We start from the raw sequence: 134,342 nt of genomic DNA, 5'->3' as shown, positions 1-134,342 counted from the left end.
GATCCCACCGCCTCTCCAGGGGGCCAGTCAACCTTCTCCTGCAGTGCAGGGCACGGGGTGGGGGGCTTCACTTCAGCCCTGGGCCACCCTGGACCTCACAGGGACCACCCACCCTGCAGCCAATCAGCGGCCCCAAACGCTTACTCCACTGACAACCAGTGGGACAGATGGCTCCAGGTGCCACGTGGAGCAGCCACCAGAGCCAATCAGGAGCTGAGCCTGCAAGCCCCTCCCCTCCGTGTGGCCAGTGGGTGGAGCCAACCTGTGGTGTGGGCGGAGTCATGGAGTTTGGAGTTCTCTTCTCACCCAGGCCCTCCTTGACCAGGCTCAGGAAACCACACCCACCTCCAACCCATCCCTCGGTTCCCTTGATTGACCCCATTTCACTGTAGGCTCAGCCCACACCCCTGAGGCAGGGGCATCCCGCTGCACAGAGAGGCCACGCGCCTTCCCGAGGCAGCACAAGCCTCTCCCCCAGGCCTGAGAAGGCCCCGCTCCCCAGTGTCACCTCACACCAGGGCCCCACGACCACGGCTCCCACCGCACCTTTCCTGTGACCTCCCTGGAGCGGAGGTGATGGTGGAGAGAGCTGTCAGGCTAAATGTGCCCTGTGAGTGCCAGGTCAGGGTGCCCAGGTCCTAAAAGCCAGGACTGAGGAGGAAGGGGGAGCATCGGACCCCATCGCCTTTCCCTTCCTAAATCCCTGGGACAGGTATCCACAGCCACCTTCCTGTTACTTGAGAGGGGACAATCCTGTCTCCACAGAACCCGGCCATGTGAGATGGCACAGGTGGGCACAGCCACCCTCCCCGGGGTGTGATGGAGGTGGGGACTGTTTCAGCTTCAGACAAGTCCTGGGCTTCACAGCTCAGGAGGAGGTCAGACCAGGTGCAGGACCAGCAAAGGCAGGAAGCCACCCACTGTCACCTTACAAACTCCATCCTCCTGCTGTCCCCAAGGATCCCAAGGCCACTTCCCCTCTCACCTGTCCCAGGGCTGCATTCTCCTCCTCCTCCTCCTCCTCCTCCTCCTCCTCCTCCTCCTTCTCCTCCTCCTGGTGGTTACTTATTCATTCAATTAATATCCACTTCTACACATTTTACTCATAATGATTCAAAGATGCTCCTTTGCCTTCAAACCATATTCTTTTTAAAAAAATATATTGGTTAATTGTCAATGGACATGTATTTTATTTATTTATTTTTATGTGGTTCTGAGAATCAAACCCAGTGCCTCCCACATGCTAGGCAAGCTCTCTACCACTGAGCCACAGCCCCAGCTCCCAGAGATACATTCTTGTCCCACACTCTGTCCTCATTCTCCTTAGAGTCCCAACCCAGCCTGCTCCCCTTCAATCTTGCAATGCTATTGTTTTATAGTAGTAAGCACACAGTTTGTCTTGGTCTGTTTGAGCTGCTGCAACAAAACACTGTGCACTGGGTGACTTAACAGAAATTTACTTCTCAAGTTCTGTGGGCTAAAAGTCCAGGTTCCAGGTGCTGGCCCATTTGGTTCCTGGTGAGGGTTTCCTCCTGGCTTTTAGATGACCATCTTCTCCTCTTCCTGTCTCACACACTGTGGAGAAAGAGGACCAAGCTCTTTGGTGTTTGGAGGATGGCCTGAGGCCTGAGCCTAAGCAACTCCATTTTAAAACTCCAGCTTGAAACCTGCAGAGTCAGTGGCTCACCTAAGGGGGCCTCCAGTGTGGCCTCAGACAAGTCACCTCCCCTCACCCTGATAACAGAGTGCAGCCCTGGCAGGCTGTCCTGGGCTGATAAGAGAGAAAGGGGAGAAGCTCAGGGTGGAAACCAGCAGACCAGATGTTTCTACCCCAGGGTAAATGACAGTGGTAGCTGATAAGGGTTGAAGGAGCGGGGGTAAAAAGCCCCCAAATTTAGTATAAACAATAGAGCTAATGAACAGGGATTCAGCCAGCGGAAACAAGGATGCACTCAGCTGGAGGGCCTGACGAGGACCTGGACTGACGTCCCATCACTTGTCATCATTTCCTGATCCTCTGTGTGATCCTCACTGCCCTCAAACTACCAGCTCATCTGGACACTGGTGAGAGTTGAAACTTCTCCCTGTAACCTCTCCTTGACTGGTCGTCCACTGCACGCCAGAAGCCTGCCTTGTGTCAGGAGCTGATCACCGTGGTCTGAGTGAGTGGGCATCTGCTGGACGTAAGGCCTAAGGCCTGAGACTTTAGAACTTGGCACCCAGAGGGGATGTCTGTCCTGAGCCTGATGATTAAGTGTGTTTGCAGAGCCTAGAATTAATTAATCTAGAATTGTTTGCTATGAATTGATTATGTCTATTGCAGTGCCTGGCATTAAGGACTGTCCTTTCTTGAATAAGAACCTACAGAGTGAAATTGTATTGAGTGATTTGAGGGAATAAAGCATTTAAAAGGGCAGAAGTGTGTGGACAGTCTTTAATTCTCCCCTCGACTGCATACATTGCACCTCTGCCCCCTGGTGACAGTGCTTCCTCTTTCTAGTCCTATATGAGGGCTCCAGTCTCATGACCTCAGTGGCACCAGTCACCTCCCAAAGGCCTGTCTCCAAATACCACTGTATTGGGGGTTAGGGCTTCAACACGTGGATTTTAGGAAAACAGAATTCAACATGCAGTAAAATTGAGTAAGAATAAGGTAATCCTCACATCTTGTGTCTGTCCCTGCTAGACTCTCCTTTCATAGGGAACCTCTGTGTGTACATTCAAGTACACACACACACACACACACACACACACACACACACTTTCTATGCACGCTGCCTTGTATCTTATTTTTATTTGATTTTATTTTTCTGCAGGGCTGAGGATGGAGCCCCAGGTCTCATACAGGCTAAGCAAGTGCCCTACCCCTGAGCCACATCCCCAAGCCTTTCTTATTTTAAAATAAATTTTTAACTTTGGAGGAATTTTATATTCACAGAAAATTTGCTGAGATGGTACAGAGAGTGACTATAAATCCCTCACCCAGGTGCCCTTGTTGAAATCTGAGAGCACCACGGGACATCACCACAGGAGGAGGTGACAGTGGCATGTGCACTCTGTCCTATGCACAGGCCAGCAGGGTGGGGGGGATTGTTCTCTGCATCCAGCTCTGATTTACCACTGAACGTGATCCCAGGCCTGTCACTCACAGGACCTTGTGGGACAGGTCTCACCCTGTCATCCCCCAATCTCTCATGTCCCAGTTGAGGTCCTCTCTGCCTGTTTCTCTAAGGGGCCACTGAGCCACTTCCTGATCTGGTGAGTCTTCCCCTCCTCCTGCCTCCCTGGGCCTGGGAGCTCTCTGGTACTGTATAAAGAGCCTCAAGAGGGGCTGGGGATGTGGCTCAAGTGGTAGCGCGCTCGCCTGGCATGCGAGCGGCCCGGGTTCGATCCTCAGCACCACGTACAAACAAAGATGTTGTGTCCGCCAAGTACTAAAAAAAATAAATGTTAAAAAATTCTCTCTCTCACTCTTTCTTTAAAAAAAAAAAGAGCCTCAAGACCCAATGACAAAGTTCTCTCCAGCATGAGCTTCTTCAAGTTCTTCCTACCACCCTGAGAAAATTATAGAAGTCCCCCTCTTGGATCTCGTTCATCTCTTCTCCATAGCTGTATTTACAGGATGTAGAGAGTGTCTAAATTGTCTGAGGGAAACAATAGAGAACAATGGGTAAAGTTTAAACCCTTGGTAACAGCCAGAAGGTGGAGAAAACCCAAAATCCCATCAACTGATGAATGGATTAGCACACTGTGACCTACCCATAGGTGGAGTATCACTCAGCCGTAAAAGGACTGAACATGAATGTCCACTCCAGCATGCATGAATCTCAAGAACATGATGCTCCATGAGAAGCCCAACACGAATGATCACATATTGTATGATTCCAATAAAAGGAATGTCCAGAGGAGGTAAAACAATGGAAACAGAAATTAAATTGGTGAGTTCCAGGAAGTGGAGGAGGAGGAAGTGGATACCAACTGCTTAGTGGACACAAAAGGTCTCTTTTTGAGGTTATGAAAATGTTTTGCAACTAGATAGAGGTGGTTGCACAACATTATGAATGTACTAAATGTCATTGAATTGTTTGCTTTAAAATGGTTCATTTTATGTCATGTTATTTTTGCCTCAATTAGAAAAATAATAGGTTTGTCACAGTGGTATGTGCTTGTAATCCCAGTGCCTTGGGAGACTGAGGTCCAAGAATGACAAGTTCAAGGCCAGCCTCAGCAATAAAAGAGGCCCTGAGCAAAGTCACAACACCCTCTTTCAAAATAAAAATTGAAAAGGGCTGGGGATGTGGCTCAATGGTAAAGTGCCCCTGGGTTCAGTCCCAAAAACCAAAATGTGATGATGATCATAGTGATGATGATGTTGGTGGTGGTGTTGGTGATGATGGTGATTGTGATAGTGATGGTGATGATGGTGTTGGGGATGGTGATGGTGATGATGATGATGATGATGGTGATGATGATGATGGTGGTGGTGGTGATGGTGGTGATGGTGGTGGTGATGGTGGTGATGGTGATGGTGATGAGGATGGAAACTTGAAGGCAGAGCTCCAGGACTCTAATGCCTGCTTCACAGCTCCACCTCTTGCTTCTTCCCTTTGCACATCTGTAAATGGGGATAACAGGACCACTTAGCTCACAGGTTCATCTTGAGGATTCAGGGAAGTGGCACAGCAGTCTGGTGCAGGTCTGGGGTGTGGTAAGGGTCCAGCAGCAGTCAGCTTTGGGGGACTGGTCAAAGTGCATTCAGTTGAGTGCCACGTGCTGCTGAGATCATTGATCAATTTTCTAATTGACTGTGTCAGCTTTTCACTGATGCGGCCCAAACACCTGGTGAGAACAGCTCAGAGGAAGAGAAGTTTATCTGGGAATCACAGTCAGAGTTCAGTCTGTGGTGGGCAGACTCCATTGCTCTGGGGCCAAGGTGAGGTGGGACATCGTGGCAGAAGGGCGTGGAGGAGGACAGCTGCTCATCCCAGGGCAGAGGAGAGCACATGAGAGGGCAGAGCCAGGGACAAGTAAAAGCCCCAAAGGCACACCCCAGGGACCTGCTTCTTCCAGCCAGCCCCACATGCCTCCCATCACCACCCAGTAATCCCTCAAATTATTATCCCATCACGTGGACTAACCCACAGATTAGGTGACAGTGTCACAGTCTCCTCATTCCACCTGTGACATTCCTGCATTGGCACAGGAGATTTCCAGGGAACACCTCATACCCAACCATAACAATCCCCTAAGGTACCAGCTGTATGCTGCTCTCCACCTGCCCCCTGATCCAGGGAGTGTCCTGTGGTCACAGGGAAAACCCGCTGAAGTCCCAGTTAGCAGATAGGAAGTATTAGGTAATGTTTCTATAAGAGAAGTTTCGCATGGGCCTGGCCAGGGTTTGGTTTCACTTCTCCCTCTCTCTCTCTCATGGCCCCTTCCCACAGTCCCCAAGTTCTGATCTGTACCCTCTTCCCCACCTCCAGGTCCAAGTTGTGACCTCTGTTCCCCAGACCATTCCTACAGCCTTCTCCCCACCTCTGGGCTCCCCTCAGCCTCCTGCCCATCACCCACAGCATCAGCAAAGGGAGCTTCCTAATGGTCCCCACCAGCCCTGTCCTTCCCCCCATCCCCCTGCAGTGAGCCCCTGGGGGACTCCCCATCTCCCCTCCACACCAGAGCCCTGTCTCAGCCTGCCCTGCTCAGCACACCTGGTCCTTCCTGGGACTCTCAGGGAGCCTCTCCAGGCCTCCTTCGCAGTTCTGCCCACTGCAGTCCCCTCCCCTGTCTCCATCTTGGCAGGACATGCTCACCTGTGGCTCAAATCCCACTCCCCACCAAGTGCTGCCCTGCCTCCCCACCCCCGCACTTTCCCACGGGGTGGCCTGGAGCCGGGCTCAGCCCCCTCGGCACCCTTCCACTTGGGCATTTGGGGCTGGTGATCTGTGGTGTGGTGGGCTGTCCTGGGCACTGTGGGAGCTGACCCGCCTCCCTGGCTTCCACCTACAGGACATGGGCAGTGTCCTCTGTCCAGCTGACAAGCAGAACTGTGTCCACTCTGTGCAGACATTCCTCCAGGGTCACAAAGGAGCCTGTGCTGGGAGCCTCCTGCATCATTTCCCCACTTGTTCCTTTCAAGGTCACCACAGGGGACATCACTCCTCTCCCTGTCTGGTTTCCACACAGTAAAACAGTTAAGGGCATTTGGTTCCTCCTCGTCACACCTGTGAAGGAAACCCTGGGGGTGGCTGGGTCTCCTGTTTCTCTGCTCTCATGCTCTGCCACATGCATGGATCTGCCACCCCCAGGAACCTCGGAGGAAGGAGGCACAGTGCTTCCCTCACCTTAATACGTCAGCTTAGGGGACACACCCCTGTAACCCAGTAACTTGGGAGCCTGGTACACGAGGATCACGAGTTCACCACCAGCCTCAGCAACCTAGCAAGGCCCTCAGCAACTGCACAGGACCTGGTCTTAAAATAAAAATATTGAAAAGGCTCAGGGGTAAAAGCACACCTGGCTTCAATCCCAGTGGCTGGGGAGGCTGAGGCAGGAGGACTGCAAGTTGAAAGTCAGCCTCAGCAACTTAACAATACCCTGTCCCTAAAAGAAAAAAGAAAGAAAGAAAGAAAGAAAAAGGAAAAAATGTTCCAGGGATGTGGCGTGTGGCTCAGTGGTTAAGGAAAGTTGGTTTGTTCAATCCCTAGTATCATTTTTTTTTAAAGAAGACATTTGGTGTCTCCTGGAAAGTTCCAGTTTGAGGTGAGTTGACAGTGTCTGGTGGTTGACCTCAAGCTTACTGTCCTGGGAGATGACCAGTCACTATGAGTCCATGTTCATTTTCTTTACCTTGAAACCCAAGGTGCCAGAGCCAAGAGCCAGATCTGGGAACTCTAATGGTTTCCCAGTGAATCATTTCTACCAATGGGTGGGGCTCAAATTCATGAGTGGTTGGGGTTTGGGAAGGGACAGAAATAGGTGACTTCCTAAGACACAATGTGACGAGGTTCCTGTAAATAGGAGCCCAAGGTATTGAACAGGTCATTAGGGCCCAGGGTCTGGGGCCAAGAGCACGAGCTCTTGGGGAGGGGAGTTGCTCAGCTTTGAGACTAAGAGGTGTCTGAAGGAAAGGGCTGGTGAGCAGCACGGATGCTGGCCCAGGGGAGAGACCTGGTCCTGAGACCTGTCCCCTGGGCCACCAGCAGCGTGGCCAGATGGCAGCTGGGAAAACACCCACCAGAGTTAAGGGACCAGGAGGGTTTGAATGACATTATGGGGAGAAGAAATGTAAACCATCTCCCCTGAACTTACACTGGCTGTGGATATAAGGGACAAGGTGACACAGAGCAAGCAGGATCCTGGGACAGGGGCAGTCCAGGGAGGGAAGGTGTTGCTGCTCCTTGATTGGTTGGATCTAAGAGCAGAAGGAGGTCACCTTGATGGGGGGTCTCCAACCTGCAGGAGAGGGAGGGGGAGCTGTTTTTTTTCTTTTTTGATTTAGCTTGGAACCGTCATTGTCACAAACCTCCCTTGTCTCTTTCCTCCTCCGTCCTCCAGCCTGTGACTAGTGAGAACATCCAAGAGTCCTTTCCTGGCAGTGGAGGGTGGAGAGGTTCCCTGGGAGAAGCTCCTTCCAGCTGCACCTGGAGGGGACTCAGGATTTGGCCAAGAGAGAAGAGCCAAGGAGCAGTCGGGTCCTGTACATCAGGGTCCTCCAGAGTCACCTGGGTCTGTGCCCAAGGGCCAGGCAGCTAGGATGAGGGCAGACGTCACCCTGCAGTCTCACGGAAAGGACAAACCTGGACTCAGAAGATTTATCAACAGGAGAATCTGCTGGGGCAGGAGGACCCCTGGGCCATACACAGGTCGTCATGGATTTTATAAGGTTGGAATTGCGCGGCATCTTTTCCTATCATGATGGAAGGACACCAGAAATCCATCCCAAGAGGAGAGCAGAGAGCCACACAGATGTGGAAATCCTACACCAACCGTGAACACCCTGTGGGCAAGAAGAACTCCCCAGGGAGACCCGACAATTCCTGGAGATGAGGAGCAGCGGGACACAGCGTGAGGATCCAGGGTCCAGGGGGCAGAGCTGGAGAGAAATGTGAGCCTAAGAGCTGACCTGGGAGTAAAGGTCTCCAACCAGCCATCTGACGTCAGGCAAAGACCAAAGTACAAACCTAACAGAGGGGAGCCACGGTCACCACAGACACCATGACACCAGGACAGAAAAGTAACAGAAAATCAAGCAAACAAGACACTGCTTCTTAAAAAAATCAAACAGACTGACCAAGTAGAGAATCTCACATCATGAAAGTCGTAAGTGAAAATGAGGATATCCCCATGACTTTAGAGAAATGAAGAGGATTAATTGAGCCCCTGGTACAGTCCTAGCTAATGAGTGGCCCCACCTGGGAGAGAGGACAGATTCCTGGAACCTGCAACCTACACAGGCTGAGCCATGAGCAGGCAGAGCCTCTGAGCAGACCCCACACTGGCAAGAAGATGAGTCCTAACCCCAGACCTCCACCAGGACCGTCCTGCCCAGATGGCCTCACTGGTCACCTCTACTGATCATGGGGGCTAATGTGAACCTCAATCTCCCCATAAAGTGTGGAGAGAGGAGCAGCAGCTCATTCTGGAGGCCAGCATCGTGCTGAGGATTTGCCAGATACCAGGACCACAGGGAAGTGGAGCTGCCCACCAGCAGGAACGTCCATGCCAGGGTCCCCACCATGACACTCCAAACTGAAACCTCTGTCTTTAATGACACTGACAATTACCCCTTAAAATGGTTAAAATCATAATTACTATTTCATGTGCATTTTCTCAAATAAAATTTAAAAAGAGTATTGTACCACATTGTGATCAATTCACCCCAAACTTTTCCTAAGTTCAATAAAATTCCAATCAAAATCCAGGCCGCTGTGTGTGTGGAGGGGGGTTCACAAGCTGATTCAAAGTTATAAGAAAATGCAAAACAGCTGAAAAACAAGACATTATTGCAGTAATAGAAAGCTGGAATCCTGAAGATGCCTGACTTTCAGACTTGGATGAAGTTAGAGTAACTAAGACACTGGTTTTGGTGGAAGCAGAGATAAACAGGCCACTGGGACAGAACAGGGCACCTAAATAAAGACCTGTGAACACAGAGAACTAGGGGTGATTAAGGGCCACAGGGATTCAGGGGAGAAATGGTGTTTTCAATAATTGGTGCCAAAGTCATTAGAAATCTAAACAAAAGAGGATTAACCTGGATCCACATTTCATATCACACCCAAATATCAATTTGGTATATATAATAGACTTAAGTGTTACTGTAAAACAATGAAGCTCCTAGAAGAAGCAAAGAGGAATATTTTACAACCTTGTGGAGCTCATATTTCTTAACCAGTATACAAAACTCATTAGCCATATTTTAAAAAATGGTTTTTAGTAGTAGGTGGACATAATACCTTTTTAAATTTTTATGTGGTGCTGAGGATCAAACACAGTACCCCATAGGTGTGAAGCAAGCACTCTACTTTGAGCCACAAACCCAGGCCCTAATTTTTTAAAAATGTTAAATTGAATTTCACTAAAAATTCTAATAACTTCTCTCAATTTTAAAAGCATTAAAATTTAAAAGCTGTGGTGGCACACATCTGTAATCCAAGTGCCTCAGGAGGCTGAGGCAAGAGGATTGCAGGTGTGAGGCCAGCCCCAGCAAAATCGTTAAGGCCTTAAGCAACTTATCAAGACCCTGTCTTTTATTAAAAAATAAAAGGGCCTGGAGATTTAGCTCAGTCGTGAAGCACACTTGGTTTCAATCCCTAATAAATAAAATAAATAAATAAATAACTCTAAGAGAGTGAAAGGCAAGCAAAGACTTGAAGATATTTGCAGTGTGTGTACCTAAAAAAAGAATTTATATCAACTGCATAACTGCTATAATACAAGAAAAATAAAAAATAAAACACAACTAAATTTTACTTCAATGAATATAGAGTTTACAGTCACCACACACACATACACACACACAGGCCTTCATCACCCGTTGGCAGGGATGTGGAGCACATGGGACTCTACTGCTCTGGTGAGGCGAGTGTCACCTGTTTATCCACATCAGCCACATCTTACAAAGTGATCTCTATGTCTAACCTGTGGAACTCCCAGGCCTGCCCCCACGTGCTTGTCCCTGATTAAATGACCGCTCATGGGTGAATATGATGCACTCAATATTTCAAGCCTGGAGGACACAGCCAGGAAATGTAGTGACTACAATTTCTGCCTACTCGAGCTTATGTCCTAGTGGGACAGACAGGAGATAAAAGCAGAATTGATCAGCATAATGTTTTGAAATGGCTTAGAAACCATGCAATGGGTAAAGCATAAGAGGTTAAGCAGATCAATCAAGAGGAACACAGTGATCTGCGCTTTCATGAGTGTGGTTAAGAAAAGCCTCTCTTGAGTAAAAACTGCTCCCCATCAGCTCCCAAGACTCCGCCCCCCCATTGATTGGCTCCTCCCACTAGTCACAGAGAGGCGGGACATGCAGGCTCAGCTCCTGATTGGTCCTGGTGACTGTGCCTCAGCTCCCAGAAGACTGTGCCCCATCTGCCTGACTGGCTGGGGGTGTGGAGTAGGCGTGTGCAGCTGCTGATTGGCTGCTGAAAAGACCGCCCAGCGTTGATTGGCTGAGGGATGCATGTGCCCTGGGGTGGGGGGGGTTGGCCCCTTTTGAGCCCTACACTGCCTTCCAGCGCATCAAATGGGTGGTGGTGACCTGTCCCTGAGCGCACATTGCTTGTGGCATCCCTGGAGTGGCAGAGGCGGCCTGCGTGGGGCTCTGCAGTCTACCATGCGGCCAGCGCAATGGTTTCATTAATGAGGTTCTTGGCATAAAAGTTAGCTAGCGAGATCGAAATAAACACACAGACTCAGTTACCTTTTTCTATGACCAGGTCCGAGACGGCTCCCCTCTCTGGTTCCCTCCTCTAACCGCCCGGCAGGGCAGCAAGGATTACTCAGGGCTAGCAGGAGAGAGAGAGAGAGAGCACGCCAGGGAGTAGCCTTTTATTGGGGAGCAAGAAATTCAGGGGATAATTCCATCCAATGAAGGTTGAAGGGGGGGCTGCACTCCAAGGTCAGGGTCAGTGATTGGGCCTCCGGGGTCAGTGGTCAGTTACACCCCCACACGGACAGGTTCTCTCATCAGGAGAGGGCCGGGAAAGCTCCGACACAGCCAGAGCGCCTCAGACCCTAACCGGGAGTCACCCAGTCACGTGTGAGAATGGCTTCCGACATATTCCCCCTTTCTTTTCGCAAAAATGAGGCGGCGGTTCACTCTCTGGAGCTTCTGCATTCTTGTTCTGAAGACTCGCCATTCTACAATTACAACGCAATAAAGAATTAGCAGCAAAGAGAATAATCCAATAATGTACCAGGCCGAGTGTTTGAGAATATTTCCAGGGTTGAATCCATTTAACTCCTTCAATATTTGGTTAGCCAAAGAAGAAGGATCTGAAAAATCAGCTCTATTATTTTGAATGTCTTGGATATGGTGATGAAGTTCCAGAATATCCAAGCTATTATTACTATTTTGCCAAATACCTAACAAATGGTTTTTAACCTTCTCCCAATCCCAGAGAGAAGCATTGTACTTGGCAGCTGTGACACACACATACTTATAATTAGCATGGCATTTAAGCCTTTCTTTAAATTTTAAGGCTGAAAGTTCATTACCTATGTCAATAACAGTTGCCTCTAAGGCGTTTAATTTAGTTTCAATCTTTTCATCAATATTTACTTGATTACGCAGAGCCTTGGAAGTATTTTGAGCTAAATTATTAAGAAATTTTGCATGCTGAATATTCTGAGACAATGTCAGAGACGCAGAGACAGTTGAGGCAATAAAAGAGACTAGCGCCAAAACACCAACAATTATAACTCCAATAGCACGTTTAGGTCTTGCCAGCTGGGCATGAATTTGCTGTAAGACTTGTAAACCAGCATCAGCATACCATGGCTCTGAAATATTAGCAGGTAATAAAACGAAAGAGGGCTGATGAAGTATCAGCACTCCTTTTCCTCCATTATACCTAGTAATACAATTGGTTAGGTTACATTTATTACAAGTAACAATATATCTGTCATCTATCCATTTAACTTTTACATTTCTAATAATTAAAACATAAGGAGATTGGACACAAGCTCGTAAGCCATAGCAAGATCCCTCTTTACAGTTCTTGCCAATAAATCTTGGTAAGGGTTTGTCTGTAAAATGTAAGAATTCTGAGGCAGCAATTAAACGCCAAATATCCTTTTGAACACCACCTTTACTATAAGTCAAAATATTACTAACAAATCCTGCAGGTGTCATAGCAGAATTTCTTCGTAATTGTCTCTTATCAATTTTTGGAGACCAGTCTAAAATATACCCACTATCTTTAGACACCTTATGTTGTACAGGAAAGGGATTTATACAATCCATCCATTTAGGAAAGGTGCCAATCTCAATTGTAGAACTATTTGGACAGTGGTGTATCCGTGGAGGTTTTGCAGAAATGACTGGCTTATTATGGGAAAGTCCCATCTTAATTACTGATCTAGTATTAGGCTTTAAATCTCCATAAATAGAATTATTTGTCAGTCTAGGTCTACCAATCGCTGTCTTTTCTTCGAATGATACTTTCAGACAGCCAGCATGTTTATCGTGGGACCAACACAAGGGTAATTGGGCACTATAGCCAGAATAATTAAATCTAGTCACATGATTGGGAGTAATATGAGTATCTGTAAATCCTCCCATCATGAATGAGTCATTAGTAAATACTGGAATAGATTCTCCAGTCCACACAGCTGGGTGTACCAGGGGTGGATCTGGGAAATATGTCCAGTAAGTGTCTACTTGATCCCCCTTTACCTGACAGCCCAGTAGGGCAATTACTGTTGTTACCATCATCATTGGGGTCCTCTTTTCTCCTAGGTCTCGAAGTATTCGGGAAGCCTGGGTTGTTAGCTTCTTTACGCCTTTCCATGAAATCAGCTTTTTGGCTGGGTCAATCTGGTCTTTCTTCATCCTTTTCCGATATCTCCTCCTTCTGGATGGGGGCTCCTCTGGGTTGATCTTCAGTCGCTTCAATCTGGGTTCTATCTCTTCCATGTCTGATAGCACGTTCAGGCACCCAAATAGGACGAGAAGAATTTTCTGGGAAAATACAAGCATGCCCTCTGCCCCATATAATCACCGGGTCTGGGCCCTTCCACTGACCGGTCTGTAAATCTTTCCACAAAACTCTGCCTAAAGGGCCTGTTACTGAGGGAGACATTTGTCTCTCAGCAGCAGTGTGACCTTCTGCGTCACAGTTTAAAAAATTTAAAACAAACAAGGCATGATTAAGGCTATTTTGGGGAGTCATAAGCTTATCCCCCCTTTTTAATTTTTGTAATTGAAGTTTAATAGATAAATGAGCTCGTTCTACAATGGCTTGACCTTGGGGGTTATAAGGAATTTTTGTTTTATGATTAATTTTAAACTCTTGACAAAATTGTTGAAAAGAAGAGCTCACATAAGCTGGAGCATTATCTGTTTTAATCTGCATAGGGCATCCTAAAACAGAAAAAGCTGCTAGGCAATGAGAAATTACATTTTGAGAATTTTCCTTAGTACGTGCTGTGGCAAAAATAAATCTAGAATAAGTGTCCACTATGACATGCACATAACACTGCTTACCAAATTGAGGAATATGAGTTAAGTCCATTTGCCAGATTTGATTTGGCTTTAATCCACGGGGATTTACCCCTGATGGCAGAGATGGAGTGTGAATAACACACTTAGGGCATTGGCTTACAATCTGACGAGCTTGTTTTCTTGTAATATTAATTTTTTTACGTAAGCTAGAAGCATTTTGATGATGCAAGGAATGGGAAGATAGTGCACAGTCATATGAAGACATCTGTTGACAAAAAGCTACGAGTCTGTCAATTTTGTTATTACCTGAAGCTAAAGGTCCTGGAAGATTAGTATGAGCTCGTATATGTCCTATGAAACATGGATATTTCCGCATTAGCACTGCCTTTTGTAAATTATGAAATAATTTAAATAACTCTTGTGATGAAGTATACCCAATAACTGAAGTTTCAATATTTTTAGTAACTCCGACTGCATATAAGCTGTCAGAATAAATGTTAATAGGCTCATTTGCAAAGTAAGTTAAGGCACAAATCAGAGCTTGAAGCTCTGCTCTTTGGGCAGAAGTATAAGAAGTTTGTATTACCTCTGTGTGAACACGACTATAAAATCCTGCTTTACCTGAACTTGATCCATCAGTGAACACTGATAAGGCTTCATCTATAGGATGGGCACGTACAATCTTTGGAAAAATAAGTGACGTTAATGATGCAAATTGTATAATCTTATCACGAGGATAGTGACTGTCTATCTGGCCAGGAAAATCAGCAAAAGCTATTTGCCATGGGCTAGAAGTTTGAAAAAGCCAATTAATCTGTTGAACAGAAAATGGAATAATTATGATATCAGGTTCAGATCCAATTAATTGTAAAATCCTAGTTCTACCCTTAATTACTAATTGAGCTATAGAATCATGAAAAGGAATTAATGTTTTTTGAGGGGAGTGGGATAAATAAATCCACTCAATAACTCCTAATTTTTGCCATATGGCTCCTGTTGGTGTATGTTCAGTTGGAAATATTAATAAATACACCATTTCCTTAGGATCAACTCTAGTAAGCTGTGCATTTTTAATTGCATTTTCAACTTTCCTTAAAGCTGTTTTAGCCTCTAAAGTTAGCTGACGTGGAGAGGTTGGAGAAGGATTTCCTTGTAATATCTGAAATAAAGGACTTAACTCAGAAGTAGTTAGTTTTAAGGATGGCCTCAGCCAATTAATATCTCCTAATAGCTTTTGAAAATCATTAAGGGTATGTAACTCCTTAATTCTTATCTGAAGATTTTGAGGACGGATTGTACGTCCTTGAATTATCTGACCTAGATATTGAAAAGGAGACACTTTTTGAATTTTTTGAGGAGCTATGCATAAACCCATTGCTGCAAGCGAAGTCTCTAACTGAGTAAAAATTTCTGAAAGTACCTCTGGATTAGCATGAGCCAATAATATATCATCCATAAAATGAATAATATATGCATCAGGAAAGCTACTTCTTATGGGATCTATCGCCTGGTCTACGTATTTTTGGCACAGAGTAGGACTATTACGCATTCCCTGTGGGAGTACTTTCCAGCAATATCTTTTAACAGGTTCCTTAAAATTAATTGTTGGGACAGTGAAAGCAAATCTCTCACAATCTCCAGGATGTAACCTTATAGAGAAAAAACAGTCTTTTAAATCTATTACCATCAAGCTATAATCTAAAGGAATGGCTGTGGGAGAGGGAAGTCCTGGCTGTAAGGATCCCATAGGCTGAATTGCATGATTTATTGCCCTTAAATCCTGCAGCAATCTCCAATTTCCTGACTTTTTCTTAATAACAAAAATAGGTGTGTTCCAAGGACTAAGCGTTGGTTCTATATGACCAGCCTGAAGTTGTTCCTCTACTAACCTATGAATTATTTTAAGCTTTTCCCCTGAGATGGGCCACTGAGAAATCCATATAGGCTCCTCTGTGAGCCAAGTGATTTTTTCAGCTGTCTTAGGGATCGGGGAAGTACTCAGGGCCCCTAATAAAAATTTTGGCTTGGAGCATTTACTAATCTTTGTCGTGGAGACTGGTTTGTAAACAGATACTCTTCCTGAAGGGTCTCCCTATCATCTCCAGGAAAATATCTCTGACTAACTTCCTCAACTGATCTCATAGAGTTAGGAGTAACTAATAATAATCCCATTTTGGTTAAAATATCTCTTCCCCATAGATTAGCTGGTAAAGTCTCTAACACATAAGGCTTGAATACTCCACTGTTTCCATCGGAATCTTTCCAATGGAGATAGTTGGCACTTTGAGCGGGCTGTGAAATCTGCCCTATGCCCTCTAGGTTAGCTGGCGCTACGTGTAAAGGCCAGTTTCTTGGCCAAAATCTACTGGAAAGAATAGAGATATCAGCCCCTGTGTCAATTATTCCGAGGAATTTTTTATTATTAATTTTAAGTTCTAATAAAGGACGCTCTTGTCGTACTAACTGTGACCAGTATACTCTGTCCGGCGGCTTAGAAGCTGAACCTACCGGCAGGTGTCTCCCTGCATCACAGGGCAATAAAATTAATTGGGCAAATGTATCTCTTGGAGTGAGCCTTAGGGCATAATTGGATCTTACAGTAACCTTTAATTGTCCTTTAAAATCTGAATCTATCACACCAGGTACTACCTCAATGGCTCCCTTTAAATTATTACGTCCCAAAATTAAACCTATAGTATTATCAGGAAGCGGCCCGAAAATCCCAGTAGGGATTTGTTCTGGTCCTGATTCAGGACTCAATTCAATTGTCCTTGAAGGCCCTAAGAAAACTGTCTGCGATCTACGTTCTGGTAAAAATCCCTCCGGAAAAAATCGCGGGCTGTCCTGGTCGGCGCCAGTGACGTCACACTGTGCGACCTCTCCTCGAATTCCCCGTATTGTTGCTCGGCCCGGGGAGGGGCCGACCGGAAGTTTTTTGTCCTCCCGCTAGGAGGAAATGATGGCGAGAAGGCGGGCTGATCCGCGCCATCTGGATCCGCCATGTGGGATCGAGTCCTGCAATATCTATTATCGCCAGTAGATGGAGTCCTGAACTTGCGCATGCGACACTCCCGCGCAAAATGATTGTTTTTCCCACAAACGTAACATTTTCCGCGGGGTTTTCGCCCTAAATCCTGTGGCTTTAAGGTTTCTTTTAGGGCTGCGGCTAAAGCTACAGTCTGTAAATGTGTAGAGTCCACATCAGAACACAAGCGAATGAACTCAGAAACTGTGCCTTTCTTACGGTGCGGTCGGAGAATATCTTGACAGTACTTATTTGCGTTTTCAAATGCTAGTTGTCTGACTATGAATTCACTGGCTCCTGGATCTCCGATCGACCTGTTTGCAGCCTGGTACAATCGGGCTACAAAATCTGAATAATGTTCACTGGCACCTTGCCTGATTTTGGTAAGAACTAAATTGGATTGGTCCTTAGAGACTATTTGTCTCCAGGCACGCTTTGCACAATCAGTTATTTGATTGTATATTACAAAGTCATAATTTAACTGCCTTTCTAAGTCAGCAAATTCACCTGTCCCTAAAAACATTTCGACTGGTGTTTCTATATTACGTTTCCTATTCAGTTCTGCCTGTTCAGTACAAAAATCAGTCCAATAAGTTCTCCAGAGCAAGAAATCTCCCCCGCTCAGACAGGATCTGGCTACAGAAATCCAGTCGCTAGGAGGAAGGGGCTGGGAGCAAATATTATCTATCAGACTCTGTACGAAAGGCGAATTTGGACCGTACGTCTCACATGCACTTTTTAGTTCCTTAATGGTTTTAAAAGGAATTACAGCATGAACTCTAACTCTCTGATCTTGCTCATTAACTTGCTCAAAAACGGGAAAAAGTTGAAAGCCACTAGTATCCTCCCCCAATTCCTGAGCCTTCTTAATACCTCGCTGGAATGGGGTAAGAAAGGTCATCGTTAATCCAGCGTACCTGTTAAACTTTGTTCTTTTAGCGGGTATGGGCCGAATTTGAGTAGCCTGGGCAGGCGGTGTTAAACGCAGCCTGTCGAAATTTCTCTGTAAATCCCGAATTTCAACATCTGATTCTTCTCCCTCTGACTCTGAGACAAGGTCGGATTCTGCGCTATCACCATTTTGAATTTGGGCTTCTAAGTCACGTGGCTGAGAGGAACTCTGAGCCCCTCTAGGAATCTCTTCCGGATTTTCCTCTCCAGGAAGATTGTCTACCTCCCTTGGAGGGCTCTCTAGGACCTCGGAGGTATCTCCTTTCTGATGTTGCTCTCCATAATCTCCCTGCCGAGTAACCTGACTTTGCAAGTTTAAATTTACATTTTTAACTTTGGGCCTGGCCCCTAGCGCCTTCGTTTTTAAGCGGCTTAAAGGAAAAGGAATTAACGTAGCCTCAGGCGGATTTTCCATTTGAATAGACTTGATGGCCCGTTGAATGCCTTTTAGCAGGTCTTCAGGGGGCCACGAATTCTGGCCCATATATTCAAAAAGACAAACTTCCAAAGCCGTCCAGGTTCTCTGAATATTATCTATGCCTCCCGGTAATTCATTTGAAAGACAGACCTTTCGTAACTTTCTTCCTAATTTCTCCCAATTAAGTAAATTTGGAGATTCTTGTTCACAAAACCAAGGACAATATTTACCTACAATCTCTAAGAATTGTAATAACTGAGCTTTCTTTATCTGTTTTCCTTTCTGATTAATTATACTGTCTAAAATAGTTACATTTCCTTATAGGTAGAAGTTGAATTTTTTATTTTAATTAATTTAACGTCTCTTTCCTTCAATATCTTAAGGTACTTTTGTGACCCAAATTGTCACCACTTCCTTTTGTGACCCAAATTGTCACCACTTCCTTTATCTTTTACTTTTTTCTTTATCTTTATAGCGCGCGCTCCCACTCAATCTAGCTAATCTAGAATGCCCCACGTTGGGCGCCAATTCTACCATGCGGCCAGCGCAATGGTTTCATTAATGAGGTTCTTGGCATAAAAGTTAGCTAGCGAGATCGAAATAAACACACAGACTCAGTTACCTTTTTCTATGACCAGGTCCGAGACGGCTCCCCTCTCTGGTTCCCTCCTCTAACCGCCCGGCAGGGCAGCAAGGATTACTCAGGGCTAGCAGGAGAGAGAGAGAGAGAGCACGCCAGGGAGTAGCCTTTTATTGGGGAGCAAGAAATTCAGGGGATAATTCCATCCAATGAAGGTTGAAGGGGGGGCTGCACTCCAAGGTCAGGGTCAGTGATTGGGCCTCCGGGGTCAGTGGTCAGTTACACCCCCACACGGACAGGTTCTCTCATCAGGAGAGGGCCGGGAAAGCTCCGACACAGCCAGAGCGCCTCAGACCCTAACCGGGAGTCACCCAGTCACGTGTGAGAATGGCTTCCGACACTGCAGGCTGAGTTTCAGGAGGTGGGGCTGCTCTCCAGTGGGCAGTGGGAGTCAGGGATCCAGTCACAGGCCATCGAGGCCCTCCCTGCACCAAGGCCTCCCAGGCCTGTAGGGGTTAACGGCCAGCGAGAGCTTGGAGCCCTGGTCGGTTCACCTGGAGCCCGTGTCTGTGCTCCCTGCGCAGTAAGTCACACTGTACCTGGTCAGCCTGCCTCCCCGTCAGTTCCCTGGTCGGCCTGTTTCCAGATCAGTCACCAGGTCAGCCAAAAGGGCAGCAAGTGAGTGACCAGTCTGTTGATAAGGCAACCAAGCTGTGGTCAATGAAGGAGCAGATTAGTGCCCGAAGGAGTCAATGATTAGCCCCCTGTGAATCAGTTCATCAGTTATTGACACAACTCACCCCTTCATGCCCTGCTTGTTAGTGGGTTAATCAGGCTCCTCTACATCGATCTCTTAGGAGAAGGCAGGCAGTTATTAGTCTCACAGTCATCCCACCTATAAAGACAGGGTATCAGTCTCCCTGTTAGCCTTGGGCTCCTCTAGAAAACCAGTTTTTCCATTAATGTAAGTCAGTGCTTCCTTTATAAAGGCAGGAGAGCATTCCCACCTTCTCCCTCTGCTAAGGAAACACACAGAGGGAAGGGAGCCCCAGACAAAGAATTGGCTGCAGCCCTGGAACACAGACAAGGTGAACTTGAGAAGAGGGGTGGTCAGGAGCCTGGCAGAGAGGAACAAGAAGAAGTCAGAGTTTTAAACTAGATGGACCCTTACATCTTCAGGAATAAAGCCCACTCCTGTCATCGGTGAGAAAAAGGAAACCAAGAGGGGAAAAAAATACTGGATCCAAGGTCCTCAGTGATTTACTGGCAAAGCCTGAGCCAAAACCCAGGTAAGGTTCATCCAACATCCCAAATGAGGTTTTCTTAATTTTTATGTCTTGATTTTGTTTATTTTTTTCTTCTGTGGTGCTGAGAATCCAACCCAGGGTCTCACACCTGTGAGGCAAGTGTTGTACCACTGAGGCACAGCCCCAGCCCAAGGTTTTAAATTATAGAAACAGAAGAAAAAAAGCAAGGCAGCATGTGTTTGGTGTGAGAGGCTCCTGACTGGGGAACTTGGCAGAATCTTCTTTCTGTGAGCAGAAGTCGGGCAGTCAGTTTGGACAGTGAGGGTTAGCTCTGCAGGTGAACTCCACTCTGAGGGCCCTGTCAACGTGGAGAACTGTGGAATAGGGAAGAGGAGGGCAGAGTCTGCAGCACGGGCAGGAGGAAAGGGGACCCAGAGCACATCCAAATCCAAGGCTGACGGAGCCAGGCAGGTAGTTCACTAAGAAGAACTAACATTATAGGGCGTCACTCCATGTGAGGTTGTTCTATTAGCTCATTTAACCCTGAGCCACAACCATATGAGATGGGGGCTGTTATTACACATTTTAAACACAAGGAAACAGGCCCAGGGAGGCGTGAAGCAGCTTGTCTGCTCCTATACAGCTAACTTGGATTCACACAGGCAGTGCGCTTGAATTTTTCTTTTTTTAACAAAAGAGAAGAAGTGAGTTCCCAGCGTGGGTACCACTGGTTGCCAATCTTGGGAGAGTCCAATAGTGAGGGAAGTGACTTTCCTGAGACTCACCCAGGAAGTAAGGACAAAGATCAGGCCATCTGACTTCCAGTTTGTGATGAGGAAGAATCTAGATCCCTTTGCTGGCACACTGTGTGGGTCATCTCAGGTCACAGCTGAAAATGTCTGTAGCTCGTCTTGCTGTGCATCTTACAGCTCTTTCCTGGAATGTCTTACCCACCTTATAAGGTGGTCAGGACCAGCTGATTTAGTCTCATATCTTGTTCATGAGGAGATGGACGTGATAGAATGAACTTGATCATGCTTATATCGCAGGTTTTAAAGCTACATGAAATCCTGAGAAGGGCACTCCATTTGGAGTCTAGTTGAATCTGAAACTCCATTTGGAGTCTAGTTGAATCACAACCCAGTGGCTCCTCCCATCCTTTGGTCCAGACACAGGACTCTTCTGGGTCTATGACATTCTATGTGAAGGGATACTGAGATCTAAGTTCCAGGTTGCTGGGGGATTAAGTGAGACAGAGTTTCTCTAGAGTTGTAAATTGCAACAGTGACTTTTCATTAGATGTGAACTAAAAAGTAGTTCCCAGTCACAGCAGTGTGATTCATTGGTTTGTAATTTATTCCAAAGAGTGGAAATAACCAAAATGTCCATCAGTTAGTGAATGTGTAAAATAAAATGTTTTCTACATACAGTGGGAGATTCTTCAAACATAAAGACTAAAGGGGCACCGAGAAATGACACAAAGTGCCTGAAAACATGCTCAGTGAGAGACAGCAGGCCCCAAAACACCATAGATTATTTTATTTAATTTCTAAAAAATGCCCAGAGCAGATGAATCCATAGTTACAGAGAGTATATTAGTGGATTTATGGTCCTGGGGCTGGGATCTTGGGAGGGTTATTGCACACTGGGGTTTTGAGTGTTATTGCACACTGGGGTTTTGAGTGAATGATGAAAATATTCTAGCATTAGAAGATGCACAACTTTGTGAATACACTAAAATCCCTACTGTGCACTTTAAAACGGTCAATTTTTGGCATGTATGAATTATATCTTAATCGAAAATTAATTTTAAAAGTAGTTGCCAGCAGAATTACAGCACATAAAGTCTAAAGATTCTAGGAAAAATGATGTCCATCTGCAGAACAATGAAAGTGAACACTTATTTTGTACCACATAGAAAAACCAACTCAAAATGGACCAAAGACTTAACATAAGACCTAAATCTGTAAAACTACAAAAAGAAAACTCTCAAGGAAAGAGTTTCTTGACCTTAATCTGAGCAGATTTTTTTATATTACCTGAAAGAACAAGGGACAAAAGAAAAGTAGGCAAACTGGATCACATTGAACTAAAAAGCTTCCATACAGCAAACAATACAATCAACAGAGTGAAGAGAACCCACGGAATGGGAGAAGACTCTTGCAAACAATGCCTCTGATAAGGGCTTGGAATCTGGGAAGATAAAGGAACGCAAACAAATTAGCAGCAAAAATCCACTCATCTGATTTGAAGTGGACCTGAATAGTCATTTTTGATAGATGACATGAAGGTATAAAAATGCTCAACATCACTAATCATCAGAGAAACAAAAATGAAAGTCACTGTGAAATATTACCTCTCACTTGTTAGAAGGCTCTTATCAAAAAATTAGAAAAATAACCAGTTTTGAGGATGAAGAGAAAAGGAAAACTTGCACACTGTTAGTGGGAATGTGAACCTCTATGGTGGTTCCTTTAAAAAGTCAGGAATATGATGTGATCCAGCAATCCCACTACCATATATCCATACCACCTCTGGGTACATATCCAGAGAAAACTAAGTCTGTGTCTTGAAGAGACATCTGCCCCCTGATATTCACTACATCATTATTCACAATAGCCAAGCTACGGAATCAACTTAAGTGTCCATTGGTGAATGAATGGATAAGGAAAACGTGATTCGTGCACACAGAGTGGAGAATTACTCAACATTAAAAAATAAGGAAGTTGGGCTGGGATTGTAGCTCAGTTGTAGAGTGCTTGCCTTGCATGCGCAAGGCCCTGGGTTCAATCCTAGCACCACACACACAAAAATAAAATAAAATAAAAAATAAGGAAGTCCTGCTATTTGCAGCAAAATGGATAAACCTGGAAGATAATTTGCTATGTAAACCAGACACAAGACAAGAGCTGCCTGGCCTCACTTACCTGTGGAATCCAAAAAAGTCTGACTTACAAAAGCGGAGGGTAGAATGGTGCTTTCCCATGGCTGACGGGTGATGGAGACAAATTGGTCAAAGGGTACCAAGTCTCAGTGAGGCAGGATGAGTAAGTTCTGGGGACCCAGTGTACAGCATGGTGACTGTAGGTAATAACTTGAAATTTGCCAAGAGAGCAGATTCTGAGTGTTTTTACCACAGACACAAAAAGATTGTTGATGGTTACATTTGGTTGTCAACCTGACTAGATTGAGGGCCGCCTAGAGAACTGGTGAAGCACACTTCTGGCTGTGACTGTGAGGGTGTTTTCAGAGAAGATCAGGGTGGGAGTCAGCGAACTGAGAGGAAGACCCACCCTGAACTTGGAAGCACTCACCCAGAGGCGGGGGCCGGGAACAAGAACGTGTGCGTGTGAGGCCCTTCTTGCGTGGTGTGTTCTGCTGCTGGCCGAAGTCAGACCCCAGATTCTTCAGCCTCTGAATGTGGAAGCACCAGCTGCTCTTGGAGGTGGTGGTGGTGGGCGGTGGGTGGTGTTCACATCTCCAGCCTCGGTCTAGAGCGGCATCGTTGGTCCCCTTGTTCTGAGGCTCCCAGATTTTGGGCTGAGCAGCCCCCAGGATTGCTGGCCGCCGCGGGATTGTCCATCCTCCGATCCTGTAAGCTGCTCTAAGACATCTTCTCCTGTAGTTGCAGATCTTCTATTTCTCCTGTTCTTCTGGAGAAGTCTGACTGACAGTTACTCTGTGAAGTGACAGGTATGTTAATTCACTTGATGGTGTAATCGTTTCACTGTGTGTGATATCAAATCATCACGTTGTAAACTTTAAATATACATAATTTTATTTGTCAGTTATGTCTCAATAAAGCTGGAAATAAAATACCTAAAATTTCTACTTCTTTTCCCTAATTCGGCTATAACCATAAGTAAGCACAAGTACCAGCTTGTTATACATTTCATTTTGATTCATTCTTGTATGTACATTCATGAGCATATTATATGTGAATTTACAGGTACATACACTTGCATATAATACACATGTGTAAAGCTTTTACATAAATGACAGATGACCCAATTTTCACTTAATTATATAGAAAGGCATAAAAAAGGTATCACAAGATGCCCACAGTTCAGCTCAAAATTCAAAACACTACCCCCTGCTACACTCCTCCCTCAAACACATCTCCCACTCTTGAACTGCTCTCCTGAATGTGGAATTCATCATTTGGTGTAGTAACAAATTTAGCCTTTCCTGAAGAAAAGTCATTGCCCTATTCTGGAGATAGTGTCTAAATTTTTGAGTGTCATGTCTGATAGGAGTGTCTTTTCCTGGGGGCCTAAATCATACTGGATAATCTAAAAATGTGATTTAGTGCCCAGGCTGTTGATAAGATATTTTTAACAATGTGATTCAGAGTGGAGCAGGTCACAGCAGATAGCTAATCATGTGACTTAGAATGTGTCTGTCAGGTGGTGTCAGCTCCACTTCAGGAAGAGCCAGGTACTGTGGTCAGACATGGAGGATGTCAACCACACCCATGTGATGGAGGCCCAGGAACTACTGGACACTAGGCTTGGGTGAGCTTTCCTGGCTGTCAACCCACCCCAATGTTGAAGAAAACAAGTGAAGTCTGCTCTATTTACTCTCATCTGGAAGGATATAAAAAGCCAAAAGGCAGTTATGACAATAAGAAATCTGACCTCAAATCTCCTGAGGCAATGAGCAGTCCAATAAGATAAGTGACAAAAGGGCTTGGATCCCTTGGCCTGGCCACCAGCTGGGGACCACTAGGGTAGGATGGTCTGGGGATGAATGTGGAGATATTTATAGGACTCCATGACATGGGGATCCCATACATGGTGATTCAAAACCCTGTGGGTGAAGTCCTAGTTGGAGCTGGGAAAGTATTGAATTGTGGGATTAGAATTTGGATGAGCCAGGCATGGTGATGCGCACGTGCAGTTCCAGCAACTGGGGAAGCTGAGGCAGGAGGATTGCAAGTTGGAGGGCAGCCTCAGAAACTTAGCAAGATCCTGTCTTAATATAACAAAATAAAAATGGCTGGGGATGTGGCTCAGTGATAGAGTACACCTGGGTTCAATCCCCAGTACTCCCACCCCCCAACTGGGTGAAAATTGGAATGATTGAGGAGATTTTATGTAAATCTTTTCCCTGAACGCAGTATGGGGATGGATATTGTTTCTTCCTGGAAAACACTCCCCCTATCCACTGTGGTAAAACAGAAGGCATGTAAATCTTCCCTTCAACCAACATTGATTTAATGTGCTAAATGAGTACTAGTAAAGTTGCCCAAACCCACTCGATTATTAATTTAAAACAATATAGGATATATATAAGATGGGTAAGTTAGGACAAAATGTTTGGCTTATTTGGATTTTGGAGGACATAAATCCCACATCTAGGACTCTTGCTAGCTCCTGTCCAAAAAACCTCGCAAGTACCTCAGAGGCCTTAGATACAGAGCTATAGCAAAGAGCTAGTGAGCCACCCAGTGGTGAACGCTGGGATTTGGGGCCAGAACGTTTCCATTTGAGAGCTAGTTGGCTATTGGGTTTAAAATCGCACCTATCACTAGAGTACATAAAGTAAGGACCCATTGATGTGTTTTGTAATGTTGTAAAGAAACACTCTAGTAAGGAAGGTCATTGCAGAAGAGTCCATAATACAATGAAAGTGGTTTATAAGGAACATGCTACTAGGGGAATGCAAGGGGTACATTGCATCTATGAGTAGGTGGCCTCGTTTCCCCCAGGATCAGCTTTGGAACCACCTAAGGGGCTGCCAGATCCCCCCATTACTTAGACGGTGCCTAGAAATAGCTCTTGATTGGTCTGTGGATGGAAAATCCAAAGGGGATGAACAGCATCCTGTTTGGAAGCCTGACACTCAGATTGAAGGAGGTAAAAACAAGTGAGTTCAGTGAACTGAACTGCCCCTATCTTTGGTTTTTACCAACTTATGGGCAGTGGCCAGTGGCCTGGTAGTGTAGTCAGGCTAATGGACGATGGAGAACTGGGCTACTGGAGGGATGCCTGTGGAGGGTACAGCCCTATGGAATCCCCCCCTGCCACCTACCACCTCCTTCCTCCCCACAAGTCCTCCCTGACCTTTACAGTTGGCATTTTGGCAATTTTTAAAAGAATTTTACTAACTATGAGTGTATACATGAACACTATATTTTGATTTAGCCTTGTGTTTTTCCTGAACTTTAAAATGAATACACTCCTATTTTATTATTTACTTATATCTGGCTTCATTCACACGACACTTTGTGAAATTGATCCACATTGTTCATCTAGCATTAACTTATGTTTTAATTGCTGTGTAGTATCTTGTTTATTTTTCCATTCTATTTGTAATGATATTTGAATTGCTTAACTTTGGGCTTTTATAAATACTGTTGCTACAAACATTTTTTCACTTGTCTTCGGTGTTTATATGCAAACATTGTTATTGATTATATATCTAGGAGTAGAACACAAGGTCATAGAGTATATGTATCTTCTCCTTTGATAAATAATGTGGTTTTCTAATTCATATTCTCACCAATGGTGTATGAAAGTTCAGCATTATACATCTTTGCCAACCCTTGATATTGTCAGTCTTAAAATTCTCAACTGGATATGCACTTAAATCTTAATGATACTGAAAATTTATGTATATAGAATACCGCTTATCAAAACTTGGGATGCAGCTAAAGCTGTGATCAGCCAGAATAGAAAACCAAATTAAACATAAAGTAGTAGTAGTCAGGGAAAAACAAGTGAGATAAACTCATTCCCCTCTTTGGTATTGCTTTTTCTTCTATATTTCTTTCTCTATTAGCTTGAAAACTTTATATTTCTTTTAGTAGATAGCCTGGGTCTTACAATATGTGGACTGAAGATGGACAGTTTTTTGGACAATGCAAGGACCACAGAAATCCCACTCAGGCACCAACGCGAATGCAACCTTCTCTCCCTTCCACAGCCACCGTCTCTCCTCTGGCCACCTGGTCTGCAGACATTCACCATCCAGGCCATTTCTCCTGTGGTGCCAATGGAACTGTCCAAACATCCGACCCTTCTGACCCTGTCCCTCCCTGTCGCACAGGCCTTCCACGGATCCCATTAGTTTTAAGAGAGAACTTAAAGAACCCAGGGGAATGGGGAAGGGGAGTGAAAGACAAGGGAAGAGACAGGAGACATGGCACTGGGGCTACACATGGCAGAGTGTCCCAGCTGTCCTGGCTGCTCCTGAGATCTCGTCCTATATAATTCCTGCTTCTCCAGGTGAACAGGCCCTCGGGATGACCAAGGAGACAGACGTCCCTGCCTTGCCAAGACACATCTGATTCCCTCCACCACATCCTCTTGCCGCTACCCATCACCTCGTCCCTTCCGGCATAGGGAAGGGTTCTCCTGTGCCTGAGAATGTCCCCACTGCTCCGGGGGCTGCCACAGCTAGAGCCAAGTAAGTGAGATGAGAAGCACGCTGGGCAGTCTAGGGAGCCAGGGGAGGGGCAGGCTACGGTGGTGAGAAGACAGAGGAGGTGAGGGACTAGGCACCAAACAACCAATGCGGATTAGTGTCTCAGCTGGGCCAGGGCGTGGTGTTGAAGGTGAGGATGGTGTGGGGGCTCATTCAGGCAGGCTGGAGACAGTGAGCACAAGGAGCTGATTCGGGTGTTACAGGGAGCCCTGAGGTTAGTCGGTTCTCAGCATCTTCGTATCCCCTTGGGCACTCTTTCTAGGTGGTAAAGACAGTGCAGAGGGCAGCAGGGGACGGGGTGTGCACTGGAACCCTCTGAAAACTCCCCCTGGCCACAATGACCCAGATGAAAAGTCAGAGATCAAGGGATAATGCTCCCTTTCCTCTAGCAATTTCAAACATCAATGAAAACACACATAAAAGTGTAAAGACTTGTTCCTCATTATTGCAGTCCTTGTGAATCCAAGATGTTTAGCACATGGTCAACGTGTCGTACCTATTCTATGGAGAGTGGGGGCATTTCAAACCTTCTTACCCACAAAGTGCCACAGCAATCTTGGCTTCAGGTGGAGGCTCCATGGGAGGCCACCAGGGACTGGGAAGAAGGAAACAGAAAGGTGTTCTACTTGTCAAATGGGTAAATACTTTATCACGCACTGAGCTAGAAGCTCTACAGATTCACTCTCAGATAATAACGAGATAGTTTTGGTTACTGCCCCAATTCACCAGCCTAGAAGCATCAAAGAGAAGGGAAGCGATTTGCCCGACAGCAGCCAGACACAGATTGATCACAGAGCCTAAGGCGGAAGCTGGGGTGTGAGGAGCGAAGCAGAGGAGCTCAGGCTGGTGTCTAACCTGGGGAACGGGGATCGGAGGCAAGGCAGGAACTCAGAAAATCACTCCCCATCATCCCAAGGCCGAGCACCCCAGGGGTGGGGGGTAATGGGGTACTGGTTTGTGAGGCCTAGATCCTGTGGGGTTCTAGAAAGTCTACCTGAAGCTCCCTGTTAGTCATGAATAAAGACGGGGTCCTGGGGGGAGCAGGGAAGTCGGGTGCTTTGCTGACTCCCACTCCCTCTCCACAGCACCCGCCAGGCTGCTCAACTCCTCTTGCTCCTTGGAGAAGACGCTGCAGTGCAGCTGCTCCTTCCACGGGATCCCCACGCCCTCTGTGCAGTGGTGGGTGGGTGGTGTCCCTGTGGGTGTGAACAGCGTGGATGGCGGCCTCCAGGTGACTTCCACCACGCTTGGTCCCTGGGCCAACAGCACCATCAACCTGGCCAAGGAGCCAGAAATGGGCACAAGCCTTCTCTGTGAGGGCAAGAACCAAAAGGGAACCCATGCTGTGAGCATTCTACTGGTGTCAGGTGAGTGGAGGACCCGGTGACTAGGTGAGGACAGTAGTGAGCAGGGTGGGGCTGGGGAGCTGGTGGGGGGAGCAGTTTGGGCTCTGAATCTGAGGTCTTGGGAGGGAAACCTTCCTCACGTGCTCTCTCCTTCCAGGAAGGAGTCCTTTGGCTCCCCAGATCTTTCTGAAAGGGCTGCTCCAGGGTGTTGTCTATGGATCTATGGCAGTCACATTGCTCTTCCTCTGCCTCCTCCCCTTCATGTGAGTATGCCTTAGTCCATTTTCTGCTGCTGTAACAAAATACCTGAGACAAGGGAATGTACAAAGAAAAGATGTTTAGTTGGTTCACAGTTCTGTCTTAAGAGCATGGCATGTGTCTGCTCAGCTTCTGGTAAGGGCCTTTTTGCTACATCATAAGATGGCAGAGGGTACTCCTTGGTGAGACAGAGCAAGGGTGCTAGCTCAGGTCTCTTTTCCTCTTTGTAAAAGTCACTAATGTCATCATGGGGGTCCCACCCTCATGACATCATCTAACCTTAATTTCCTCCCAAAGGCCCCAGCTCCAAATACCATTAACATGTGAATTGAGGGACTAGGTCTCTAACACAGAGACTTTTGGGGGCACACAGCAGATGCCAGTACTGTGGTTAAATTCTCCCTACTACCAGCTACCTACCTACCTGCTACCCTGCATACTCTAGCTCTGGTACCAGCACAGAGAGGGCAAAGTCAATGAGCTCAGGGTCTGAAAAGGGTCATTACAGAGACACCAGGGCTACACCATGCCATAAAACACACCCACAGGACGCAGTTTTCAATGCATTTTACAAAAGATAAGTCTGGGAAAGAAGTGGTGGCCCTGGAGAAGCCAACAGAGAGACCACAAGGTACTGACAGAGCTAGGTGTGGTGGCACACACCTAGAACCCCAGCTACTCGGGATATTGAAGCAGAAGGACTACAAGTTTGAGGCCAGCCTAGGAAAATTGGTGAGATCTTCTCTCAAAATAAAAGGGCTGGGGCTGTAGCTCAGTGGTACAGTGTTTGCCAAGCATGCATAAGGCTCGGGGTTCAATCCCCAGTACTACAAAATAGGCATTGTCTGAAATGAGCCTGGAAGACCAAGTACCCATTTTGGTGGAAAGTAGTATATAGAAGCCCAGCAGCACACTGAGGCATTTCTCAGTGTCTGTGTGAAGTCAGGTACCTTGAGAGTGACAGGTAATGGTTAAAAGTGGGTTGGAAAAGGTCCTTTGTGTTATTTCATAAAGACCCTTGAAACTTTGCTGAAAATACAGGCTAGAAGCCCAGAGTAAGGCAGAGTTGCTGGAGGTCAGGCCAGAGGTTTGGGCATCAGGGCCTCTGGCTGCTTGGATGCTAGATGCCTTGGACTGAATATTTGTTTGGGAGCCATGAGAGGCTGCTAAGCTGGGAACGGAAGCATAACCTTGGGATGGGACAGATCAGACAGCAAGAGCCCGGAGGCCAGAGCAGGCAGATGGTGCCTCATCTCTCAGGAAAGAGCCAAGCCTGTGCAGAGGCAAGTGTCGAGAGGCAGCAAGAGCAGTGGGATTGGGAATGACTGGCCATCAGAGGAGTGGAGGAAAAGGAGTGAGTGGCGGGGAAAACTGATGAGCTATTTTGAAGTATAGTCAGCTGGACTAGTGATCTCTTTACAATGTACAGGATATCCCCATTATATAGGGTATGAAACCAATTCCCAGCGAGGTTGTGTGGCTTCTCATAGATAATACAGCAAGCTGGTAGTGTTGTTGGGGCTCTAAACCAGAACCTATGATCAAGACCAGAGTCCATTTTGGGATGCAGAGAGGTAGAGAGCCAGAACTGATCAGAAGCTCATTTCCTTAGAGTGAAGCATATCAGAAAGAAGAATGCAAAGAAAACTGCAAAGATCAAAGCACAAAAGAACCCTGAAGTCAGTAGGCCAGAACCCAAGATGTCTCCAAAGAAGGCTGAACCAGGGAAATCCATAACCACCCCATCTTCTGAGAACCAGATTTTGGTAGGTACCCATTGTGTCTGGAATCCAGTCTATGAATATAAGGTAATTAAGACTCAAAGAGAGCCAGGTGCAGTAGCACATACCTGTATTCTCAGCAACTCGGAGGCCGAGGCAGGAGGATTACAAGACCAGCCTGAGCACTAAGCAAGACTTTGTTTCAAAATAAAATTTAAAAAGGGCTAGAGATATAGCTTGGTTGGTAGAGAACCACTGGGTTTAATCCTCTGTACTGCAAAAATAAAAATAAAAGTCCTACAGGAAGAAGTTAATACAGGGCTTGAGAAGAATCTCCCCTACTCAGCATTGATATATAAACATAGAATGTGCTTGCAGATCATTTTATAGGTGGTGAAGTTAAGGCCCCAGAGAGCCTTATGAAAGATGAAAATTAAGAGACATAATTTAAAGAGTAATCAGGATTGCAACAAACACACATGCACGCACGCACACACCCAGCACACTGAATCTCCACTGGGAAGAGAATTGGGGACCCCTAGCAATGGTTCTAGCATCAGAGTGGAAACCAAAGGTTGGCCTCTGGGTGTTTAGCAAGCAGTGTTCAGCACCTTGTAGATGCCACAGGCCCAAGACAGCCTGAAGTGCTTGGAGGCCAGGCCACACCTCGGTTACTCGTTCATTCATACTTCACTCCCATCTTCTGCAGCACTTGAAAGGGAAAGTGCTGGAAGGTGCTAGACATCTATTGTTTACCATATCTTACAGTCTAAGACCAGAAATCCTCTGCCACTCTCCAAGCACCCTATGTGAAAATTTGGTGTCCCTTTATAGATTATATCTATTAAATACTACCAATGTTTCCTATCAAATCTCCTAATCTCTGCGCTGTACAATGCTGGTGTCTCACCCAGGTCTTGCCCTCAGTGAGCAAACAGGATGGTAGAAAAGGCACCTTCACACACACACAAAAAAATCCAGAGGAGGGAAAGACCAAACCTATCTAAGAATGTCAAACAAGATGTCCCAGAGGATCTGGGGAATAGTTTGGTGACACCTGGTAAAGGGGGGTGCACAGGGGCAGGACCAGAGGAAGAAGACAGGCCGCAGGTTCCAATCATGGGATTATGAGCAAAAATTAAGCCAACACCTGATCCATGTTGCTTACCTCTGTACTCAAAGAGCTGTCCTTTTAAGATTTGGATACTCACCTCTAGGCTTGTTCCAATACCCTTCTTTCTTTGCCTGACTGTTCCATAGCTCCTTCCAGGAAAAGCAAGCTAAACTGCAGACAGTGAAGGCTGTGAAAACTCCGTGACACCCGGAGTCCCTAGTATCCACGGAATTACAAAAGTCCACAAAACCCACTGAGTCCCTAGAAAGCATGGAGTTGATAATAAATTCAGAGCCATCAGAATCTCCACAGCTCACTAATTCCTCTCAACCCCCACCTATCCCTTGTGCTGGTTCTCCATGGATCGAGGTTTACTCTTAAACCTGGTCTCAGAACCATTGTTGATAAATTGTGATTTGTTTTTTGGTTAGCTCCATTCTGTGATGGTGTCACAAGAAGGAAAAATACATGTGAAATGATGAGACAGCTCCATCAGGAAGGTGTTTTGATCCTCTATGGTGGGACAAGAGATATATGTACAAGAACACCAGGTATCTTTGTATCAAATCCCAACCTCAATGCTTAGTGACTGTATGCCTTTGGACAAGACCTCTCATCCCCCTTGGAACTTCAGTATCTTTACATGACATCCACCTGGGTGAGCAAAAATCACGAGCATGAGCAAAATAGTATCCAGAGATGAGAATGGAGAAGACACCACAATGGGCCTGAATGCCAGGACCTGGCACTGGAGCTTGATCTCATAGGGCGTTATTCTGACTCTGAGAATGCAGTTCCATGGGAGGAAGGTCTTCGTCTGTCTTGTTTTCTAGCTGTATTGCCAGTACCTATAATTGTGCTTAAAATATAAGAATCTCTCAAAATTCTTGTCAAATAATTACATGAATTAACAAGTGAATTACAAAGCATTGTTAAGGTTTGAAACAAGGAAGTGGGATGATCAGATATGGAAACAGATCCTGAAACACAGAGATGGAGATAAGAGAGAGGCAAAGAGAGTCCTCGGGAGATTATTGCAAAATTTCTTGGCCAAGCTGAAAAGTAGGCAAGCAAGGAGTGAGAACAGGATTCTGGCATTAGGATGTACTATGGCTATGCACTGTTCCCTTCAGAATGAAAGACAACCCCGCCTTCTGGATCCAGATGTCAGTAGTTTTCAGTAATTGAAGGAGGATCATCTCTTCCCTATGAGTGAACAGTGGTCTTGCAGCACCAGTGAGAGGCATCTTGTACTCAGAGTAGATGCTTTTATAACTCCCACATGTACAAGCAGCTGTCACATGCAGTTCACATGCTCCACAGAAGTATAAGCACCCAGTTTGTGCAAGATAATGGCCACGTCCCCATGGAATTGTGGTCTGCATGAATATACCATGAAGACATACACACAAATTTATAGTGTAAAACATTGAGCCAGACATGGTAGTGCACACCTGCAACTTGGGAGGCTGAGGCAGAAGGATCTCAAGTTTGAGGTCAATCTCAGCAACTTAACCAGACTGTCTCAAAATTTAAAAGGGCAAGTGAGAGAGAGCTGAGAATAGAGCCCAGTGGTAGAGTATCCTTGGATTCCATCCCCAGTACCAATAAATGAAATATTGATAAGTGCTAGGAAAGAAAAGGACAATACTATGAGAAACTACAGGAGAGGAAACTTGTTTAGATTGCAGTATCAGAGAAGGCTTCTCAGAGAGAGAAGCAGTTGTGTTGATCCTGAATTATTTTATTAGGAACTAGCCAGAGGGAACAGCAGATGCTAGCCTGAGATGGGGGAGGTTTGGTGAGTTCAAAAGCCCAGGGCAGGCTCATGTGACTGGAGCTCAGAGGAGCAGAACTTACAGGGACTCCAGCACCCTGGTGAGTTTAGCCTCATTCCTGGGGGGTTGTTTCCTCTCTTGCTTTGTAATTTTGGAAAATGGGTTCATATCCAGAGTGACTATCTATACGAATCTTGCCTAGCAGAAATCTTCAGTTATGATCCTCTTTAAAGGTTTGACGTTTGCTTCTACTAAAGAAACATAATCTGCTTGAGACAAACAAGAGGACAAGGCTGGGGAGAGGAAGCGTGGTAGGCGTGGAAAGCGAGAGGAGAATGAGATCAAGTGAGTGGGAGAGAGGACCGGGTCTCAGCTGGGGCTCGGTCAGGGCTGGGCTGGGCAGGGGAATGGAGAACAGGGCTTCCTCACGTGCCTCGGCTTGTTGGCAGCGGGGGCCTGGGCTGCAGGACAGGAAACAAGGGGATGGACAGAGTGCCTTCTGATTGGTCCTGAGGGTGAAGCGCTGGACTCCAGTTCCTTGGTTGACGGCTTTCCATCAGTCCCTCACCCGCTTGCCCACTGGGTCGAGGGAGCAGGGTCCTTTAACAACTCATTGGCCAGGGCTGGCAAGGGTCTAGAACCATCTGGACCACTGGGCGCCAGCTGGACCACAGAGGAGCCTGTCGAGAGCGCTGGCTCCCGCGGAGGAGACCAGAGCGTTCCCCGTGGCCCGGCCCCGCCCCATCCCAGCGGTCCCTGCGCTTCGCCGGCCCTGATTGGCTCTGCACAGCGCGCGCATGCCCGTTGGATGCCCGTGGGCGGGGCTTAGCGGGCTGGTATGGCCGGATGACCTCCAGGCGCGAGGCTGGTGGCGCTCCGCGGGACTCTCAGACAGTCTGACAAGCTGATCTGCTGATCAGTTAGCCTTCCGCGACCTTGGTCCCTTGCCCTGTGTGACAAGGACATTGACACAGTTACTCCGCGTGCCGGTTCATTGGGCTGAGTCCTTAAATCCTGGACCAGTCTGTCCCTCTGGAAAGTAGTTTCTCCAGGCAGGGTCGCTGTAACTGTCACCTGGGCTTTCAGCCCAGCTGCGGAAGACAGGAAATAGCCAGGGGGAGACCCCAGGCAGGGCCAGGCTGGAGCGCTCGTACCGGCCAGGAGGTAAAGTTGGAAAAGGAAACGAGTGTGTAGGGGAGGGGAGGGAAGCCGGCCCAGGGAGCTTCAGCCCTGGGGAAGGAAGAGATAGAAGAGATCAGACTGTTGGGTCTGCAGGACGGTCGCAGGCTCTGCAGAGAAACGCTCCAGTTTACAGATGAGGAACGGGAGAAGGGAAGGACTTGCCGGAGCTATCCACCGAGTCACTGGCAAAGCCCCAGCTGGAACCAGCCCAGCCTCTTCCCAGCCTTCAATTTGAGGTTTTAAATTAGAGGAAAAGGAAAGAATTGGACAGTGAAAAAACTTGAAAAGCGGAAGTTGGGTTTGAAACGGCTGATCCTCTGGAAGCCTGGGGCACGCCCTTGCTGAGAGAAGGAGGAAGTTGGTTCCCTGACCAAAGCATCACTGGAAAGAGTCAAATGCCTGTAGTGACCAGACAGGGTAGAGTGAAGGATGATGGACACTTGGTTATTCAGTGCTTACGTTTACATCCGTGAACTCATTTAATCTTCCCAGTGATTCTACAGGTTGGGTACTGTTATAATCTACCAGTTACCGGTGAGGAAACCCAGGCCTAGAGAGGGGACATAACTTGCTCACAGTCACACAGCTGGCAAGTGCTGGAACTAGGCTTACACTCAGGCAGGCTGACTCCAGAGCCACAGTCTTCACCACTGTGCTTTGTACACCTCCCAGGAGTGGGGAGGATGGGAGAACATGCCATTCCTGTCATTCTAAAAGAAAGATGGCAACACAGTATTGGCAGGGGGTTATAAAATACCAAGAGGTACCATGTAGAAAAACAGTAGCTTGAAGGACAGGAGATGACATAGAAATATAGTGTTACAAAGGATTTTTGTTGTTGTTGTTGAGAAGGAGGTTACCAGGGATTGAACCCAGGTGTGCTCCACCCCTGAGCCACATCCCCAGCCTTTTTTAAATTATTTTTTATTTTGAGACAGGGTCTCACCAAGTTTTTGCTTACAGCCATGTTGGGTTGCTGAGGCTGGCTTTGAACTTGTGATCTTCCTGTCTCAGCCTCCCAAGCTACTGGGATTTCAGGCATGTGCCACTGAACCTGGCTAAAGTTTTTTCACTATATGTGAGATAGTGTATTATTTGAAGATAGATGGTGCTAACGATTTGAAGAGATATATTATATTCCTTTAGCAACCACTTAAAATTATCAAAAGATACAACCAAAAGGCCAATAGTGAAATACAATACTGTCTTAATCCAGTACTAGACAAGAAGAGAGAAAAGGATGAAGAGCAGATGGGACAAATAGAAAACAACTAGGAAGATAGCACATTTCAAGGCAACCGTGTCAATAATTGTACGAACTATGAGTAATGTAAGCATTCCAAATGAAAAGCATAGTTTTCTGATATTCATAATTTCTGACTTCTTTTTTTCTTGGTCAGTTTATTCAAGGTTTATCAATTTTATTGGATGTTTTTCAAAAAATGAATGTGAGTTTTATGTGCCAACTTGACTGGGCTAAGAGATGTCTAATTCCTGGTAAAATATTTCTGGGGGTGACTGTGTGGGTATTTCCAGAAGAGACTGATGCTTGAATTGGTGGACTGACTAAAGAAGACCCCCCCATGAGCTGTTTAGGTGGACTTCATTCAATCCTCTGAGGGTGGGAATAGAACAAGGAGGCAGGAGAAAGTAAACATCCTCTCTTCTTGAGTTGGGCACATCCACCTTCTCCTGCCTGTGTTGGAGCTCCTGGTTCTTGGGCCTTTGAACTCAGATTGGATCCCACCCCTGGCTTTCCTCATTTTTCAGCTTGTAGAGGCAGATCCTGTGACTTGGAGGCTTTCCAAATCACATAATTGGCAAAAATTTAAAATATTTTTCTAATTTCCCTTGTGTTATGGATTAAATTATGTGTCTAAGAAAAGATAGATTCCTCTCCCAAGTAAAATTTCAATAAATTTAAGAAATTCCAAAAGAGAAGAAAAGATATACTGCTGGGTGTAGTAGCTCAGAAGGCCGAGGCAGGAGGATCTCACGTTCAAACTCAGCCTCAGCAGCTTAGCAAGGTTGTAAGCACTTTTGTTCCCAGCTTATAAAGAACATTTTTCTCCAGCAAATATTTAGTAAGACCCTGTCTCTAAATATAAAGATATATTTTAAAAGGGCCAGGGATGTGGCTCAGTGGTTAAATGCCCTGGGTTCAATCTTGATACAAAAGAAAAAAAAAATGATAAGGAAAGAAAAGAAAAAAGTTCTAAGAATGTACCTCAGTGGTAAAGCTCCCTGGGTTCAATCCAAATAAACATTCCCAAAATAAACAAATAAATAAATAGACTTTTCAGAGCTCTAGCCAACTTCCACTTGTGCAGTATTGATCACAGCTGTGTCACATGGCCACCAGTAGCTACAAGGAAAACTGGGAGAGCATCCATGATCCCTGGTCTCCTAGTAGTAGCTGGAAATGTCCATCAGGTCAGCCAGAAAGCAGTGCTGGACACAAGGAACAGCTGAAGCTCAAACTCGGCCATCCCAGGCCCAGGCCAGTGCTCTTTACAAGCCGGGAACAAATATTTATTGGACAAGAACCTGTCTTAGCAGATCTATAACGTAGGCCTTTCCCCAAAGGAGCCCACTCTTGGGTGGATTCCCTTGATAGTTATTTCACCCATTTTCCTACTAGAGTGACAGCCAGATGAAGGGGCATGGGGATAGCCTAGAGGATGGTGTAGCAACTCCACCAGGCCATTAGGGCACCAGGTTCCCTGTGTGGGTGTCACTGCATCCTCGCACCTCTGGTTTCAACCTCGTGGTGGCCCGATGGCTGTCCCACCTCCAGCATCACACCCATATTTCAGGAAAAGGGAGAAGAAAGCAACAAGGAAGAAGTAGTGCCAACATCAGAACAAGTGAAATCTCCAGCAGGGAGCCTCCTGGGTTTGGTATTTTACGTAAAAACGTCTTTCACAATCCTTGCTTGATAATCTAGCAGGAGAGTGCAATGGAGCCGCAGACAGCATGTGATTTAGGAAAGCGGAGATGTCAGGTACGGTGCTACTGTCACCTGAGCCATCACCAAGGAGGACAACCCATCAGAATTCTGTTTTGTTTGGATCATTTTCATAAGACATGGAATGATTTCTAATGTTTTTGGAGTCTCTTAAGACCATTTTATTTAAATTGTTCTTCCAAGGGCAGATTTGTATTAACAAAGACTGGAAGCTGTCAGTAATAGTCATGAATATTCATACCAAACTGCATATTGCAGAGGAGAACATAAATGATACCCTAATAAATGTTCTCTGTTTTGCAGAGTATCAAATCCAATTCCTTGAGCCATTTTATAACACCCAACAAAATCTGTTGATTTATTGCTGCAGGGAAAGGAATGTCTCCTTCAACTCTTTCTGAGACTAGTTTACTTTATTGTGAAAACTTAGTTGTTTTTTTTTGAACCAGCTCTGGAATTTTATTAGCTAATATTCCAGGCAAAGAACAGGGTTTCAAAGCTCAATCTTTATGGCATAAAGGGAGGAGGATGAATAGGTGTTTATTTGCTGATAATAATTTTATAGCATTTGTCTTCCACCTGGTTCACTGGCCAGAGCTGTCACATTTACACTCTTAGGCATAAAGGAGACAGAAAAACAGAGGGTTTTGTTTGTTTGTTTCAAACTTGGGATTTGATTGCCTGAACAAATCTGAAATAAGGACCCCAGGAGGCTGGGTATCAGGTGAGTCACCCTCAGGACTGCTTGAAACACTGCCTTAGAAGAGGCCTCAGAAGCTGATGAGCCTCTGGGGTCCAGGTTGTGGGGATCCAGAGAGGAATTTCCAGCAGGAAGTTACCCTTGACCTGGGCTTAGAGGGAGGTGGGATTCAAAGTAGAAAGAAGAAAGAGTCATAAAAGGCAGTGGCCCAAGCCAACACAGAGAGGTAGGAATGTGTGGCGTATGTGTAGAAAGGACGCATTTTCCTCTTTGGCTTGGAAAGGATGATAGAGGCATAGGGACAGCCTGGAGGATGGTGTAGCAACTCCACAAGGCCATTAGGGCACCAGGCTCCCTGTGTGGGTGTCAACCACAGCCGGCTCCACCCCGCTCCACCGGGAGGATGGGTACAAACCCTGCTCTCTAGATGCACAGGGCAGATACTGAGGACCTGAGGTAGGTCTCTCTCACAAGTTAGATCCCTCCCTACATGTTTTACATGTTAGACTTTCTTCTGTATTGATGGAAGTCAAGAATATACCAGTGAGACTCGGGAGCTTGAGGCAGGAGGATTGCAGATTCAAGGCCAGCCTCAGCACCTTAGCAAAGGCCCTAAGCAACTATGCAAGACCTTGTCTCTAAATAAAATACAAAAAGGGGTTGGGGATGTGGCTCAGTGGCAAAGCGCTCCTGGATTCAATCCCTGGTACCAAATATATATATATATGTATGTGTGTGTATATATACACACACACACACACACACACACATCAGTGAATGAGTGTGTGCTATAATCCCCCGTGGGAATTTCCCAAAGAATCCCCAGGCATTCCATGATGGTAAGCTACTGGCTCAATGAAAACATCAGCTTCTCTGCGGCTGCAGATGAACCCAGTGCCACCACTGCTGGTGATGCCAGGGACGGAGTCCCCCATTGGAAGGAGTCCTGAGGAACAAGACTGGGCCCTGCAGTCCGTGATATACTCAAAAGAATGGCGTGGCTGCTTGTTCTACACAGATCTAAGAGAACAAAGTAGTGCTGTCCCTGAGGGATGATGCTGAACTCCGAGTGTCAGGTGACCTTCAGTCTCTTGCATTAAGTGCTTTGCAAAGAAGGCAATCCAGAGGGGGTTCTGGTAATTGTGTCACTTTTACTTCACCAGGTACTTTATAAAACCTTGAATATTAAATTTTTACATGAACAATACCGTTAGATAAATGCGGCTGTTACTTTATTTTTCAGAATAGAAATGGCAAAGAGAAGGGAAGTGACTTTCCCAGCAACTTCCAGCTTGTAAGATAAAGAGGGGGACATGATCACAGACCAGGCAGGAAGGGGCAGAGCCTGAGGAGGAGTGGGGTGGTGGGAGGAGACCCAGAGGAGCTAGCACTAGGGACTCAGTCTGAGGACAGTCGAGGGACCAGGCAAAGCAGGTTCTCAGGTTCTCAACCTCAGTCTCGAAAGTGCAGAGGTCAGGTTCCAGCTCTGCCTCCTACGTGAGCCTCTGAAGTGCACTCACCCTTGCCACGAGGTGTGCCCTCTCTGTGCACAGAAAGGAAGTCTGGGTGTGAAAGTCCACGCCAAGTTCACAATCCCAGGTTCCATGATGATGTTGGGAGGGTGGCAGCGGGGAGGGGTTCCAGATGGAAACACTGCAGCAGTGCAGTGTCCCCCAGGGTCTCTTGACCCCAAGTGTGGACTCCCTCCCTCTCCTTCAGACCCGACCCAGAACCAGACCTCTACATCCCAGGATTCCTGCGGCAAGGGAGATGACCTTGACCTGCACCATCCAGACACCCACAAAGAGACCAGTTCCTGGAAGGAGCCACCATGTCCTCCAATACTGCTGTCTCCAGCAATGACTCCTCCTCCTCCTTCTCCTCTTTCTCTGGGCTGCACCTCACCCTGAAGCCCGAGGACCATGGCACCATCATTGGGCGTCACTTGAACTTCCCCCTAGAGAACTCGACTAGAAGTAGCCTGGCCAAGTTCCAAGCGGTCTGTGAGTGCTGGGGACATGGGAAAATGGTGACCCCAAGAGAAAGTCCTGGGTCCTTGATTGCAACAGTCACATCTCCCCTACCCTCTGGGCCCAAGAGGTCAGGGTTAAGAGCAGAGCCCGAGTTTGGGGCAGATGATGGGGAGCCTCTCTGCGGCCACCCCCACTCTGAGATTCTGAAACTCCTTGAAAAGAACAACTAAGGGCTGGAGTTGTGGCTCAGTGGTAGAGCGCTCACCTAGCACCTGTGAGGCACTGGGTTCCATCCTCAGCACCACATAAAAAATAAATAAAGATACTGTATCCACCTAAAAATTAAAAAATAAATATTTTTTTAAAAAAAGAAAATAACAACTAAGGGGAGAGCTGGGTCCTGGGGGGAGCAGGGAAGTCGGGTGCTTTGCTGACTCCCACTCCCTCTCCACAGCACCCGCCAGGCTGCTCAACTCCTCTTGCTCCTTGGAGAAGAAGCTGCAGTGCAGCTGCTCCTTCCACGGGATCCCCACGCCCTCTGTGCAGTGGTGGGTGGGCGGTGTCCCTGTGGGTGTGAACAGCGTGGATGGCGGCCTCCAGGTGACTTGCACCACGCTTGGCCCCTGGGCCAACAGCACCATCAGCCTCAGGGGGGATCCAGAAATAGTCAGGAGGCTGCACTGTGCGGGCAGGAATCCGTATGGAATCCACACTTCCAGCATCTTCCTGATACCAGGTGAGTGTGCTGGGGCCTGTGAACCCCACCACAGTGAAGACACCTCAGGACCAGGACGGGATGGGCCCAGGGTGGGAGGAGAGAGCCCAGACCTCAAAGCCCTAGGAGAAAACCAGCCCTCGCTTCCCCATCGCAGGTAAGAGCTCCGTTTCTAGCGTGTTCCTGCGAGGGCTGGTCCAGGGCACGGTGTACGGGGCCATGGCGTCCGCGCTGCTCCTCTTCTGCCTTGTCCTCCTTGCGTGAGTACCAGAGTTCAAGGGCATCGCCAGCCTGCCCACTGCACGCTGCCTTTACTTATTTCCCTCCCCGTACTTTCTTTCATTTTGTCTGTCTCCCTTCTCGAAAGGGACTGCATGTCCTTGACCCTTGTGCTTGATCTGCATTGAAGGCTGCAAATCGCCCTCTAAGCACCACTTTAACTGCACCTCATGGATGTGGATATAAATTGCTTATATTCTCATTCGGTTAGGATATTTCTAATTTCCATGATAATTTTTTGACCCACGGGCTTTTGTAGATACCAATATTTTCTAACGATCTTTTTGTTTCTAGCTTAAATTCAATAAGATGAGAAAATATACTATGTATTACTTCAATTTCTTATTTTCTTTGTAGCACAATTTTTGTTTAGTTTTTAATACACATTCCATGTGGGCTTAAAAAGAATATGTTACTCTACATTTATTGAATTATCCATGATTTGTAGATAAAGGATTCATCCATGATCATCATTTATCTTTGATATGTCTATGATTCGTTAATTAAAATCCATCCAGTGAGAGGCGAAGGGGCCCATCCACGCCCGCACACCACCCAACTTTCACAGAGACAGGAAGCCCCTTGTACGACACGCAGACTTCTACCCATAATATCAAGATAAACAAGAATGTGTAAAATAAAAAGTCCCCAGACAAAGCTGCACACATAGCGACAGGGTGGTAAGCTATGGACAAGCAGGGTGGGGGCGCCTGGCTGAAGGGTCGGGTGCCACAGGAGGCCTGGAGCTGAGGAGGTGCAGGGCCATCTCTAAGGCCAGGTGGGGCACAGACTGGAGGTCGCAGCCAGGAAAGAGGCTGGGAGAGGGTGCAGACCTAGAGAGCAGGGGTTTGTGTCTGTCCGCTGGGGTGAAGCAGGGCAGTGCTGATCACAGAGGGAGCAAGAGGAAGGGCCTGTTCTTCGGGCTGAGCTCCCTGTGGGAATAGTGGGGGAGGCGGGGACTGCAGTGGGGGCAGGACTGAGCCCAGCACTCACCCAAGGGCTCACTGCCTTAGGATGAAGGTGCTTCGGTGGAGGGCCAAAGAAGCCCTGGCCCTCAGGAGACCAGAGTTGCTGGGGCAGCCAGAAGCATCCAACGTATTGGAAGCTGCAACCCCACAGGCCTGGGCTGGAGGTAAGTCCCTGTGCCAGGCTGAGCTCAGCCACCAACTTGCGGGGCTGCAGGCCAGGGCCACACCGGCCCAGCAGAACCACCAGGGGGCACTTCTTAGGGACCCGTTCCTACCCAGCCCCCACACAGCACCCTTGCGCTGGCAGCAAGCTCTCCAACTCCTTCCCAGTGTGACGGCTGGCACGAGGGGCTGCGCTTGCTCACTGTGCATGCCAAGGTCCCTCAGAGCAGGGGAGCCCTGTGCTGCCCCTGATGAGAACCCTCCTCAGGGCATCAGGCCCAGCCCCCAGCCCTTGGGGAAGGCCCTGGGGACGCAGGACAGTGAAGACTCGCAGCGGGGCTTCATTACTCTGCTGGGGCTGCCACAATAGAGCAGCACAGACTGGGAGCCTTCAAACACCGCAATGAACTTTCTCAGATTCTGGAGACTAGAACTGGAGATCAAGGTGTGGGCAGGGCCTGCGGATGCCCGGCTCCTCCCTGCGTCCTCACAGGGCCTTCCCCTGTGTGTCTGTGTCCTGACCTCGTCTTACAGCGCACATAGGATTAAGACCCACCCACCTGACCCCACTTTAGCGTGATTACCTGTGTAAATCTGTCTCCCCTAATACAGTGGCACAGTGAGGTGCTGGGGGTTAGGACTTCAAAAGAGAAGCCAGTTCCACCCACAGGAGAGGATTAAAGGGGCTGAATGGATCCCAGCCTGTGTAAGGGCCAGGGAGGGCAGGAGGCTTGCCCAAGGCAGAGGGACAGAGCACATGCTTCCCCCACAGCCCAAGGCTCTGGCAGGAGAAGGCAGAGCGTGTGTTGTGAACTAGAGGATCACCACGCGTTGGTGCCACCAGTGCCGTCCAGCCTGTGCAGACTGCAGGGCAGGAGCAGACTCCAGCCCGAGCTCCAGGCCTGGGGCCCGGCTGCCTGGCTCTCACCAGTTGCTGGACAAACCTCCTCTCCCCGACCCCCACCTGCCAGACCCTGGGCGGGGACACAGAGGAGTCAGAGCCAAGTCCTGCCCATTTGGAACTCCAGGTCCTCACAGCCCTGGAACTTCCTGGGGGCTGGGGCTGGCCTGCGGAGGGAGGGCTTGGCAGTGTACCTGAGCTGTGCAGACTCGCAGGGAGGTGACAGCATTCCCCCACAGCAGGGACTCAGAGCGCCCGGGCAAGGGCAGGACAGACCATCCCGAGAAATGAGCCAGCTGGCCCTGGTGTACCAGATCACCTGCTGGCTACTCTTAGCAACACTCCTGAACACAGTACCATCAGCTGCGGCCCCAGGGTCATGTGAGCCCTGGACCTGTGCACCCTGCGTATCTCCTCATTTGTGTCCCTTCACCATGTCTCCCTGCTTCTCCTCGCCCCTGGTAACCACTGTTTTATTTTCCATTTCTGTGTTGGACATTGTTGTTTTAGATCCTACAGATGAGTGAAATCATGCAGTATTTGCCTTTTGGTGTCTGGCTTCACTTAAGAGTGTTTCCCCAGGTTCATCCAGGACAAATGGCCAGGTCCCTCTCTTTTAAAGGCTGTGTAGTATTCCAGTGTGTGTGTGTGTGTGTGTGTGTGTGTGTGTGTGTGTGTGTCCCTTCTTTCTGTCTCTTTCCGTTTCTTACTCTTCCCTCCCCTCCTGCATTTGCTCATTTCCCACCTGACCCCAGGTGCCACACTACACAGGGCACTGCAGGGACCCGGCCCAGATGGGCCAACACCCCCCAGACCAGGACAGACTTACCACGTCGGGATGCAGGTGGGACCATGCATGTGTCAGAGGACATCTGTGTTGCCCTCTAGACCAGGTCACTTCCGGCTCCTGGAGAAGCTCTGTGGGACAAAGAGGAGAGCCGAGTCCCCAGGGAGCAGCTCCTGCTCTCATCAGCGGTCAGTTGAGGGGACAGGTAAAAGCCCAGGAGATGGTGATGGACAGCCCCGGGCAGCCCGTGCTTCAGAAGGCGGTGGGAGCGACCGTGGAGGAGGCGCTGGCCGGGACTGAGCATGCTCCCAGCCCCGCACACCTTCGCCCACTTCCCCAGCAGCCCTTGCACCTGGCCAGGTTAGCAGACCCACATTACAGAGGAGGAAATGGAGGCCCAGAGGGGGCAAGAAGCCACCCAAGGGAAGCACCCAAAGTTCCCAGTGGGCCCCATCCTTACCCACGAGGAAGCTGCAGTACAGAAAGCAGAGGGTCCCTCCCAGGGCCTCAGCCTGAGGGGCGAAGGCAGATGGTCTCCTGCCCTCTCCTGCCCTCTCCTGCCTGCTCCAGGGCCACACCCATCGGGGTTGCCCCGACAGAGACAGGGCTCCACCTCCAGGGCCCGGCCAGGCTGCGCCTCCCACCCCACCCCTAAGTCCATTCACCTGCACCCTGCTTGGTTGGAGGATGGCCATGGGCAAGGCTGCCACCATCTCCTGGGAGGGGACACCACCCCCCAGTAGGTCACGGCAAAGAGTATGCACCTGTGGTCAGCCACGGGGATGTTGGAGCCAGGCCGCGTGTTAGGATCCCAGTCTTGGCGCTGAGCACGGGTCCCTTACCCAGCCTGCATCACGGCCAGGTGAAGAGTGCCTGGTCACTCGGCAGCCAGCTGGGCGGCGTGGGCACCATGCAGCAGCCCTTGTCTCCCGAGCCCTCTGTCCACACCAGCCACATGCTGGGCATGTTCCATGGCTGCTCCCATTTGTATCTGTCCAGGCTCCACCAGCAGAACAGCTCCAGCAGCAGACCCACCCTGAGATCCTCGGCAGAGATGGGCTCCCGTGATGGGGACGGTTGGCAAGGCAGGTGCCGGAATCCGTGCTTCCCCAAAACTCCTGTGTTGAAATCTGACCCCTGGGTTTGGGGAGGTGATTAGGTCATGAAGACTGAACCTTCACAAATGGGACAGATTCTCTTAAAAGACAGAGTCCTCCGTCTGCCACATGAGGACGTGGTGGTATAAACACACCATCTGTGAACCAGACGCAGCCCTCACCAGACACCAAATCTGCTGGCACCTCAGTCTTGGACTTCCCAGTCTCCAGAACTGTGAGAAAGAAACCTCTGTTCCTTATAAGCCTCCCAGTCTGTGGTGTTTTATTACAGCACCTGAGCTGACTAAGACAGCAAGTCGGAAGTCTGCAGGGAGGTGACTCAGGCAGCAGCTGGAGCTGTGGGCCCAAGCAGAATCTCCTGCTCCTGGGGAACCTCCGCTCTGCTCTTGCGACCTGTCAGCTGATGGAATCAGTCTCGCCTACGCCGTCACGACAATCTTCACTTACAGTCACCAGATTAGAACCACAACGGCCACCGAGGGAACTGCGTGAGAGGCATGTGTTAGTTTGTTTGACTGTAGCCATCAGCTCGCCTGTAAATGTGCCTGAGAACGTCACGTTGGGCACCGTGAACATGAACGGTAAAGTCAGTTGATTAGAAACGTTGGTCACTTCTATAAATACCTTTGGGGCCACACCTCTTCCAGTGTTTGATCAAACAACTGGGGACCCCTGCTGAGCCAGGCCAGCACCCACCACTGACCACCACACCGCTGGATCCTCACAGCCCGGGAGCTGGCCCCAGGGTTACCCCATCCTGTGGGGAAGGACGAGACTGAGAGGGGTAAGGAGCTGGGCTGATGGAACCCCCATCCACCCTGTGGATGACGACATTCAGCGAGTGACTTCAGCTGCCAGCACCAGGGGCAGGGCACAGAAACGGAGAGTGTGTCCCTGTGTGTCTGTCATGCCTGATCTTGTCCCAGAGGGGGGGATCTTTGAGGCTGAGGGGCATTTGGTCAATGAGCAGGCTCCTATCCTTCAAGAACACTTTGTGCCTACTCTGTGCCCAGCCCTGAGGACAGAGCCCCAGGGAGGCGGACTGGCCCCTGCCCTCGGGGAGTCCCTGAGGGAAGACTCGGCACAGGTAGAAATTATAACAGACATCAGGGACCGGAGGGCCAGAGAGAGGGGTGGAGAAGAGAGGGGTCCTTGCCCAGCCTGGCTGGCCGCGGAAGGGCTCTGTGTGGAGGTGACAGGGAGTGAGAGGAGGGTCCCGGCAGGGGACCAGGTGAGAGAGACCCAGGGCAGCCAGAGCTGACGCAGCCAGCCGGAGAGTCTCTGGAGGGAGGCCGGGTTCCCAGGACACTCTGAGGCCCGCCAAGGACTCACCAGTACATGAAGCCCGACTCCTCTTCAGTCCCCTCCCAGGAGGCAACACCGTCCTTGGTGCCCTGTGCTCCCTTCCCGAGGCCGTCCCCAGCTGGGAGCTCTGCCCTCACGGGGCGGGGAGAAAGGCTGCTGCCTGGGAGGCCGAGGCTGCTGCTGGCACCTGCAACACACGGGACACTCCGGCACCAGGGACCGTCAGCCTGGGGTGGGGGGCACGGTGCCGGTGCCGAGGTGGAGCGGCCCTGGCTAGGGCTGACGCACACACAGGCCCATGGTGTGCTGCTGCACCTCCAGACTCATCACGCAGTGTCATGTGCTCAGCGTCCTCAGAACAAGCCCTCGAACCCGCCCCAGATCAGTGTCCTTTGGACGTGGTTTGTCCCGCGGGGGGTTCATGTGCCAGAAGCCCAGTCCCCAGTGTGGCTCTACTGACAGGTGGCGGGACGGTCACACGTGGAGCCTAGTGGGGGGTGTGATGGAATGACTGTGGTGGCACCACCTTCAGGAGGGACTAATGTGGGTCTCCAAGAGAGTGGTTAGGTCTCCCGTGGGGCTGGGTTGGTTCTCAGGAGACTGGGTTCTTTAAAAGAGTGGCCCCTCCTTGGTCTCTTGCTCACTCTTTGGCCATGTGGGTTTCCTCAAATATGCTCCCTCCATGTGATGCCATCTGCCATGTTGGTCCCAGAGGGGTGTCAGAAATCGTGCTGTTTGGACTGTCACGCCGTCAGAATCATGAGCCAAATAAACCTCTTTCTTTATACCTTACCCAGCATGGGGCATTTTGTTATAGCCACACAAGTGGACCAGGACCCCCAGCGCATGGAAGCAGCCTTCTTGGTGATGGGCGTTCAGGCAGACCGTCCTCCCTGAGCACAAGGGACAACCCTAAGCTGCTGATCCTTGTCTGTCGCCTTTGGGCAGGCATGAGATAACTCTGCAGGAGAAAACTCGGGGCGTGGACTTTCCAGGTCATAGAACAGTTCCATCACTTTCATGGATCAGGCCAAATTGCCCTCCACAGAAAGGGAGCCGACGTCATTCCTGTCAATAACTGGCAGTGCCAATCTCCTGTGAAACCAGGCTCCTTTTATTGCCTGTACAATAGATGAAGAAATAGTATCTGTGGCCATTAAGGTTCTTTACTTTGCTTATTTGCTGTGAAATTGAGCATCTTTCACACTCTTGCGCCTTCCAAGCATTGTCACTTGGGCTTCCGGCCGCCACCCAGACCCTATGAAACCCTAGCACAAAGGAGCACACTCAGTGAGCAACAGCGGAGCCACTAATGGCGCCTTGCAGTGGTATTTCTTAAACAGACTTTCTAATAGGGCACCACGTACAGGTGTGTGCGGGGTCACAGACACAGACGGTCCCCAATCTAAAAGGGGTCACTTCACAATAAACCCGTGGTGAGTTGAAAATACCATAAATTGAAAATGCAGTCCACACACCAACTGAGCCTCCAGCTGAACTGCACAGTGCACGGCAGGGATGCCGGTTGCTCACCCTGGGGACCCCAGGGCTGATGGGGAAGTGGCCCTATGGGCATGTGACAGTCCCATGCAGCCTGTGGCCAGTCCAGGAGAAGGTCAGATTCCAAACTCAAAGCACAGTTGCTCCTGAATCAAAAAACAGTAAGTTGAGCCGCCCTAAGTCAGGGTCTCTCTGCCCAAGGGATGGGAAGGCTCCCAGCTTCCAGCAACAGGAGGGAGGGTCCTTGTCAGGTTCTGCTGAGTCCTGGAGGAACAGGGGGAGAAATGGCGTAGCTGCCACCTGCAGAGCATGCCGACCACGAAGAGGGGCTGCCTGAGGATGTCGCGGCCTCCACTGTCGGAACCGAACCAAGGTGGGGCGGCGGCCCAGGGGTGTACTCTCCAGCCACCCACCAGCCTTCTGTCCGTGCCTCCCTTTGTCCAAGCTGACCTGGAGGATGAAGGGCAAGGGAGCTTGCAGATGTGGTCAAGGTCACCCCTGGGCATGGAGCAGGCAAACAGGATGGGGAGGGATGTGGTGTGCTGGCCTGAGTAAGGGTTCCCAAGGACATCAGGTCGGAACCCTGGAGCCTAGCAAGTTTATAAGACGTGATGACATGAATTAAAAAAAAAATTAAAATGTGATGAAGATAAGGATTTTGAGATGAGATTATCCTAGATTATCCTATAAATGCAATCCCAAGTGTCCTTCTGGGAGGCAGAGGGAAATTTGAGCAGAGACAGAAGACAGAAGGCCATGTCAATACACCCAGAAACTAGGCAGATCTGGCAGGAAGCCAAGGCACAGGGCAGGCACCAGAAATGGAAGGCAGGAAATGGATTCTCCCCTTAATGCCTCTGAGGGAGTATGGCCCTGTTGACACTTGATCGTGGATTCTGACCTCCAGAATTGCAAGAGAAAAAAAATGTGAGTTTTTTTTTTTTTTTAATTTTTTGGTGGGGAGTTGTAAATGCTTTTCTTTCTTTCTTTCTTCCTTTTTTTCTTTCTTGTGCTGAGGATCGAACCCATTGCCTCACACATATTAGGCAAGCGCTCTGCCACTGAGCTAAAGCCCTAACCCCATGTGAGTTGTTTTGAGCCACCAAATATGTGATAATTTGTTACAGCAGCCACAGGAACTAATACACATGGGAGCGGGCATGTGGACTAGAGACAGCCCAGTGGCAAGCCCTCACAGCCCTCACCCTGAGCCAGGTGCTGAGCGAAATGCTTTCCATGCATGAGGCAACTTGCTTACTTCCCAGGGCAACTCTGTTGGGCCACAGCTACCATCTCCAGTGAGGGCTGAACCTCAGCCTAGGGAAGGAGGCCCCTTTTCCAGGGTAGCTCCTTTGAGTACCCTCCCTGAGTCTTAGGCCATCCTTTTGAGTTCTTCTTTACCCCTCTATAGAGGACCACCTGTTACTGTCACTATTTCCTTAAACTTTCTGTGTTCAATTTAGAACACTTGGCAGGGCAAATTGCTATTCTTTCTGTGCCTCAAAAACACTGGGCTTGGGCTGGGGATGTGGCTCAAGCAGTAGCGCACTCGCCTGGCATGCGTGCGGCCCAGGTTCGATCCTCAACACCACGTACAAACAAAGATGTTGTGTCCACCGAAAACTAAAGAATAAATATTAAAAAAAACAACAACAACAACAACAAAAACACTGGGCTTATTAACACCTCCACTTCACAGAGTTGCCCTGAGGTCTTCTGGGTTGCCAGGCCAGCGCTGATCCACAGGTGCTGGCCCCAAGAAGACCCTCCACAGCGCAGGCAGGCTGAGGCCAGGAGACTCGAGCTGGGACAGACTGGGAAACCATCTAAAGGGAAGCCACTGAAACCTGATGGAGTTGAGCACCGCTGAATGTCCCCTGTACCTGTCTCCAGCCACCTCAAGACAGGAGCACAAAGCTGCCCACATAAAAGTCAAACCACAGAATCCCTCTGGCTCCTTCTGCTGCAAAGGAAATCTATTGAAAGTCTGCAGCTCCATTTTTGCCAAGCAGGCAATAAAGGGTAGCTATGAAGCTGAGAGGCAATAATAAAGCGGTATTGAAGATTAAGCATGCCTAATTTGAAAATCTGAAACTCAAAATGCTCCAATGGAATCCAAAGCTCTTTGAGTCCTGACAGAACACTCCTAAAACTCTGGATTGGGGAGCATTTCCTATTTCAAACTTTCAGATTAGGGATGTTCAACCAGTAGACTGTACGCAAATATTCCAAAATCCGAAACACTATGGTCCTAAGCATTTGGGAGAAGGGAAACTCAGGCCTGGGAGGGTGGGGTCACTTGGGAAGGACAGAGGCAGGGACAAATACACAGGACAAGCCAGTGAGACTCTTAAGTCCCAGAGAGTGTTCAACAGGACAGAGGAGGGAAAGGATGCTTCAGGCTGCAGGGACACTTGGGGACAGCAGGAACAGAGTGCTCTGGATCACTCTAGGGAACACAAGCAGTCTGCAGTGATGGAGAGAGGGGTGAGGGTGGGCAGGAAGCTGACCTCTGTGGTCCTGAGCTCCTCACCTCTGTCCTGGGCTGTCTTTCCCATCGCCCCATATTGATTCCTGCCTCTTACTAAGTGTCTGCCCTGCCCTGAGCCATCTGCCGTGTTAACAGCCCACTGAATGCTCTTATGGCCTATGAAGACGTCTGGTGACCCAACTCCCAGTTCTCAAAGTACAACTACTTTGACTCTCACTGTCTAGATTAGGAAACTAAGGCCCAGAAGGGCAGTGCTACCTGTCCACAGACAGCCAAGGAGCCAGGGTCTGGACTCAAGCCCAGGCCATGTGGCTCTGCACGCTCTGGTCTGTCCTTCACCATCTGTCTTTGGAGAGACCTTCTTCAGGGGCCCCAGGCTGGTCACAATGAGAAGGTGCCTGGCGCCCTCAGGGGGTGCCCACAAAGACCAAGTGGGAAGGGGAAGAAGGGACTAACTACGGGTCCTGAGCCACCAGCTGCCCCAGCAGCTCTCATCCTTCTCTACAACCTTGGGAAAGCAAAGTTATTCCACTTGCAGTTGAAACACCCAGGTCTCGGAAGAGAACTGACTTATCCAAGGACACACAACCAAGTCACTGAAAGCCCTGGGATCCCATGCTTTGTGTCTCAACCCTGCGTTATCTTTTCCACGATCAGGTTCAGGGTCCCTCCCCATTGCCCTACTATCCTCCTGATGAGGATGGGGTGAAGGGAAGAATAGAGGAGCTGAACTGTGTCCCACAGGGAGAGGGGGGCAGAGGCCTGGACCCCTGGCTCTGAGGGAGGAGGCTGGGCCTGGACCCCTGAGTATGAGGGAGGAGGCTGAGCCTGGACCCCTGGGTCTGAGGGAGGAGGCTGGGGCTGCACCCTGGGTCTGAGGGAGGAGGCTGGGCCTGGACCCTGGGTCTGAGGGAGGAGGCTGGGGCTGCACCCTGGGTCTGAGGGAGGAGGCTGGGGCTGCACCCTGGGTCTGAGGGAGGAGGCTGGGGCTGCACCCTGGGTCTGAGGGAGGAGGCTGGGCCTGGACCCTCCGTCTGAGGGGGGAGGCTGGGCCTGGACCCTGGGTCTGAGGGGGGATGCTGGGGCTGCACCCTGGGTCTGAGGGGGGAGGCTGGTCTGGACCCTGGGTCTGAGGGAGGAGGCTGGACCTGGACCCGGGTCTGACGGGGGAGGCTGGATCTGGACCCCCGGGTCTGAGGGGGGAGGCTGGGCCTGGACCCCTGAGTATGAGGGAGGGTCCTTGGAGCCAGGACTCCAGGGTCTGGGGAAAACGAGACTGGAACCTGCAGGAGGGAGCCAGGTTTAGGAAGAGTCTCAGACCCGTGTTGGAGCCGGGAAGACGCGGGGTGCCCGGGGCGGCCGGGTGGGGGCCGGGCCGCAGTAACAAAGGCCTCTCCCTCCAACAAGCAACCCCCCCTCGGCCCCGCCTCCGCGGCCCCCCGCCTCCCCTGATTGGCCGGTCTCCCTGCCCGTCAGCGCCGCCCCCCTCCCCGGGTCTGCTGCAGCTCCGGCCGCCTCGTCGCGCCCCCCCAGCCCCCTCCCCCCGCCCCCGCCGCCCCCCGGGCCGGTGCAGCCGCAGGCGGGGTCCCCCTCCCCCTCCCCCTCTCCCCCAGGCCTCGCGCGCCCCGGACCGGCCCCCCCCTCCCCTCCCCCTCCGCGCCGCCGCTGCCGCGATGCCCCCCCCTGCGCCCGGGGCCCGGCTCCGGCTCCTCGCCGCCGCCGCCCTGGCCGGCCTGGCCGTCATCAGCCGAGGTACCGCAGCGCCGGGGGCGGGGGGCTCGGCCGGGACGCCTGGGTCTGGGGCGGGGGATGGGACGGGGTGCAGGGCTGCGTCCCCGGGCGCCGGGAGGGAGCGCTGGACGCCGAGGTCTGGGCCCGCCGCAGGGGCTGCATTCCCTGGCCGGGAAGGGGGTCCTCGCAAGTCCCGATCCGCGCCCTGCGGCCGGGGGATCGTGTCCCGGGGCTGGATCCTGGGCCCAGGGGCGGAGGTGCGCTTCTCGTCGCCTGCTAGCAAGCGGGTAGCGGACACCTTGGCCGGGCCTGGGGTGTGTGCCTCTGGATCGGGGAGGGGGCTCTGACGCTGGAGTAGGGGTCCCCAGACATGATCTGCGAACCGAGTTGGGGTGCTACGTGCAGAATGATGCGGGTCAAGGGTCTTGCCTCTGCCTGAGGAGGGTCCCTAAGGGAGTTCTTGCCTGGGGGCTGGGGCCTGCGTCTCTGGACAGAAGGGTGGGGGGATGGATATCTTCCCAGGGTCAGTAAAAGTAGGGGACACAGTGTCCACAGACCTAAATCCCAGGGCCAGGAAAAGGGAGCCAAGAGCTGAATCTCCCAGTTGAATCTTCTAGGTTAAGAGAAAGTGTTGGCGTTTGGGGTGTTGCAATTATGTGGGGGAACAGTACTGGGATCCAGGAAGTTGGGGTGCTGGGCTGGGAACTGATTCCAAAGCTCTGATGAATGTCTGGATTTCTGGTGCTGGACAAAGCATGAGAGATGGACAGATGAAGGACAGGGACCCATTGGAAGAGGAGGGGAGGGGGAAGGGTTAATGCAGGTCACAGGGTTAAGCTCAACCCCACCAGTGGAGACTGGGGGAGGGTCTCCAGCTGAGCTGGAGGGAGTCCTGGTGGAGGATGTGTGGCTGGAGCCTGTGTCTCCCCAGCAGGGCCTGGCTGGGAGGAGATGGTCAAGGAGATGCCCCCAAGGGGAAGGGAAGGAGAGTAGGAAGCCGCTGGGTGGGTGCTCCGGCGGGCAGGGAACAGTGCTCATCCAGTGTCTCTGGAGGATTCCCCAGGCCTTGACCCAACCAAGGGTTAGCGCCAGGGACAAGAAACCCCAACATAGTGACCTCAGCATCAAAGAGGCAGCTGCTCTCAGCCTCCCTACCATATATGCACAGCCACACAAACACCGCCACAGCACTCTGCCCCAAGATGCACCTGCAGACACCCACACTCGCACAAACACATCCTCGTCCAGACAGGACATCTACGTTCCCACACCGGAGCAGGTCAGGACCAGAGTGGGCCAGAGCACCAGCCCCTTGCTGGTGCAGAAGGCTGAGTGGTTATCTGATTTGCCGACCACTGCTCTGTGTTCCTCTCTGTCCCTGTCATGGTCTCTTTGGGTCTCTGTGTCTTGGCCATTTCCAGAGACTCCTATCCTGTCTATTATTTGCTGGTGACATTCCATCCATTTCTGTCTCTGGGTCTTTGTCTCATTCCTCCTGGTCTCGGCTCAGTGTCACATCTGTCTCTCTGCCTCTCAAACTGTTCCCCATGGTCACCTCCCACCTCTCTTCCTGGCTCCCTTGTTCATACCTCAGTCCTCCTTCACCTGTTTCATTCTTCCCTTCTTGCTGCCTTCTTCCTCCCCCAACCCCCTGTCCTTTTGTGACCTATTTCTCCTCCCTTCCTCCCTTTACTCTCCAGGGAACTTCCCATCTTCCACTTTCTGTCTTCAAGACCCCAGAAATCATCGCCATGCACACATTCTGGGTGGGAGCACTCGCAAAGCCAGGAGTAGCCTGTGACCTTGGTCAATTCCAGCCCCATCGGTGGTATTAGGTTCCCCATCTGAGAACCAAGGACAAGAGATGATGGGGTGGGGGTGAGCTATGACAGCTAGGTGCCAGACAGGCACCCAGCCCACCCACCCACCCACAATTTGCACTGTCTGAAAATAAGCCCTTGGCAAGATATGCAAAATAGTGCCTTCTCCTCTTTTATGGTGATGTTTTCCAAGTTACGAGCTGCACATGAGTAGAACAGTGCACCTTGCAACAGGTATAAGAGCAAACCCTTCGGTGCCCCAGCCTGCCCTCCTCACACCTGCTCTCCCAGAGCCGGGCCAGCTGCGGCTTCTCTCCCTGACACAAGCTCAGACTCAGCAGGTCAGTGGAAGAAGAGGACTGGTTGGTTGGGTGATGTTTGTTTGTTTGTTTTTCCCAAAATAGAAACAAAAATAAGTCCATTTCTTATTTCCACTTAAAAAAAGCTCCGTGGCATCCATAAATATTAATCTATTTTTATTTTTTTTCTAAATCTTTTATGCCAACACACACACACACACACACACACACACACACACACATACACACATTCCCAAGTGTACATATTCATTCACAAACTAGTTACACTGTATCATGAAACAATTCAACAAAATCAAAAGGCAGCTGTAGCAGGGTTGGAGTTCTTTTGCTCCATGGGCAGCTGGTGGAGGGACAATAGCCAAGGAGGGGACAGGAGGGTCGAGTCCCAGTGCTGCCCCTGACCAGCTGTCCATGGGACCTCTGAGCTCCCAGATTGATAGAATTGTGGGCTTTGCTTCATTGGTTCATTTAGCAAATGTTTATTGAGCCTGGAGTCCCTGCTCCAGGCACTCGGGAGACGTGCATGGCCGTGAGCGGGCCAGACCGGGTACTGCCCTCATGGAGCTTGTACCACCGTGGGATGGAGAGGTCAAAAAGCAATTGCAAAGTCTCACAGACAAATAGATGGGTCACTTCAGAGAGTGACAAATGGTATAAAAAAGATAAAAGTGACTTGGGAATGAGTTGGCAGTTTGATTCTGGGTGGTCTAGAAGATGAGGCAGGTGAGAGTGGCCTGAAGGAAGACGAGAAGTCAGACCTGGACAGGTCCTGGGGACAGCAGAGGCCCTGTGGTGTGGACCCCCAGTGAGATGGCAGCCAACACGCAGCATCCGGTTCCAGGGTGCCGGGGCCACTGTCCGGAGTCCAGGGCCTCCCTAGTGCAGGAGGGGAGCCTGCAGGCTTCCCGGGTCAGCAAGCGGGGAGTCTGGGGGTCCCTTGTGCCAGCTGCACCAGGCCCAGCCCCTTCTCACGGCCCTCCCCAGCCAGATCCTGGGCCTCCTGGTCCCCACTTCACCAAACCAACTCCCTGGAGGACCCACACGGGCTCACACCCATGGTTTCTAGGACTGTGGGATCGCAGCACTCCTACCCCAGCCCACTGCAGGGTCCCAGCTGGGCCTCAGTTCTTCCAGGAACCTCGGAGAGTCTTCCCCAACTCAAGGTCACTCAGCTTTTAGGAATCTCTTTCTCTGTCCAGGAAACCCACCTGTCTGTGACCTTCATTCCTTAATTTATCAAAGGAGTGTGAGGCCCGCTAGTCTGGACTGTGTGGACTATAAGTCCCTCAGGGCAGGGATTCCCAGGGGTCCTGTGTGGTCCAGGGGTCCCCCCGGAGGCTCCTGGTGCCTGCAGCTCCGCCTCCTAACAGCCAACTCCCGGACAGCCCTTGCAAGGACGGGGCCACACCAGCGGTCCTACATGTTCCCCTCGAAGTTCCTCTTTTAGTCCACCCGCCAGGGAGCGTGGTCACCATTCCCACTTACAGGTGGGGAAACTGAGTCTCAGAGAAGGGAAGTGATTGTGGGGCTCTGTGGCAATGCTGGGGTTTGAACCGGGCGGTTCCGCTCCCTGCTCTGTTCTCTTGGCCCCCAGGGGAGCTGTGCTGGGTTGCCCCGGGCCAGGAATAGCCATAGATGTTTCTTTAAAAAAGAAGGTGCTGGCCAGGCACAGTGGCGCAGGCTGGTGATCCCAGCAACTCAGGAGGCTGAGGCAGGAGGATCGCCAGTTCAAGGCCCGCCTCAGCAACTTAGGGAGACCCTGTCTCCAAATTCAAAAAAACGAACTGGGGATATGGGTCAGTGGTAGAGCACCCTCGGGTTCACTCTCCAGCACCAACAGATAACAAGAAGGTGCTGCTGGGAATGGCCAGCATGTCGGACCCTCATGCCAGGCTGGTCGCGGGGATCCTTCACGGAAACCCTTGTGGAGAACTCGTATTGTTTTCATTTTTTCCATTTGAGCAAACTGAGGCTCAGGTTGACCGGGGGCTCACCCAGGCTGGACATGGTGAGCAGACGTTTGGTGTCCCAGTCCAGCTCCTTGGGATCTGTTATCTCTGAGGACCTTCCGTTCCCTCTCACAGACACTTCCCAGCTCTGAACACGGCCAAGAGTCAGGTCCTCAGGGAACCAACTCCTGGTCAGGTGAGGGTCATGGACACCATCTCAACTGAGTCACAGGGGGCCCAGGAGAGGGGGCATGGGCTTTGCCTTGAGCAGTCAGAGAGGTTCTCCTGGAGGAAGGGCGCTCACATCGGTGTCTTGAGGCATGAGTAGGAGTTCGGGAGTTGAAGTGTGTCACAGTGTCCACTTAGTCATTCACTCATCGAGGCCTCCAGCCGGCCAGCTCCTGTGTGGGGAGATGCTGGTGATCCAGGCATGAGTCAGAACCAGGCTCTGCCCTCAAGGGACTCCTAGTCTGTGGGGGAAGGCAGACAGCACCGTGTACTGGGCTCCAGGGGAGGTAGCCCAAGCGTGTGGGAAACAGACGCGCGCCTGCTCATTGATCAGTGAGTGTCTCCCGAGGCCTCCTGCAGACCAGGAGAGCCGGGCCTTGCTGGAACCCTCCATCTGGTGAGGGCAGCAGACCTGACACCACCCAAGGTGATGGGGGCATGCAGGGGAGGAACCAGGTTCAGGGACAGAATGGGCTGTGGTCACTGAAGAAGCTCAGCCCTGAACCAATGAGTGGCTGACTCCCACCCCCACTCACTATGGCCCAGAGAGGGAAAGGGACTCACCCAAGGCCACCCAGCACAGAGTGGGGCCTCCTGGTCTCAGAATTTTGGGGTTTTGTGAGACAGATGCAAAGGCCTGAGATCTCCATGTTCATAGATACAGACTAGGAACCAAAGACCTGCTTGAGAGATGGATTTGCTCATCACACATTTCCTCGGACTGCCCGAAAGCCAGGCTCTGAGACAGACAACTTCTACCCGTGGTCCTGTGACCTGGGAGCAGGGCAGGAGCTCCCCTAGGAAACCTGGGAGGGCCCCTGTGCACTAGGAAACCTGGAGAAGGGTTCCAATGGGACAGTGCGTGTGCTGGGAGAAGAGGGCCGTGCAGGCTGGACCTCACAAGCCAAGGGAGACAGGGCCTGAGTGACACCAGGATTCCCAACAGACACCAGGCGGAGGCAGCCTGGTCCTGGGGGCACTGGGAGCCCCAGGGGTGCAATCAGCTCTGGGCACAGGAGACACACCTGTGGCAGGAATGTGTGTGCGTCTGTCAGTGATTCTGACCGAGTGTGTCTTGCTCGCCTCTGGAGGGCCCCCCTCCCCACCCCAGGGCCCAGCCCTGCATCCTGCATTCACTGAACCTGGAGTGGCACCTTGGACAGCTCCACCTTCAGCCTCAGGCCTTCCTGTCCTGCAGGCACCTCTCAGTGGGACGAGGCCATGTGCTGTGCCCCTAGCGGGCATCCCACAGTCTGCCGAGCTGTTTGTGGGGCGGAGAGAGCTATGGTCCAGAGCAGGAGGTTCAAACACCCTGCAGTGCACACTACTGTCCAGCCCCAAATGTCAGCAAAACTGAGACCTGGGAACCCTGGCCTAGGATGCAGGTCACCAGGAGGTGGACAAGTCCTGGGGAGGCGAGGTCTGTCTGTCTGTCTTGGCCAGCCTGGGAAGGGATCTTGGTGCCCACATGTGACTGTCTCAGAACTGAATGGTGTGACATGACTGCCTCTTGCTCCAGGTGTGACTCTCCGTCCAACTCCCTGTGTGGCTGTGTGTGGCCATGTGTGATCTGACCGTAGGTGACAGCATGACTTGGTGCACCTGATCCTCAGCCTGGGGTGGCCTTGGTGTCTGAGGGGATGTGACAGTGCAGCTGTGTGCTTGTGCAGGGTGTGGTTTTGTGGGACTCTGACCCAGGGCCTTCCAGAGTGGGGCTGGGGCGTGTCCCCTCAGGCTGCGGTGTCAGCGTGACAGGTCAGGCCAGCGTGTGTCGCTTCCCCTGGGTAGGCTGTAACCAGACGTGGACTTGGCAGCCCCGTTGGTGTGCGAGGAACCCTGCGGGAACCAGTGGCATGGGGGGGCTTGGTCTACAGGTGCTGCTTGACAGGGACTGTCCCCCTCGGCTGAGTGTGACAGTCGTCATGACTGCTCCTGGGGCAGAGCTGCTTTTTCCAGCTGACCTGCTGGCGTGTGTCTGGGTCTGTGGGTGTCAGTGTGACTCAGTGTTCCTCTGAGCAGAGCCATAGCCTTGTGTGTGACCGAGGAGCTGGGACCGTCTCCTGGCCTGCTGTGGCTCTGCGTCCTTGCCAGGCCCTGGCGACTGTGTGCGTGTGTCTGTCCTGTCGTGAGCAGGCTGTGCGTGGCAGCCCACTCCATACCTCAGGGGGAGGACCAGGCCCTGGCCTGGTGAGCCAGGCTGAGGGGCTCCGCGGCCCAGGTCCATGCCCGGCGCCGGCCAGCCCACCGCAGTTGGCTGTGTCCTGGCCCCTTCCTGAAGGGCTGCTGATGGAGTGGGCCCCCGGGAGTCATCGGGGCAGCATGGGCAATTAATTCATTAGATTAATTAGCTCCTCTTCCCAGGCTGGGGGTAGGGCAGCCGCACAGGGCCCTCCCGCTCCAGGCGCCAAGGTCATCCAGCCGGCTCCCTCCCTCCCTGCCCAGTGCTGTCTCCACCGCCTCCGCGTGCCCAGCCCCCACTCCCTGGCCCCGGTCCAGCCAGCCACGGTCCACAGAGGGATGAGTGGGGGGGTTGATGGGGCCCGTGGGCTGCACTGGAGTGTGCAGGTGGGCATGGGTGTGTACCCACAAGTGTGCCTGTGAGCACAGGCCGCAGGTGTGTCTGGCACACGTGTGTGTGCAAAGGTTTGTGTGTGTCCATGCACCATGTCTACAGATCTGGATATGATGTCTGTCTGTGTTGCGTGGAACATGCTGGCTCTGTGTGCCTGTGGCATGTTTCTGAATTCATGTGTGTCTGCGTACAAATGGGGGTCTGTGTGCACATGGATCTGTGCATATGTATCTGTGCACACGCATTCCTTATGTGTGTGTTTATACGTCCTGCACGTTCACAGCCTGTGAATATGTGTGTGCATGCATGTGTGTGTGTCATGCATGTGTGTGTGTACACGCATGCATCTACACAAGTGCCTGGGTGCTTGTACCTGTATCTGTGATGTGGTGTATCTGTATGTGTAAATGTGTACACATGCCTCATCTGTGCACATGCATGTGTATCTGTGTAATTATGAATTTGCACATGGATGTCCCTGTGCACTGGGAATGTATTCTGTATGCTCATGTAACTGCACATTGATGTGTGTCTTCATACCCATGTCTGTGTGTGTGTGTTATATGTGAACATCTCTGCATGCGTGTGTGTGCACACATGCATGTGTGTATCTGTGCCTGTGCTGTGTTGGCTGTTGCCTCTGTGTCTGGAGATGTGTGTTTGTGTGCCCTGTGAGCTCACCTGTCCCCGTCTGTCAGTCAGGCCCAGTGTGTGTGGGTGTGTCTGCCATGTCTGAGTCTCGACAGCATTAGAGGATGCGTGTGGAAGACGTCTCTGTGTCCCCAGGGTGTGTGCTCACGTGTCCTCCTGCCTGCCGTCTCGCCCACAGGGCTGCTGTCCCAGAGCCTGGAGTTCAGCTCCCCTGCAGACAACTACACCGTGTGCGAAGGCGACAACGCCACCCTCAGGTACCTCCTGCCTGCGGAGTCAGGAGTCCAAGTCCTCTGTCCCTCCCCAGTGGGGGCAGCCTGGCAGGGGCAGGCTGGGGCCACGCCATCCCCATCAGGCCGAAAGGAGTGTGGACTCTGAGCCCAGTTCTGCTCCAGAGCCTCTGTGTCCCTGTCTGTCCCAGGAGTTCTGCGACTGAGACACCACGTCCAGGAGTGCCCACACCCCAGGCTTGGCATGGCGTGGCCGCGTCATAAATGAGAGCAGGGTCACCGCCTCACCAGCTCGCTCCTCACCTCACTCAGGGCCCTGTCTCCTCTCTCTGGGTCTCTGTCCCTCTCTGGGTCCTTGTCTCCCTCCCTCTAGGTCTCTGTTGCCCCTCTTTCTGGGTCTCTATTCTCTTCCCTGGGTCGGTCTCTCTCTCTCTCTCTGTCTCTCCGTCTCTGACTCCCCCTCTCTGACCCTCTGATCCCCCTCTTTCTGGGTTTCTGCTCCTTCCCTGGGTCTCTGTCTCTGTCTAGGTCTCTGTACCCCTCCTGTGTCCTCATCGTCCCTCTTCCCAGGGTGCCGGTGGCTCTCTGGGTCTCTGGCACTTAACATCAGCACACGGGCTCTCTGAGGCTCAGCTGCCACCTGCCTGGGTGCACAGCAGGGTCAGCCTCTTGGGCTGCGATGTAGAGAAACCCTTCCCCCCCCACCCCACAGCTGCTTCATTGATGAGCATGTGACCCGCGTGGCCTGGCTGAACCGCTCCAACATCCTGTACGCTGGCAATGACCGCTGGACCAGCGACCCGCGTGTGCGGCTGCTCATCAACACGCCTGAAGAGTTCTCCATCCTCATCACCCAGGTGGGGCTCGGGGACGAGGGCCTGTACACCTGCTCCTTCCAGACCCGCCACCAGCCGTACACCACTCAGGTCTACCTCATCGTCCACGGTGAGCCCTCGGCCACGGCCCGGGATAGGGTGAGGGGCGTGGGAGGAGGGGACTCGTGACAGGCTGCATTATGGTGGGAGTGGGGACACATTCAAGTAGAAGACGGGCACAACCCTGCCCTCATGGATTTCAGCCAAGCAGAAGGGGGATGTCACACTCCTGGTGACACTTCATTGGACCGTTTCTAGAGCCGGAGAGCTGCAGGGTGAGGGGCGTTCAGAGGAAGACAGGCACTCTGCGGAGCCATCTCCTGCGTGCCCACCGCGTGGGGCCGTTCTAGAGGGAGGATACCAATGAGGCAGGCTGTCCCTGCTCCTTGGGAGCAGATTTCCCCGGGAGCGGCTCAGGGAGGGCTCCCAGGTACAAAGCTGGTACCAGAAAAGAGACAGTGCCTCAGGGATCCACAGGACCAGACCCGGGGCTGCGAGGGCCCACAGCAGGGGGCGGGGCACAGAGGGCCTAGAGGTGAAGATCGGGAGGCTGCTTCCCTGGCCAGCAGAGTGGCCCGGAAGATAGCAGCACACGAGGGGAAACGGCCCGAGACAGGGAGTCCTGAGAGCTCAGGAGCCAGCCTGCCTGGTTCCAGACTCAGGGCCAGCACCCACTGTGAGCAGAGGCCTCCTCCTGGGATGGGGACGGTGCTGGCCCTCATGCAGTGCAGGACGTCCTCAGTCAGGAGGGCCACCTGTATTTTATCCTTTATAAGAGAAGAGAAACCTTCTGCCAATTAAACTCTGCTTTCCTATATCACAAGCCAATCCTGATTAGAGAATGTCCAAAGGGAGGAGGGGAAGTAAGGCACAGTGTATTAGAACTGGGGAAATAGGGTAACGCCCACCCAGAAAACAGGGTGCGGGCCTAGTGAATGGGTTTTTGTAAAGCAATTTTAGAACACAATCTACCACACAGGAAGCATCATGTGTATATTTGTTAAGTTAATTTTAAAATAATAATAAATAAAGTAGCCAGGCATGGTGGCAGGAGGATCGCGCGTTCCAGGACAGCCTTGGCAACTCAGAGACACCCTGTCTCAAAATAAAAAGGGATGGGGATGTGGCTCCCAGGTAGGAAACCACTGGGCTCAATCCAACATACCCCCAAAAAATCATAATGACAAACAAATAAAAGTGGAGCCAGTAGAGCCGGGAGGGAGCAATCAGACCAAAGATACAGTTAGGATGAAAGCAGAAAAGACAGACAGACAGACAAAGCCAGTAATTAGACAGGGGGCCAGGTCCAGACAGAGACTGCAGAGAAGAGGGCAAAGAGTCAAGTGAGGAAACAAAGGGAGGTTTAGAAGGTCTGGGGCCTGGACCCTGGGTCTGGGGAGGAGACGGGCCTGGACCCTGGGTCTGGGGGAGAGGATGGGCCTGGACCCTGGGTCTGGGGGAGGGGACGGGCCTCGACCCTGGGTCTGGGGGAGGGGATGGGCCTGGACCCTGGGTCTGGGGGAGGGGATGGGCCTGAACCCTGGGGTCTGGGGAGGAGGCCTGAGGCCTGGACCTTCTGGACTGAGGGAGGAGGGAAGAGGGCAGGCTGGACTTCCAGGAGTGCACACAGGACTTACTGACCTCTCCCGCTGCCCACAGTCCCTGCCCGCATTGTGAACATCTCCTCCCCTGTGACGGTAAACGAGGGAGGCAACGTAAATCTGCTTTGCCTGGCTGTAGGGCGGCCAGAGCCCACGGTCACCTGGAGGCAGCTCCGAGGTGAGGCCCTACCCCTGACCCAAAGCCTCTTCCCCAATTCTGCATCCTGGGCCCCTCCTTCCTCATATTCCTGGCTGGACTCCCAGATCCCCCTTCTCCAGCCCTTCTGGTGTCTTGATTTCCCTTCCAGCCGGATCTCCAGTTATTTCCTCACCAGACTCCAGTACTGGCTTCCCACTTGCTGCCCAGTCTGGGCCGGTACCTCCAAAGACCCCACTAAGCCCTGGCTCTGGCTTCTCCCACCTGCTCACTGATGCTCCTAGACTCAGCTCCCCACCACCAGATGCCCTAAGCCAAGCTGCAGCCTGGGCCCTGGCCATACACTCACCTCCACCTCACCCCCACCTCTCTGCAGCTCATTGTTATAGCCCAGTGGTTTCAAAATGTGGTCCCCAGACCCCAGCATCAGCATCCTCTGGGAACTTGCCAGAAAGGCACACTCTCAGGCCTCTGCCCAGACCCAGAGGAGATCAGGAGCCCCCTCCACCTCACCCCAGTCTTTTTCAGCAAGCCCTGAGAACCACCACTCAGGGCTCCCTCCAAATACGACAGCTCCGGGCCCAGACATCACCCTCCAGCCCTTTACCTGGCTCTCCACTGTCAGATTCAGATCTCTGGATCCTCCCTCATTGGGTCTCTGGAGACCCATGGTGCCAATTGCTAGATCCTAATCCCTGGGTCCCCTGAGATCCCAGAACCCAATTACTAAGCCTCAGATCCCCGGATCCTGCCCCACTGTGTCTTATGAACCCCACAATCCTGATCTTGAGATCCTGGATCCCTGGGTTCCTTAAGTCCTAGGGGTCCTCTGTGTGCAGAACTGTCACAAGATTGCAGATATCTAGATAACTGATTCTGATAATCAGATATCAATTCCCTGGGCCCGAAGAACTAGGTCTCAGAATTCTGGATGCCTCCCCATTGTGTTCCCTGGATCCTTCTGAGATCCAAGATCCTGGAATCTTCCACCCCACTGGATCCTCTGAAGACCAGGATCTGAATCATAAGATCCCAGATCCCTGGATCTTCTGAATCCTGAAATTCCAGGACCCTCCCCCTGGGTTCCCGTGCCTAAGTCCCTGTCCTCACTCTCCCTCCCCCTCAGGCCCCTCCCAGCTCCTACTGCCCCGGGCACTCCAGGCCTTGCTGTGCCCGCCCCGCTGATGTGTGTCCGTGTTGTGCCCGTGTTGTCCCGTGTTAAGTGTTTGTGTCCGGCCCCGCCCCCTCCTGCTCCCTCCCCCACAGACGGCTTCACTTCCGAGGGTGAGATCTTGGAGATTTCTGACATCCAGCGGGGCCAGGCCGGGGAATACGAGTGCGTGACTCACAACGGGGTTAACTCGGCGCCCGACAGCCGCCGCGTGCTGGTCACAGTCAACTGTGAGCGCCCACCCCCACGCGGCACTGGGCAGGAGAGGGGTGGGCCTTAGGGCCCTGGGGAGGCGGGGTCTGTATGTTGGAGAAGGAAGCTGGGCGGGGCTCCTGGGTCCGAGGGAGGAGGCTGCCGGAGTGGCGCCCTGTAGTCCCCACGCTGCTAAAATTAGCCGATGCTACACCCTCGCCAGATCCCCCGACCATTACAGACGTGACCAGCGCACGCACCGCCCTGGGCCGGGCAGCCCTTCTGCGCTGCGAAGCCATGGCCGTGCCGCCTGCGGACTTCCAGTGGTACAAGGACGACAGACTGTGAGGACCGCCCCGGGGCCGGGGCCGGAGGAGAGGGGGAGGCCCTCGGTCCCTGGAATGGCCGGGCCAGGGCGCGGGGGTGGAGGGGCCAAGTCTGTGTTCTGAGAAGTGAGGGTCCAGCTCCTAGGTGATAGAGTCTGCCGAGTCCAGGGAGAGTAACGTGGGTCCCGGGATGAACGCCGGAGCCCGTCTCCTGGACTCCTCAGGGAGAGGTCTAGGGTCGGGAGTCTGCTGAGGATCTGGCGTGCAAGGGGACCACTGGGACCGGGTTTGAGAGCCCGTAGGAATTGGGGGTTGTGGCGCACACCGGGAGAGTCCAGTGTCCCTCGGGGCGACCCTGCTTGGAGAAGGAATCCCTGAGGAGCTAGAGAGCTAGAGCCCGAGGCTAGTGGTCGCTGGAGGAGGCTGAGTCGGGGGACTGGGCGCTGCTCCCTGGAGGGTCTGGCCCAACGCCGATCCCGTCCCCGGCAGGCTGAGCAGTGGCGCGGCCGAGGGCCTGAAGGTGCAGACGGAGCGCACCCGCTCGATGCTTCTCTTCGCCAACGTGAGCGCCCGGCATTACGGCAACTACACGTGCCGCGCCGCCAACCGGCTGGGAGCGTCCAGCGCCTCCATGAGGCTCCTGCGTGCGTCTGCGCGAGGCGGCAGGGCAGGGGTGGGGGGTCGGGAAGGGAGGCAGACACCCCCGGGACCCACCCCCTGACTGGCCCCGAATTTAGGAAAGAGGAACCATGAGACTTGAGCAACGCGACTGGGCAAAGAAACCGATCCACTGGATCAACACTCATTGAGCGCCCACTAAGGGCCAGGTGCTGGGGACACAGCAGTGCACAAAAGAGACAGGATTTGGGGATGCACAGAGCTCGTGGCCTAGTAGTAAGAGGAAAGCATTTATGTGGGCACGTAGATAAATAAGCAACTACATGAACAAAATATTATTTTGAATATCAAGAAGAGCTGGCAAGAAACGAATAGATAGGATTAGAGGTGGCAGGTGTTACCCAAGGTCATCAGAGTCGAGCTACCCTGAGGGGCATCATTACTCTGAGACCAGAATGATAAGAAGCCAGCCTGTGCGATTCTGCTGGAAGGGCTTCACAGGCAGGGGGACAGAATTTGCAAAGGTACTGTGAGAACAGCTTGGTGTAGCAGATAAATTGCAGGGAACCTGGGAGGAAAAAGGAAAGTAGCCCTTGCCCCATTAGTAAGGGGTTTGGGCTTATTGTACTGCAGGTAAGGCCACTGGGGGCAGTTAAGCAGGGAGTGACGTGTTGAGACTTCTAAAGACAATCACTTAGGGCTCTGAGATGGAGGCAGAGAGCTGGGGGGGGGGGGGGCAGCTGTAGAGATCCAGAGCTGGGTGGATGGACAGCATGAAGCCTCTCTCCAGAGCCGCCTTGGAGGTGGCGCCATGGGGCTAGGTGCCAGACTGATGTGCGCTGCTAAGGTAAGGGAGGAGCTGAGTCAGAGTGCTTCTGAGGCTTGGGCTGGAGCTGAAATATTAATATGCTCAAGTATTGAAGAGGGAGGGGAGGGCGGCCAGCCAAAGGCAGAAAAGTCCAAGAAACAATTTTGGGCATGCGGAGGATGAGACAACTGGTGGAAATGCTGGACAGACAGAATCCTAAGACAGAAGGACAGGGCTAAAACAGTGGAACGGAGTGGAGAGTGTGCTAAGACTCACAAAGCAGAAAAGTCTCAGGAAGGCCCCCTGAGAGGCGGCTTAAGACAGGCACCCAGAGGGACACGCAGGAAGCCTCCCTGCTGCTGCCGCCTCCGCCTCCGCCCCTGACCCTTCCTCTTCCCTCAGGCCCAGGATCCCTGGAGAACTCAGCCCCGAGGCCCCCGGGGCCGCTGGCCCTGCTCTCCGCCCTGGGCTGGCTGTGGTGGAGGATGTAGGTGCAGCCCAGGGCCTCCCCCTGCAGGGGGCCTCGGGCCAAGAGCAAGAGGAAAAGGGGGAGCCAGCGCCGTGGGTCTCGAGCGGGCAGAAGAGCTCTCAGCCACCGAGAAGGACGAGAGGAAGAGGAGGAGGAGGAGGATCTTTAGAGAACCCATCACTGTGAGGGATAACGCAAAATTATGCATCTTTCTACAGCCATTCTCGCCACCCGTTCACGTTTCCAGTTGTGACCCACCCCCGCCACCCCACACCCCTCTCTTAGCTCAGGCTGTCAACGGGCTCGTGTGTGGGTGGGTGTGTGAGTGTGAGCCCGCACGTATGTATAGGTGTGTGTGGGGGGAGGCTGGAGGAGGGGACCAGCAGTCCTCCCCCGCTGCCACCCCGTGTCCCCTGCCCCGCCCTGCTGCCTCTCTCCTCTGGCTGGAGGTAGGTATGTGGGTGCTTCTCTGTGAGGCTGTGAGAGAACGGCCAGGCTTTCCCACGTGTGCACGCTGCCCGCCCCTCCCCCTCGCTGTCACTAGGGCAGGTCTGGAGCTGGGCAGTTGCTCAGCCTTCAGGAAGAGGTGAGGGCTGCCTTGGCAGGTTCCTCCCTGCTGCACCACCTGCTGCCTGTAGCCAGAGGCCCCATCACTGGCTCAGTGGCCTGAGACCTTCCACTTGCCCTGCCCCTCCCCACCCTGGACTTTCTGGCCCCCTCCTGGGCCATTCGGTGCTTCCATCCAACTGTCAGGCTGGTGACAGAAGTCGCCTGTCTGCCTCAGTGCTTTGTCCCACCCCCGCCACCACTCCCCTTGGCCACCTGCAGTACCAACCAGCTCCCCCCGGCCCTGCAGCTGGCCCACAGGTGTGGGCTTCCCGGCCTCCCACTCCCTGGCCTCCACCAAATGTACCTCCCAAAGGCTAACCTGACCGTCCTCACACACAGACACACACCCACACACCAGCGACTGTGACCAGCAATAGCCCCCTGGCTCCAGCTGTCCTGTAGCCAGTGACCAGCTGTTGATCCCTGGTGGGCCCCTGTTGTCAGGAAGGGATGCTGAGGCTGTGGCCTCAGCTCTGATTGTCAGATACTCCACCCTGGTACACCATGACACACAGAGTGTGGGGGGGAGGCGTTGCAGACATCCTGAGCCCAGAAAAGATGCCATGTCACCAGCTCCAACTCCCTGGAGACCCTCTATAACCACCCACCCACCCAGACCACACCACCCAGAGCTTGGTGGAGAAGAGGACAGAGAGGGGCGGGGGAGCAAGGGGCAGTGACTGTACCTCAGACAGGGGCGTGGGCCCCATCCCACATTGTCTTCCATTCCCAGGGTCCAGGGATCGGGTAGGGAGGGGAGGGCTGCTGGGCGGGGAGGGCGGGGGGCCCTGGGGGCCGTGTGTTCCGATTCATGGGGAGTGTTGAGACCACCGCACCAATAAACGCCTTTTTCCAAAGTCTCTGCCTGCAGCTGTCAGTGTCATTAGGAGTTGGGAGTGGAGGGCACGGGGTCATGGATCTCTGGAGGTGCCTCCCCAGCGTCATTCCCATCCCCCACTCTCTCTTTGGGGCCTTTAAATTGGCCCATTACAGCAGTGGCCCCTAATTGGCTTAAGTCATTCCCCAGAGCCCATCTCCCACCACAAGTGGCTCAGAGATGGGCAAACGGCCCAGCCGGGCTACGGAGGGGGTAGATTCATGAGGAGCGGTGTGTCCCTGCTGGGCAACAGGGCTCCAGGATGCACAGTGGGCATCTGCAGGGGCACTGGGTCGTAACCTGAAACCAAGCGCCTCCATATTTCTTGCTGCCATTTATCTTGTTATCTGCAGCCAAGAGAATCCCCACTGGTGTACCCCAAATTCTCAGTGAGATAGCTGACATGCAGGAGAGAACAGCAGCAAGCCCAGCCCTTCACTGGCACCAAAACATCTATCAGTCAACAAATAATTTATTGATCACCTGCTGTGTGCCAGGCTTTGTGATAAGTGCTGAGATAATGTGTGGTTTCTGCCTCTGTGACGCTGTCAGTGTAGAGCTGGAATCTAAGCTACGCATAATGATGTATTCACATGTGAGGAGGGAAAAGTTCAGGGGCTCTGGGACCTAACCCATGACCAAAGAGAGGTGAGGGGAAAGATGGTCTGTGGTAACGGCTACCTGGGAGTTGATGATCGATATGGGGAAGACAAGTGCCCAGACAGAGTGAATTCAGGGACAAAGGCCTGGAGGGGGAGAAATGTGGCTGAGAGAAACGCTAGGAGGGGTTGGCGTTGTGGCTCAGCGGTAGAGTGCTCGCCTAGCACCTGCGAGGCCCTGGGTTTGATCCTCAGCGCCACATAAAAATAAATAAAGGTATTTAAAAGAAAAAGAAATGCTAGGGAGCAGGGTTAGTCCTGGGAAGAGGGTGATGAAGGCCAACAGGCCAAACCACAAGACCTTGGAGGTCCTTGAGGAGTTTAGATAAAATCTAAAGAGTCTCAAGAGAAGAAAGAAGCCTGGGAGCTGGACAGGGTGTGGCCCAGAGGAGGCAAAGGGAAGACAGGAGACCACTTCAGGGAACCTGGGCAGGCTCCCCTCCAGCTCAGAGGAACACGCCGGCCCTGCCTGTCTGCCCCAGAGCCGGGGGTTGTGAGAACTGCACTGTTCCAGATGTGCAGGACCTCCTGTCTCAGGAGTCCCAGCTTGCTTGGTCTACAAACACAGGGTAAGTCTTCTCTGTGATGAGACAGGGAGTCCCACTTTCAGGGCCCAGCCCTCAGTCATAGCTGGCCCTACTTGCTGCTGGGGCAAAACAGGATCCTTGCCCCAAAATACCCCGTGAAAGAGTGGGGCACTGGCTCTGATCACACCTGCGTGGCTGTCCGAACAGTTCTTGGTCCCCCACCTGGAAAGATGACTGGACTGGGGCTGGTGGCCTGGAAGAGAAGCAAAGTAGGGGTGATCTCAGGAGGCACCCTGGATGTGACATGACTCACCCAGATCATTTTCCCAGCCTAGCCCAAACTTTTCAAAAACTAGCTGTCCCTCGCCCTGCCCGCCCCCCATATTTGACACCATTGGAGGGGCTAAGACATGCAGCAACCCAACTTTAATGGGAAACACGGAAATTCCACTGCCTCGGGAGAAAAATGGAAGGTTTGACCAATTTTTATGAAAATCAAAGGAGGCTTCACCTCATTCTCCTTTGGAGAAGAAACTAGGATGCACGCTTCTGTTAGTATACCTAAAAACTGTGTAGGAAATCCTGTGCCGATTTTTTTGTCTTATTAAGAAATAAGGTTTTACCAACTTTGTAAGCCGACCAACAAAGTTGGAGACTGGAATTAAGAAACTCTCATCTCCCTGAGTATGAAACAAGCTCCGTCCCCATTCTGGGAGGAAATGGGGACAGGTGCACTCACTTGGTAGGCCTTGGCTTTGTTAGAGTCCCTCAGAGGGACTTGGAGGGGCAGTGGCTGTGGGGTCTGTACTGGGCTCACAGTCTGCATCTTCTCTTCTGGAGAGAGGACCACAGGAGCCAAGGCTGGAGGATGCTTCTTTTTCTTTGGCGCCTTGGCTGAGAGAGGAGGCAGAGAAATAGGAACATGTGATTGGCTGCCCCAACATGCAGACCCAGCCAATAGCAAGGGAAGCTGGGGTGAGAGGCGGGACCTTACTTTGATTGATATGGAGGTAGGAAGGTGGGACATGCTAGGACTGCGCTGATTGGCTCACTTAGGTCTCCCTTTCTCTAGCCCCTCCCAGTCGGCCTCCTCTGCAGGCTCCCCACTCACCCTGGTAGCACGGCAGGCAGTAGATGCAGAGGAGAAGGAGCGCAACGAGCAGTGCCACACCTAATAGGGAGCCCAGGACAATGCCAGCAATGGCGCCGGGGCCCAAGGAGGGGCCTGGAAGAGACAAACAGAAGGGAGAGAAGTTTCCAAACCCCTAATTCACCCTTCCTGTGAGGATCCCGGAACCCAGCCTTCCTGCACTGTCCCTCTCAGAACACAGAACTTGGGGCTGAGCACTCTCAATTCATTTAACGTTTTCTGAATGACGGACTACCCAGTGCCTGGCAATTCGGCCTCGTGGTGAGGATCCACTGGTGGGCAAGACAGCCCAGATGCCTACTCCATGGGGATTAATCCTAGGAGGGCAGCAGAATAAGGAGCAACAATGAGCATAACGACAGACTGGACTAAGAAGGAAAAAAACCCCTGTAATAGACATAATGGGAGGGAAGATGATGTTTAGCAAGGGTGATGGATTAAGGTCACTAAGAAAGTAACAGCTGAGCAGAGATCTGAAGAATAAGAAGTTAGTCAGGCTAAACCTGGGAAAGGGTGTTTCAAGAGGAGGGAACAGAAAATGAGAAGGCTCAGAGGTTGGGAAGAGCCTTCTGTGTTCAGTACAGGGTAATGTGGGTGAAAGGAGAGAAGTCGAGAGAGAGGGAGAGGGGGAGAGAGGGAGGGGGAGAGGGAGGGAGAGAGGAAGAGGGAAAGAGGGGGAAAGAGGGAGAGAGAGATCCAGAAAGAGGGAACATGGCTCTGAGGACACCCCTATCTTGGACTTCTGGCCCTGGGAGCCATGAGAGAATCAATGTCTGCCATTATAAGTCGCCCAGGTCATGGTACATTGTTATGGTGCCCTAGCAGGTTACCAGAGGGGGAAGACAAGCCACTGCATCAGATTGAGAATGGCTGGCCAGAGTTCTAAGAAGATGTTCACGGCCCGACTCACCTGCCTCGTAGACCCGGCTTTGGGATGGAGGCCCTGGCTGGGACCCCAGAATGGGTAGGATGCGCAAGGTCCAGGCCCTGGGGGTCTGAGGAGGGAGGGGCAGCACAGCTGAGCGCTCCCGAGGCCCCAGGATAAGCAGGGAGATCCAGTCCTCAGAGGCTGTGGCTCTGCCCAGTTCAGGTCCCTCTGTCCGTGCCTGGATCACAAAGCTGCTGATCAGGGCCCCACGCTCCACATCCCAAGTCAGCACTGCTGCATCCCGGGCTCTCTGTAGCCTCCATGAGGCGATGGAGGGGCCTGGGGATGAGGGGAGGGGGTGGCTGGATTCTTGGGAGCTAGAGAGGAGGGGGAAAGGGAACTGGACTCCTAAATCCCCTACATGGAGAGCTACATTCCTATATCTGGAAAGAGGAAGGAGCTAGGAGCCCAGGCTTCTGCTTCTGAGGGAGGAGGCTGGGCCTGGACCCCTGGGTCTGAGGGAGGAGGCTGGGCCTGGATCCCTGGGTTTGAGGGAGGAGGGCGCCTGGACCTCAGGGATGAGAGAGGGGGCCTGGACATACTCCTGGGTCTGGGAGAGGAGGAGGTGGGAGACTTAAATTGACAGGTTCTTGGAATGGGCGGGGCTCACCAATAAGGGTAATCTGGTCAACCCCAGCACCCAGCGCCCCACTGCAGATCACAGAGTAATTTCCCAGGTCCACATTCAGGCTGAAGTTGCTGATGAGAAGCGTCTGCCCATCTTGGCTGATTCGCAGGCGACCCCCACCTCCTGGAGCCAGGGGCCTTCCTTCCCGGGCCCAGGATGCTCGAGAGGGTGGGAGACAGCCAGAAGCCTTCAGAGCCACCTCTGCCTGCCCTGACCTTGTCTCTCGAACCAGCTGATGTAGCAGCACCTCCCTGGGGGCCTCTGTAGGTGACAGAAGCCCAGTTAAAAGTCAAGACCTGCCTAGTGTGGTGAGGCCCGCCTGTAATCCCAGCAACTCAGGAGGCTGAGGCAAGAGGATCACAAGTTCCAGACCAGCCTGGGCAACTTAGAGAGACCCTGTCTCAAAATAAAAAATAAAAAGGGCTGGGGATGTAGCTCAGTGGTATAACTACCCAGGGTTCAATCCCAAGTATTAGGAGGAAAAAAAAAGGCGAGAACGTATTCTCCACTGGAATAATAAGTCCTGTGTCCTTCGATAAATCAAATAGTGGTGAACCCAGCACTCTGGGGGAACTGCCCATTCACTCTCTCATTCATTCATTATCTGATCTCCCCAGCAAACACTTAACTGAACATATGTTATACATGGACAAGGGCTGGGAAGCCCATTATGCTCAGCTATTCATTACTTTGAAAAAAAATAAAAAGATTGATCTATCTTTCTAAATATAGGGACTGCCCTGTTCCTGAGACCAGAGGGGAAACCCTGCCCCTGCCCCCTCCCCACCCTGGAGTACAGGAAAAAAAAAAAAAAAAAACTTGTTGCCTCTTTAGGTTCAAAGAAAGTGAGGTTCTGCCCTTTCCTGGAGTAGAGGGAGATTCTCCCCGCCCCACAAGTCCCAAAGGACCAAAGGAAAGTTCCCTTCTCTCGATACAGCAAAGCCCTGCCTCTCTCACCCGGGGTGACAGTGCAAGTGCGCGTGGCCACCAGGTGGCGAGCAAGGCAGACGACGGGGACTCCACTGAGCTGGGGGTGGGCGGGAACCACCGCCAGGAGCTCGGAGGGCTCCGGACCCGCGCGCACGCCGCGGGGGAGACCTTGGAACTGCAGGGAGGCTGCAGGTACCCCTCCTGGCCACGAGCAGCGGAAGTGGAGGCTGCGGTCTCCAGGACCCCCTTCTACTGAGCACTTTGGGGGCCCGAGGGGCAGATCTGCAGAGAAGTAGAGATCAAGGACGGAGTCGGTCTCCCCACCTTCTCCAGGGCTGCCTCTCCGCGCTCGGACCCCGCCACTTCTTCACCTAGCCCCGCCTCAGAGGTGCAAATCCTGTCCCTTTCTCTGGCTGACTCAGCTCCCTGTTCCCAATAATCCCCGCTAAGCGCGCAACTCCTGAACGCCCCCCTTTCCTGAAACTGCAACTTCACACACTGATTCTTTCCAAACGTAACCCAGCCCTTTCCTTTCTAGCTCCCCTCTCTCCCAGGTCACCCCGCCCCCTCCTGGGTTACTCCACGAGACACCTCCCCTTGTCCTGGGTAGCTCCGCCCTCCCGGGTGGACCTAGCCTCCTGGTCTTGTGACTCCACCCCCTTGGCCAGGTAACTCTCCCTTGGCTGATACCACTTGCTGGCCCAAGCAACTGGGTCCCTTCCCTTCCCTTTCTAATCCCACTCTGCGCATTCCGCCGTCTCCTCCTTCTGGTTCCGCCCTTTCTCCTAGGCGTTCCCGACCCTTCTACCAGCAATCACCGCCCCCCTCCCCGCCCCGCCGCGGGCCCCACCCCACCACAGCTGTCCCAGCTCCTCCTGGCTGGCCCCGCCCCTCCCCAGCAGGCCCTGCCCCAGCTGTGGCGCCCCAGCCGCTTTCACCTGCCACCGTCAGGTTGAGCAGCGAGCGGCGCCGGCTGCCAGTGCGCGGGTTCGCTGCGAGGCAGGCGTAGGCGCCCGCGTGGCCTGGCCGGACGGCTGGCAGCAGGAGGCGCGGCCCCGCGGGCACTGCGGCCTCGGCCGGGTCCGCCAGGCTCCACGTAATGTCAGCCGGCGGCCGCGAGGCGGCGGTGCAGCGCAAGGTCACGTTGCTGCCCGCAGTGACATACAGGTCCGGGGCGGCGTCTCGATCGGAAGACGCTGTGATGACCGGCGGATCCGGACCGTCTGGGGGAAGAGGGAGTCGGGATTGGGCTCAACCGGGGCGTCTCCAGAAATCCCGAGACCAGGCCACTAGTCCTTTCTCTCCTGGGATTCCAGAGTGACTCCTAGCCGGCTCAAGGCAGTCCCCACTCACAGAAGACGCTGACGTTGGCCGCAGCCTCGGTGTGGCCAAAGGGGCTGCGGACGCGGCAGGTGTACCGCGCATGGTCGCTGCGCACAGGGCGAGCGATGAGCAGCTGGTCACCCTCAGCGCGGATCCGGGACGACTCTGCTCCCTCAGAATCCGCTGCATTAAGAGCACGGCCGTCTCTGGTCCAGCTCAGCTGCCCACAGCCTGGTTTCCAGCCCACACAGCGCAGCCGGAGCTCCGCCGCCCCCTCCTCCGTCTCTGGGTGCTCTGGCTGCACAGACAGCTGGGGAATGGGCTCTGGAGAGGGGCAAAGCCCTTAGAATCCGTTCAAGGAGCCAGGACCCCAGTACTCACTCTCTTATTCCCAGGACTTCACCCCCAGCCACTGCCTCCTTTTAGCCCCAGGAGTCTGGTTATCTGTCCCTTCCCTTTCCTCTCCTTGACCCATGATGTCTCCTCCCTCCAACCCAGGAGTCCAGTCCCAGCGGCTTGTCACTCAGACCCAGGGGTTCGGTCCCCAGTCCTTGCTCCGTCAGACCCAGAGTACAGGCCCCAGCCCTCCTCCCTCAGACACAGGAGTTCAGGTACTCCCTGCCCCAGTCTTGATCCAGGTCCAACCTTCCTCAGCACCCCTGTCTCCGTCCCTTGTCCCTTTGGGGAGGAAGCATCCTTACAACAGAAATGGCTTGCCCAAATGTCTCAGCAGCCTGCACGTGTGACTCCAGGGCCCACTTACCATACACATTGACTGTGAACTCCTGAATCTGCCGAGAGACCCCACCCCGGATGACCTCAGCTGTGTAGACCCCAGCATCATCTAGCTGGGCAGAGGCAAGTTCCAGCCCCCCTCGGGCCTGGTCGAATCTCAGGCGGTCTCCGTGTGCAGGGTCCAGGCTGATCAGAGGAGCCCCTGGCCCCAAGCCCCCAGCTGCTAGCACCTTGGAGCTTCTTCGCCAAACTACCAGAGGGGCAGGAGGAACAGGGCTGGGGGCTGGAGCCAGGGAGAGTCGGATGGTAGTCCCCACCAGCACAGCAAGAGGCCCCCCAACCTGCTGGGGGAAGCTTGCAGCTGAGTGGGTCTCCAGAGGAACTTTGGATTGGGGTCTCTGGGCAGAGAAATCAAGGTCCCGATTCTCAGGGGGGCGTTTTGAATCTGGGGCCTCAACAGTCACTTTGGAGTCAGGGAATTGAGCAGAAATGTTTGAAGTTGTGGTCTTTACAGAGAAGGAAGGCACAGGACTTTTGGCAGGAACTGGGGAATCCAACCTCTCAGGAAACACTTCTGAACCAGGAATCTTAGAGAAGGTGGGATAGGGGCTCAAATGTTGAACCTCCGCAGAAATATTTGACCAGAGGGACTCAGACACATCATTTGAATTTCGGGCCTTGGGAAGCCAGTTGGAATCAGGAACTTCAGCAGAGGCTTGTGAATCCAGAGAGAGTTTTGGAAAGTTCTGGCTGGGGGGTTTGATGGAGGGAACTTTCGAGCCCAGGCTGAGGGAGGAGCTAGCTGAGTCCAAGAAGGAGGCGGAGGTAAAGTTGGTTTGCTGAAGTCCAGAAGTGGCTCCCAGGGCAAGGATCTTTAACGGAGAGGCTGCAGAGGAGAGGTAGGAGGGGTGAGCTTTGGGGGAGGCTGCTAGGAAGGGGGCTGGTGGGGAAGGGGTCAAGAAAGGAACTTACCCAGGAGTAGGAAGAGCAGCAGAGCCTGCAGGATGTCCATGGTGCTGGCCGCACCCCTGAGAGGACACTGGAGAGAGATCCAGGGCCTGCATCTGTCCCTCCTGGGTTGGACAAGTCCAACAGGACTGGTAGCTTAGCTTCCTGGGCGGGGAAGGGAGCCAGACCCAGCAGGAGGTGCCAGGGTCCCCCTGGCTGAACTGGTGGCTAAGCCGCCCACCCCACCCTACTTGTTGTCCTCATAGGCTGGCCCTGCCTGTGGGGAAACCCAGCCCTATCCCTGCATGTTCTACCCACAAGGGGAGAGGGGGAGAACAGAGTCCCAGCTGAAAAGGAGGTAGCAGACATGTCGGGCAAATCCAGGAAGGCTTCCCAGAGGAAGGCGACGTGGCCTGCTGGAGAGCCTCACCTCTGATGGCCTCCCCTCAGCTCAGACTTCCTCCTCCCCAGCCTTCTGGCCTCTGCTCCCTCTGTCCTGCCTGTAGCCTCTGATATCCACATCTGACCCTGCTCCCTGCTGCTCCAGATCATCCCAGGGTTCCCTGTTGCTCTCAGCTCCCTAGTTCTACCTACCTCTCCTGAGACCCATAGAGCCGGATTTCTGTGTCTTCCAGGCTCTCACAAGCCCTGCATCCCATGTACTCAGCATCCTCCCCCTGGTTTTCCACTTCCAGGATGGTTCCATCTGAATCTCAGGACCCAGGCCCTAGCACAGGAGGCCTATCCTTTCCAACTGTCCTCTTCCTCACCCCCCAGGCTCCAGTCCCCTCCAGTCCACCTGAGGGTCTTGCCACACCCAGAACTGCTGCTGCTCTCCCCTGCTTACAACCCTGCCTGGCTCCCCAGTACCCTCTGGAGAAGCCCAAGCTCCTCAGCAGACCCAGCCACTCCCATGCATCCAGCACCCACTCTGAACCTGCCGCCATTCCTATGCCATCCTCACTCCCCAGTCTTTGCCTGTGCTACTTCCTCTACCTGGCATGCTATCACTCACTATCCCCACCCTTCAATCTGGCTAAACTGCAACTTGTCCTTCAGGTCTTACCTTATTAAGAACCATAATGATAATTACCACTTACATTGTGCCAGGAATCTATCGCGCTGAATCCTTCTAAATGCCCTCTGAGCTGGGTGGGAGTCTTTATCCTCACTTTACAGAGAAGGAAACTATGGCTCAGAGAGGACAAGGGAACTGCAGGAGGTTTCACAGCCAGAAAAGGAAGTTGGACTTGGGCCCAGGATGGTCAGAAGGCTCCTTCCTGCTACCCCATACTGGGCTTAGTGCCTCAGTTCAGCTCCCAGTCCTCCCAGACCTGGCATAATCTTTGCCATGCTGATAATAATCATGGCAATAATACATGTTGAGCATTTTCTGTGTGCCAGGTGTGGTTCTAGAAGTGCTACATAAGTTACCTTTTTAAAACCCCTGAGGTAGGCTTTGTAGCTTAAGGATGGTGCAAATTTGACCCTCCTGCCACTAAAAGTGAGGTCTATGTTCCTTCCCCTTGGGTCTCAGCAGGCTCTGTCATTGCTAGATCAGAGGATTTGGAGAGTCTGGTGTGGTGGCCCACACCTGTAATCCCAGTGATTCAGGAGCCTGAGGCAAGAGGATTTTAGGTTCAAGACCAGCTTTGGCATCTTAGTGAAACTGTCTCGCTGGGGATGTAGCTCAATGGTGGAGCCCCTGGGTTTAATACCCAGTACCAAGGGAAAAGAAAGAAAGTGAACTGGGGCCACTTCCTGCTTCTAGAGGCTGGCCAGCTCCACTTCTTGTTCCATAGAATACTGCCTCTTGGAACCCAGCAGCCATGCTATAAGGCCTCTCAAGCAGCCCCAAGAAGAGGGGTCAGGGCCCCTGGTCACAGCCTTGGCTGAAGCCCCCAGGCAGCAGGCAGCTTGGGTCAGGAGTCCCAGCCAGCCTGCTGGCTCTGGAGTGAGACATCTTGGAATGATGCTCTGGCCCCGTTCACACCACCCTGGCTGATGCTACATGGAGACAAGAGCTGCTGAGCCTGAGTTTCAGATCTGTTTCAGATCTGTAAGCAAGATGATCCGTCTGTTGTCTTAAGCCACCAAGTGTTGGGGTGGTTTGCTATGTGGCAAAAAAAAAAAAGACAAGATATTATTAATTCCATCCAATGGAAGAAGAAACCCAGGCCCAGGGAGTGGTGCCTGCCTCAGGTCCTCCTGGAGCCAGACCCTGGTCAGAGCCGGGGTTTGAACCCTGGCCTCAGGATCCAGAACCCAAGTCCTCCATTGCTGTTACCTTGTATTTTGGCCTGCCAGACAAGGAAAGTGAGGCTCAGACAGGAAGCAACTCACCCATCGCTTCTCAGCAGGTAAAGGTGAGAGGGAGGATTTGAAAGCAATAAATCCAACTGTAGGCCCTGGGCTCTTCGTCCCCAAATGAAGTTTTGCGGTCCTGTCTCACTGACCAGAACCAGAGCCTCCAATCTCAATCCTTCTTGTGTCCCAAGTCTCAACTGGGATCTGGTACCAGGAGGCCCAGCAAACACTCTGAGCTCAGAGTCCTTCTCACTGACCTCACTGATAGTCCTTCAACCCTCAGCTTCAATGAGGCTCCCTGGGGAGCTTCTCTGACCCCACAGGCCAGGCCAAGTGCCCCAGCTAGGTTCCAAGCCCTGTGTGTCTCCACATCTAGCACCCATCACCCTGTATTACAGCTGCCTTTGTCAGCATCTGTCCCCTTCAGTACAGAGGCATCTCAAGGGCAGGACTATATGTTACTCACCTGGCTTCCAGAATCGCTCTGCACAGGGCCAGGGACACAGGAGATTTAAGTAAATATTTGTTGAATGAATCAAAGAGCAGACCTCCAGAGAATGAGGTAACAGAGACAGGCATTAAGAGGGTCATAGTTTTATTGCTGAGTTTCAGGGAGAGATCAAATCCTCCCCACCTCCCTCAGCTTGGCCACCAAGTCCTCGGTGGTCTCCACCTTGACACCGGCTGTACGCTGAGGTGGGTCCTCCACGCTGACCACAGAGATCTTGGAAGTCAGGTCCACGCCCAAGTCCCCGGCCTTGATCACTTCGATCTTCTTCTTCTTGGCTTTCTGCACATGGGGTTTCAGCTCAGGGGCTGCCGCAGCCCCTGCCCAGCCTCCCACAGCCTCTTCCCCAGGGCGGCCACATCTGCAGAGCCATTCCTATTGGCTGAACCTCTGCTCTTCCTGCTGGCCGCACACACACACCCTCTCCTGGGCTACACCGGGGTGACAGTTCCTGGGAGCCACCCTGGGGAGCCCAGCACCAGTTGCAAGGCACCCACAGACCCATCCTTTTGGCAATAATGGTTCAATCCTTTGGGCTGGGATGACCCACAGAACCCTTCCTGTTGGCTGGGATGATGCCTGGATGTTCTCTGTTGGCTGGGATGACACAGGGAACTCGTCCTGGAGATGATTAGTGAATTCTTCCTGTGGAAGAGCCCTTCCTTGGTAGCCAAGATGGCCTATGCGATAACTTCCTGATGGCAAGGATTACCGAGGGAACCTTCCCTAATGAACCAAGATGACTGCACAGATCCTCTTTGTTTGGCCAAGATTGCCCAGTGAACATTTTCCACTGGCTGGAATGACAAGGAGGACCTTTTCTGTTGCCCACTGAATCTTTCTATGGGGGAGAATTAGCCAGAATAGCCCAGTAGTCCCCTCATCACTAGCAGAGATGACCAGCAAACCCACTATCTGCCAGATGACCAGGTGATCCCTTCCTCTGGGTGGGATATCCCTGGGGCCCTTCCCTCCTCAATCCATCCATGACAGAGGCACTGGGCCTGCAGTGTGCTGCCCATTCCTAGGCCCTCAGTGACCCACGAGTTGAGTGCTCACCATGATGTTGGGCAACGTGGCGTAGCGGGGCTCGTTGAGCCTTAGGTCAGCAGTCACCACAGCTGGCAGCTTCAGGCGTAGGGTCTCCAGGCCCCCGTCAATCTCCCTCTCCACTTTCAACTTGTCCCCCTCCAGTGTCACTTGGGAGGCAAATGTGCCCTGGGGAGGGAGAGTGTGGACAGCAGGCAAGGTTAGTCCAAGCCGGGTAGAGAGTGGTCCTCAGCAGGGTATGTCATGCCATAAGCAGAGTCAGGGAAGAGGGTGGCAAAAGATGGAGTCCTGCACAGCACAACTGGGGAGGGAGCCACAGAAAGGGACCTCAGAAGTCCAGGAGGGTCCCACTTCCCCGGCCCTGCTGGATAGGAGTCCCCACAGTAATGACAGTGAGCGTGTGCGAGTGCTGGGCCCTGCTCCAGGCAGTTCACCTGTATTAAACCATCGCATCTCAGAGAGTCCAGGAGGCACATGCCACAGCTCAACAACAGGCGCCCATCACCCACAGAGTAACTCCTGAAGCTGGCAACCAGCTCCCCAGGGGCTCTGTGAGGTTTCTCCACCGGCCCAAAGCAGAACAAGGTGAGTTCACCTTGGTCCTTAAACGGCCCTCTGGGACCCCATCCTCTGGCTGAGGCCGCTTGGGCCTGAATCCACGTTTCCTCCCCTGCTGGCCAACACCCCACACGCCTCTGCTTAGCTGACCTGCTCCCTCCTTTCACTCGTTCACTGGATTCATCTTTCAGGTGACAGTTTGGGCGTCACAGAAGCAGCCTCACCCAGTGCCCCTGTGAGCCACGCTCTGGGGACACACTGTGAACACGACCAATCACCCCAGCCTTGGGGGACATATACGGCAGTGGGGAGGATGGCCAGCACCAGGGAGGAAGGCAACTTCAGGGGCTGCTCACGTGGGGATAAATGCTTCGGAGAAAATTAAAGAGGAGAATGGTCAAGAACTGTGCTGTTCCCTCTGGTCACTGCTGGCCACCAGGGGCTACTGAACCTAAGAAATGCGGCTGGTGCAGCTGACAAATGGAACTTCAGATTTTAATTAATTAAAATTTAAAAACAGATATTTGATACATTATGATGAGTGTGGAGATGTGTGCGTCCTTGTGTCAAAACCTGTCCACTGCACGCTTTAGATGTGTGCAGGTCACTGTGGGCAGAGCTGTAAAAGCCCTAAGTCTCACAGTTACTGGGAAATTTCAGTCTGTTGGCACCACGTGGGCACGTGAACTGCTTTAGAAGTCCAAATTAAATATTTCTGATGAAATTCATCATCTGGACTGAAATGTGGTGCAAATATAAGATACATCCTGCATTTTGAAGACTTGGTGCAGAAAAGAATAAAAAATGTAAAATATCTCAGTATTTTCACATTGGTTACATGCTGAAATGACAGCATTTTACATATGATGGGATTACATTAAACATTAGAAAAAGTAACGTGTCTGTTTTGTTTCTTTTCTTTTGATACTGGAGACTGAACCAGAGGTGGTTTACCACTGAGCCACATCCCACATCCTCAGTCCTTTTCATTTTTTATTTTGAGACAGGGTCTCGCTCAGTTGCCTGGGCTGGGCGGGAACTTGCGTCCTCCTGCCTCAGCTCCTGAGCTGTGGGGTTCTGGCCACGCACCACTGTGCCTGGCTTGTGGCTTCTTTTTACATTTTCAATGTGGCTGTGGGAGATTTAGAATTACTTGGCATAATTCTAAATTTACTTGCACTGCCATAGATGGGGACCAGAGGCAGGGCTGAGGGGACCTGAGGATTTCATGCAGGGTGGACAAGCAGAGATCCAGAGGCAGGGAGGGAGGAAGCCATGCAGCCATCTGAGCAGACAGGGTCCCAGGAGGAGGGAAGGGCAAGGGAAACGCCCCGAGGCAGGCTGAGCTCCGGGAGAGGCCCTCAGCTGTGCTCCCCAACCCAGCCCCACCTGCGGCCAGTCCAGAAGTCCAGCTGTCATCTGCCCTGTCTGGTTACAGTCATCATCGATGGCCTAGTGGGGGGAGAGAGAAGACTACGATCAGTGGAGCTTCTCATGTCCATTCAGGCCTCTGCTAGAACAGGGGTCAGCAAACTTTTTCTATATTTCTAAACATTTTAGGCTCTGCGAGTCTTCCAGTCTCTGACATGACCTCTCAGCTCTGCCCTTGCACTGCACAAGGAGTGACAGGTAACATATAAATGAACGTGTGCGGGTGTTCTAACAAAACCATATTCACAAAATAAATAGGTTATGTCGTGGGCCATGGTGTGCTGACTCCTGCTCTAGAACAGTCCCTCACATGGGCGCAGAGTAAACAGTCGCTTGTCCAGGAACACGGGTGTGCCCCAGCATTCCCAGAGGGAAATCTTTGCCCTCTGTACAAATACTCACAGAAGCCTCTGTGAGCCAGGCCCTAAGCCAGCCAGCAGGGGAAGTTGGATGAACAAGATCTGGGCCAATGAGAACCATCTATCCCCGGACCCCTGTGACTGGTTCAGGGACGGGCTTGTGACTCAAGCTGGGCAGTGGCCAGCCCAGGGAGCTCTGTGGAGCGCTTGGGAAAGAGGCTCTCTGCCTTCTGCTGGGTCACTTAGTCAGTGGGATGTGAGCTGGAGATGCAGATGAGCAGAGGCAGAGGAGCAGGGCCGGGTGCTAACACATAACCCCGGATCAGGCTGCACCACGTGAGTTACACGAGCTAAGGAACCGGCTATCTGGCTAAGGCCAGTGTGAGCTGTGATTTGGCTGCCCAGATTGAAAGCACCCTGACCAGTTCATCTGGCATCTCCCCAGCGGGAGGCCCCAGCCCCAGGAACTGAGTCAGAGCCACAGGAAATGCACAGGCTTCAAACAGCAGGTTGCCAACACGTGCCAGGGAGCAGATGTGGGACCTGGGCAGAGCCACACGGGCCTGTTTCCTGGCCTTTTTTCGGGTGGCCTCTGCCCCAGCCCACTCATTTGCTCTTGGGCCCCTCTCTTTGGGGTCAGCTGTCTGTTCTCTACTGATTTCCGCAGGGCTGGGAGGGCCCAGGGACTGTCTACATCTGCCTGGCTCCGCTTCTTCCCTGAAACCCCACCCCTCTGAGCTTCCTGTGCCCTGTCACCTCCGCTCCTGCTTCACCTCAGCCTCTGACCTTCCTTCTCAGCAACCACGCCTCATTCCCTCTCCCCTCACTCCCCGCAGCCTGTCATCCACCTGTGCTCTTCCCCTGGTAAGGCCACCAGGTGGGTCTCAAAGGGGATATACGAGGATGATACCCCAAGGAAGGCAGTGTCCCTGGGGCCCTGAGGGAACACCTGCCTCAGTTGAGTGCCAGGCCTCCAGTGTCCCCTCCAACCGCAGCCCATCCTCTGGTCTTTCTGCACTGAGCTGGCCCCACTCCCTCCTGCTCACAGGCCCCTGTGGCTCCCCAGTGCCTACTAAAGGCCCAAGTCTCTGTTTCAAGTCCACACCTGTCTCCTGAGACTGCCTCCTTGTGTCCCCCAGATGTCTCTGGCTGTCACACTCCCTGAGTAGTGGTCACAAGATCTTCCAGGGTTCCTCACCTGTGTTACCAGGCCAGACCAGGCACTGTCCCTCCCTCACTCCCCGGGGCCTTGGTCCCACCTCCCCCTTGACCTTCTAACTCCTGCACCAAATCCTCAGTGTCTGAGCTTCAGCCTCACTTCAGAGGGCTCCAAGGGATCTTTATGACACCCAGAGTGACCTGCCCTCCCCTGCTCAACCTCTGTCAGGGAGATGGCCAAGGGCCGAGCTGCTCAACCTGGAATGTCTAAACTCCCCGGACCACCAGCAGTGTCACCTTACACCCTACCTGAGTGGATCAGGTGGAGTGGGAGGAGCTGGAGACCTACCTGCTTGCCCAGCAGCACCAGGTTCACCTTCTCCTTCTCGGCCAGCTTGGCCAGGACCCGAGCCACCTGCAGGGGACCCAGGCGCTCTGCCTCCGCAGCTGGCACCTCCACATGGATGCCTCGGTCTGCTCCCATGGCCAGGGCAGTACGGATGGTCTCCTGCCAGGGAAGGAGGGGCTCGTGTGGTTTCTGTCATGAGACGGACCTGGAAACCTGGACCCAAGACCCTCTCCCTCAGACCCAGGGGTCCAGACCACCCCCAGCGACCTTGCACACCTGGCACTGTGAGGGGCCACAGCTGACAGCAATGACCTCCTTCACCAGCTTCTTCTCCTTGAGCCTTACGGCCTCTTCCACAGCAATCTCACAGAAGGGGTTCATGGAGTGCTTCACACCATCAGTGACCACGCCCGACTTGTCCGGCTTCACCCGAATCTGCCCAGCAGGAGGGGAAGGGCAAGATCAGGGGGAGTCAGGTAGGACCTTGGGTAGATGGGGACAACAGTGGCCCACACAGCTCCAGGGCCAGGGCAGGGTTAGAATTTCAGGTGGGAGCTGGGCACAGTGGCACACACCTATAATCCAGGCCACCTGGGAGGCTGAGGTAGGAGGATCGAGTTCAAAGCCAGCCTCAGCAACAGCAAGGTGCTGAGCAACACAGTGAGACCCTGTCTCTAAATAAAATACAAAATAGGGCTGGGATGTGGCTCAGTGGTTGAGTAACTGAGTTTAATTCTCAATACCCATCCCCCCCACACACACACAAAAGAATTTACAGGGCCTGTCAGTTCAGACCTTCCTGAGCACCAGGGACATCCAACGTGATGATCACCATTGGGTCTCTGGTCCTCAGGTCTGGCAGAGGGTTTCTCAGGCTTTGTTTGCTTTTGCCCACAGGGAAAGATGAATCTGCAACACCCTCAAGTGTATCAGAAGGCCCACCTGCACACAAGCACCTGAGTGCCACGTTCTGTGGCATTACCCACCTTGCTATGCACCCCACCCCATGACACACCCCGTTCTCACTACATACCAGCTCTCTACGTTTTATCCTCATGCGCCGTCTTCACCCAATCTAGAACACCCCAGCGCGGGAGGCCTCTCTGCCTGACAGGTGAGGCGGTGGGCCTCCAAGGCCCTCTCACCTCTCTCTCCACGTGGCCTGAGTGCACTGATCGGTACCATGTGCTGGCCCGCATGGCACTCTGGGTCACTGCTGTGCACAGGGCTGCAGTGTGAACTGGGGCTCCTGGTTCTGGAGGCCAGAAGTCCAAGACCAGTTCATCAGCCTGAGATCAAGGCGGAGGCAGGGAGGGCAGGGCGCTCTCTCTGGAGGCCCCAGGGGAGGATCTGCTCCCTGCTCTTCCAGGTCCCCACGGCTGCCTCACTTCATCTTCAAGGCCAGCACCTTCACCTGTCTGCAAGCGGCCTCTCCTCTGTGTGTCAAATATCCCTGGGGCCGCTCTAGCACAAGAACCCCTGAGATGGTATTTAGGGACCGCCGGGCACTCCAGGAAATCAAGTTGTGTGATGCATAGCATCTGGACGGGCCCTTCTCAGTCCAGGGCTAGGGATGGACTCCTCAGGGCCATCTCCTAGCCATCCAGTCCTCTGGAGAGCAGTCAGAGACATTATTGGCCACCACAGTGCAGGAGCACCGTGCCCAAGCCCTGCTCTCAGCGACTGCACATGTCCTGATGTGTTCATCCTGGCCACAGCCCACAGAGGGAGGAGATGTCATCGTCCCATTGTGCAGACAAGGAAACTGAGGCTCCAAGTTGAAGCATCTGGCTGAGGTCAGCACTAGGTCAGCCGTGTGTATTGGGCCCCTGTTGTATCTCCTGACGTTGCCACGTCCAGGGAGGGGAGGGAGGGTGATGGGACCAACTAGGGAAGGCCTCATTGGAGTAGAGGTACTCGGGCTGTGATCTGAAGATGAACTGACCAGGTGGACTGCAAGGGACAAGGGTTCCAGGAGTGGCAGGAGCAGGTGCCAAGGCCCTGAGGTAAGAAGGTGCAGGAAGGGTTTGTGGAGTCAAAGGAGACTTAGTGTGGCCAGTGGGGAGCAGGATGCCATCAGGCTGGAGAGGACAGCAGGGGCTAGACCACTGTGACAGGCATAGTGATGGCCTTCCAAAGTTGTCCATGTCCTGGAACCTGAGAATGAGACCTTATGTGCAAGAGGCCCTTTATGGGTGTGACCAAATTCAGAGTTTTGAGATGGGATATTGGCCTGGGTTACCTGGGTGGACCCGGATGTAATCATAGGGGTCCTTATAAGTGGAAGAGGGTGCTGAGAGAGTGAGTGTCCAAGTCATAGAGAGGCCAGAAGATGCCCCGCTGCTGGCTCTGCAGGAGGAGGAGGAGAGGCCTCCCTCAGGGATGAGGTGGTCTCCAGAAGCTGGGAAGGCGGAGACACGGGCTGTGCTGGAGCCTCGAGAAGGAACGCAGCCCTGCGGACACCTTGATTTCAACCTGGGGCCTCCAGAACTGTAAGGGGATGGCTTTGTGGCACCTATCTCGCCACTGCAGCCACAGGAGACAACTGCGCAGACCCAGGAGGAAGCAAGGCGCTGGGCCTTGGCCTAAGGACCTCAGGGCAGGGCAAAGAAGCGGCCAACTGGAGTCAGCTGGAGTTTTCACAGGTCATTCTGGATTCTTGGTGGGGGAAGTTGGAAGTGACAAGAGAAAGTGGGAGACAGGCAGCTGTTAATCACTGACTTTAGAGAAGACAGTGGCTCATACCACTGTGAAGTGGAGACGAAGAGGTAGATGGACTCGAACTGACAGGCCCTGAGGCTGTATGGAAAGATGGGAGAGTCAGGCCTTGTGTTGCTTTAAGTAATGGTGCTTTACAACCAGAGGCAAAAGATTCAGCAATACATTTCTAGGTTTGCTCTTAAGGGGGCAACAGGCTGAACTTCTACAAAAACAGCCATGATCCTCGATCCTTGCAGGCAACACCCCCAGGGTTCATATGCATTAACTCCCATCCCTGTCCTGCCATCCCGAGAGGTTGGTCATTGCCATTAACAGACTCATTTTACAGTGGGGACAACTGAGGCAAAGAGGCAAAGTGTCTTGCCCAAGGTCATGCAGCAAGAAAGTGGCAGGATCAGGGATCTGACCCCAAGAGTGTCTTGGCATGGGGTGGCTCTGGAAGAGGCTGAGTTGGCCTTAGACAGCCAGCCTTCGGGTTCGTGCCACTACATTTGACAGGGTTTAGATAGTGTGATTTCAATAGCCCCTCCTGGACACAGGGCAAGGACTCATTTGCTTCTGTCCTCTAGCCTTCTCTGTCTAGCATGGTAGGAAAGGGTACAACCTGGGACCCAGAGCAAGTAGCACAGCAAGGCCGGGTGTAGGGACTGTGGCCAGTGAGCAAGGCCAGCCACAGACTGCTGCTATAGGACTGGGGCTCTGAACCCTTCAATAAGGGAGCTCCTGGGCCAATGGAGAAGAGTCCTGAGGAGGGGGTATGTGCAACCTGGCAGAGGAGGAAGCAGGGGGCATAAGTATGGGGAGTGGAGGAAAGTGGGGAGCCAAGGTGCTTTCTCACCCAGAACTGGGAGAGGGTGGGGCTGGTGGGCCCAAGGTGGAAACAGCCTTCCTGGCCTTCAAGTTCCTGTCCTGAATCCCAGCTGGGAATGTAGCTCAGGGGTAGTGCACCTGCCTAGCATTGATCAAGGTCTTGGAGCAACTCAGGAGGCTGAGGCAGGAAGATGGCAAGTTCAAGACCAGCCTGAGCAGCTTAGCAAGACCCTGTCTCAAAACAGAGAAAGGGCTGTAGATGTAGCTCAGTAGTAGAGCACCCCTGGATTCAATCCCCAGTACAACAATCAGTCGATATATAGAAAATGAAGCCCAAATTACGAATACAAAATTGCCCCAGCCTTGCCTCTCCTGGGCCCCCAAAAGAGGCCTCCAATGGCTTCATGGAAAATGTATCCCTGGCCAAGGCTGGGCGTCAATGGTTGCCAACTGCCTCTTAAGAGCCCCCCACACACACATGTGTGTGTGTGTGTTTGTGTGTGTGTGTGTGTGTGCGCACGCGTGCGCACTGAGCAGAATAAGTGGCTAAATGAACTTCCACTCCTGCACTACCAATAGTGACAGTACCTACTCCATGCCAGTCAACACAAACTTTGTGTCAGGTGCTGTCCTAAGAGCTTATTCCATCTTCACTACCACCAACCAAACAGGTACTACCATCATCCCCATTGTACAGATGGGGACACCAGGTTCAGAGTGGCTAAGTAACTTCCTCAAGGCCATGCAGCAGGAAGTGGACCCAAGCAGCTGGTCTGGGAGTCAAGGCTCTGAAGCATTCAAGTAGCGTAGGTGCCAAGACAGACACACCAGACAGACTCCAACTTCCAGGAGGAGTGGACAAAATGCTGAAGTAATAAATGTAATGTGATAAGAGTATGGCAGCGGGTATAGCAAAGAGGGGGACAGAGACTCTGGGGCGGTAATCTTGAGGGGACCAGGGAAGGCCACAGAGAAAGTGATCTTTGAGCAAAGACTTGAAGGAGATGAGGCAACTGAGGGATACGGGAAACAGATGGGTCAGACCTGGTTCTCCCCGTGGGGAGTTGCCAGTCTGGGGATGATGGCAAACAGAGGATCACAGTCCAGTGTGAGGAAGGCCAGTGACCACGCCCAGGGGCTTCAGGAGTGTCCAAAGGCACACCAAGGTAGCCTGGGGTAGGGTGGGAGGCTTCCTGGAGGTTGACAAACTTCTGATATAATCGATGGATCAGAATGAAGAAGTTCAGGTAGGGCATGGTGTCACATGCCTACAATTCCAGTGACTTGAAAGGCTAAAGCAGCAGGATTGCAAGTTCGAAATCAACCTCAGCAACTCAGGGAGGCCCTAAGCAACTTAGCATCACATTGTAGCAAAATAAAAAATAAAAAGGGCTGGGGATGTGGCTCAGTGGTTAAGTGCCCTTGGGTTCAATCCCCAGTACAGGAAGGAAGGAAGGAAGGAAGAAAAAAAGCAGGCGAGAAAAACAGGAGAGGGACACAAGGCCAGGGTGGAAGGTGGTGGAGGAGCAAGAAGGGCACCCAGGGAGAAGGTCACTGGCAAAGGCCCCAGCAAGAAGCAGCCTGGTGCATCAGGAGAGGAGGCACAGGCTGGAGTTATGGAAGCAGCTGTGGTGACGGAGATGGCTGAACCTGACCATGAGGGTCTCTAATGCCAGGCTGAACAGCCAAGATTTCATACTGAGGGTGCTGGGGAGCCACAGGAGGGCCATGAGCAGGGTCAGCTCTGGATGCAGGAAGACCCCTAAGGCTAGGACAAGATAGGCTGGAAGGAAAGGCTGAGTTGGGGGAAAAGGGGAGCATGGTACTGCAGCCAGATGACAAGAGGAGGCCTGCACAGCAGGAGCCGAGGGGATGGAGAAGAGACAATGAGGCAGGGAGAGAAGGCTGAAAATGGGCTGCAGTAGGTGAGGGTTAGGAATGGGCTTGGGGCCTGGTCTGGCCCTGTGATGAGATGGCTAGTAGTGTCTGAATCATTTATTTGTTTCCAAAAGGGCCATAATCAGACCCATCCAGACAGGAAGTAAGAGAGAGCCCTGGGCCAGTGTGGGAGGGGAAGTGGCACTGACCCTTGGGAAACTGATACAATTCTGCATTCACACTTTGCTCTCTGTTCCTCTTACCTAACACACCATGGGTACCCATGTGCCAGGCTCTATGCTGGGTGCCACTGCGACCACAGCTGTGTCAAGCATGGTGAGGGAGACACAGCTGATCTAGATAGCCCAGGCCAGGGAGACCAGTGCTGGGGCAGGGGGATAAGTCCATAGGAGTCCAAATGGGGCCCACTGAGGAACAGGCAGAGGTAGGAAGAAATCAGGAGTCAGGTTCCAGGACCTCAAAACAGCATGTCTCAAAACAGGATGGAAGTGACACCCTTGTCCTATGCTGCCTGAGGCATCATCAGGCCAAGTGGCTGTTGAGTGGAGAGAGGCACAACAGAGTCTGGAGCAGGACCTGCCTGGATTTCCTAAGTCTGTCACTTACTAGCTGGGTTATCTGGCAAGTAAGAGAACCTCACAGGCCTCGGTTTCCTTGTCTGTCCCATGGGATTAATAACAGTTGATATAGAAAAGGTTAGGACTGAATGGGTTCATCTCTGTAAAGGACTCAGAATGTCTCCTGGCACAGGGTAAGTACCCACTTAATGTCAGCTGTTCTGATATGTACCCTCCTCCCCAAGTGCCCCAAGCAGGCAGGGGTACTATCAATGCACCCACCCTAAGACCCTGTGTCAGGCAATGCTTGGGGACACAGGTGAGCTCCCAGTCTGATGGGGGGACAGACATGACAGCATTTTAGGCCAAGCATTAAGAGAAACTGGCCTGAGAGTTCACGTCTGATTCATCTCTGCCCATACCAGTTTCCCTCTGGGGACAAGCCAGATCCTTAGGGATGCTGCCTACCCCAACCCCTTAAGTGAGTCACTCCCCCAGCTCAGTCAGGTTGGCCCTTTGAACTTTCCTCTCTAACAAACATGTCTCCCTCCTTTCCTAGCTAGAGCTCCCTCTCCCACCTGTGGCTATGAGGGTGAAAGACAGTTCCGGTGTCCAATCGTGCCCTGTCTGACGGGGTCTTAGGACATTTGGAGTACTGTAATTGAGCAGGCAATGGGGCCTAGAGGGTGAAAGCTTGGCTCTGTGCAAAACCCGAGTCTGAGTGTGGACTCAGAGGACCTGGGCAGGATTCTCAGCTCTGCACCTTCTAGCCGAATGACCTCCTGTGGCTCAGCTTCCCCGGTTAAACAGCGACTGTGGCTCTGAGAGTCAGTGAGAAATACAGAAAGTAACTCGCTTTGCACAGTTATTAGGAAACTGAGTCCAGAGCGAGGAAAAGGAAATGGTCCGTGCCTTGAAAGGGGTGGATATCAGAACCTAACAGCCCTTGATCTTTGCCCCCAGGTGTGACTTTGACGTTCGGGGGACAGCGGCAGAGATGAGGCTACGAGAAGATCCCCGTACAGTGCGTTCGTGATCCCGGAAGCGCAAGGCCGCGGGGCTCAGGGAGTGGGAGAAGGGGGCCCGGTCACCTTCACGGCGAAGTCGATGACCCTCTTGACAGCCACAAGCGCGCGCAGCTCCGCCATCTTACCGCCGCAGCCACTTGCTGGGTCAGCCAGCACCCGGCCGCTCCGTCCGCCACCTCCCCCGCCCGCCCCGTCTCTGCGCCTGCGCACCTCGCGGCCAGCCAGTCAACCACCACGGTCCCGTTACCCCGCCCCGATAGGGAACCAATCAGAAGGCCGGAGGGAGGGAGCCAATGGGAGGCGGATCCCCGGGAGAGAGGCGGGACCCGGGGCGTGGCGGGAAAGTAGGGGAAAGGTAGCGCTGCCAAGGGCGGCTCTGCCGGGAGGGACGGACTCCCGGCTTCTCTAAGCTCCTCCCGGTGTCCCTCCAGATCCTTCTTCCTCCTCTCTAAATCCCCGTGCCCAGGTCCCCACCCCGTGCCCTTGTTCTACGCCTCTGAGTCCTCAGGTTCTCTCCCTGCCGGCGTTTCCCATCGCCTCCGTATCCGCGTCCACCCCCGTCTCCACTTTCCCGCTGCGTTGTCGCCATACCCTCTCTAAGCACCCACGTCCCCTCGTGGCTCCACTCTCCTGTGTCCACTCCAGCTTCGTGTTTCCATATTCGCGTCCCCTCCTCCGCTTCCGCATTCCCTCTAGGCCGAGCCCTTCTGTCCCCCCTGAGCCTCTATATACCCCCACGTCAGCGACCCCGTGTCCCCGCGTCCCCCAGAAATGCACTTGGAGCCATGGCGATAAAAGCCGTTCCTTTATTCTGTCCCAGGCAGACGCGGTTACAGGCACACGGGGAATCCACTGATGGCATCGGTGCTTTGCAGGATCATGTCCGCCAGGAGAAAGCAGAAGCCTGGCGGGAGGGAGGGGAGCGGAGGCGGGTGGAGGAAAGTGGGCCCAGGGGCCGATGACCAGGCGGGCCCGGGGGACTGGGATTTGGGGTGCCAAGGGCGTCTCTGCTGGGTCCGCGGGAGTATGGAGTGGAGTACGTTTGGAAGTCACTGTGGGGTGTCCCGGGGGAGTGGCTGGGGAGTCTCGGGGCAGGGGGTCCTCTGGGGAGTCTCGGGGGGAGGGGGTCTTCTGGACAGTCTCTTCAACCCTCTTCCCGACTGTCCAAATTACCCGCGAGAATATAGAAGGGTAAAGCCAGCCATCCCAAAAAATAGGACCAGGAGAAGAAGACGTCGTCCTTCCAGGCATTCTTCACCGTGTAGCCTATCAGGGCGGTCAGCAGCAGCAGCCCTGGGCCACGCCCGCCCGCCAGGTGAGCATGGCCAGGCGGGTCTACACCTCGGCACCACCCAGGCCACACCCCTAAGAACCGCCCCGTTGTGACCACGCCCATCCCCCCTCGAAGCCCGGCGTCGAGTCCTGCCCCTTAGTTCCTCCTGCTCCAAATAATGCCCCACACCTTTGTTTCCCGCCCAGCTCAAGCCCCTTGGTCACTCCCCGGCCCACCCTCTGCTGGTGGCTGCTGCCTCTCACCGCTAAGGAAGAGCAAGGAGACTGTAGTCCGGGCCCGCAGCGGCTCGCCCTTGTGGCACGTAATCCGCATCCCCATCACCATGGCCACGATGCCAAAGCCAGCCGTCAGCACCATGCACGCCGCGGTAACGGCCAGCGTGGCTGGGGAGAGTGGGCCGCATCAGCCCTGAGCGGGAGCTGCCCCTCCTGCGACCGCTTCGGTCGCCAGGTGGAGCTGTCCTGGCCAACAAGTCCACCCGCCAAGAGCCCAGCTTTCCCGACCCAGAGTCAGGTGTTTGGTTGGGGACCTAGAGGTCACGTCGGGATGGGCGGTTAATGTCGTGGCAGGGAATCTGGTTCACAAGTGGCCCGAGCCATGGAAGGCAGCTGGATCTGGGCCTGGAGTGAAAGGGGCGGGGCGGGCGCCTGCTCTTGGGCCCAGCTTTTGTGTCTGAGAGTCGGGGCTGTCTGGGGGGCTCACAAGTGTGGTCTGACATCTGGGAGGGCGGGCCTCACTCTGGCAGGGGATGTTGGAGCAGGTGTTTTTGGTACATTCCTGCCACAGGCCACTGTGGCCCTGGTGGTGGCGGGTCCAGTAGTTGGTGGCAGTGGACAGCACCGTGAGGACGTTGGCCAAGATGGTGAGCAAAGTGCCCCCGCTCTGAAGGCTCCGCTTCACCCCCATGCCAAGGAGGCTGCTGCCAAGGACCACACAGGCAGGATTGGCCACACCCCAGAGGCCCCGCTTCAGGATGTCTCTGGTCCCCAGTACCCCTTTCTGGGGCCGCTACTCCTGGGAACCTGAAGACCCCCTTCCTTTAGACCCCCACGCCCCAGGTCCCTCCCTTAGTAACTCTGCCTGGGGACCCACTGCCCCTCCCCCCAGACCCTCAGTCCTGGTGCCCAAACCTTCCTACTAGGGACTTTGAGACCCCCCCATGGAGGCCCCTGAGACCTTCACCCCAGGCCTCAGCTCTGCTCCAGAACCTCTTCCCAGGGGCCTCCCTCCACAGGTGGAATGTCCTTTCAACCTGCCCAGTGTCCTTCCCGCCCAAGTGACTCACACTCAGCTCCCTGGGGCTTCTTAGACTCGGAGCCCAGAGGGGTGGGGGAAGGGAGACTGGGTGTCTGTGAGGCAGCCAAAGTTCCAGAACTCCCTCCCTCAGCAGCCATTTAAAGGAATACCCCCACCCCTTCCCACATTCCACACACTGGCCAGCAACCCTCTCAACCCCAGGCCTAGGGGTAGGGGAGCTGGAGAGCCACCACGTGGGAGATCAAGTCCTTCGAGAAATTTCTCTTCCCTTGACATTCAAGGCACCCCAGGAGCTTGGGTCTGCGGCAGCTCTCCAGCTGTGCCCCTCTCAGACCACATGTGGGCTCAGGATGCTGGCATCTACTCCCCTGCCCTTGTCAGCGCTGCTGTCCCCTGAGGCGCCATCCTGCACCTCTTTCCAGGTGGGCCTCCTCACTCCCCCAGCTGGCACCTGATGTTCTGAGAACAACCCCAAATCCATCTCCAACATCTTCTGAGACCCAGACCAGTCCTCACCTGCTCCTGGCTGTCCCCCAGGACCTCACACTCAACCACACCCCAACGGAGCTCAGAGGCTTCCTCCAAACTTGGGATGGACCCACCAACCCACCCAGTTCATCAGGCAGAGCCCTGAGCACTGTCCAGGCCCCTGCATCTGTCAGGGTCGTTCCCTCTTTTCCATCTTGGGCCCTGATCCAGCTCAGGCCCCATCCCTTCCCCTCTCCTATCGCCTCCCTAACCTCCAGGCCTCACTTCCATGTTCCCAGATGAATCTTTCTGGCACTTAGGGACACTGTCCCTCCCTTGCTCACAAATTTCTCCTAACTCCAGATCACCCTGAGGAGAAAGCCCACTGTGGCATTAGAGGTCCCCAGATCCCATCTGTTTCTCTGTTCTTTCTCCCTCTCTATTCCACATTCTGGCCACAGAACATCATTCTCCATCCCCTGAAAACTTCTGGACTTCCTATTGCCTGCATCTTTGGGTCCCTCTACCTAGAAATTACCCTGTCTTGGCCCTCAAGAAGTTCCTAAATGCCTTTTCCCCTCAAGAGTTCATCTCTGCACTTCTACCAGAGGGCTGGTCTTCCTGTCACCTTCCTGCTCCCATGGGTAAACCCAGGGCCTTGCACATGCTAGCAAACACCCCACCGCTGAGCTACATTCCCAGATCCTTTTAAAATTTTATTTAAAAATCCCCCGGCACTTCCTCCTGGTCTTGCTAAGTTGCCCAGGCTAGTCTTGAACTGCCTCTCCTCTTCTCAATGAGCCCCTGTTAGGCAGGAACTGGGTCTGACATGTCAGTGACCCTATCATGGCCCAGCAAAGGAGAGAGAAGAGTAAAAAGCTAGCTAAAGGGGAAAGGACACAGAAGAAATGAGAAAGGGAGAAAGAAGAGCATTAGAACCAGGTGCAGAGGCTCACAGCTATCATCCTAGCAACACGGGAGGCTGAGGCAGGAGGATCACAAGCTCCGGACCAGTCTGGGCAGCTTAGTGAGGCCCTATCTCAAAAGAAAAAAGGGCTGAGCTCAGTGATACAGTGCCCCTGGGTTCAATCCCCAGTACAAAGAAAGAAAGAAAAGGAAAGCACTAGAGAAAGAAAGCAGGAGACACACTTGGGACATATTGAGCCTGTGCCCACATAGGGCAGAAGCACCCTGCAGGCAGGTCTGGCCAGCTCTCACCTACCCTGGACACCCACTGTCACCCACCAAGGAGCCAACGTGTGGCTGGTTTCCATCTTGACTGAATTAATCTTGAAATATCAGAACTCAGCAAATTTTTATTGAATGAATTAAGACATAATAAATGAAGGGAGAAGGGCTGGGAGAGAGGGATAAAGGCAGAGTCAGGCATTCGTTCCTGCAGCTTCTGATGATGCCTTCAGAGAACAGCGCCCCAGACTCATCCTGGTATTCTCGCCTTCCACTCACAAGCTTTCATAGCCAGGCTGCCGGGCACCATGGTGAGCACCTAGACTCAGGGCACCTGGGGTGGCCAGAGAGAATTAAGCACTTCCTCCTGCTTTGCACCCTCACTGTTTCTAGCTGGGCCTCCCCAGCTCCCCAGGGCTGGGTGGTTACCTGCACAAAGCCAGAGGATGACTGAGACCCAACCCAAGTAGAAGGACCAGGAAAAGAAGGTCTGGATCTGGGGGTGTTGAGGCTGGGCCCACCTCTCTCCTGTGTACACAGCCATGGCCACCACCAAGGAGAGAGCTGGGGGCAAGGAGCAGAGAGAGATGTCTCAGGCCTCTGGAGGAGCTCACAGGCTTCGAAGCCCAAACCCTTCCCAGAGTACCTGCAGCAAAGGCTGTGATGGTTGAGACCAGAGGGCCGCGGCCTGGGGCAGACAAGGAAGGGATACAGGACAGGACCAGGAAGCCCACCGACACCAGGCCCCACACAGCAGCCAGGATGCAGAAGCTCTGGGTCACGTGGATGGAAGCTGGATGCAGATGAGACTTCTGAGTGTCCATTCCCCACCGGACATCCTCCCACACAAGAGCCCTCTCCCCCTTACCTGCTACTGTCTCCCGATGGCCCGATGGCCAGAGGCCTGAGTGAGCAGAGGAGGTGGGTCCCATGGCCACGAACCAAAAATCGGTGCTCAGAGCAACCAGGGAGGCTATCAAGCCCAGGGAGCCAGCAAGCAGGGCCAGAGACCGGCAGGGCTCCATGGGGTGAGTGCTGGGTTTCTGGGCTCCAGGCAATGAAAAGGTTGCAGACCCAGGAGAGAGGAGGAACTGTGCGCCCAAACTCCTGGGTCCTCTGAGCTCCAGAAGAAGCCAGCACACGGCAGAATCTGCTAGGTGCCTTGTGCAACCTCAGAAGAGGTCAGGCTGTTTTCTCGCAGTTCCCATCAGCTGACTCTTCCTGAGTTGCACATACAACCAAGCCCGCCCTCCCCGGCAAGGCTGGGCTCCCTCCTGCCGTGTGTGGAGGGCGGGCACTGGGGGTGTCAAAGCATTGGTGGTTTAGCTGGTGGCTTAGAACTTGTGTCTTTGTGGCAGGTTCTATACCTCCCACCCTCGGAACCCTTAACACCAGAGATAGCTTCCTGGAAGGGGTGAGAAAGAGAGACTTGGGGGCCCGGAGGAGGTGGGAGGTGGCCAATCAGGCTCTGGTGTGAGTTAAATGGGAGGGGAGTTGCGGCTGGAGGGGACAGTTGGTGACCTGTCATGCTTTCCTGTGGTTTTGTAACCTTCTATTCTGGGAAAGGAGGGCCCCAACTCCAGGGAGGGTCTCCACCAAAGGAAGGGACTAGGGGGCCAGAACTAGACTCCAGGTCCAGGGCTGAAATTTATACCTGGGGCAGGCAAATGGGGTGGAGAGCTAGCATTCTGGAAGGCCACGGAGAGGAAGACCTGCCCACATCCTCATCTGATAGATGAGAGGCAACTCTGCCTGGTGGTGGGTTCTTCAGCATGGGGGCGGCAGGTGCCTGGGCAGAGGGGACAAACATGTCAGGGCCGGCCTCTGGCCTCTCAGCATCAGGTCCTGGACAATACCTCACCTGGGAGGCAGAAGTGCCACAGCCCAGGGAGAAGGCCCAGGAACACCTTCCTCCTCCTATGAAGTGGGGAATGCCCTGGAAGGGGACATTGGTCATGACAATGAACTGGGCCAGCTGTCCCAGGACAGCTGGAGAATGGAGAGAACAAGAAATGTCCCAGGAGGCTAGCTTCTCTCCTCAATTTGCAGGCCCCATCTCTGCTCAGATCCCCACCAGTGAGGCAAATGGGTGCTCCTGAGAACAAGGACAGGCCTGCAGACATGGGTGAAGGTCATCATGAGCAGGAGGGTCACCAGCACAACATACAGACAGGTCTGTGGCAAGGAGCAGCCAGACAGCTTCAGGAAGTCGGGGCTACTGGTGGGTGGTGAGCACAGAGGCCATCTGTGACAGTGACCCCATCATAACCCCAGTTCCAGCTCCAAACTCAACCGCAGCCCCAAACCCAGCCCCTCTAGCTCCTCCCTGCCCACCTGTCACCCTCATCTTCACCTCCAGGGAAGCCCACACCCCTGTTTCTCCTTCCCTCAAGTGAGCACCCTGACATCCAGGCCTGCCGCATACACACAGGTGAGTTGCACCTGGCCCCAGCAAATCCCCGCACATGTGAGCATCCCAGGCTGGGCCCAGGCCTGGGCACACACACCTTGGGCCAGCGGGGGCAGGTGGAGGTCAGGAAGAAGAGCACAAAGGCAGGAGAGCCAAATGTGACCTTGAACAGGAGGTTGGTCTGAGGTGGCCAGAGGGGAAACCAGGCTGGTTTTGAAGCTTTTCCTGAGAGTGCACATGAGTTCCTTGCTTGTCCACACTGTCAAACTGCTGGTTTCCTTAGATCTCTACCTGTCTAAGTGCTGCCAGTTTTTCTGAGTCACCCGGGTCTCTCCAGGCCTTTCCTGCCTCTTCAGGCTCGAGCACTCCTTAGCAGCCCCCAACCATACAGAACACCCACCCAGCGTCATCATTCAGGGGTCTTCTGTGAAGGGTCTGCTCCACCCACCCTGGCCACACAGAGAGCTGCTCTTGGCTCTATTGGTATTGATTCTGTCTTCAGGGCCAATGCCCCCTGCCTCAAATCCCAAGGCTCCACCCGCACCCAAGACCCTCCTCTGGCGCCTCACACTTCTACCCCAATTCTTTCCCAGGACCTCTTTTATTTGGTATATCCAAAGTCTCTCTCCTTCCACTACTTTCCTCGTTTTTTTTCAGACTTCATGAAGTTACTTCTTTCTTAACAGGAATAAGAGCTTATTGATTTAGTGGTGCAAAATTGAGAATACAGCAAGGCATGTAGGACCCTGATTGTCCCCGAATCTACATTATATCATACATTCAATTGAAGAAGTGAATGCCTGCACCCAGGCAGAGAATTGGCACCATTCCAATCGTGTCTTCACAAAACTGCATCTGAACCCTGTGCAGAGCAGATTCCGCAGGGGTCGGGGAGGGGAGAGAGACCAGGCCAGGAGGCTGCCTAGGAGGCTGTGGCAATGTCAGGTAGGGGACAATTAAGGCTTGGACCAAGTGGTAACTGTGGATGGACAAGAAGGAGCCAAAATGCAGATACATTTTTAAAGGTAGAGTCAACATAATAATGCTGATCTATGAGCAAATATGCTCATAGATTAGATGTTGGATGTGACAGAAAGAAGGGACTCAGAGCTAGGCGTGGTGGCTCCCACCTGTAATCCCAGTGGCTTGGGAGGCTTGAGACAGGAAGTTCTCAAGTTTGAGGCTAGCATCAGCAACTTAGCGAGACCCTGTCTCAAAAAGAGAAAAGGCTGGAGATATGCTTAGTGGTTAAATATCCCTGCGTCCAATCCCTGGGAAGGAAAGAAAAAAGTAAGAAAGAAGGAAGGAAGGAAGGAAGGAAGGAAGGAAGGGAGGGAGGGAGGGAGGGAGGGGAGGACTGATGATCTGCAACTTTCTTGTCTTGAGCAACTATGTAAAAATGGAGTTGTCATTTTCTAAGAAGGGGAGAGCATGAGAGGAGCACTTGTGGGGTGGGGTGGAGAGAGAGAGAGAGAGAGAGAGAGAGAGGGAGGGAGGGAGGAACTTATTTTTAGACCTGTGACATTTGAGATGCTCTTCAAGTGGAAATGTTGAATCAGTAGCTGGAGATCTGATTCTGGAGTTATAATCATATCATTATTATTGCCCGATAAGCCCTTATAAATACGATTACTGGAATAAGCCTCAGTAAATATTTGTACCTACATAGGCCCCAATACATTATTATTACAGAAGGCCTCAACTGCCATTATTATCAGAGGAGGCTCTATAAATACAGTATTGTTTTTTGAGGAGGCTCCAATAAATAATACGTTAGGGAATAAGCTCCTATTCACATAACATTTATTCGCATAGGCTGTAATAAAAATGCTTATTATTAGAATCCACCTCACTAACTAGTCTCCTGTGGTTGGCATCTGTTTACTAAATGAACTAATGAGTGGGTGAATGAAGAGAAGTCAGGTTCATGAACGGTGCAAGCTCCGAGTGTGGTGTTTCTAGCTGGAGGAGCCCCTGCCAGGGCGGGAGAGGAGACTGGAGGAGCCCACAGGGACTGGGGTGGCTTGCCAGGGAGGCTGTTTCTCTCTCACCTTTTCACTGCTCCTGTTATCTGACACACCCATGACTAACTCCTGGGTGAGACCCCGTGATGTATCTCTGTCCCCAAACTTACAGAAATGGAGAGGGCCAGGCCTCCATAATACGGCACCCCTAGCTCACACCCACCTACCACACTCACCTCTGCTTCTTTTCACCTCCAAAGATTCACACTGCGGTAGTTTCACGTCAGTTTTATTAGACCCCAAAATGTCACTCTAAAGGATATTGTTTCTCTAACAACGGCCCAGCCCGGCAGGTTGGGGATTGGGTCCCCTCCACTCCCCGCCGCCAGGCCCTGTTCTTCCTTCCCCTCAGGACACAGGAGTCAGAGGCCCCTTCCCAGAGTCTGGGACTGAGCCCCACATCCCCCCAGGAACCAGGATTTCAGGCCTCCAGACCCTCCTCCTCTCCAGTGACCTCACTGTAACTGGGCTGACGCTGGGCTCAGCGGGGCGTGGACAGGCGCCGGCACTCATGCATGCGGTAGGCACACATGTAGAAAATCCCTGCGGGAAGGGATCCCAGTGGACCTGCAGACCCCTCCCAAGCCCCCACACTCCTTCCCTCCATCCCTGGGTGGCCACAGGCCCCAGGCCCCTCAGGCCTGGAGTCTGCCTGCAGATCAGGACTGTGGGGTGCATGGGGAACACCCCAGCATCTAGCCCTCATCCCGAGTGCCCACCCTGTCCCGGACATCGACCTTCCCACCCTGGTACCTGCGAAGAAGGTCATGAGCAGGGCTACCCAGCCCAGGATGTAAGACCAGGAAAAGCGCCAGTCCCCGAAGCGGCGGCCTAGGAAGCTGACCGTGACTCCTGTGTAAATGGCCAAGGCCAACAGCACGAAGAGGGCTGGGGAGAGAGGATGGTGAGGATGGCCCAGGGGGGCTGGGTGTGGGGTGGGCAGGGGGCTCCGCCTGGGGAGGGGCAGAGGTCAGGGAAGACAGGATGGGGGAAGGGAGAAGGGTGTGCATGGGTTGTGGGGGCTGGAGAACTGGGGCAGGGGGGCAGTGTACACACAGGAGGGGGGTCGAATCCCTGAGAGCCCCTGAGTAACAGGACTCTCTTTGTCATTCCTGAGCCGGTGGGCCACAGCTGAGTTCTGCAGGTCACCAGGGGAGCCTATGTGCGCCTGGGGCTGGAGCTCTGAGCCCCTTGATGTCAACATAACCCCTTGGGGAGCAGCGGGGGCTGGAGGTCAGGCTCCACTCATGGCCAGTTTTCTGTCAAGCAAGCCTGTGTAACGACACTGACTAAAACCCACGAGACTGCCTGCAGATCAGGACTGTGGGGTGCGTGGGGAACCTGTCTGATCCTGCTGTAAGCAGAGCACTTTCCTGAGTTCTACGAGTTGCCCCAATGTGTGTGTGTGTGTGTGTGTGTATGTGTGTGTGTATTGGTCCTAGAGATTGAACCCAGGGGTGCTCCACCACTGAGCTATATCCCCAGCTCCCCACCCACCTTTTTAATTTTTATTTTAAGACAGGGTCTGGCTAAGTTGCACTGAGGCTGGCCTTGAACTTGTGATCCTCCTGCCTCAGCCTCCCCAGTCACTGGGATTACAGGGGTGTGCTGCTCTTCCCTCCAATACATTTCGGGAACCCTTGGATTTGTAGTCAGCTGGTCAGAAGTACCGTTGGCCTGGGAGCTGTGACCCTAACCTGTGGAGTGGTTGAGCCAGAAGTAAAGTGCACCATGTGGCGTCAGATGCGACTGGAATCAGAACTGAGGGTTCTCAGTGGAGGGGGGCGGTTGAGAAGTTGGTTTGGGGAGTGGGTTGCCATTAGGGGGCAGAGCTGGGAATGAGCGGGAGCTGGGAGTTGGAATAGGGGTGGGGTGGGGGGAGGGGTGGGCTCACTCACTGGAGGCAAAAAACATGATGCCCGCGGAGAAGGGCCGCGACAGGCGGGTGAAGGCGGACTGCTGCGCAAAGGCCAGGATGCCCATGACGATGCCCGAGGTGGCGCACAGAGCGGACAGGATCATGAAGGCCCGGGTGGCATTCCAGTAGGCTGTGGGAACACCCAGGTCACTCCCAGGCTGCTCCAGCAGGGACCCTGCTTCCCTAGGACTGGACATCTCGCCCTCTCCGTGACCCCAGCCAGCTGCCCTGGGCTCTGCAGACGCCTTCCTTTCCACCTGGCAAACTCCTACTCATCCTCCTGTCTCTCAAGACCTCCTCTGAGAAGGTCCTTCGCCTCCGGGCATCGCGCTCACCCGCTGTTCAGGGTCCTGATTTCTCCCTGAGGTCAGGGACTGCGTTGGTTCTTGCCGTGAACAACCTCAGCCCAGGTTTGGCTTGCACACGGGTCTGGAGAAATGTGTGTTGAACAAGTGAGCAGTGAGTTCAGATTCTCCGAGCCCTCCTGCTGGGCATGCTCTGCGCTCTCTCGGTGCTCTCTTCCATTTCCTCAGGCCCCTCGCTCATCTCCAAAGTCCTGTTCATTTACTTTTACCTTGTCCACAATGCCTGTCTGTTCCCACCAAATTTTCAGCTCTGTGAAGACAGGGCCTTGCTACCAGGGCCCTAGTACTGTCTCCCATTCCTTATCTTCCACCAGCAACTGGGTTGGGCACCCAGGAAGCAAGTCAAGGGCTCCTGCCCTTAAATTGGGGGAGCAAATTACGGCCGATTCACGTCAAGTCAGCTGTCTTGACAAATACCCAAGAATCCATGCAGGTGGCTGTCCCTGGTTTTGTGGCCCCAAGGATGTCAAAGGAACTGGAGACCTGCATTAAACCTGGCAGGGATGAGCTGAGGAGGCAACTCAGAGCAGCCCGTCACAGGGGGCCCAGGCTGAAGTGGGAGGGATGGAAAGGGTCACCAAGGGTCAGCCACAAGTGAAAAGCACGTGTGGTGTCAGGCAGATGGTGTGACAAACCCTCCCACTGCTCCCCACCTCAGTGTGTCCCCCAGCAGTGGGTGTTGTGCTGCCCCTCTCTCCAGGCTGACTCAGCAAGGGGGTCTGCGAAATCTCAGTAAGGATTCGCCCCTCAGAGGATGTTTGACTATTCACAGTCAAATCTCTATTCACACACACCTTTGACCTGCCCTCCTGGCGGTGCTGGGAGACAGCAGGGGCTTAACCCACACAAAGTGTTAAGAATAGCACGTAGGACACAGTAAGCACTCAATAAATGCAGGCTGCTACTATTATTACTATTACTACTATTAGTAACTATAGTATTAGTTAAATAACATATTAACTATTATGTAATGTATTACAATTACATATTATTAATTTATACTATATACTTCAAATCTATCAAATGTAATGTGTTATTAAAATAATTTGTATGCATAAGACACACTATATAATTTATGGATAAGATAGACTATTATTCTATGTAATATACTATACATCTGTATGTGCATCTCTCTGTATGTCTGTGTGCAAGGTGGCCTGGCATGCAGTAAGTAATAAAGTACATCATCCAGCATTTAGCACCTGAACAGCTTCTCTGCCTCCCAGGTCCTAACATGATTATTGGTCCATAGCAGATATTTATTTGTATATTATTATTATTATTATTATTATTACCAAGGATTGCATGTAGGGGTGCATAACCACTGAGCTACAATCCCCAGCCCCTTTTCATTTTTAGACAGGGTCTTGCTAATCTTCTGAGGCTGCCTTTGAACTTGCAATCCTCCTGCCTTGGCCTCCCGAGCCTCTGGGGTGACAGGACTGCATCACCACTAAACCCACTTGTAGCAGATATTTATAAAATGTTGTTCAGGCAACCCCAGCTCCAGCTGCTGTGCCTGACACCTCTTTGTTTCAGGAAATGCCACCTCCTAGCCTAACCTCCACACTAATACATCCTGCCCCTGCAGCTAGAAAACAATCCTGAAATCCTGATTCTGCCCCTCTGTGCCCAGTGGCTGTGGGCCTGTGGTCCCTTTTCCTTAAAGCCCAAGGATCTCCCTCCGGAACACCCCGCTGCGGCGGGGCTCTGTCCCAGGGCTCACCAATGCTCTCCGTCTGCAGGTAGCACTTGTGGCCCAGGCAGTACCGCCACAGGCCTTGGTGAGCGAAGGACCCTGACAGCCGGTACTGCATCCAGTGGTCTGTTGCCGTGGCCACCACCAGGAGGATGGTCCCCACCCATGCACAGAAGAGGCCGCCACCCATGAAGCTGTACATGGTGATCTGCAGGGAAGGGGAGAGAGGGGGCTGGGAGCTGAGCACCTGGGTGCTGGTGGAGGAAGGGACCTGGGGAGGAGGGGAGGCCTGGGACCCCTGAGTCCTTGTGGGGAGGAAGCTGGAGTGTGGACTCCTGGTTCTGTGAGAGAAGTAGGCTGGGGGCCTGGATTCCTGGATCCCAGGGGAGGAGGGGGCTGGGGCTGGGACACCAGGTCCCTGGACAAGGTGGGGGCGGGGAGCCCAGACCTCAGGTCCTGGGGGAGGGGGCTGCAGGTCTCATGCCTGATGCCTACCTGAGTGGCAGAGCCTGCTCTGAGCCCTTCTTCTGCCACAGCCCCTCTGTGCAGACTGAGCCGAGCCAGGTCGCCGGTCTCTCTGCCCCGTGTGTCCCCCAAATCCCTTAAGCCTCCCTACACAATGGCCCCATGGCCCAGCAGCTTCCAGCAGGCAGAAGTGCAGAGGTGGCAGAGGCCTCAAATGGAATTCGCTGAAGCAGGGATCCAGGTGGCTCCTGCCCCAGCCCCTGGCCCCACTGGCCTCTCTCTGTGACCCTCCCTGGACCCTCCTCCTCTCACAGCACCCACTGGGCTAGCCTAAGCTGCGTGCACACACAACACACCAAGACGAAGTGCAGCCTTCCATTTATTGTTCAAGCAGGGCACCCTGAGCAGCAGGGGACAGTACTGGGGTACAGCTGTCTGTAGATGGAGCTGAACATGGGCGGGGGGCTGAGGCACACAGGGAATGGGGCTGGGAAGGAAGGCCGAGACTGGGCTGGGGCTGGGGATAGGGGAAGGAGCCAGTGGGTTTGGGGACAGGCATGGAGGTGTGGAGAGGCAGGGGGGAAGGGCTGAGGGATCTAGAGTGGCCTGGGAATGGCCCTGGAGGAGCCCTAGTGGGCTGGTGGGCTCAGGAGTGTAGCTGCAGTTGGGGATGGTGCAGGGACGGGACTGAGGCCATGCAGCAGGCAGGTGTGGGTGTGGACATGGATGCGAGGTCCAGGTTCAGGGCTTTCCTGACTTGGGATCCTAAGACAGGTCCCAGCTTCACCACGTGGATCACAGGTTTGGGGGTGGGGGTGGGGTTAACAGGAGGCTAAGGGCTAAGGTCACTCTGGGCTCCAGGAAAAAATAAACTGTGGGTGACGAAGTGCTGGACCCTCCTCTGGGTCCTAATATTCTGTCTCCCAGTCTTCAGCAGCAGGTGTGGGGTCCAGGAGTGGCTCCCTCTTCCCATCCTGGGCCAGCAGGGTGGGTGGTGATGGAGGTGTCACCGGTGGGGTCTTGGGGCCAGCCCAAGGGACCCCTGCCCTGTCCCTCTCTGGTTGCTCAGCTCTCCCAGGGCCTCGTCTTGACTGGCCCTGGCCCCGGGTGGGCCTGCGCGGAACATCCCACCCTCCGCGCCCCCTGAACGGCCTCTTGGCTACTCCTGGCTGGGTGTGGCATGCCTGTGGGGAGCAGGAGCAGGAGGGGAAGGACTGCTGGAGGCTGTAGGCCCCCATCAGGGCACTGTGCAGGAGGTAGGAGAGGGCATCCAAGCGGATGGGAACAGTCACAGAGGCCAGGTGCTCAGGGAGTCCCAGGTGGGCTGGGTGTGGGGTGCCCACGAGCGAGGGTGGCAGGGCTGGGATGGACACAGGGGACCAGCCCTCAGCTCCAGGTGTGAGGAGGGGTAGGCTGTTCCTAGGATGACAAGAAGACAGGTCAGTGGGTCTCACCTCTCTGAACTCCTCCTCCTGTCGCTGCAGGGCAGCCTCTGCACCTCCACCAGCAGCTCCCCTCTGACTTTCTCACACCCTCACTCCAGTTCCTTCTCTTTGTCTCCCCTGTTTCCTGCAGAGCGGGCCCAGCTGTGCCATTAATACTCAGTTCTGACTCGCAGCTGCCTCCCTTGTGGTGCATCTTGGGCAAATCATTTCTCATTGGAACCTGCATTTTTCATATCAAAACATAGCTTTGGAGGCTGGGGTGTAGCTCAGCAGTAGAGCACTTACTTGCCTAGCATGCCAGACTCCCTGAGTTCAATACCCAGAACTGAAGGGGTGGAAAAAGATAACCCTGGCAGCATCAAAGGAGAGTATTTAAGGGCTGAGTGTGGTGCATGCTCAGGAAACGTGTCACTTACTTTTTTTCTCAGCCCTATGGCTGCCCCAGCACCTTCAAGTCTCCTGGTTCCTTCTAGGAAATTTCTTGGACGAATATCTTTCTAGCCCTCTCCCCATTTCTAAGTTTCTGGCTGGATACTGTCACCAAAATCCCCTAAGACTCTGTTTCTATGTGATGATACCCTGATCCCCGCCCCCAACGCCCCACCAGACACTCTCTCTGGGTCGGTTCAGCCCCCACCCTCTCCCACTTTCTCTGACCCCTCTTCTCTCTGGGCCTCTATCTCTTTCTTAGGGGTCTTTGTCTCTTACCCCTCGGATCCAGCTGGTCCGTTCTTTAGTTGTTCCATCTTCACGGGAGTCTCTTCCATCAACTTCGCGTGGATCCTTCCAGGGCTTGGGACGGAGGGGCGGGGCCTGGGAAGAAAGAAGGCGGGGCTCTGGCCCAAGTGCGCAGAGCCGGGGCTCAAGGGGCGCAGAGCCTGCAGCCCTGGCATCACGTTTTGACCTAGCCCCTTCCACCCTCAGACCCAGAGGACAAGGGGTCCTTCCACCTTCTTTCTGCCTCTTTCTACAAGTGGCCTCAGGACAATCCTTCAGGACTACCTGGACATTATAACCAGGGAAAACTGGACATTTAGACACTTCCTGGGCAAAGGGGAAGCTAGATGGTGGGAATCTCACCGCCCCAGGATCTGGATTCCATTCTGTGCGGCCTGACTTGGTGACTTTAGGGTCTTCCTCTTCTCTTTGCCTCAGTCCGAGAACTGAGACCTAATGTTTGCCTGAGAACTGGGGCTAATGTTACACCCAGGTTCTTGTGAAGCTTTCGTGATATCCCGTGATACCACGAGTGCAAAGCCGTAACACAGAGTCTGAACAGATGTCAGTCTGGAACCAGTGCGTTGGCTCGTTGCTTGTCCCGGTAGTGTTTTATTGAGAAGTAATCGTCCTTCTCCTCTCCATGCATTTAAGAAATACTTATTCAGTTCCTGCTATGTGCTGGGCTCCAGGCTGGGAGCTGGGGACAAAAGAGCTGTGGCCACTACTCAAGAAATTGCATGCTTGTGAGGGAGAAGGACGAGACATAAATAGTTCATTTTCTGTAGGACTCATTCCCTGAAGATGTGAAATCAGGGCAAGGGATGTTGAGATAAGGTCCTTAGGCAATGTTATGATGGGAAGGCACCAGAAGACCTGGAGATTGGATGTTCCTGATGGAAGGAACAGCCGTACAGAGCTCTGGAGGCAGAGCAAGGATAGCGAGTGCAGGATTGGAAAGGAATGAGCTAGAAGAAATAATTTTTAACATAAAAGTTTGATTTTGGAACGCTTTTATATTTACAGAAAAGTTACAAAGATAATGTGGAATGCCCCTATAATCCTCACCCAGCTTCTAATTTTATCATCTCTCATTGGCATGGTACATTTATCCCAACTAAGAAACAGACATGACATTAAGTGAACTCAACATTTCAGATCTCACCGGTTTTTACATCTGTGATCTGCTGCCCTTTCTCAGTCTTAGTTTTCACAACCTCAACAATTTTGTATTGAGTCAGTCATTTTCATTTTATAAAATGACTTTTTTGTATGTCTTAGTCTTTATTTTTGATAACCAAAATTATCTTTACACATTTTTCCCACTTTTATTGGTGCCTCATAGTTGTACATACAAGCGGAATTTGTTGTTTCATATTTGTACATGCACACATACAACCCTTAACCTTCTGAGTTTTATTTTAACATGATGGATTCTAGTTTCTTCCATTTTCTTGCAAATGATGTAATTGCATTTTTCTTTATGGCTGAATAAAACTCTATTGAATGTATATGCCACATTTTTTTTTAATCCACTCATCCATCCATAGACACCTAAGCTGGTTCCATAGTTTTGCTACTGTAAATTGTGCTGCTATAAACATGGGTATGCATGTATCACAGTAGTAAGATGACTTCAGTTCTTTAGGATAAATACCACGGAGTGGTATAGCTTGGTCATATGGTGGTTCCAAGCCTAATCTTTTGAGGAACTACCATACTGATTTCCATAGTGGTTGTACTAATGTACAATCCCACCAAAAATGTAACTGTGTTTTTCTCCACATCCTCTCCGCATTTATTATTTGTATTCTTGATGACTGCCCTTCTGACTAGTGTGAGATGAAATCTCAGTGTAGTTTTGATTTGCATTTCCCTAATTGCTAGTGATGTTGAACATTTTTTCATATATTTGTTGGCCATTTGTATTTCTTCCTTTGAGAAGTGTCTAATTCAATTGCCCATTTACTAATTGGGTTATCTAACTTTTTGGAGTCAAGTTTTTTGAGTTCTTTATATATTCTAGACATTAATCCTCTGTCACTAGAAACTAGCAAATTTTCTCCCATTCTGTAGATTATTTCTTCACATTCCAAATTGTTTCCTTTGCTGTGCAGAATTTTTAAAATTTGATACCATTTCCTGACATTATTTCCTGAGCTTTAGGGGTCCTATTGAGAAAGCCATTGCCTGTGCCCATATGCTGGAGTGTTCAACTTCCATTTTCTTCTAGCATTTATATAGTTTCTGGTCTAATTCCTAGGACTTTGACCCATTGAGTTGATTTTTGTGCAGGGTGAGAAATAAGGGTTTAATTTCATTCTTCTACAACCAGTTGTCCCAGCACTGTTTAAAAAGCTTTAAAAATTTTTTTTAGTTTTTTTAGTTGTTGATAGACAACTATTTTATTCATTTATATGCGGTGCTGAGAATCAAACCCAGTGCTTCACACATGCCAGGCAAGTGCTCTACCGCTGAGCCTGAGCCTCAGCCCTTATAAAGCTGTCTTTTTTCCAATGTCTGTTTTGACATCTTTTTAAAAATGTATTTTTCAGTTGTAGATGGACACACTACCTTTAGTTTATTCATTTTTATGAGCTGCTGAGGATCAAACCCAGTACCTCACACTTGCAAGGTAAGTGCTCCATCACTGAGCCACAACCCAGCCCATGTTTTTGACGTTTGTTGAGGATCACATGACTGAAGATATGTAGGTTTGTCTCTGTCTTCTATTTTGTATCATTGGTCTATGTGTCTGTTAGATCTGTCTTCATGAATACCACAAACTCAATCCTTATTTCCAGATGACCAAACTGTACCTCAGAGAGGTAAAGTAACCTGCCCAAAATTACCTATGTGGCACAGCTGGGATTTGAACTCAGAAACCTGGACCTAAAGTCTGTGCTTTCAATGGAGAAACAAGATGCATCCAGATCATATAGAATCTTGTAGGCAGCAATGAAAAAATTTGGGTTTTTTCCTTTTTCTTCTTTTTGTGATGCTAAGGATTGAACCCAGGGTCTTCATGCATGCTAGACAAATGCTATACCACTGAGTTACATCCCCAGCCTCTGTATTTTTTTTAATTGTAAGAATATTGAAAAACTGAATAGTTGTAAGCAGAGGTATGATATGATTTGGTTGCTTTTTTTTTTTTTTTTTTTTGGTTGTTGAGTACTGGGGATTGAACCAGAGACACTACTACTGAGCCATATCCCCAGCCCTAGCCTTTTTTATTCTGAGACGAGGACTGGATAAGTTGCCCAGGCTGGCCTCAAACTCCTAATTCTCTTGCCACAGCCTTCTGAGTCACTGAGCACCTGCACCCGACATGTTTTACAGGCACTTTTCCTGAAGTTTGGAGAACAGACTTGGTGGAAAGCAAAAGTGAGATCAGAAAGTCTAGGGAAGACGCTGCTCTTCTCTAGGAGAGACGTGGTGGTAGTTCCAAGGAGGGTGAGGGTGCTGGAGATCTGGAGATGCGAAAGGACTTGAGGTGTGTTTGAAGGTAGGGATATTAGGACTTGCTGCTGGACTGCTGGGGTGGGTAAGGATAATCAAAGATAATTAAGTTTTCATCCTGGCCCCTTGTAATATGAATTTTTAAAGCAAAAAGTGCACAACATCCCATTTTAAGGATGAGAAGTTCCAGATGACACCAAGCGGCTGGAGTAGAAGGATTTTTATCAAGAGGCTTGACTTCCTTTCTCCTGGAAACTGATGAAAACCGATCTCCAGATTTCAAATGTGGGTTTTATCCATTTCAATACCTCATTTGCCAAAGAGGCATCTTATTTCTATACAAGGCTCAGAAATAAGGGCTTGAATCTCCGCTCAGGTACTTCAAGTGTGTGACCTCAAGCAACCTGTTCAAGCTCAGTCGGTTCTTAATGGCACTGCTATTTATTGCTCCTCCAATTCATGTCATCCCGGGCGACTCCACTTGGAACCAGAGGTCCATTTTTGCTCACCCGGTACCTGGCCCTTTAAAGTCCGCTTGCCAGGCTAGGAGAGCAGAGGCGGGACCTCGCGCCACTTTAGGAAATGTCGGTAAAAGGCAGCTTCCGAAAAAGATTGGCAAGTTCGGAAAGCCGACAGACGGACTCCAGCGGTCAGGGAGATCTGGCTGTGGATTTGCCGGGAAACGCAGCAGTGCTTGTTTTTCAGCCCCGCCCGTCCCTTGTTACGTACCAGCACTAGCCACGCCCTCACCTCTGATTGGCCGGAAATCTCCGTCACTCAACTCCCCTCGCCCCGCCGTCCTGGGCGGAGTCGCTTCCAAGTCCCGGCCCCGGGCCCAGAGGCGCGGCCGGCACCCTCGCCCTGGTTGGTCTGCCTTTCTGATCGGCAGCCTCTCCCCGCCCTCTGATTGGCTAGCATCTTTCCGCGCCTTTTGGAAGCGTGATTGCTTAGGCCTTTGTCTGCGGTGGCTCTGGGCGCGCCCGGCGGCTTCCTGAGGAGCCAGCCCGGCCCGGAGACTGCTAGCAAACGCGTGAGGGAGATGGGTCGTCGGGGAGGCCCCTTGCCGAGTCCACCTGTTGGGATCAACTCATTTCTCTCACTGCCCTTTCACCGGCCTCGACCTTCGGGGCCTCCCTTTCCAGAGGTGCTCAAGATTCCCCAGAGCCGCTCCCGCCCCGCCTGCTGCACAGGGCACCCCGCGGCGGCTCTCCTTTTCCTCTTCAACCTCCCCACTTGTTCGACCCCTCCGGAGTCCCAGCTGGACAGGCCCTCTCCATCTTGGGGGTCCTCTCCCTCCCCTCCGTCCCTAGGCCTGGCCTCTCTTCCCTAGAATTCCCCACGTTCTAGAGGCGCTCACCTCGCAGCCCCCCTCCCGGCTCTGTCAAGATGCAGGGGTCACCTTCGGGCTTTGTCCTGGGAGTTCTCCACCCCCCTCCCCGCTCTGTCTAGTCCCAGCCTCCTCCGAGCACCTGGGAATCGCGCAGACCACGAGGAGTGGTGGTCAGCTTCTGTTGTTTTGGTCGTAACAAAAGTACCATCAGCGGAGTCCTCTGTAAACAGAAGTGTTTCCCACGGTTCTGGAGGCTCAGAAATCCAGACGAAGGTGATGGTGGATTCCACGTCTGGGGAAGGTTTGCTTCCTGGTGCCTTCGCCTTCTCTAGCAGAGGCTTAGGCAGTTCTCTGGGGCCTCTTTTATAGATGTCCCAATCTCATTCCTGCGGGGAGCTTTCCTGACTCATCACCTCCCAACACATGTACATCATCTGACGAGCCCCCCTATGTACATGCTTTCCTGTCAAGATGTTGAGCATTGCTATCACCAGGAAGTTCCCTCTCCCCAGTCATTTCCTGCCAACCCCCCTCACTGGCAACCATGTTCTGTTGTGATTTTTTTTTTCATTATAAATTCTCTCTCTCCCTCTCTCTTTTGATACTGGAAATTCCACTAAGGGCTTTGCCTGTGCTAGGCAAGCCCTCTAGTCCTGAGCTTTATCCCCAGCCCTTTTTTTTTACTTTGAGACAGGGTCTTGCCAAGTTGCCCAGGCTGGCCTTAAACTTCTGATCCTTTCATCCCGTCTCCCAAATCTCTGGTATTATGGGAGTGCGCCATGATGTCTGGCACCATAAATTCATTTTGACTAGGCCAATATTTGAGCTGGTCTTGTAGGATGTAGGAATTTCCAAGGCAGACAAAGGTTATTCCAAGCACAAGAAATAATATGTGCAAATTCAGGAAATTAAAAATATATGTCTGGGATTGGGGTGTAGCTCAGTGGCAGAGCTCTTGCCTAGCATGCATGAGGCCCTGGGTCTGGTCCCCAGCACTGCAAAGAAAAAGAAGAAATGATATGTCTGAAGGTTCATCAGAGGAGTGATGGAAACATAGACCAAAAGGTAGATAGGACCAGCTGATGCAGGGTCTCCATTATTGGGGTTAAGCCGGGCTTCAACTGTGTTCTGTTAGGCAGTGGGGAGCCTGTAGAAAATTTTAAGCAGAGGGACAATCACAATTGGTTAGCTATTTAGAAAAATATCTGTATGTCAGTTTGGAAGGTCAAGACAATTTAGAAATCAACAATAATGAGAGGGAGTGCAAGGATGTGTTAAAATCATGGGCATGAAATTCAACTGGTATGTTGAGTGATCTCACAGCCTGACTTTACCCCTGGAAAGCTGTGTCACCTAGGGCAAGTTATTGAGCCTCTCTGAGCTTTAGTTTCACTGTGGGGCTAGCTAATAACACTTGTTTCAGTGTTGTTGATTCGAGAACACGACAGAGTATTTACCAGGCCCAGCCTGAAGCTCTTTCTCAGTGTGCAACCTGTCAGTGGCACGTGGGCACCTATGCTTTTTAACATCCACTTACACACAGGCTCACTCCAAGTGGCAGAATGTGGATATCAAAATCAGTAGTCACAGGGAAGGTAGAGGAGGCAGCCCCACTTGATATTTAGGACAAAAAACAGCTGAGATTGTTGGAGTGGGGAGTGAGGGACAAGTCAAAGTTGTCCCTAAAAGTTGGAGTATGGGGGTCTGGGGGAGATGGCGGAGTGGGGTGCTTTGTGCTTTGCAGGTCGTTGGTGGTGCAGGAGGAGGCTGGTTTGGACCTGGTGAGGTGCTGAGGGCAGTCAGATAGAGAGGTCTGAAACAGAAGTAGCCATGGCGCCCTCTAGAGCTGGAGGCTGTTGGTGCAGGGCAGAGTCTGCACTGGGGAGGGTCTTCGCGGCCTCCCCAGGTCCACCTTGAGGGTTGCAGATGTTCTGTTCAGCTCTCCTAGAGTGGGAAAGGAGTTGGCTGACTAAGTTTTCCTGCTTCAGAGGTTGTCAGTCCATTTTGACAGAACACCACCATCTGGGTGACTCACGAATGACAGAAATTTCTTAGTGCTGGTGGCTGGAAGCCCAAATCAAGATGCAGGCAGGCCCGATGTGTGATGTGGTCCCACTTCCTAGGTCACAGATGTTGCCTTCTGTGACCTCGCATGGTGAAAGGGGAAAGCACTCTGGGGTTTCTTTTAAGAGGACACTGATCCCATTCACGAAGGCTCCACCCTCAGGACCTGATTACCTTCAAAGTCTGCATCATTAAGGGTTAGGATTATTTTCTTTTTCTTTCTTTTTTTTGGGGGGAGGAGTACTGGTGATTGAACTCAGGGGTGCTTAACCACTGAGCCACATCTCCAGCCCTTTTTGAAACAGGTTCTCACTAAGTTGCTTAGGGCTCACTAAGATGCTATGACGTAGGCCTCCAACTAGCAATCCTTCTGCCTAAGCCTCCCAAGCATGGGATTACAGGTGTGTGCCACCACACCCAGCCCCTACATTAGGGGCTAGATTTTCAACACAAAATTTGGGGGAGACACAGGCAGTGTATAGCGGGTTGAGTGGGCACCAAGCTTCAGGTCTCTAGAGAGAATCTCACCAAAAAGGTTTCAAGAAGCCATGCGTCATCTTCCAGCAGTAGAACTGGGGAAGGCCTGGAAGGAGGTGGAGACCACTACTCTCATGTCAAAAGACGGAGGAATTACGAAACCTCACTGGGTCTGCCCAAGTCCTTATGCTTTTGTCCATGAGAACCAGAGTTTTGTAGACCCACCCTGCAGAGGGCCAGCTGGCTTTAGACACAGATCACAGCTTTGGCCATCAGAGACCACTGCTGTGACCAGTTAGGCTAAAAGTCACTTGTCCCATTAGTTGTCCCTCTTTTGGACCCTAATACCTTGGAGAAACAAGATCATAAAGTGGGAATGGCAAAAAAGGATCTTAGAGCCAAAGTTCTACCTGTCATCTCCTGGGGTCAGGTGCCAGTTGGAACCTACACCAGGCAAGGAGGAGAGGTGAGGTGATGGGATTTAAACTCAATTTGGGGGTTAAGATTTAAGATTAGGCTGAGTTGTATTTTATTTTTTGGTACTGGGGATTGACCCCAAAGCTGCTTAACCACTGAGCCACATCCCCAGCACTTTATATTTTTTATTTTCAGACAGGATTTTGATAAGTTGCTCAGGGCCCAGCTAAGTTGTTGAGGTGGCCTCAAACTTGTGATCCTCCTGCCTCAGCCTCCTGAATCATTGGTGTTTTAGGTATGTGCCACTATGCCTGCCTCAGGCAGAGTTTTAATAATCAGAATGTGACTAGGGAGTTATATAATGTCTAAGACATCGTTAAGGGATGAGAAAAAGTTTTCACAGCGTGATCCAATCAGTGATTAGCGAAGCAGAATTGTTTTATCCTTATATTTCCTAGAGCTAATGATCTTGATTAATTGGTTCAAGAGAGTATCTGGCAGTTCCCAAAGTCCAAGCTGGGTCTTCTGACTCCAAGCCTAGTATTGTTTTTTCCCTCATGTACACAACATTGCCTTTCCCCATGAGTGTTGGCCAAATGCCACCCTCCCTCCAAGTCCCAAGCCGTTATTGCACAAGTCAGGAGCTTAACACACACATATGTTGAAGTTACTGACCCTTGGCCAAACTTGTGCTAGCAACACAGTCTTGTAATTTCCAAGGTCAAACAGATGGTCAAGGATTGCTGTCATGGCAGGATTCGGTGGTAGATAGAGAACAGAATCTCTCCTCCTTTTTGTGGCTTGTTCTCCTTTTTCTCACGACCCTCTAGCACCCACCTGACTCTAAGCTTAGTTAAAGGGAACTGCTCAGCCTGCAATGATCATCCACTGGAAGGGCTATCTGAGGTGGACCCCAAGTCTGCTGTTTAGCTGTACGACCTTAAGCCAAACCTTGTCCCTCTTTAATCTCATCTATAAAATGAGGTGATTGTGGGGTTGACCCCACAGGATGCTTCTGTAATGCTGTTACCCTACACGCACTGGCTTCTGGGGGTCAACTGCAGTCCTTGTAGCTAATTTGGTTATGGTCTCGCTAATTTGCTTAGGGCCTTGCTAATTTGCTGAGGTTAGCTTTGAACTTTTGATCTTCCTGCCTGAGCCTCCCAAGTTGCTGAGATCACACGTGTGTGCCACTGTACCTGGCTAGCACACCACTGTAACAGGAACTTTCTGGACAACGATTCAGAGGAGACCAACACAGTGTCAACTTTAAGAACCTGGGCTCTAGGCTCAGATTTTCTAGGATAAACTTTACTAATGGCCTATCATCTCTCAGGCCTCAGTACACTCCCCTGGAAGACAGAGAAATAAGAATATATGCACAGAAGAGCTCTTGGAAAACCCATTGTGAAGCTCCTCACCTGGGAACCAGCCTGGTTTATTAAACTGTCCTTAGTAGATCTTGGAACCACCAAGAAGTTTTTTTTTTTTTTTTTTCTTAAATTTACTGGGGATTGAACCTCTGAGCCACATTTCCAGCCCTTTCTGTTTTTTTTTTTTTTTTTTTTTAATTTTGAGATAGCATCTAAGTTTATTAGGACTTCACTAAATTGCTGAAGCTAGCCTCAAACCTGTAATCCTCCTGCCTTAACCTCCCAAGTTGCAGGGATTCTAGGTCCATACCACCAAGGGCTAAGAGAGTCTTTTTGAATGAGCTATGACTACTGAATAAAATTATGAGTTCCTCAATTTTCTTGTGGTTCTATGTCATAAGAATTTTTACACATTAACTTCTTTGTAATGTTAATATTAGTAAATATATTGCTTATATTAGAACCTGCCTCTTCGTGCCTCTGATGAGGTGGAGTGTGGCTGAGCACAGGACTGCCCACATGACTGTCAATCATGGACTATCAGTCACAAGGCTGTCTGGTCACCTCTTCTAGGGAGGAAGCAGTGATAAGCTCTGTCTGTGGGGCTGGCCAGGGTTATGCCCCCCCGCCCCCCCCCCCCGCCTCCTTAAGAGTGGGTGGGTGGTGAGTCTTTAGAAAGATACACAATTAGATAACAAACTCTTTTTAGTAATTGCTAAGAAACGAGTGTCAAAAAAAAATACTGGTATCTATCAAATATTATGTTAGGTAGACAAATTAAGAGGTTTCAAAACAGATTCTGGACAAATACCTATTTAAGTCTTAAAGTTCTGACCCTTTTCTTTTTCTTTTTAAATAAAAAGACACAGTTGGGGCTTGGTAAGATAAAGGGAGATTTTCCTGTTCTTTGGTCAAAAATCCCTTTAACGTTTTTTTGCAAATATTAAATTGGACAATATAAGCACTGAACAGCAGCATTTGGAAGATAATAAGCGCTCAATATATGTTAACCACTATTATACAAATTTTCACAAATTCATAGCTCTGGGTTTGAGAGGATCGGGCTGAAGTGGATGTTATCTTTGAACGTGATCTGCTATTCTCTGCTCTGACCCAAGAGAAAGATTGCTTACCGACATCATTCCTCTACCTAAACTTGGAAATGTCAGTGAATCCCCGACCAGCTTTTTTCACCTCCTAAGTGGTTGATTTTTGAAATTAGATGTCTTCTTTTGTAACCCTTTCCCAGCTGTTGAGCATCTTGACCCTGTTGACTTTAGAGGTGTCTGGCCTGGGGCCCTCTGGGCTGCTTTTCACTCAGGAGCGCCCCCTGCAGGAGAGATAGTGAAACAGCGGGGAAAGCTGTGGATTTGGAGTCAGAGCCATGAACTGGACTCTGGGTTCTGCTCTTAGCTTCTGTGTGGCTTCAGACAAGCTAGTTGACCTCTCTTCAAACAAAGATACTCTCTGTCTTACACATTTTTTACTGAAGGATACAGCTATAAGTGATTGGCTTACAATGTGATGTTCTGGAGGTTTGAGGGTGGAGTCCCGGGCACCTCTTAGCTTTGGTAAAGGCCCTGTGGCTACATCCCAACATGGCGGCTGGCACCATGGTGGAAGTGAAAGAAGCAGGTCATGTGGCAAGACTGGAAGCCAGAGAGTGGAGAAAGCTGGGCTCACAAACTCGTCTCTTGAGAGCAAAGCTACTCTGAGAGGTAGGCATCAATCCCTTCCAAGGCTAGCCACCCTCCCCTGGGCCCCGCCTCCTTCAGCTTCCACCCCTCAACAGGGCCACACTGGAGACCCAGCATCCAGTGCACGTGCCCTTGAAGGACACACACTCAAACCATGACCAAGTCACAGCAGCTACCTCCAGAGGCCCCACCTGTCAGAGTCTGTGAGATTGAAGTGCTCAGCCAGGATAGTCCTGCATATATGAGAAACGTCGAGTTTGCTTCTCTAAACACTGTATTCAGAGAAGGCCAGTGGGGACAGATTTGTTAAGCTGTTTCCAACAGCCTGGGCCTGGGATGGGGCCACTTATCTGGGAGGATTTTCTTGAAATAAGAGACTTAGGACCCTGTTCCTTGAGCCTCTTTATTGCCTGCCTTTCTCCCCGGTTGAGGTCCTAACCCTAAAGCCCAACAGCCCTCAGTGGAACTTGATTTCCTCGTAATCTGTGTGGGTGTCTTTGGGCATCTGGGTGGCCCACGGTCTGTGGCCCGGGAAGGTGAGAGTAGCATAGTGGAGCTCCTCGGGGTCATTCTTGGGGTCCAGAGCTTGGGTGGACGATCTGGGCTTTGGGCAACCGAGGGGAACAGAATACACCTCTTCTGGATTCTTCTTTGGTTCTGGGGAGTGAGTGCCTGGAGAGGGGGTCCAAGAAGGACTGCTTGGTGTGGCCTTCCGATCCTGAGCCTGAAAAGACAACAACAAATACTGAGGCCTACCTCGTGCCAGGTGCTGACGAGGAAGGGGTCAGGTCTGGGAGTGATGCAGCATCCTGCCCTGCTGAGCCCGCATTCCATCTTGGAGGTCAGAAAAAACACTAAACAAGCAAAAGTGAGATAATGAATTCATGAGAAATTCAAGCAGAGGGAGAAGACAGTGGAAAGGAAGGTGGGGTCACTATTAGGGTGTCCAGGAAGAGGAAGCACCATCCCAAAGACACGCCTGCTGTATTCACCGGTGGCTGAGAAAGGGGTCGACCTGGGAGTCCCTGGATGGATGAACAGGTAGAGCACACATGGCAGATACAGTGATCTTACTCGGCCACAAAGGGGAGGAGCCCTGCCACTTGTGACAACATGATAGGTCTGGAGGGCTGGGCAGAGAGTGGCATCCGAGTGTGAGGAAGAGCAAGCCCCGTGGGTAAAGCAGGTGAGTCTGGAGAGACAGGTGGGGAGCCAGGTCAGCAAGGGCCTTGCACACCTGGGGAGGTCTTTGGATTTACTCAAAGTCTGGCTGGAAGTCGCTTGGAAAGTGAGATATTTTGATTTATGGATTTATTTAAATTTATATCTTACATATTATAGAGTCAGAGGAAGTTGCACAGGGAGGTCCCACAGGCCCTTCGCCTGGTTTTCCTGTGGTTACATCTTGCAGAGTTTGTGGGGCAGCTTCCAGACGAGGAAGCTGACTGTGGTACAATGTGTGTGGAGGGTTCTGTGTGATGGTATCGCCTGGCTGGTGCTGTGGGCTGCGCGGAGTCTTCTCCACGTTCATATGCTGAAGGCCTGATTCCTAATATCTCAGTATGTGACTGTGTTTGGAGACAGGGTCTTTAAAGAGGTAATTAAGGTAACATGAGGTGGAGTGAATGGGCCCTAGTCCCGTAAGACTGCGGATCACAAATGCACATGGAGGAAAGACCAGGGAAAGACCCAGGGAGGAGACGGCTGAACAAGCCAAGGAGGGTCCTCAGGAGAGACCAGCCCTGCCTGAATTTATCAGGGACTTCCAACGGCCAGAAGTGTGACAGAACAGATTTGTGTTGCTTAAGCTGCCTGTTCCCGAGTTCTTTGTTCTGGCAGCTCCACAGACTAGTACACACAGGTAGGCCCGCAGGACTGCTGCAGCGGAGACCCAGGACTGCAGTCACCAGCGCACTCCTCTTGCTGTCCTTCCGAGTCCTGCTCAGGGCCCAGCCCTATTCCTCCCCTGTTCTCCACCTCTGTAATCTCATCAATTTGACAATGGGATGGATATTGAATGAGACTGGCCTTTTTCACAATTTTTTTTTTTTTTTTTTGTCCCTAAGACCTGTCCAACTTGTTGTGTGCTTCAGAAGCAAGTTCCTCTAGGTGCTGAGTAGTATTCCGTGGGATGGGCGTACTGCTTGCAGGATGTCATAGGATGGGGCAGAGTGCGCAGAGTGGGCCTGCAGACGGTGGCTGTGGTGGCTGGGGAAGGAGTCAGTGCATGGGCTGCAGCAGTGTGGGGGGGGAGTGGTGGGGGTGTGTATTGAGGGGACTTGCTGCCGGGTTGGTTGTGGGGAGTGCAGAGAGGCGGGAAGATGGTTCTGGGGCTTTGGACTCCGCTGGGCAGGTGTGGTGTTGGCTAAGGTGGGGATGGAGGGGGAGGCAATATGGAGAGTGGTCAGAAGCTGGTTTGGGGCAGGCTAGGTGTGAGATGCCCACCAGGCATCAGGGTGGAGATGCCGTGAAAGGGGTGTGGCTGTGGAGTGCAAGGAAGAAGCCACAGAAATGAAGGCTGGCGAGGTGAATTTGAACTCCACACTTGATTCTTTGTCCACCCTGAAGTCTACAAGGCAACGGCAGGGGCAGGACAGGGAAGGACGTGGGCAGGACAAGAGGGGGACGCCTGACCAGAGATAGAAACGATGGGCAGCAGCGTGGCCACTCACCCGGCGGGCGGCCTTGGGGACCACGTTGATGTACTCCAGGATGGTGCTGCCGCGGGACACCTTGGGCCTCGCCTCCGCCCGGGGCGGCGCATTCCTCAGAGTCTTCACGCTGTGGGAAGCGACCCTGGCCTGACCCTGCTGTTGCCCCTGCCCTTCCCCAGCCCCAGGCCCGGGCGCTCCTGCTCCCACTCACATGGCCAGGATGATGCAGAGGGAGAGGACCGTCGTGACACCGATTCCCAGAAACACTCCGCGGGAGAACGCGGTGGGGACAGACGCCTCCTCTACACAAGGAGAAGGCCGGCCGCTCACTGTCCCCGGGTCCTCCCAGCTCCCCAGCTCCTGCGCCCACCGCGGGACCCTGCGCCTGCCCCACCCAGCCACCTCCCCCTGACCTGGCAGCAGCAGGACGGTGGCGCTCTGGGTGCCGTGGGCGTTCTGGGCCTCACAGCTCAGCCTGAGGTGGGAGCTGAGCACCCCGTAGAGGCTCAGGGAGCTGTTGGCCCAGGGCCCCGTGGAGCTGGAGGTGACGCTGAGGGAGGTATTGCTGCTGTTCCCCTCCAGCAGCCCCTCCCCCAGCCGCCAGTGCAGGGAGGGGGCCGGCCAGGCTCGGGAGGAGCAGCTGCAGAGCAGAGCCTGGGCCTCCCAGGAACAGGAGGGTCCCAGCAGCCTTGGGGGGTCTGAGGAGCGAGGAGAAGGGTCAGCAGATGCCACCTCGTCCCAAACCCAGTAGGGTCAGCAGATGCCACCTCATCCGGACCCCAGGCGTGCCCTCCCTCCCCTCCCGCACTCACAGTGCACAGAGAGGCTCAGGGAGAGGTGCTGGGAGCCCAGCGGGCTGCGGGCATGGCAGGTGAATTCTCCTCCATGCTCTGTCTGCACCCGGGGCAGCTCCAGGACCCCAGCATCTGAAAGCCACTCAGGGCTCAGGATCCGGGTCCCCCAGGTCCAGCTCAGCCTGGCTGGGGGGTTGCTGTGGGTGACACAGACCAGGCGCAGGCTTTGGCCCTCCAGGATTGGGAAGGACGTGCCATTCCTGATGACTTCCATGACTAGGGAAGGGAAGAGGCAGAACTGACCTGTGGCCCCGTCACCTGGGCCCGCAATGGGGCACCCAGAGGCCCTGCTTCCTCTCTGCCCTTCCTACCTGTTCTGTTTTCTTGGGAAACCGTCACCCTCAGGTCCTCTGGAAGATCTGCAATGGAGACAGGAACCAGCTCCAGGTGGGCTGGGGCTTCCCTCTGGGCAGAGGATCCAGCCCAGGAGACTGAGGTGGTGGGAGGGCAGAATCACGAGCTGGGTCCCCACACTGACTGCCCAGTGGTCTAGCAGGACAGAAGCCTGTGGCCAGGGTCCTGGGGTTCTAGACCCCCCAGAGCTCTGGGACCCTGTCATGGCCCCTGCCCCTCCTCCACTCCCCTTCCAGACCCAGGACCTTCTGGTCTCACTCACACTGCACAGAGAGGTCCAGGGTGCCCTGTTGGGAGCCCAGCCTGTTCTCTGCTCGGCAGGTGTAGAGCCCCGAATCTCCAGGCTTCACCACGGGCAGCTCCAGCTCCAGGGTTCTGGGGCCAAAGGGGGAGGACCAGGAGATGACTCTGTCCTCCAGGACCCAGCTCAGAGTAGCCGGGGGAAGGCTGTCAGCAGCACAGAGGAGCCGCAGGAACTGGCCTTTCTGGACTTCCAGATGTGAGAAGTTTCCCTGGGCCACTGGGGCTGGAGAGGGACAGACAGAGAAGCGCTGCAGAAAGACCTCCCCTCCCGCCAAGCCTCGGCCCCTCCCAGAGAGGACTGACCCAGCCAGCCCGGGGGCCCTCAGTACCGGAGGCATTGTTGTGGAGAACTCGGATGACAGGCTCTTGAGGGGCATCTGCAACAAGAGTGGGAGCTGACTTCAGGGGGGGTTTGCTCCTCACAACAAGAAAGGACTCCCTTGGAAGAGAGAGTGTGACCATTCCCACAAGGACAAGTGACCAAGGGCCACCAAAGGCCCCAGCCCTTCCCAGGCAACACCTGGGACACTGCACCTTGCTCTCTGTGGACTCTTTAGACCATGGAGCTGCAGGCTTCTCCACCTGACCCCAAAGCGTGCAAATTCACACTCACAGGCCACACTCAGTTGGACGGTCCTGTGTGTGCTGAGGCCTTGTCTGCCGAAGTCCACCCGACAGGTAAGCGTAGTGCCGTGGTCCTGGGGCTGTGGGGTGAGGCTGAGCACGGAGGAGTGGGAAGTTGGTGGCCTTGTTCTTTGGGAGGGGATGGCGGCCGTGGTCCAGGAGAAAGAAGGGGCCGGGCATTGCTCAAAGGCTTGGTTAAACACACAGAGAACGCTCACAGGCTTCCGGGGCTCCAGGGTCTCGGGAATGAAGATGTCTGGCTTCTGAGTTAGGTCTGGAGAGAGGGGGCCAATCCTAGTTGTCTGGAGTGTGTCCCTGAGAGCCCACCCAGCTCAGGTCCTGGGGCCATCGCCCGCAGTTCATCCCTAGCATGAAAGGCAAGGGGTCCCCACCACATCTCATACCTGTCACTTCCAGAGAGAACTTTTTCTGGAAATTAAATTTCACTAGGGGTCCTCTCTCCACGCGGAAGAAGTAGGCCGCCCTGTCCCGCCACTGTGCGTCTTTGATCATCAGGGAACAGTCATCCCTGTTGGGGTCCCCCATGAGCTGGAATCGGTCTTGGGTCCTAGATTGCACCCTTCGATGTGGGTTGTTCGTGGCCACTGGATCCCCATTGTTCGTGTTGGTCCCTTCTTTGAACCAGTATCCATAAGCCGGCTGAGAGTCAATCCAGGGGTCTTCCTTGGGATAGGAGAAGGAGCAGGACACGAGCACGCACAGGCCCTCCTGCACCGATGCGGACTCCTGCACCCGCAGCCAGTACTTCTCTAGCTGAGCCTGGGACCCTGAGGGGAGACAGAGGCTCAACCTGCAACCCCAGTCCTGGCCCCGGCTGGTTCCCTCAGGTCCCCTGCCACTCACCACCCAACAACAAGGACAGCAGTGGCGGCAGGAGTAGCATCTCGGCCTTGGGAGGCACTGGGACCTGCTAGAGGCTCCTTCTCCCCTCGTGCTGTGCTGATCAGGGAGGGCAGAAGGGGAAGCTCTGGCGGAAGCCAGCCCAGGGACTGCAGCCCATCACTAGAGCAGCGCAGACTCGCTCTCCCCGGCCCCCGCCCACCTGGCCCCTCCTCTCCACCTGGGGCGGGGCTCTGACTGCCTGAAGCCTGCGGGGTCTCCCGGCCACCTCTAGGTGGGGAAGGGCAGGGCCGCGTCTGACCTGGGGTCTGGCTGTGGGTGGGGAAGTGGGGGCGCCCCCGCCGGCCCTGGGTCACTGAGCAAGCAGAAGTGAAAGTGCATGGTGAGCAGCTGTTCTGGGGTCCGGGGGGCGGCGGGTGCAGGCAAGGAGGGGCTGGTCCCGCCAGACAAGACAGACACCTGGTAAATTAACTTTCCGATCAGAAAAAAAAAAAAAAAAAAGAAAGAAAGAAAAAAATATATATAATTTTTTGATATAAGAATTCATCTACTTATACGTTTTTTTTGGGGGGGAGGTGGGAGCAGGGGTTTACCTGAAATTCAGATTTGACTAGATGTCTTGCTTTTTTGGTTTTTTGAATCTTGCAACCCTGGACTGATCTCGGTCCCACCCCTCATTCTCCCTGGTGACCACTGCCCACCCGCCCCCACTAGGCTTCTGTCCACTTCCCCATCTCCTCTTCCTCTTCTGTTAGAAAGTTGTCACCGTGCTTGTAATCCCTGTTGGCACTTGAGCTCCAGGCCTAGACCTGGGCCCATGCTGGGAGTGTTGGGCAACCTAGGGGGCTCGGGTTGAGCCAGTGGAAAGACCACTCTGGGTGTTATCTGGTCCCCCTGTTTGGGCCACCCAGAGACCCGAGCTCATCCACCCAGCCGCCATGCACCTCATGCCAGACACTGTGCTGCATGTGGGGACACACGGGAAAACCCCACAAGGGTTTGGTAAACACAAATTATTCTTCTTCTCCTCCTGCCCCTCTTCCTCCTCCTCCTCCTTCTTCTTCTATACTGGAAATTGAACCCAGGAGTGCTCTACCAGTGACTTACATTCCCAGCCCTTTTTATTTATTTTTTCTGAAACAAGGTCTCACTAAGTTACTGAGGCTGGCCTCAAACTTGCCATCCTCCTACCTCAGCCTCCCCAGCAACTGAGATTACAGGTATGTACTGCAGTGTCCAGCTGTAGATGAAGATTCTTAAGAACAGAAAAGCACTGAGGGTTCTCAGAATGCAGGGAGTGCAGGGGCCAGCCTGCATGGAGGGACCCTGGAGAGGGTGTGGTCATTTCTTTCTGGTGGAGGGAAGTCAGGACGAGTCTCCTGGAGAAGGTGACCTTTGGTGTCCCTGCCTGTGCCTGTTTCTGTTCTGACGGCCACTGGATTAGTCTGCTCAAGCTGCTGCAACCTAGTATATTCCATCCTCCCTTGGATACAGGTTCCACATCCATGGATTCAACCGATCCCTGAAAGAAAGTACTAGAAACCTTTGTGTCTATCCTGAGTATGTACTGATTTCTTGTCCCTGTCATTATTCCCTAAACAATAGAGTAGGACACCTACAACATCATTCAGGTTGTGTTATGTTAGGGTGGCGCTGGATCCCACCTCCCTTGGATACCAAGGGTGGCTGTACCACAGGTGGAGGGCTGAGACGGTGGACATCTGTTTCCTCACGTCTGGGGTTGGCAGTCCGAGCCCAGGGTGTGGGCAGGGCTGGCCTCTTCTGCGGCCTCTCTCCTTGGCCTGTAGGTGGATTTTCTCCCTGGGTCCTCATGTGGTGCTGAGTGTCTGTGACCTCGTCTTGTTTTACAAAGACACCAGTCGTACTGGACAAGGCCCACCCTAGTGACCTCATTTTAACTGAATCACCTGCCTGAAGACCCTGTCTCCAAATAGAGTCACATTCTGAGGTTTTGGGGGCTAAGACCTCAATGTGTGAGTTTGGGGGTGTCATAGTTCAACTAGTTACAACCCCCTCCACCTTCACTCTGATCCCTGGGTCCCTCTGGATCTTCTCAGAGGCAAATCAGGCGTCTTCTCCTGGGACAGCCCTCATGTTGGGGGACATCACCTCCTCCTCTCGGCAATCAAAAGAATTCAAGGTATGAATGGAAAACCTGCTAGCCTAGTATTCCATATGGACTTAAATTCCAATAAAAATGTCTTTCCATAGCAAATGTAAGTGAACACGTTCGCTGTGAAACGACAGCGGAGGGCACCCGTCGCGGCATACCTGCGCTATAAGAAATAACACAAGACCTTTGGGCAAAAGGGAATCGACCTGTTAGAGACGTCTGGGTGTGCCCAGTGAATGAGGAGCAGCTATGTGGACAGACAAACATAAAAGTTTATTTTTATTCTCTAAATTACTATTTAAAACTTGATGGTTAAAAATAAAAATGATATATTATGGAATTCATAAAAATGTGGACTTGAATCATGGGCTTATCAAAACCACATCAAAGTATACAGTAGCAAAATTATATGTGGACTATAAAAACCCATATGTTATTTATTAAAAACCCATCTAAAAAAAACTAAAAACTCCCCCCTCCCCCCGTTTCTTTATTGTACTTCGGCAGTGCTGGGGATCGAACCAGGCCCTCACCCACACGAGGCTGGTGCTCTGCCTCTGAGCTACACCCCAGCCCTTCCCTCAGAACCATTAAGGGGATTCCTGTGGCCTGAAGTGTGGTTAGGAGAGGCTGTCTTCCGAGAGGACACAGGGCCAAGTCACAGGTGAGCGCTGTGCTGCACAGAACTGGGCAGGGGTGTCTCGGGATTCTCTGCACCCATCGGGGCTCCACAGCTCTGCTTCCCTGGGAACCCCGGCACCTGTGGGAAACCGTTGTGAGACAGAGACTGGGATGTGGAGGGTTTGCTCTGGGAGGAGACAGGTGGAGACAGGTGGAGACAGGTAGAGACAGGGGGAGACAGGTGGAGACAGGGGGAGACAGGGGGAGACAGGTGGAGACAGGTGGAGACAGGGGGAGACAGGGGGAGACAGGTGGAGACAGGGGGAGACAGGTGGAGACAGGGGGAGACAGGGGGAGACAGGGGGAGACAGGTGGAGACAGGTGGAGACAGGTGGAGACAGGGGGAACCATCAGGGATCCAGGGCTGAAACTCCAGGATAGCGTGAGGCGTGTTGCTCACCTGGTGTAGTGGATCCAGGTGAGGCTGTAGGTTAAAAGGAAGCCAGCCGCCTGGCGGGCCCCCTGAGCAGGGTGAGGATTAGAAGCCAGGAGCCTTGCTGCTCCCTGGAGATTTGGGGGCAGGAGGAGGAGGTATCTGGGGAAGGAAGATGGGAGGTCTACCACGCGGCCAGCGCAATGGTTTCATTAATGAGGTTCTTGGCATAAAAGTTAGCTAGCGAGATCGAAATAAACACACAGACTCAGTTACCTTTTTTCTATGACCAGGTCCGAGACGGCTCCCCTCTCTGGTTCCCTCCTCTAACCGCCCGGCAGGGCAGCAAGGATTACTCAGGGCTAGCAGGAGAGAGAGAGAGCGAGCACGCCAGGGAGTAGCCTTTTATTGGGGAGCAAGAAATTCAGGGGATAATTCCATCCAATGAAGGTTGAAGGGGGGCCGCACTCCAAGGTCAGGGTCAGTGATTGGGCCTCCGGGGTCAGTGGTCAGTTACACCCCCACACGGACAGGTTCTCTCATCAGGAGAGGGCCGGGAAAGCTCCAACACAGCCAGAGCGCCTCAGACCCTAACCGGGAGTCACCCAGTCACGTGTGAGAATGGCTTCCGACATATTCCCCCTTTCTTTTCGCAAAAATGAGGCGGCGGTTCACTCTCTGGAGTTTCTGCATTCTTGTTTTGAAGACTCGCCATCCTACAATTACAACGCAATAAAGAATTAGCAGCAAAGAGAATAATCCAATAATGTACCAGGCCGAGTGTTTGAGAATATTTCCAGGGTTGAATCCATTTAACTCCTTCAATATTTGGTTAGCCAAAGAAGAAGGATCTGAAAAATCAGCTCTATTATTTTGAATGTCTTGGATATGGTGATGAAGTTCCAGAATATCCAAGCTATTATTACTATTTTGCCAAATACCTAACAAATGGTTTTTAACCTTTTCCCAATCCCAGAGAGAAGCATTGTACTTGGCAGCTGTAACACACACATACTTATAATTAGCATGACATTTAAGCCTTTCTTTAAATTTTAAGGCTGAAAGTTCATTACCTATGTCAATAACAGTTGCCTCTAAGGCGTTTAATTTAGTTTCAATCTTTTCATCAATATTTACTTGATTACGCAGAGCCTTGGAAGTATTTTGAGCTAAATTATTAAGAAATTTTGCATGCTGAATATTTTGAGACAATGTCAGAGACACAGAGACAGTTGATGCAATAAAAGAGACTAGCGCCAAAACACCAACAATTATAACTCCAATAGCACGTTTAGGTCTTGCCAGCTGGGCATGAATTTGCTGTAAGACTTGTAAACCAGCATCAGCATACCATGGCTCTGAAATATTAGCAGGTAATAAAACAAAAGAGGGCTGATGAAGTATCAGCACTCCTTTTCCTCCATTATACCTAGTAATACAATTGGTTAGGTTACATTTATTACAAGTAACAATATATCTGTCATCTATCCATTTAACTTTTACATTTCCAATAATTAAAACATAAGGAGATTGGACACAAGCTCGTAAGCCATAGCAAGATCCCTCTTTACAGTTCTTGCCAATAAATCTTGGTAAGGGTCTGTCTGTAAAATGTAAGAATTCTGAGGCAGCAATTAAACGCCAAATATCCTTTTGAACACCACCTTTACTATAAGTCAAAATATTACTAACAAATCCTGCAGGTGTCATAGCAGAATTTCTTCGTAATTGTCTCTTATCAATATTTGGAGACCAGTCTAAAATATACCCACTATCTTTAGACACCTTATGTTGTACAGGAAAGGGATTTATACAATCCATCCATTTAGGAAAGGTGCCAATCTCAATTGTAGAACTATTTGGACAGTGGTGTATCTGTGGAGGTTTTGCAGAAATGACTGGCTTATTATGGGAAAGTCCCATCTTAATTACTGATCTAGTATTAGGTTTTAAATCTCCATAAATAGAATTATTTGTCAGTCTAGGTCTACCAATCGCTGTCTTTTCTTCGAATGATACTTTCAGACAGCCAGCATGTTTATCGTGGGACCAACACAAGGGTAATTGGGCACTATAGCCAGAATAATTAAATCTAGTCACATGATTGGGAGTAATATGAGTATCTGTAAATCCTCCCATCATGAATGAGTCATTAGTAAATACTGGAATAGATTCTCCAGTCCACACAGCTGGGTGTACCAGGGGTGGATCTGGGAAATACGTCCAGTAAGTGTCTACTTGATCCCCCTTTACCTGACAGCCCAGTAGGGCAATTACTGTTGCTACCATCATCATTGGGGTCCTGTTTTCTCCTAGGTCTCGAAGTATTGGGGAAGCCTGGGTTGTTAGCTTCTTCACGTCTTCCCATGAAATCAGCTTTTTGGCTGGGTCAGTCTGGTCTTTCTTCATCCTTTTCCGATATCTCCTCCTTCTGGATGGGGGCTCCTCTGGTTCGATCCTCAGTCGCTTCAATCTGGGTTCTATCTCTTCCATGTCTGATAGCACGTTCAGGCACCCAAATAGGACGAGAAGAATTTTCTGGGAAAATACAAGCATGCCCTCTGCCCCATATAATCACCGGGTCTGGGCCCTTCCACTGACCGGTCTGTAAATCTTTCCACAAAACTCTGCCTAAAGGGCCTGTTACTGAGGGAGACATTTGTCTCTCAGCAGCAGTGTGACCTTCTGCGTCACAGTTTAAAAAATTTAAAACAAACAAGGCATGATTAAGGCTATTTTGGGGAGTCATAAGCTTATCCCCCCTTTTTAATTTTTGTAATTGAAGTTTAATAGATAAATGAGCTCGTTCTACAATGGCTTGACCTTGGGGGTTATAAGGAATTCCTGTTTTATGATTAATTTTAAACTCTTGACAAAATTGTTGAAAAGAAGAGCTCACATAAGCTGGAGCATTATCTGTTTTAATCTGCATAGGGCATCCTAAAACAGAAAAAGCTGCTAGGCAATGAGAAATTACATTTTGAGAATTTTCCTTAGTACGTGCTGTGGCAAAAATAAATCTAGAATAAGTGTCCACTATGACATGCACATAACACTGCTTACCAAATTGAGGAATATGAGTTACGTCCATTTGCCAGATTTGATTTGGTTTTAATCCACGGGGATTTACCCCTGATGGCAGAGATGGAGTGTGAATAACACACTTAGGGCATTGGCTTACAATCTGACGAGCTTGTTCTCTAGTAATATTAAATTTTTTACGTAAGCTAGAAGCATTTTGATGATGCAAGGAATGGGAAGCTAGTGCACAGTCATATGAAGACATCTGTTGACAAAAAGCTACGAGTCTGTCAATTTTGTTATTACCTGAAGCTAAAGGTCCTGGAAGATTAGTATGAACTCGTATATGTCCTATGAAACATGGATATTTTCGCATTAGCACTGCCTTTTGTAAATTATGAAATAATTTAAATAACTCTTGTGATGAAGTATACCCAATAACTGAAGTTTCAATATTTTTAGTAACTCCGACTGCATATAAGCTGTCAGAATAAATGTTAATAGGCTCATTTGCAAAGTAAGTTAAGGCACAAATCAGAGCTTGAAGCTCTGCTCTTTGGGCAGAAGTATAAGAAGTTTGTATTACCTCTGTGTGAACACGACTATAAAATCCTGCTTTACCTGAACTTGATCCATCAGTGAACACTGATAAGGCTTCATCTATAGGATGGGCACGTACAATCTTTGGAAAAATAAGTGACGTTAATGATGCAAATTGTATAATCTTATCACGAGGATAGTGACTGTCTATCTGGCCAGGAAAATCAGCAAAAGCTATTTGCCATGGGCTAGAAGTTTGAAAAAGCCAATTAATCTGTTGAACAGAAAATGGAATAATTATGATATCAGGTTCAGATCCAATTAATTGTAAAATCCTAGTTCTACCCTTAATTACTAATTGAGCTATAGAATCATGAAAAGGAATTAATGTTTTTTGAGGGGAGTGGGATAAATAAATCCACTCAATAACTCCTAATTTTTGCCATATGGCTCCTGTTGGTGTATGTTCAGTTGGAAATATTAATAAATACACCATTTCCTTAGGATCAACTCTAGTAAGCTGTGCATTTTTAATTGCATTTTCAACTTTCCTTAAAGCTGTTTTAGCCTCTAAAGTTAGCTGACGTGGAGAGGTTGGAGAAGGATTTCCTTGTAATATCTGAAATAAAGGACTTAACTCAGAAGTAGTTAGTTTTAAGGATGGCCTCAGCCAATTAATATCTCCTAATAGCTTTTGAAAATCATTAAGGGTATGTAACTCCTTAATTCTTATCTGAAGATTTTGAGGACGGATTGTATGTCCTTGAATTATCTGACCTAGATATTGAAAAGGTGACACTTTTTGAATTTTTTGAGGAGCTATGCATAAACCCACTGCTGTAAGCGAAGTCTCTAACTGAGTAAAAATTTCTGAAAGTACCTCTGGATTAGCATGAGCCAATAATATATCATCCATAAAATGAATAATATATGCATCAGGAAAGCTACTTCTTATGGGATCTATCGCCTGGTCTACGTATTTTTGGTACAGAGTAGGACTATTACGCATTCCCTGTGGGAGTACTTTCCAGCAATATCTTTTAACAGGTTCCTTAAAATTAACTGTTGGGACAGTGAAAGCAAATCTCTCACAATCTCCAGGATGTAACCTTATAGAGAAAAAACAGTCTTTTAAATCTATTACCATCAAGCTATAATCTAAAGGAATGACTGTGGGAGAGGGAAGTCCTGGCTGTAAGGATCCCATAGGCTGAATTGCATGATTTATTGCCCTTAAATCCTGTAGCAATCTCCAATTTCCTGACTTTTTCTTAATAACAAAAATAGGTGTGTTCCAAGGACTAAGCGTTGGTTCTATATGACCAGCCTGAAGTTGTTCCTCAACTAACCTATGAATTATTTTAAGCTTTTCCCCTGAGATGGGCCACTGAGAAATCCATATAGGCTCCTCTGTGAGCCAAGTGATTTTTTTTTTTTTTTTGCTGTCTTAGGGATTGGGGAAGTACTCAGGGCCCCTAATAAAAATTTTGGCTTGGAGCATTTACTAATCTTTGTTGTGGAGACTGGTTTGTAAACAGATACTCTTCCTGAAGGGTCTCCCTATCATCTCCAGGAAAATATCTCTGACTAACTTCCTCAACTGATCTCATAGAGTTAGGAGTAACTAATAATAATCCCATTTTGGTTAAAATATCTCTTCCCCATAGATTAGCTGGTAAAGTCTCTAACACATAAGGCTTGAATACTCCACTGTTCCCATCGGAATCTTTCCAATGGAGATAGTTGGCACTTTGAGCGGGCTGTGAAATCTGCCCTATGCCCTCTAGGTTAGCTGGCGCTACGTGTAAAGGCCAGTTTCTTGGCCAAAATCTACTGGAAAGAATAGAGATATCAGCCCCTGTGTCAATTATTCCGAGGAATTTTTTATTATTAATTTTAAGTTCTAATAAAGGACGCTCTTGTCGTACTAACTGTGACCAGTATACTCTGTCCGGCGGCTTAGAAGCTGAACCTACCGGCAGGTGTCTCCCTGCATCACAGGGCAATAAAATTAATTGGGCAAATGTATCTCTTGGAGTGAGCCTTAGGGCATAATTGGATCTTACAGTAACCTTTAATTGTCCTTTAAAATCTGAATCTATCACACCAGGTACTACCTCAATGGCTCCCTTTAAATTATTACGTCCCAAAATTAAACCTATAGTATTATCAGGAAGCGGCCCGAAAATCCCAGTAGGGATTTGTTCTGGTCCTGATTCAGGACTCAATTCAATTGTCCTTGAAGGCCCTAAGAAAACTGTCTGCGATCTACGTTCTGGTAAAAATCCCTCCGGAAAAAATCGCGGGCTGTCCTGGTCGGCGCCAGTGACGTCACACTGTGCGACCTCTCCTCGAATTCCCCGTATTGTTGCTCGGCCCGGGGAGGGGCCGACCGGAAGTTTTTTGTCCTCCCGCTAGGAGGAAATGATGGCGAGAAGGCGGGCTGATCCGCGCCATCTGGATCCGCCATGTGGGATCGAGTCCTGTAATATCTATTATCGCCAGTAGATGGAGTCCTGAACTTGCGCATGCGACACTCCCGCGCAAAATGATTGTTTTTCCCACAAACGTAACATTTTCCGCGGGGTTTTCGCCCTAAATCCTGTGGCTTTAAGGTTTCTTTTAGGGCTGCGGCTAAAGCTACAGTCTGTAAATGTGTAGAGTCCACATCAGAACACAAGCGAATGAACTCAGAAACTGTGCCTTTCTTACGGTGCGGCCGGAGAATATCTTGACAGTACTTATTTGCGTTTTCAAATGCTAGTTGTCTGACTATGAATTCACTGGCTCCTGGATCTCCGATCGACCTGTTTGCAGCCTGGTACAATCGGGCTACAAAATCTGAATAATGTTCATTGGCACCTTGCCTGATTTTGGTAAGGACTAAATTGGATTGGTCCTTAGAGACTATTTGTCTCCAGGCACGCTTTGCACAATCAGTTATTTGATTGTATATTACAAAGTCATAATTTAACTGCCTTTCTAAGTCAGCAAATTCACCTGTCCCTAAAAACATTTCGACTGGTGTTTCTATATTACGTTTCCTATTCAGTTCTGCCTGTTCAGTACAAAAATCAGTCCAATAAGTTCTCCAGAGCAAGAAATCTCCCCCGCTCAGACAGGATCTGGCTACAGAAATCCAGTCGCTAGGAGGAAGGGGCTGGGAGCAAATATTATCTATCAGACTCTGTACGAAAGGCGAATTTGGACCGTACGTCTCACATGCACTTTTTAGTTCCTTAATGGTTTTAAAAGGAATTACAGCATGAACTCTAACTCTCTGATCTTGCTCATTAACTTGCTCAAAAACGGGAAAAAGTTGAAAGCCACTAGTATCCTCCCCCAATTCCTGAGCCTTCTTAATACCTCGCTGGAATGGGGTAAGAAAGGTCATCGTTAATCCAGCGTACCTGTTAAACTTTGTTCTTTTAGCGGGTATGGGCCGAATTTGAGTAGCCTGGGCAGGCGGTGTTAAACGAAGCCTGTCGAAATTTCGCTGTAAATCCCGAATTTCAACATCTGATTCTTCTCCCTCTGACTCTGAGACAAGGTCGGATTCTGCGCTATCGCCATTTTGAATTTGGGCTTCTAAGTCACGTGGCTGAGAGGAACTCTGAGCCCCTCTAGGAATCTCTTCCGGATTTTCCTCTCCAGGAAGATTGTCTACCTCCCTTGGAGGGCTCTCTAGGACCTCGGAGGTATCTCCTTTCTGATGTTGCTCTCCATAATCTCCCTGCCGAGTAACCTGATTTTGCAAGTTTAAATTTACATTTTTAACTTTGGGCCTGGCCCCTAGCGCCTTCGTTTTTAAGCGGCTTAAAGGAAAAGGAATTAACGTAGCCTCAGGCGGATTTTCCATTTGAATAGACTTGATGGCCCGTTGAATGCCTTTTAGCAGGTCTTCAGGGGGCCACGAATTCTGGCCCATATATTCAAAAAGACAAACTTCCAAGGCCGTCCAGGTTCTCTGAATATTATCTATGCCTCCAGGTAATTCATTTGAAAGACAGACCTTTTGTAACTTTCTTCCTAATTTCTCCCAAGTAAGTAAATTTGGAGACTTTTGTTCACAAAACCAAGGACAATATTTACCTACAATCTCTAAGAATTGTAATAACTGAGCTTTCTTTATCTGTTTTCCTTTCTGATTAATTATACTGTCTAAAATAGTCAGATACATTTCCTTATCCGTAGAAGTTGAATTTCCCATTTTAATTAATTTAACGTCTCTTTCCTTCAATATCTTAAGGTACTTTTGTGACCCAAATTGTCACCACTTCCTTTTGTGACCCAAATTGTCACCACTTCCTTTATCTTTTACTTTTTTCTTTATCTTTATAGCGCGCTCCCACTCAATCTAGCTAATCTAGAATGCCCCCCTCGTGGGCGCCAATTCTACCACGCGTCCAGCGCAATGGTTTCATTAATGAGGTTCTTGGCATAAAAGTTAGCTAGCGAGATCGAAATAAACACACAGACTCAGTTACCTTTTTTCTATGACCAGGTCCGAGACGGCTCCCCTCTCTGGTTCCCTCCTCTAACCGCCCGGCAGGGCAGCAAGGATTACTCAGGGCTAGCAGGAGAGAGAGAGAGCGAGCACGCCAGGGAGTAGCCTTTTATTGGGGAGCAAGAAATTCAGGGGATAATTCCATCCAATGAAGGTTGAAGGGGGGCCGCACTCCAAGGTCAGGGTCAGTGATTGGGCCTCCGGGGTCAGTGGTCAGTTACACCCCCACACGGACAGGTTCTCTCATCAGGAGAGGGCCGGGAAAGCTCCAACACAGCCAGAGCGCCTCAGACCCTAACCGGGAGTCACCCAGTCACGTGTGAGAATGGCTTCCGACAGGGAGGGGCACAGAGGCCGGAGGCTCCTAGGTCCCCACCTCAGACCCTGGCCGTGCCCCATCTCTGAATGCAGGTCTCCTGCTTATGCTGACCCTGCACAGCCAGGCTCAGGGAGATGTGGGGGAGCCCGGGGCATGCTGAGCACAGCAGGTGGACTCATCGCCTATGACCTCCTGGGGCAGTTCAGGACCTCAGGATCCAAGGGCTGAGAGGGGCTCGGGGTGAGGCCTCCCTGGGTCCAGCTCAGTGTGCAGGGGGGTCACTGTCAGCATCACAGACCAAGTGCAGGGACTGGCCCTCCTGGCTCTCAGTGTGGTGGCATTGCCCAGGACCCCTGGGACTAGGAGACGGAGAGAGAAAGGGCAGGGCTGAGTCCTTTGGCTCCCCTGGAGGCAGGAATGGAAGGCAGCCCCTCTGCGCCAGCACTGTGGGGGCAAGCAGGGAGAAGACCCCCCGGGTGAGAGGGGTGAGGAGGCCATGTGCAGATCTGGGCAGGGGGAGGGGCCCCAGCAAGACAGCAGAGGAAGCTGGGCAGGAGGGTGCATGGGCTGCTCAGGAGGATCACGTGTTGAAGGCCAGCCTGGGCAACTCAGCAAGACCCCGACTCTAAATAAAAGATATAAAGGGCTGGGGATGTGCCTCGGTGGTTAAGTGCCCTGGGCTCAATCCCCAGG

General features: G+C 51.9%; 10 protein-coding genes and 1 long non-coding RNA gene across 12 annotated transcripts; 3 read left to right on the top strand and 8 right to left on the bottom strand.

Moving 5' to 3' along the window:
- The first annotated feature begins 27,263 nt into the window (after nucleotides 1-27,263).
- LOC143384283 (SIGLEC family-like protein 1) lies at nucleotides 27,264-37,430 on the top strand. The gene is made up of 5 exons (XM_076839324.2): nucleotides 27,264-27,303; nucleotides 28,407-28,688; nucleotides 28,825-28,930; nucleotides 30,538-30,691; nucleotides 37,362-37,430. The coding sequence occupies exons 1-5, from the start codon at nucleotides 27,264-27,266 to the stop codon at nucleotides 37,428-37,430; spliced, it is 651 nt and encodes a 216-aa protein (XP_076695439.2).
- Nucleotides 37,431-40,219: 2,789 nt separating this feature from the next.
- LOC143384282 (SIGLEC family-like protein 1) lies at nucleotides 40,220-44,473 on the top strand. Its single transcript, XM_077105895.1, has 5 exons — nucleotides 40,220-40,391; nucleotides 40,816-41,097; nucleotides 41,234-41,336; nucleotides 42,369-42,487; nucleotides 44,280-44,473. The coding sequence occupies exons 1-5, from the start codon at nucleotides 40,220-40,222 to the stop codon at nucleotides 44,471-44,473; spliced, it is 870 nt and encodes a 289-aa protein (XP_076962010.1).
- A 7,787-nt stretch (nucleotides 44,474-52,260) lies between these two features.
- Nucleotides 52,261-67,555, top strand: Iglon5 (IgLON family member 5). The gene is made up of 8 exons (XM_076838543.1): nucleotides 52,261-52,339; nucleotides 60,037-60,115; nucleotides 60,801-61,033; nucleotides 62,623-62,742; nucleotides 63,988-64,122; nucleotides 64,308-64,428; nucleotides 64,900-65,054; nucleotides 66,239-67,555. Exons 1-8 carry the CDS (start codon nucleotides 52,261-52,263, stop codon nucleotides 66,325-66,327), a joined length of 1,011 nt encoding a protein of 336 aa, XP_076694658.1. The 3' UTR covers nucleotides 66,328-67,555.
- Nucleotides 67,556-68,280: 725 nt separating this feature from the next.
- On the bottom strand, nucleotides 68,281-75,683 carry Vsig10l (V-set and immunoglobulin domain containing 10 like). The gene is made up of 10 exons (XM_076839322.2): nucleotides 75,644-75,683; nucleotides 74,700-75,557; nucleotides 73,967-74,260; nucleotides 73,552-73,836; nucleotides 72,641-72,895; nucleotides 71,666-71,944; nucleotides 71,038-71,334; nucleotides 70,089-70,202; nucleotides 69,717-69,871; nucleotides 68,281-69,230 (listed from the first exon to the last, which is right to left on the bottom strand). The coding sequence occupies exons 1-10, from the start codon at nucleotides 75,681-75,683 to the stop codon at nucleotides 69,159-69,161; spliced, it is 2,649 nt and encodes an 882-aa protein (XP_076695437.2). The 3' UTR covers nucleotides 68,281-69,158.
- A 2,821-nt stretch (nucleotides 75,684-78,504) lies between these two features.
- Etfb (electron transfer flavoprotein subunit beta) lies at nucleotides 78,505-90,537 on the bottom strand. Its single transcript, XM_076837772.1, has 6 exons — nucleotides 90,418-90,537; nucleotides 83,616-83,774; nucleotides 83,340-83,498; nucleotides 81,432-81,494; nucleotides 79,494-79,652; nucleotides 78,505-78,716 (listed from the first exon to the last, which is right to left on the bottom strand). Exons 1-6 carry the CDS (start codon nucleotides 90,472-90,474, stop codon nucleotides 78,546-78,548), a joined length of 768 nt encoding a protein of 255 aa, XP_076693887.1. The 5' UTR covers nucleotides 90,475-90,537; the 3' UTR covers nucleotides 78,505-78,545.
- Nucleotides 90,538-91,164: 627 nt separating this feature from the next.
- Cldnd2 (claudin domain containing 2) lies at nucleotides 91,165-92,554 on the bottom strand. Its single transcript, XM_076839179.1, has 4 exons — nucleotides 92,386-92,554; nucleotides 91,891-92,031; nucleotides 91,528-91,647; nucleotides 91,165-91,258 (listed from the first exon to the last, which is right to left on the bottom strand). Exons 1-4 carry the CDS (start codon nucleotides 92,552-92,554, stop codon nucleotides 91,185-91,187), a joined length of 504 nt encoding a protein of 167 aa, XP_076695294.1. The 3' UTR covers nucleotides 91,165-91,184.
- A 2,240-nt stretch (nucleotides 92,555-94,794) lies between these two features.
- On the bottom strand, nucleotides 94,795-95,626 carry Nkg7 (natural killer cell granule protein 7). Its single transcript, XM_076839300.1, has 4 exons — nucleotides 95,430-95,626; nucleotides 95,208-95,354; nucleotides 94,991-95,125; nucleotides 94,795-94,895 (listed from the first exon to the last, which is right to left on the bottom strand). Exons 1-4 carry the CDS (start codon nucleotides 95,584-95,586, stop codon nucleotides 94,837-94,839), a joined length of 498 nt encoding a protein of 165 aa, XP_076695415.1. The 5' UTR covers nucleotides 95,587-95,626; the 3' UTR covers nucleotides 94,795-94,836.
- A 3,850-nt stretch (nucleotides 95,627-99,476) lies between these two features.
- Nucleotides 99,477-103,179, bottom strand: Lim2 (lens intrinsic membrane protein 2). 2 transcript variants are annotated; one of them, XM_076839156.2, is made up of 4 exons: nucleotides 102,983-103,179; nucleotides 100,894-101,141; nucleotides 99,749-99,883; nucleotides 99,477-99,538 (listed from the first exon to the last, which is right to left on the bottom strand). In XM_076839156.2, exons 1-4 carry the CDS (start codon nucleotides 103,177-103,179, stop codon nucleotides 99,477-99,479), a joined length of 642 nt encoding a protein of 213 aa, XP_076695271.2. The 2 variants fall into 2 exon arrangements, with proteins under 2 accessions (XP_076695271.2, XP_076695272.2); XM_076839157.2 differs by having other exon boundaries at nucleotides 100,894-101,043; nucleotides 103,005-103,179.
- A 1,171-nt stretch (nucleotides 103,180-104,350) lies between these two features.
- C18H19orf84 (chromosome 18 C19orf84 homolog) lies at nucleotides 104,351-105,998 on the bottom strand. Its single transcript, XM_076837435.2, has 3 exons — nucleotides 105,968-105,998; nucleotides 105,596-105,700; nucleotides 104,351-104,861 (listed from the first exon to the last, which is right to left on the bottom strand). Exons 2-3 carry the CDS (start codon nucleotides 105,652-105,654, stop codon nucleotides 104,351-104,353), a joined length of 570 nt encoding a protein of 189 aa, XP_076693550.1. The 5' UTR covers nucleotides 105,655-105,700; nucleotides 105,968-105,998.
- Nucleotides 105,999-116,881: 10,883 nt separating this feature from the next.
- On the bottom strand, nucleotides 116,882-122,162 carry Siglec10 (sialic acid binding Ig like lectin 10). The gene is made up of 11 exons (XM_076839458.2): nucleotides 122,078-122,162; nucleotides 121,618-122,001; nucleotides 121,203-121,487; nucleotides 120,919-120,966; nucleotides 120,549-120,812; nucleotides 120,244-120,291; nucleotides 119,891-120,148; nucleotides 119,492-119,776; nucleotides 119,290-119,380; nucleotides 119,097-119,205; nucleotides 116,882-117,148 (listed from the first exon to the last, which is right to left on the bottom strand). The coding sequence occupies exons 1-11, from the start codon at nucleotides 122,115-122,117 to the stop codon at nucleotides 116,882-116,884; spliced, it is 2,079 nt and encodes a 692-aa protein (XP_076695573.2). The 5' UTR covers nucleotides 122,118-122,162.
- Nucleotides 122,163-125,554: 3,392 nt separating this feature from the next.
- On the bottom strand, nucleotides 125,555-132,410 carry LOC143638216 (uncharacterized). The gene is made up of 3 exons (XR_013154569.1): nucleotides 132,234-132,410; nucleotides 127,516-127,800; nucleotides 125,555-125,978 (listed from the first exon to the last, which is right to left on the bottom strand). It is a non-coding gene; the product is annotated as an uncharacterized LOC143638216 (long non-coding RNA).
- Between the last annotated feature and the right edge of the window lie 1,932 nt (nucleotides 132,411-134,342).

Source organism: Callospermophilus lateralis, chromosome 18 (genome assembly GCF_048772815.1).
Source record: "Callospermophilus lateralis isolate mCalLat2 chromosome 18, mCalLat2.hap1, whole genome shotgun sequence".
NCBI lineage: Eukaryota > Metazoa > Chordata > Mammalia > Rodentia > Sciuridae > Callospermophilus > Callospermophilus lateralis.
Note: the sequence above shows the minus strand (reverse complement) of the source record. Positions and strands in the feature narration are given on the sequence as shown.

Coding starts and splice junctions, on each gene's coding strand:
- LOC143384283 (XM_076839324.2), top strand. CDS start 27,264: ATGTCCCCACTGCTCCGGGGGCTGCCACAGCTAGAGCCAA. Junction 28,931..30,537: donor CTCTGCCTCCTCCCCTTCAT/GTGAGTATGCCT, acceptor TCATTTCCTTAG/AGTGAAGCATATCAGAAAGA. Junction 30,692..37,361: donor CTTCTGAGAACCAGATTTTG/GTAGGTACCCAT, acceptor TTTTCCTACTAG/AGTGACAGCCAGATGAAGGG.
- LOC143384282 (XM_077105895.1), top strand. CDS start 40,220: ATGTCCTCCAATACTGCTGTCTCCAGCAATGACTCCTCCTCCTCCTTC. Junction 40,392..40,815: donor GGCCAAGTTCCAAGCGGTCT/GTGAGTGCTGGG, acceptor CCCTCTCCACAG/CACCCGCCAGGCTGCTCAAC. Junction 42,488..44,279: donor CCCACAGGCCTGGGCTGGAG/GTAAGTCCCTGT, acceptor CCTCTAGACCAG/GTCACTTCCGGCTCCTGGAG.
- Iglon5 (XM_076838543.1), top strand. CDS start 52,261: ATGCCCCCCCCTGCGCCCGGGGCCCGGCTCCGGCTCCTCGCCGCCGCC. Junction 61,034..62,622: donor GGTCTACCTCATCGTCCACG/GTGAGCCCTCGG, acceptor CGCTGCCCACAG/TCCCTGCCCGCATTGTGAAC. Junction 64,123..64,307: donor CGTGCTGGTCACAGTCAACT/GTGAGCGCCCAC, acceptor CACCCTCGCCAG/ATCCCCCGACCATTACAGAC.
- Vsig10l (XM_076839322.2), bottom strand. CDS start 75,683: ATGGACATCCTGCAGGCTCTGCTGCTCTTCCTACTCCTGG. Junction 73,837..73,966: donor GGCCAACGTCAGCGTCTTCT/GTGAGTGGGGAC, acceptor CTCTTCCCCCAG/ACGGTCCGGATCCGCCGGTC. Junction 69,231..69,716: donor ACAAAGCCAAGGCCTACCAA/GTGAGTGCACCT, acceptor CTTCTCTTCCAG/GCCACCAGCCCCAGTCCAGT.
- Etfb (XM_076837772.1), bottom strand. CDS start 90,474: ATGGCGGAGCTGCGCGCGCTTGTGGCTGTCAAGAGGGTCATCGACTTC. Junction 83,775..90,417: donor TCATCGACTTCGCCGTGAAG/GTGACCGGGCCC, acceptor CCTGCTGGGCAG/ATTCGGGTGAAGCCGGACAA. Junction 78,717..79,493: donor CCACGTTGCCCAACATCATG/GTGAGCACTCAA, acceptor CCCCATGTGCAG/AAAGCCAAGAAGAAGAAGAT.
- Cldnd2 (XM_076839179.1), bottom strand. CDS start 92,554: ATGGGGGTGAAGCGGAGCCTTCAGAGCGGGGGCACTTTGCTCACCATC. Junction 92,032..92,385: donor CTCCAACATCCCCTGCCAGA/GTGAGGCCCGCC, acceptor CACTCTCCCCAG/CCACGCTGGCCGTTACCGCG. Junction 91,648..91,890: donor CTCCTTGCTCTTCCTTAGCG/GTGAGAGGCAGC, acceptor GGCGTGGCCCAG/GGCTGCTGCTGCTGACCGCC.
- Nkg7 (XM_076839300.1), bottom strand. CDS start 95,586: ATGGAGCCCTGCCGGTCTCTGGCCCTGCTTGCTGGCTCCCTGGGCTTG. Junction 95,355..95,429: donor CCATCGGGAGACAGTAGCAG/GTAAGGGGGAGA, acceptor ATCTGCATCCAG/CTTCCATCCACGTGACCCAG. Junction 94,896..94,990: donor CATCCTCTGGCTTTGTGCAG/GTAACCACCCAG, acceptor TGGCCACCCCAG/GTGCCCTGAGTCTAGGTGCT.
- Lim2 (XM_076839156.2), bottom strand. CDS start 103,179: ATGTACAGCTTCATGGGTGGCGGCCTCTTCTGTGCATGGGTGGGGACC. Junction 101,142..102,982: donor GAGCCCTGGGACAGAGCCCC/GCCGCAGCGGGG, acceptor TGCAGAGCCCAG/GGCAGCTGGCTGGGGTCACG. Junction 99,884..100,893: donor CATCATGTTTTTTGCCTCCA/GTGAGTGAGCCC, acceptor CTCTCTCCCCAG/CCCTCTTCGTGCTGTTGGCC.
- C18H19orf84 (XM_076837435.2), bottom strand. CDS start 105,654: ATGGAAGAGACTCCCGTGAAGATGGAACAACTAAAGAACGGACCAGCT. Junction 104,862..105,595: donor GGACCAGCTGGATCCGAGGG/GTAAGAGACAAA, acceptor TTGTCATCCTAG/GAACAGCCTACCCCTCCTCA.
- Siglec10 (XM_076839458.2), bottom strand. CDS start 122,117: ATGCTACTCCTGCCGCCACTGCTGTCCTTGTTGTTGGGTG. Junction 120,813..120,918: donor TCTCCACAACAATGCCTCCG/GTACTGAGGGCC, acceptor GTCCCTCTCCAG/CCCCAGTGGCCCAGGGAAAC. Junction 117,149..119,096: donor TCCCCAAGGCCGCCCGCCGG/GTGAGTGGCCAC, acceptor TTGTCTTTTCAG/GCTCAGGATCGGAAGGCCAC.